Source organism: Panicum virgatum, chromosome 4K (assembly GCF_016808335.1).
Source record: "Panicum virgatum strain AP13 chromosome 4K, P.virgatum_v5, whole genome shotgun sequence".
Taxonomy (NCBI): Eukaryota; Viridiplantae; Streptophyta; class Magnoliopsida; order Poales; family Poaceae; genus Panicum; species Panicum virgatum.
The window spans coordinates 13,727,382-13,846,075 of NC_053139.1; the positions used below are offsets into that span (position 1 = coordinate 13,727,382).

At 46.4% G+C, this 118,694-nt stretch overlaps 6 protein-coding genes and 1 long non-coding RNA gene across 15 annotated transcripts; 5 read left to right on the forward strand and 2 right to left on the reverse strand.

Annotated features, from left to right (window-relative positions):
* Window positions 1-4,119: 4,119 nt before the first annotated feature.
* Window positions 4,120-7,628, forward strand: LOC120705078 (wall-associated receptor kinase 2-like). Its single transcript, XM_039989610.1, has 4 exons — window positions 4,120-5,160; window positions 5,328-5,453; window positions 6,054-6,203; window positions 6,339-7,628. Exons 1-4 carry the CDS (start codon window positions 4,206-4,208, stop codon window positions 7,526-7,528), a joined length of 2,421 nt encoding a protein of 806 aa, XP_039845544.1. The 5' UTR covers window positions 4,120-4,205; the 3' UTR covers window positions 7,529-7,628.
* Window positions 7,629-19,460: 11,832 nt separating this feature from the next.
* On the forward strand, window positions 19,461-27,112 carry LOC120703222 (probable histone acetyltransferase HAC-like 3). 2 transcript variants are annotated; one of them, XM_039987244.1, is made up of 17 exons: window positions 19,461-19,561; window positions 20,040-20,212; window positions 20,837-20,942; window positions 21,238-21,481; window positions 21,565-21,741; window positions 21,852-22,804; window positions 23,077-23,352; window positions 23,431-23,706; window positions 23,954-24,082; window positions 24,179-24,379; window positions 24,472-24,614; window positions 24,699-24,984; window positions 25,065-25,204; window positions 25,311-25,389; window positions 25,514-25,849; window positions 26,172-26,392; window positions 26,503-27,112. In XM_039987244.1, exons 2-17 carry the CDS (start codon window positions 20,055-20,057, stop codon window positions 26,597-26,599), a joined length of 3,822 nt encoding a protein of 1,273 aa, XP_039843178.1. In that variant the 5' UTR covers window positions 19,461-19,561; window positions 20,040-20,054; the 3' UTR covers window positions 26,600-27,112. The 2 variants fall into 2 exon arrangements, with proteins under 2 accessions (XP_039843178.1, XP_039843177.1); XM_039987243.1 differs by lacking the exon at window positions 19,461-19,561 and adding an exon at window positions 19,702-19,764.
* Window positions 27,113-39,202: 12,090 nt separating this feature from the next.
* On the reverse strand, window positions 39,203-42,170 carry LOC120701921. Its single transcript, XM_039985718.1, has 3 exons — window positions 41,501-42,170; window positions 41,170-41,426; window positions 39,203-41,086 (listed from the first exon to the last, which is right to left on the reverse strand). The coding sequence occupies exons 1-3, from the start codon at window positions 42,168-42,170 to the stop codon at window positions 39,203-39,205; spliced, it is 2,811 nt and encodes a 936-aa protein (XP_039841652.1).
* A 944-nt stretch (window positions 42,171-43,114) lies between these two features.
* LOC120703223 (protein decapping 5-like) lies at window positions 43,115-49,457 on the forward strand. The gene is made up of 8 exons (XM_039987245.1): window positions 43,115-43,333; window positions 44,956-45,056; window positions 45,842-45,910; window positions 46,032-47,135; window positions 47,684-47,761; window positions 48,285-48,467; window positions 48,580-48,690; window positions 48,770-49,457. Exons 1-8 carry the CDS (start codon window positions 43,198-43,200, stop codon window positions 48,923-48,925), a joined length of 1,938 nt encoding a protein of 645 aa, XP_039843179.1. The 5' UTR covers window positions 43,115-43,197; the 3' UTR covers window positions 48,926-49,457.
* A 1,958-nt stretch (window positions 49,458-51,415) lies between these two features.
* LOC120703224 lies at window positions 51,416-56,070 on the reverse strand. 7 transcript variants are annotated; one of them, XR_005686844.1, is made up of 5 exons: window positions 54,816-56,070; window positions 54,380-54,696; window positions 52,792-54,302; window positions 51,976-52,373; window positions 51,416-51,907 (listed from the first exon to the last, which is right to left on the reverse strand). It is a non-coding gene; the product is annotated as an uncharacterized LOC120703224 (long non-coding RNA). The 7 variants fall into 7 exon arrangements; XR_005686841.1 differs by having other exon boundaries at window positions 51,416-52,373; window positions 52,792-53,973; window positions 54,189-54,302; window positions 54,816-56,068; XR_005686840.1 differs by having other exon boundaries at window positions 51,416-52,373; window positions 52,830-52,879; window positions 52,971-54,302; window positions 54,816-56,068.
* Window positions 56,071-65,002: 8,932 nt separating this feature from the next.
* Window positions 65,003-69,405, forward strand: LOC120703225 (transcription termination factor MTERF8, chloroplastic-like). 2 transcript variants are annotated; one of them, XR_005686845.1, is made up of 3 exons: window positions 65,003-66,308; window positions 66,873-66,975; window positions 68,288-69,405. XR_005686845.1 is itself a non-coding variant. In XM_039987247.1 (2 exons), exon 1 carries the CDS (start codon window positions 65,076-65,078, stop codon window positions 66,246-66,248), a length of 1,173 nt encoding a protein of 390 aa, XP_039843181.1. In that variant the 5' UTR covers window positions 65,003-65,075; the 3' UTR covers window positions 66,249-66,279; window positions 66,873-69,405. The 2 variants fall into 2 exon arrangements, 1 of the variants encoding a protein (XP_039843181.1); XM_039987247.1 differs by having other exon boundaries at window positions 65,003-66,279; window positions 66,873-69,405.
* Window positions 69,406-107,117: 37,712 nt separating this feature from the next.
* LOC120703226 (cysteine-rich receptor-like protein kinase 10) lies at window positions 107,118-109,580 on the forward strand. The gene is made up of 6 exons (XM_039987248.1): window positions 107,118-107,514; window positions 107,631-107,776; window positions 107,848-108,058; window positions 108,303-108,540; window positions 108,688-108,838; window positions 108,993-109,580. The coding sequence occupies exons 1-6, from the start codon at window positions 107,316-107,318 to the stop codon at window positions 109,317-109,319; spliced, it is 1,272 nt and encodes a 423-aa protein (XP_039843182.1). The 5' UTR covers window positions 107,118-107,315; the 3' UTR covers window positions 109,320-109,580.
* The last annotated feature ends 9,114 nt before the right edge of the window (window positions 109,581-118,694 follow it).

The following is a 118,694-nucleotide window of genomic DNA, read 5'->3' on the forward strand; positions in this document are numbered from 1 at the left end:
TTAATTTGCAGCGAAAACGATATTTTATGCAGGGGTTTATTTTAAAGAAAACCTTTTTAGAAATCAGTTTTTTTTTGCCGTAACACAGAGTTCAGGTTTTAAAACTGCTACCAGACTCCCCGTCCGTCGTAGCACACGGCACAACTGCCGGACACAATTCCAAAACAACTCACACCAGCCCATCCCAAAGAAACACTAGTTATGTGACCACACCGTAACTCGCCCAATACCATGGGCACAGACTATTCGAATAGATTCTTAACTCTGCAGAGGTGTGCAACTTTACCCACAAGTAGGATACCACAACTCGAACACCGTCGTGTCGGTGTAGATCCCAACATAGCCATTACCCACCATAGCTAAGCCTGACTAGTCATCACGGGATGCACCAAGGGGTCATTAACCGTTCACTTAGGTATAACCGGGCATAAGTCACTCGGGGCTTATCCCTTTTCCTTAGTCACCCGTTGCTCTCAGCTCTCCTGATGGCTATCACACCAACTAGTGGGATTTATGCTACGCCGTTGCCCATTCAATGGTCGAGTGGTTTGCACGATAGTGGAGTTAGGTGAGATGACACACCAACTCGGTCCTTAGACACGACAAGATGGATATCTCCCTTCTTTGCCCTGCCACACAGGCATAAGCACACCAATCGGCAATTCACACAGAAATGCCGTCCATCCCGTCCATACTCATCTTTCGAAAATCCCCATTTTTATCCCTTCCCACACGCACACATTTTCTTTATCAAATAAATTATATTATGAGTGAAGTCCTAAGCGTTCTAATATCGATTAACGTCCAAGCAAAATCAGACATTAATCTAGGTGGTCAAGGAATGGTCATCACAAATCAAGGGGTGGCTATCCAACCGTGTTTTCATGCAAGCAAAACATATGCAATTTTATAAAACAGGCCATTGGGTTGTGTTTATAAAAACTAGGACAGAAACATGCATCAAAGGATGGGATTGAACTTGCCGTCTTCAAAGCCTTCTGGGATGTCTTGTCCTTCGGGCTCGGGGTTGTGGAACGTGTCCTCGTTCACCTGCTCACAGTACTGCTCGCTGACGGGCTCTCCTTCGTTCACTCCGTGGTCTACAGCGTACACAAACAAGCACACAATCAATACACAGAAAATAAGGGTCTATCGTTGAGCTCGAATCGGGAACACATAAGATATAGGGTATGGAGTGATATTTTTGGGTGTACTTCTAATGGCATGGTCAAAACTATATTAAGAGAGACGTGGTAAAGTTTTGGGTTGATCCGAGGTTGTTAGGCGCATAAAATGATAGGTCAAAGGAGTGTTTAGGGCCTAAACAGGGGTCCAGGGGCCTATTTGTAATTAAGTTCAGGAAGGCAGGGGCTTGGTTTGCATTTTAGAAATTTCTTGGGTTAATTTAAAAGAGTCAGGGTTTTATTTGCAATTAATTTTATATGGTGGGGGTTTGTTATGGGAATATAACAAAAAAGGGGGGTTTTAATTGAAAAAGGGCTTAAAAGGTTGGGGTTTCTTTACTGATTAGAGGAAAGTGGAGGGGGTTCTTGGCAAAAATGCCATCCTCTTCCTCCTCCCGTCGGCGTGGAACAGAGGAGGGGGAGGGGCCTCTGCGCCGGTCAATCCCGGCGGCCAGGGGCTCGACGGCGGCCCGCGACAGGGGGAAAAGAGAGAGGGTGGGGAGGCGATTCGATCCCCGGCCTCACCTCGTGCCGGGGTGGAGCGTGGAGGCCCGGCCACGGTGGCCAGCAGCGGCGGGTGGAGGCGCTAGCGGCGGCGGCACTGCAGCTGAGGAGAGGGGGTTGGGGGTGGCGGTGGAGGTCGCCTGGGTGACTGGGGTGCTCGGAGGGTGCCCCGCGGCCTCTTTTATAAACGGCCAAGGCGGTGGCGGTGGGAGTGGGGTGATGGCCGGCGGGGGCAAGCTTGCAGGTGGCTTTTTAATGGCGTGGGGGCGGCGAGGCGACGCGACGGCACGGCGCTGAGCAGCACTGGTGGGGCGTCAACGGCGACAGCGGGTGGGGCGCGCGCGCGGGGCAGGATGGGACGCGTCGGGCGGCAGCCGACCGGCGCAGGCGGGCGTCAACGACGGCGGTGTGCGGCCGTCAACGGCGGTGTGCGCGGGCGACCAGGGCGAGCGGGACCGGCGATGTGGCGTGCGCGGGCGCGCGGGTCACGGCGCGGGCGCGTGGGCGTGCAGAGGCGGTCCGGCCAGGGTGAGCTTGGCGCGCGGTCGAGCAGGCGAAGGCCGAGTGTGCGCGCGTGAAGGCGGCCGGGCGACATCGCGACGCGGCGCGCCGAGCGCCGTGTGCGAGCGCACGGCCGGTCATGGGCGGCGCGCGCGCACGCGGTCGAGCGGGCCGAGCAGAAGGCGCGAAGCGGAGCGGCCGAGCAGGGAGGGGCGACGCGGTGGGGTCGCGTGGCAGAGGGGAGCGGCCGAGCGGGCGGCGCTCGGGGGCAGAGAGGGAAGAGGGCCGAGCGCGCGGGGTAGGAGGAAGGAGAGAGAGAGAGAAAAGAAAAGAGAAATAGAAAATGGGAAAAAGAAAGAGAGAGAAAAAGAAAAAGAAAAAGAAAAAGGAGGGAAGAGGGAAATGGAGAGAGAGGGAGGGCGGGATTCGCGCTGACGCGATGCGGCCCCGGCCGGCCACGCGCGGCGGTCGCGCGTGCTCGGCGGGATTCGCGGCGTGGTCTACGGCTGGTCGGCCACGCGTGCGTCGCGCGGAGAGGGGAAATGGGACAACGGGTGTTCGGGACAGAGAAATGATCTTGGGATTTGGCGTTTAGGGTTCAGGGTTTTAAGGGGAAGTCGAGCTCAACGACGAAACACAACTTTAGCGCATGGATTATTTTAGTAAATTTTTGGGATGTTACAACCATGCACGGACATGGCCGGCAGACACAGGGGTAACAGAAGGGAGCTACTCCATTAAGACATGAGCGGGCTTACATACGGCTTTCTCTTTCGGGAAGCCCCAAGAACTGGGAAGAACAGAGGAGGCTCACCTCAACTCGACTATGTTACAGTGGACACACTCTCTAGACTATGTATTATACAGTGGAACTGGAACTCTCTCCTGCTAGCTACTCTCGCTCTGGCTTGTGCGCGATGCCTTTCTCCTTTCCGATGTCTTCCTCCGATGTCTCTCCCCCGATCTCCCTTTGCATGCAGCAGCGCACCGCCTTTTTTATACGCGGCCGGGAGCTTCCTGCAGCGCCATCCTAATCCCTGCGCGCATGGGCCTGATTGCCACGGAGTTGAGCGCTTCAGCGGCGTCGTCGTAATCCCCGCAGGCATGGGCTTGACTCGCATGCCACGGAGCTGCGGAACTTCAGCGGCGTCATCCTAATCCCCGCAGGCATGGGCTTGACTCGCATGCCACGGAGCTGCGGAGATGCCGAGCTTGCACCTCCATGGACGGATACGGCTTCAGGCTTGGAGCGACCTTCCTTGGATGGATACGGCTCCAGGTTTATTCGAACAGACGACGATATTTATTTTTACAAGCATTCATTCGTATTCATATTTTGTTTACAGGCATTCAAGATATTCGTACATTCTAGGTCATAAGCATTGATTCAAGAAAATTTATTCGGTGACCTTCTGCCGGGACATACGTGGCTTACCACGCCCGGAGATTTGGTAGTACTACTACTAAATACTGAACGGGGTAGAATTAAAAGTCAGTCGTGGATATTTCTTACGGTGACAAGGAAAGACTTTATACAGTTACGATTCCGAATATCCGACTATTCACCATACAAGTTGACAATGTATGAGGGATGATTCAGGGCAGCGATAGCTACTAGCTACTTGCTCTGCAAATAGTCAATGGACAGCATTTTATAAACTATTTTTTCTTAGAAAAAAAGCATCTTATTCAAACTATCAGGGCCTATCTTCGAGACGAAACAAAAGGACTAAGTCACGGCAAAAACTACACTCGACCTAGGAAGAAGATTAATTAAACGACTAAGTCACTGCGTGAAACGACTAAGTCACGCAATAATAAAAAGTAATAACACGCCGGCGGGCTGCTTCAAAATTAGTTGGGCAGGTGGTATTTGTACTTTTCTAGTATATTGCACTGATTATTGAGGCACATAAGAAGGCTAGCGAGTAGCGTTGTGAGAAATTGTGATTAACTCACCGCCTCCAAAGGGTAGATACAAATTAAAGTAGAGAGATGGTTGATCCATCGCCACGCATGGAAAAGATTGGGAGTAGAGGAGGAGCTACGGCGTTCGCTGCTCAAGTAATTTCCTCGCTGCTGCTGCTGCTAACGCCATTCGGCGCCGCGGCAGCCACCGGCATGGCCGGGAGAAACTGCACCAGAAGCTGCGGCGGCATCGACATCCCCTACCCGTTCGGCGTGGAGCCCGGCTGCTACCACGCCGCCGGCTTCAACCTGACCTGCAGCCACCAGGAGAACCCTCCCAAGCTGTTCCTCGGGGACGGCACCGCCACCGCCGTGCAGGTGCTCGAGATCTCCGTCCCCGGCGGCAGGGTGCGCGTCAACGGGAGGCGCGTGCATCTCGACTTCGACGGCGGGAACGCCACCGTGAACGGGACATGGGGCGGCCTCCCACGCGGCGGGCCGTACATCCTGTCCGAGTCGGCGGCGAACAGGCTCGTGGTCGTCGGCTGCGGCGTCCAGGTCGACCTCCGGGCCGCCGGAGACGACCGCGACGTTCTGGTCAGTTCTTGCACCGCCGTTTGCCCGTACGTCCCCTTGCGACAATCTGGTGGTGGCACCTTGGGCAGCATGGTCATAGGCCCTTTCGGGAACTGCACTGGCATCGGCTGCTGCGACACCAGCATCGCTCTGGGCTACTCTGCGTACAACCTTCACGGATCGCAGCATGGCGACCAACTGTATTACAAGCTGTCCACCTCTGCCTACATAACTGACGGTGTTTTCAACTATAGCCGGGACATGATCAATGGGGATAATGTCCCTGAGGCGCTCCCGGCAACGCTGGATTGGATAATCAGCAGCTCGACATGTCCGACGAACGCATCTGCTCCTGAATGCCGCAGCGACAACAGCGTCTGCCGAAACACCACTGCTGGTGCCGATTTCCAGCAGCCGTTCAATGGTTATGTGTGCTCCTGCTCTGACGGGTATCAGGGCAATCCGTACATCCTCGGTGGCTGCCAGGGTACGTAGCGTACTACTACAGCGATTGATGATCAATCTTTTGTTATCAATTACCTAGCTAGCAATTGATGATCAATCTTTTGTTATCAATTACCTAGCTAGCTTGGTAATGGAAAATAATTATTACTACTCTATTGATGAGGGCATGCTATTATTACGTTTGTTTAGATATCGATGAGTGCAGAACATCAGAAATCCCATGCTATGGCGACTGCAAGAATACTGTAGGAAGCTATATTTGCACATGTCCAAGTGGATATACAGGGAATGCTTCCATCCCCAATGGATGCAAAGGTACAAAAATGCTTCTTTTTTTTCCCTAACTGACAATAATCGATCTAAGAAGTTTAAGAACCGACGACCATGGAAACAGCGTTATCATAGATGGTTCTAGGCACCAGCCAATTGTGGTCATATAGCTTATTTATTGAGTCGGTTCTAGTCTAAAAACTACTACCATTAATAATAGATTTGATCCAAACTTGCAGCTCTACTATACGATAGTCGGATAGAGACAAATTTTATGAGACCTGTTATTTGAAGTCATCTTTATGCCCAATACTTGTTAATTACAACCAATTTTGAGTTGGTAACTTGTAGAGATCGACCTCTTTTGTCATTGTTCACTCAAGCAATGGAGTAAGCACTCCTACGTCAATGGAATAGTATAAACACTAAAACATGAAATAAAATGTATGCTACACATCACTAAATAATGATTAATATGTTGTATGTATTCATGGGACTATTTCTCTTCCATGTTAATTGAACGTTTGTAAGAATGGTACAAAAAAGTTGGTGATATATAATCTCATATATGTAGCTGTGGTGACACTGCTTTCTGAATTGATAAATCCTTTGAAACACACGGTGTTCATGCTTTTTTCCTCCTAGACATTGATGAGTGCAAAAACCAAGAAGCATACTCATGCTATGGGATATGCCAAAATTCACCTGGAAGTTTTCATTGCCAATGTCCTGATGGAACATATGGAAATACTTCCACAAAAGGAGGATGTGTTACTATCAAGAATTCCTTCACAGGTTAGAAGGCACTATGTGCAACATATTATATTATCACAAGCTAGAAATTTATCACCTGATTCATAAAGTAAACATACAGCTTAATATATTATTTTACTCTGAAATCATTAATGTGTCCTGTTATTATTTCCTTAGGTTTAAGCATTGGGCTCGGAGTTGGTGGTGGAACAAGTATTTTGCTTCTAGCCCTTGGTGGGCCCTACATAATGCGCAAAGTCAAGCTGCAAAAGGTGAAGAAGATGAAACAAAACAATTTCAAGAAAAATCATGGGCTACTATTGCAGCAATTAATATCACTCAATACAGATATTGGTGAAAGGATGATAATTACCTTAAGGGACATAGAGAAGGCGACAAATAATTTTGACAGTGCTCGTGTAATTGGTGGCGGAGGGCATGGTGTCGTGTTTAAAGGAATTCTAGATCTTCATGTTGTGGCGATCAAGAAATCCAAGATAGTAGTTCAAAGAGAAATCAGTGAATTCATAAATGAAGTTGCAGTTCTTTCTCAAGTGAACCATAGAAACGTGGTGAAGCTCTTAGGATGTTGCCTTGAGACAGAAGTCCCATTGCTAGTTTACGAGTTCATTTCAAATGGAACTCTTTGCCATCATCTTCATGTTGAAGGCCCGATATCGCTATCATGGTATCACCGAATGAGGATAGCAACCGAGGTTGCCAAAGCACTATCCTACCTACACTCATCTGCTTCGATGCCAATATTTCATAGAGATGTTAAGTCCTCCAACATACTTCTTGATGATGCCTTAACTGCAAAGGTATCAGACTTTGGAGCTTCCAGATATATCCCAACTGATCGGACAGGAGTGACTACAGCGGTTCAAGGAACGATGGGCTACTTGGATCCAATGTACTATTACACAGGCCGACTAACGGACAAGAGTGATGTTTTCAGTTTTGGTGTCCTTCTTATAGAATTGCTTACTCGAAAGAAACCATATGTGTACAGGTCTGTCGATGATGATGGTCTTGTTTCACATTTTGTTTCATTGTTCACACAAGGTAAACTGGTTGACATAATAGATCCCCAAGTCATGGAAGAGGAAGATGGAGAAATCCAAGAAATAGCCACACTAGCAGCAACGTGTACAAAATTGAAGGGAGAAGATAGGCCTACAATGAGGGAAGTGGAGATGGCCCTTGAAAGCTTGCTAGTTAAGAAGAGACAAGTTCCATATAAAGGAACACCAACGAGAAACGAAGAGGACGAAACTATCGCTCATTACATGTCAACTAACGACCAAGCTAGCAGGCAATACACCATGGAAGAGGAAATGCTATTATCAGCAAGCTATCCCCGGTGATGAACTTTTGTTAGTCCTGAACAACTGCACTTCATATACTCATTTCTAATGCCTCAGAGCATTACAAGTTGAGGAGAAACTACCACTTCCTTTGTTCGCGTCCAAATTACTATGTTGACTTCCCATTCGATTGAATTTGGTTCTCCATATTTCTACTAATAAATAATACATAATTCTTGTTATTATTATTTATTAGCTGAACCTGAGATTTTTTTTTCTTATTTGCATGTTTTATTTTCAAGAAACGTTACATCGACTTGCTCAGCATATCGGTCAGAGGCTTGTTACGGTGCTTGGGAGAAACCTCTAAAATAATCAGAGCCGTTGATATTTAAAACCTCTATTTTACTGTAACAAGGGGTAGTTTAGTAATCTATTTTGCGCAAATAAATCAGGCTGGTTTCTCCCTTCTCGCTTCTCGGTTCTCTCCGCCTATCCATCCGCTGGCTGCCAGCGGCCTGAGCATGCCTCCGCCATTAGCCGAGGGCTGCTCTGATTCAAATGTTCAACTCTGAAGCGAGGCAGGCATCAGTTGGTGCTTATGCAACAACCATGGTTCAGAAGCATCCGTGCTTATGCAACACCGGATGGCCGCTCCACCCGCAGCCAACAATCCCGATGTCGAACGACTGCCAACTCGGTACTCTTCGCTTCCCCGTCATTCTTGTAATCGTCGCCTGTAATCCGTGCCAAGACACGCCGCCGTCCATCTCGTCGGGGCGCCGCCCCGATATCATCCCATCCCCACGCCGCTCCGCTGTCCCTGTGCCCCTATGCTGGCACCACGCACCCATGCTGCTTGGCGAGCCCCGCGCCCCACGGTGCCGTGCCTCCGATCCCTGACATCAGCACCGCGCCGCCCAGACAGCTTCGTGCCTCGCTCCCATGCTGGGCCTGCCCATGGTGTTGCTCTGTTTCCGCCTTTCATCGCCTCCGCCTCGTGGAAGAATCGGCGCCAGCAGCTAGCAGGATGTGATGACTATGATTGGACCGAAAAAACATAATATAGATCGAAATGCTGAAGTAAAAATACCAAAGTACCCTTAGTGCTAATTTTACGAGTGGTTCCTGGCCCACAAAATTTTTGGTTCTGATTCATATCTTAGTTTCTTCGTAACTGGTTCCTTCTATTTTTCAACCGTTGGATCTAGAGCCTTCAACGGCTCATAAAATTCTCAAGCACCATAAAATTTCTCGTTCCACTTCAAATTGGGACTTGGTCACTATATCCTTCTCCTACCTTTCAAGGTTTACATTACCGGTTGGAAAAAAAAACCGGAGATCATCCATATACACACATTTATCGGATTTATCAGAATTCTACCCATTTTCAAACAGTATTTGTTATCACTATGCCATAGTGGAGAGGATTAAGAATGGCAACTGGTCGGGTAAGATGCGGATAGAGTAAATACCCGCCCACGAGAATACCCGAAATTTTAAAACATACCCGTATCGCAAAGTCTAGCAGGTAGAATTTTATACACATACCCACCGGGTACGAGTCGGATTTCGGGTACCCATCCGGCACTAGGCCCGGTGGCATGCCCTGTGGGCATGGTGGCGAAGGGAGGCAGGACCTGGGGACACGGCGGCAATGCGGGGTCTGGTTTCAAGGGGGGCGGATGCCAGGGCTGCAGGTGCGGAATCATGGTCGTCGCCAGTCGCCCATCAGGGGGGAGCGGCCAGTGGCAGAACTAAGGAAGGGCTGGCAGGGGTCATGGCCCTCTCAACAAAAATAAAACCATTGTATAGTATATAATTTGTTGATAAAATTAGATTAAATTTCTATAGAAAATAAATGTAGAACTAAAAGAAAGAATAGCCTATTTCGTCACCAAACTTTTAGTGGAGGGCCGGGTCAACTTCATCCGTAAACATTCAAAATGATCATTTCAGTCCTCAACCTTTTTTTCATGTAGCTCGATTTAGTCATTCGCTCTACCTCGCCACGATAGCATGCCATGCAGAGTGTTTCTATTTTTTAGCAGTAATATATTGTGGCAGAACCATTTAAATTAATCCTGCTCAAGTGTGCTAATCATCACCTTAAAAGCAATCCGACTATCACACACTTCAAATGGAGTAGTCTGACAGCCTGTCGGGTAACATCCTGATGAAACCACTGGAATTCGGATCGATCAAAGTAACATAAAACCCGCATAAAGGCGAGTCCAGATATTACAACATTCCACAAATTCTTACATCACAGAGTTTTAAACTGAATTATTACAAATCAAGTTCAAAATTCATAAAAGTAGTTCAGAATTCAAGTTTAGAATGGTAGTTCAGAATTCAAAAGTAGTGGAAATAAACGACCATCTAATTGACGATACAAAATGTCATGATGAAGTCCGTACATGATATCACTCAGCATTATCATCGTTGGCTGGGGTCACATCCCATTCCACCGGCCAACCAGGAGGTAAAGAGCATGGCCAAGTCAAACTAGCAACCATGTCCTCAGAAGTATCACTTGAAAATAAAGTCACAAGCAAGGCCGAGTATACTAATACTCAACAAGCCTTACCCGACCATTGGTATACTTAGTCAATATCTAAACATGCAAGGTTTTTTGTCTTGAGAGGTTTGTTTTGCCGAAAAGCATCTAAGAGTAGGTCTTTAATTTCAAATTTTAGCCTCAAGATTCAAATTCAATTAACCATTCTAAGTAAGCAACTATCAAATAGCACATATGGTGGAAATCAATTATCTTTCATCATTTAACAATATCGATCATTATCCTTGTTTCACTTACTCTATATGGTAAAAGGGTCAAGCGGTCTCAATAACCGTGAGAAACAGACAATTCGAATCGAATTTCTTAACCTTGTAAGACAAACTTAAACACACGTCACGTGGTTACTCCAAGAGTCACACGTGCGATTTTTTCCTTCAATTCCCACTTCACGGAACAGGCCCATAGCCCTGAAGTATAGGGCTCGAGCCCGGCTAGGCACTTGCCATTAGCTAGATGTGAACGAGTTCAAGGCGGTGGGAAGTATGTTCCGGCCTCGGTTCAATCCAGTACTTAAGCTTACCGATTACCATATTCTCAGCATGTGGTTAGTACATTCAAACGCTTAACCACTACTACTACACACTGCGATCTTAGCCATTTTAACTATCTAGACAGGGCCTCAACTGGTAACATAAATATCGTATCACAGCCCCACCCGTCAACCTTATAGTTTCAACATAAAGTGAATAAACAACTCCAAACTCTCACGAGTGACAGGCAATCACTCGACTTTTACCGAATCTTGTTAGCTTGCAATCTAATGAACATCTAGTATCCATAGCATGGGTACCTAGGATCATGCAACTAAGGTTTCAATAAACTCATATAAACTTAAATGCACAAGTAAATAGAAGTCATAAGTTGCATAATTTGAAAAGTAATGGGTTATGCTCTGGGGCTTGCCTTCCTAAGCATAACTAGCCTTGGGCTCTTCTGAACTTTGGTTCAGGTCTTCAACTATTCAGTTAGATTAGTTTGGGCTTCTCGCTGCTCACTCTCAGACTTGGGCGCTAGCTCATACGTTTGGTCAGTGAGAGTAGTCATATCTATATGAAATGCACATGTATGAGTGTGATGATGGCAAAAGATAAACAAGTACAATTCACTATAAAGTTGTAATTCAACAAAACTCAAGTCAAAAAGTAAAGCACTTTTACCTACAGTTCATTGGGCAATTGTTTATAGACTATTATCTAATGCAAACTAGTTCCTAAAGAAGATAGGGGTGGTTCCATCTTTTCTTAGCTCATGCAAAAGTCAAAACACTTCGACAAACACTAGCCTAACATGTACTGGTCATATCCAGAGTTACATAGAGCTTATGACATTGAAACTTTTACAAAGAGTACAAAACTTAATCAGCAACCTACTGTAAAAATTTCAACTAATTCCATTGAGAAGAATAAATATGAAAAACATTTTACTCAGTTACAGCTAGGATAAAGATTAATTTGTACAGAGCAAACATGCCAGTACTGGTAATGAAATTTTATGTGAGTGTTTCTAAACCGAAGTTAAGGCTACTGTATAATTTTCATAATTAAAGGAGCAGTACACAAGGCATGAAAGATAAAACAATATATAACTACATAAATCAAGATTAATTTCTACAGACAGGTTTACTAAGTTGTAGAGCCTCATATTTTTTCCAAAATTATTAGGTTCTCAAATACAACTTGTGGTAAAAGTATTAGATTTTTCTATGTACATGAAATATTTTTCTTGATTCAGTATATTTTTTTATGATAAGAATTTGTTGGACCAGTTTCATTTAAACAAAAAGTATCAATTTTTTTCGGTAGTATCCAGTCCTCAACTTATAAACATTGTAAAATTTTCAGCTCATGAATCAGAGTACAACAACTTGAACAATTAAAACTTCTTAAGCATGGCATAAACCAAGATCTAATAAAACCTATAGCTAGACATGTACTCTGACCATGAAAACTTAAGACAAGGCTAAACTTCTATCACGTAACCCATTGACCAAAAATGGCCACTAGCTCATGCATATAACTTGAGATACAAATAAAGGCTACTTAAACTTGCATTTTAAATAGAGCAAAAACTATTGTGAAACTGAAGATGTGCATGTAACAAAAGTTGTAGATCTAGCTCCTAGAAGTTCAGAGAATTTGAGTTTGAATTTTTTTTATTTGTTTAAATTTTATATCGATCTTATAAACTCACTGAGATGGATTCAAAACTTGAATTAGGGTATTCAAAAGAGATCCCTGGAAACTTGCAGAAATCTCCCTAGAAAGATTGAAATCATCGCAATGTGGCCCTTGGCCGGGGTTCCACGGCGGGGATGGCAGGTTTCGGCGAGCTTGCTCACCGATGGTGAGGGATAGGTGGGGGAGGAGCAAGATGGTGGTGAGAGGGACCTGTGGGTGGCCTCGATGTGAGCGGAGATAGCCGGATGAGGATTGGCCGCGGCAAGCATGCTCGCCGGCGACCGGGGGTGGTGGGCGGTGGTGCTCCGGTAAGGGAGGTGGGGCGAGGACAGGCCGAGGAGCTTCACGAGGCCATGGGGAAGTGGTTTCGGGGGCTAGCTCGGGTGGAGGAGGGTCGGAGCAGTGAGCTCAATGATGGTGACCATGGTGGGCGACGACAATGTTCTAGGCGGAGAGGAGGTGGCCGCTCGGTTCCTTGGGTGTGAGAGTGGAGAGGGGAGGGAGTGCAAGCGTCTGGCTCAGGGGGAGAGCCCCTGGAGTGGTTTTGGGCGAGGGGCGAGGAAGGTGTGGCTGCCGGCCGGGGGTGTTAGCGTGCGAGGCGGCTGCCGGCAGAGGAGCTGCACCGCATGGCACGCATGCAGCATGAGGAGGGGCAGGGGGAGTGCTTTGCCAGAGGCCGATCGGAGAGGGCACTTGGCGCGGCGCCGGCGCAGAGATGCGCCGCCGCGTGGCAGCCGAGCTCTGTGCACGCAGCAGGAACAGGGGGAAGGGAAGTGTGGAGAGAGAGAAATGGTCGACGAGTTTGACTGAAAATTTTCTCAAACTTTTCAGTTAAAACACGAAAAAGTTTGAATACAAAAGTTCTAGTAAATTTGAAACTCTTCGACTTTAATTTCACAGATAAGTTCATTTAAAGTTAATTTTAAACTCTTTGTAAATTTGAAATATTGCCCTATTCCACTTAAAATTTAATTTTTCTTCTATTTTTTGTAGTAACTTGAAAAACCTTGAACATGAAAGTTGTTCGATATTTAAAACTCTAAATTTTTTGTTTTGGGTAAAAGTTTATTTGAGAAAATATTTAAAAGCTATTTTCAAAGGATGTTATCTATGTTTTGAATTTATTCATCATTTCATGTGATTTCATTTAATTTGAATTCAATTATTCTTGCAATTTATAAAACATCACCTATGATGTGTGTTGATGCATTCTATCTGTCATCTCATGGTGAGTGTGAACATAAATGTATTAGCACTTTATAAAGATATATTTTTATCTACAAGCACATGCACATACACACATACACATGCATGAACACATAATGTATTTAATTTCATTTTCTTTGGTTTTGATGCATGTTACTAGGTTTATGATATTTGCTTAGCACTTAAACACCTAGAGTGTCACATATATATTGGTTCACACATACTTAAAGATAACGCAACAAAACTTTTAACTTGTGTGTACGTGATTTTTTTTCACAAAAGAAACTTTTGTACGTGTATAATAAATATATTTGGATCAACTCGCTTCCTTAAAACTGTGCATTATTTTAGTTTCATCAAGATGAAAATTTGTAATTATCAAATTTATAGAAATGTTATTTTTTTATGAATCATAGATGACTAGATGTGACAAGGCGTGCCAACATTGCATGTCACGTACGATGAAAGATTAAATTGAGTTAGATGGAAAAGTTTGAGGACTAAATCGATCATTTTGAAAGTTTAGGGAAGTTAAACTTTCGCTAAGATTTTGATGACATCCACTATCCCAAATATTTGTGTGGCCCTCTTATATTTTCTCTCCAGTTCCACCACTGGGAGCGGCAAGTGAGGTCATGCGGGAGGTTGAGGGTGTTGGGGGCTAAGGAGTGAGGAGTGAGGAGCGAGGTCCGGGACGTGTATTGGGCCTATTGGGCAAAAAATTGGCTTCTAGATGGCTGGTAACGTAGATGGAAATCATGTTGCAAAGTGTAGCTCGTTAAGCTCGCGAGTTGGCTCAAACTAGCTTTGAAACGACCCGGGTTTTCGAACGAAGAACCCGAATCCCTGTATCGTCGTGATAGTCCCTGGATCAGTAGCTATCACATACAGAACTCATTTCAGGCAGTAAATCAGTTCATACTCACTTAAAAGAGGTTCAAACATGGATTTAATTATTACAAAATGCAGAGGATTTGCAGTACGAATTTATTACAAGCCCATTGGGCTAAACTGGGACAATCAGAAAACGATAGCGGTAACTGGTCTTCAGGCCTTCCTTCATCTCAAACTTCACCTCCATAGGCAGCACTTGAGTGTAGCACGGGCTTCTAAGCTTCAGTCGTACCACCCGTCGGTGTTGGCGTCGAACTCCTGCTTGGATCCTGCATCTTGCCAAACTATCCCCAAAGACGGGATAGGTTCACGTCACCGTCCGTATGCAAGCTTTAAGTGGATGCAAAGGTATAAAAAGTAGCAAGGATAGGCTAAGGTTTCCTATGCAAGCACAAGTGTATATACAAGTCATCTGTCACTCTCCGACACGGGCCATACCGGCACCGTTCAACTACAAACCCAAGTCGGTGCAGGAACTCCCTCTCCCTGCACCTCAGCTGACTCCACAGGGGGAAGTGGACTAGAGGGAGGTAGAAAGCTGAGTTTACTACTCTAGATGAAGTAATAGAAGAGTAGGAATGTACATGACCGAGTACGCGGCTATACTTATAGTTTTCACCCTGCAGGGGTTGTACACATGTACCCACTCGCCCCGAATCCAGTCGGCAAGCCACTCCAACTGTCTCCGAGGCACCGGCCTACCGAAGCACTCCAAAGAGCGAGACTAACCGCTACGGCACCATCCTGTCCCTCCAGGTTGGGATGCATCCCTTCGCAAGAGGTCGCCCTGGAGTTGTGTGGCTCACCCCTTGCCCTCCGGAGTTGTATGAGGCCCATGGTCCTCCCGCATCAGGCCTCCAACGCACAACCCTACCCCTAACAGGTCTGGTGACGCACATAGCTAGCTCGGATCGGGTCTACCCTCATAGTGGATAAGTGGTGTGCACGCTCATAAAATCCCACAAATCATAGTTACCGCATATGTCCATAAGAGCCGGGGCAAGCACTCCTCACGCAGTCCTCCGCAGTGGTCCGCCAAAGGCACCCATAACAGGTATTGCCTCTCCTTGGGCACCCATAACAGGTATTGCCCCCCTTCTCTTCCCGCACCCGCCGCAGGTGCTCCCCAGAATGTGCCCAATATACATTCCTGGCAAGTAGCTTGCCCCCGCTAAAAACCCTATCTCTGGCTCCTCACAAAGTGGGTCTCATGCATTCCAAGACTATCATATCATGGAATCCCATACCCAAACACTCTCATAGTAGCCAAAGCATCCAAGAATCAATCAAGGTATAGGGATGCAAGGAATACGGTATAAGTAGGCCATGCAGGCTTATCTCACATACACACAAGTAATGCAATAGCAATTCTGGTAAGCAATGCCAAATAGGTATTCAAATTGTAGATGGGCATGAACCTGAGTGCTCCTCATAGAACTCATGAGCCTCCTGGTAGTCCTGGTCGTCGGTCTTCTCTTCAGCAGCAGGACCTATTCGTAATTATGGATTACTATAGGGGCCAAAGTGCAAAAATGCATAAAACTACTCAAATAAGATCCAACTCACAACAAAACCTACTCTAACGCGTAGATCATGATTTTAGAAGAATTATAAAACTGGTTTCATTATTTTTGGAGCTTCGGTTGATTTATTATGAATTTCTGAAGCTTAAAACATTTTTTGGAATTATAAAAAGGTTTTCGGAAAAGAAAAACACACAGCGCCACACGTGGCAGCCCCTAGGCGTGCCACGTGTCATGCTGACATCAGCAGCACGAGTCAGGCTCTGCTGACGTCAGCGTTGACTTGGTCAACATTGACCAAGTCAACGGGTCCACATGTCAGCGGGGTCAGCTAGGTCCATGTGTCAGTGAGACAGTGAGGCTGACGGGCGGTGCCCACGTGTCAGGTTTTACCAGAAAAAGGAAAAAGGAAAAAGGCTAAAAAGGGTTCGTGGGCTCAAAGGGCAGCTGGCCCGGCTCAGCTCGGTTTAAAGGCCGGCTCGGGATAGGTTCTCGCGGCTCGCGGCTTGGCGAGCTGGTCCGGCTTGGTGGAGTCGCGGCTCGGCAGGCCGGCTCATGATCTTGGGCTGGCAGCAGCCCACTTCTTCTTTTCCTTCTTCATTTCTTCTCCTTTCCACCTTCTTCTCCCTTCCGCTGACAGAACTGGCCCGCCGTCGGCGCGTCCTCCTCTTCTCTGCTTCTCTCACCTCCTCTTCCTTCTTGCTCCTTTACCGGCGGGCTGCTCCGACGGGCCAAGGCAGGGGCAACGGCGGCGCTTGGTGCGGTCAGGGCGAGGTCGGGCGGCAAGGGCGACGCAAGGTCAGGCTGGAGCGGCAGCTCTGCTCTGGCGAGGTAAAGCGGGCCGGACACGAACTCGGGTGAGGGTGGACACGACTTGTGGCGGGTAACGTCCGCGCGAGGCACGGCAGCGGCAGCGAGCTCGGCTCGGCCTTGCCAGGGGCATGGCCCTCAACGCAGCCGGCCAGGGTGCGGGCGCCTGGGAAACCAGAGCGCGGCACAGCAGCGCTAGGAGGGCGAAGAGGGTTGCGATGGCGTAGCTGGGGGGTTTTTCCAAGGCACGGCGAAGCCGCGCGTGAGTGCAGCAGCGCACGCGGAGCGCTTGGCAAGAAGCCGTAGTGGCGCTCGCGTGTGCCACGCCGCGACGTCGTGACGGCGGCGGCCGTGGGCTCCGGTTCAGGTTAGGTCACGGCGCGCGCGAGCTCTCGGCCTCCGGGTTCGCGGCGAAGGGCGAGGACAGGGGCGTTGCGGGGCAAGGTCCAGACAGCGGCCAAGCTCGGCTTGTGTCCGGGGTGCGCGTGCTCGGCGTCCAGGGTGTGGCGCGTGTGCGCGGGAGCGACGCGACGCGGCCATGGCGAGGCAGGGCAGGGCGGTGGCGCGGCGAGGCTGGTCCAGCCGGTTTGGGAACGCGCGTTCGCGGAGTCCAGGGATCCTGGGCCGCGGTGGCGGGGAGACAAGGCAAGGCGAGTGTGGCCGGAAGGCGGCGACTCGGCTTGGCGCCAAGGCGAGGCAGAGGCCCAACCTTGAGCACGACGCGAGGCTCGGCTTCCACTACATCACAGAAGAGCAGGGGCGGCCCGAAAGGGTAAGGTTTGGCCCGGGTAGCCATGGCGATCACGCTCGCCACGGCAGCGTAGGGACAGGGCGACGGCGGCTGCGGGGTTACGGCGGCGCTACGAGTCCCTGCACAAAAGGATAGGTCCGGGGTTCCTGTTGCTCTAGGGATGGCTCGTCGGCGGCACAAGGCACACAGGAAGCACAGGGTGACGGCGAGAGCAGGCGGCGGCGCTCACAGTGTGGCTCGGAGAAGACAGACTCAGGGCTGCGGCGAGGCGAGGCCGCGGCGAGTCGGAGCAGAGTAGGCCGCGCAGGTGCGTCGATGTAGCCGTTCGGGGCGCGGAAGGGGAAAAGAATACCCCGGGCTAGGGTTTAGGGCTGGTGGCACATGGGCTTTATAGGCGGCTCTGGGGTTTGGCTTGCGCTCCACGGCGGCACAAACATCGAGGGGAATGCCCGTGATGGGACGGCCGCGGCGCGGGGTTACGTGGCGAGCATCGGGAGCTTCTCCGCTTCGAGGTCGGGGTCGCAGGCGTGGGTGGTTGCGCTCCCGCGTCGCGGAGCGGAGACAGGCGGGCGTCAGCGGAGCAGGTGAGGCAGGGCTCGGTGGAAAAAGGCGGCGGCGTCCGCGTGGGTGAGGAAAAAGGCAAAGGAGGCCGGGGTGAACGGCGTCGTCGCGGAGGGGAAGGGGAATAGGGGAACGTCCGCGTGCGGCTGACAGGCGGGGCCAAGGCGTCGGCGAGCGTGGTGAAGGCAATGAGGGCATGGCGAGCTGGGCTGGCTGCGGTGCTGGGCTACAGCACAAGCGCGCGGTGGCTGGCCCGTCCGCGCGATGCAAGCCAAACAGGCGAAGCGGGAAAAACGGGCCGAGCGAGGAAAGGCGAACGGGTTGGGCCAGGCCACGTGGTTTGGGCTGGAACGGGCCAAGTTAGCAGGCCAGGCTAGGGTGATCCGGGTTAGGTTAGCTGGGCTAGGTTTGGTTTGGGAGGTTATCATGCCTGTTAGATGTTAGCTGGGTTTTGGCCCAAGGTCAAGTTAGGGGGTATTGTTAGTTTTTGAATTTAGTTTGAATGGCTTAATCCAAACTAAATTCCACTCAACTCAAACAAAGATTCATCCAAAAGGTTTTGAACCAAGGTAGATTCGAGAAGAGCCAGATAACTCCAAATATTTCACTCTAGCATTAGTGTCCTTATATTAAATATCTTTTATTTTCTAGGAATTTAGAAAGAATTAGAAGGCAACCTTAGATTATTCTAGCTAATATCACATTCACACAAAAAGTTTTTGAAAACTCATATTTTTGGAGAATTTAACATTCCGTAAAAATTACGGGATGTTACAAGCTTGTTATAACTAACGAGCACAAAGTTACCGTTCGGCTCATTAGGAATTGGACCGAGCCGAGCCGACCTAGCTGCGCATCGAGCGAGCTAACGAGCCACGAATAATTTTTCCAGCCCTAGGTGAAACTAATAATCTTATAATTTTCCTCACTTGTTATCAGCAAAAAAACGCTTGGTAATTGCATTTGTGGGGGAGTGGGGACTGCCTGCACAAAATGCGTGCGGACGACGTGCTATGCGCCGTTGCCAAAAACTAACACAGTATGCAGCTGCTGCCTCGCTGATGAGTGATGAGTCTCTTCCCAGCCCTCGAAATCCAGGCGGTCCCGCCCATCCGCGTAACTACCCGAGCCATCCAGCCCATCAAAGCCGAAAGGTGAAAATCTCGAGCGTCCGATGAGCCCCTTCTCTCAGATCACAGCCGTGCACGGCACCGTCCCGTGTCCTGCCGCTACCCGGCTCCGCCTCCGCCTCCGCCTCCTTCACCCGGGCCAAATATTATCCGCCCGAAGGAAAAGAAAAAAAAACACACACACACGTCGCCCCACTACGCAAACGCGATCCCCCGCCGAAAACCCCCCGAGCCCACCAACAAACGAAGAGCTCGGCGGTCTCGAAGTCGGCCTGCCGAGTGGGCCCCGCGGCCTTGACTTATCCCCGCTTTCTCTCTCCTCATCCGCCCCCCGTCGACTCTGACCGCCCCCCTGCCCACCTAGCGCCGCCGCCGCCGGCGAGGCCGGAGCGCCCGGGAGCCGCCCGCCGCCCCCTGGGACGGCGCCCCCCGCGGCCGTATCGCCGCAGGGGCGAGCTAGGTAACTCTCTCTCTCTCCCCACAACGCCAGGCTCGGCCCGATCCGATCTGCTACCTCTCGCTGGAGGAGTCCGGGCGCCGTACGGCTCCCCTAGGGTTAGGTTTTTCTTGGGCTCCTGTCTCTTTTTCTCCTTTCTTGTCGGGCGTGGGTTCCCCATGGGCACCTGGTGCCCTCTCCCTGCGTGGATCTTTTCATCTCGCATTGTAGGTGCTGCCTTTCGAATTCTGCTCCAAAAATTTGCGATATTGTAGCGTAGCGTGGGTTTATGCTCAGAGCACGGTCTTTATGCTCCAATGTGTGAACCGTTTACCTGTTTTAGGCGATTTGCTTCAGGGCCAATGACTCTGCATTCGGTTTCTAGCATCACTTATTGTTTGCGGCCGTGCTTTGCTTTAGTGATCTGCCGCTTGTCCTCACAATGTGGGTGCTTGCAGCTGCTGATCCGTCTCTTGATGACATGATGGTTTCTGCATTTCAGGTGAATGCTACCGGCATGATGGCTCAAACCATGCAAGGGAAAGTTATGGCCTCCTATGCGCCGAGCAGCTTTCCTATCCGGCAACAGATGTCACCGGGCGATTTTGAAATGCTTCAGCTTGATAACATGGATCAATCTACCTCTCCGATTCGCGGCATTATCATTCAGAAAATGTAAGTTTGGAAACCTCCAGCATCCATAGTTGTCTTGTGGGCGCAAAATGCTGCAAAAGAAGCATTCTGAGCTGTCAATTTTCGTGCAATTTTGTATGCAAATATCTGATAGTGGCAATTGATAATAGGTTATGGGTATTGTACAGTGTTAACCTAGGTAGCCTGCACCATTGAGTCACCTGTCATGCATTTATATTGAATTGTTACAGGGCTGAATTTTCCATTTTAACTGTATTTTGCTGATACAGTATGGTTAATCTTATAGTTCAGTAGATTACTATTACACTGTACTCGTCATATGAGATGTATGTATTTGTATCTAGCTGCAGATTTTTACTTGATTCCGAGTACAACAGATGAACAATTTTTTTTGTTAATTCCGTTAGTATGTACTAGAGTCTAGAGGTTGGTTGAAACTTGAAACAGAGATGCTTTGGTTCATTTTTATCTATGTTGGACATATTTTCCTGCATAATTCAGTATTTTACAATTTCTTCAAGAATACTAGAGAATGGTTTGAAAAGAGATAGTGGGTTCATTTTTTTCCCATTCCTTTCCTTTTTTCTTGGCATATCTTTTTTTCAAACACTAAGTATATTCTGATGTTTCTTTTCATCCATCCAGTGCAAGTTGCCTTAAAATGGGGGAACAATTTGCTAAATGCAGCCCAGATTACCTTCTGAAAATTTCAAGAAACATCGATGAATTACTTTTCAAAAGTGCTCCAAAGGTTAGTGTTCTTTAATGCTGCAAATGCAACTACAGTACATTATATAGCATACTAAAAACTTAACTCTGATGCTTGTCCATCAATTATATCCTCGTATGAAACAGTGTTTGACTTAGGCTAAGTGATTTTTGAATTACTATTCTTGTACCTTTGTCTTTTTTGCTTCAGTTCCATCTTTCATATCACTTGTGCCTGTATAATTGTATGTGCCATTGAATTTTCTGTTGTAACTGCATAATGAAATATCTTACTAGTTTATAATGTCGCGCTAACACATAGCCTTTTTCTATATCAGGTACATTACATGGATCTCAGCACTCTAGAAGTCCGTGTGAATTATTTGCTCAGTTCTGTATCATATAGAAACCAAAAAGATCCGTGGATATCTTCAGCAGCTTCACCGACCACAAGTTTACATCAGCTGCCTGGGATACAGATGTCAGACTCTAGTGTCTATCATAATAGATTTGACCCTGCTTTTACTAATTTGCTTGCACGTGCAAGAGACGTGCATGCACATACTATGTTCGCTTCTCAGAGTAAGTTGGGATGATGAGTTTTGTACTTGTATCTCAAGACATGCCTTTCAATCTATAATTATTTATTGGCTATATTTTTGTAGGATATGTAGCATATAATCACAATGTGGCAGCTGCTAATTTTGCTACTGAAAGGCCCGGAAGCTTTAGGAGCTCCATAGTTGCTCCTTGTGTTTCAGCACTTCCTAAATGTAGTTCTGACCTTGGTGGGATTGCTAGCGCTGGATTGCCAAATGACCATGTAAAGAACCATTTTCCAGGTAAATTATCTGCATCCCTATATTTGATTTGATTGTAAATGACCATTTGTACTTCCCATATTTGGTTAGGTCATATAACATCATGAATGATATCATCAAATTTTTGCCAGGGGATGCTCATCCTGTTGAGAGTCCAATATCATCTATGTCTGGGAGTTCCAGTCCTTTATCAGCCGTGTGTGATCCAAGCACAAGTTCCAGTCCAATGATAAGATCATCGGCGGACTCTATCTCTAAAGCAAGTGGACAAAAACTTTCTGCAGGTTCTGATTCCACCAGTGAGGGACAATCATTTCAGCAATACAGAGAATATGAGAAAAAGCTAGATGGTGCATGGAGCCAGCCCGTAGAGCTCTCAATTCACTCAGATAGCACAACTGAAAGACATGAAATGTATCTCAAGGGACAATTTCAACTGGACAGATGCGTGGAAATGAAAGAAAAATATTGGGGCATGTCGGACTGTGAAGATTTGTGCAAGGAGAAATACTCAAGTTTGAGCACCCCCAGTGCCCAGTACCAGTGCTGCTTCATAACAGACTGTAAGCCTTCAGACCCTGAGAGAGAGCAAATTGAGAGATCTGAGCAGACATCAATTAGCACATTATCAAAGCCAACTTCACCTGTTTCAGATGAATCTTATGGTAAGCGTCCAGCAAAACGCCTGAAGGCTGATGTTCCCAATCTTGTCAATGTGAATCCAGTAGAGAGTCCAAAGGAGCAAAAGCCTGTTGTGAATGAGAGTCATGCATGTGGTGAAACAGTACAGCTAGAAATCACAGAATTACCTACAAAATCACCTTGCAGTTCCTTGGGTGACATTAATGCTGACACCGATAATATGCTAGAACAGGGTAGTGAAGATGTACATAACATGGAGATTGTTACAGAAGAATTGCACTGTGTAAAGGGTGGCATTGAGATGACAGCTGCATTGGATCAGACAGCAAGTGGGATCAATTTAAGTTTGAGGAGAAAAAGAGGAGCTTCTATACTTTACGCGTTAACTGCTGAGGAGCTTAGAGATCACATGAGGAGTCTAATAAATCAGCATACTTGTCTGGTGAGTGAATAACTATTTCTATCTCCTATGTTTTCTGTAACTGTGAGTAGACTTGATTCTTGTTTAATCCTGTTACCGAGCTATTAAATAGTTATGTATTATCTTGCGCATGATGATAATAACTTGATTGATTGGCAACGTGATAAAACAAGAATCTTGTGTGTGATTAGTTAAGGCTTTGTTTCATTCAGATTGGATCACTTCTATTATTCAGAATTCTATTTATTTACTTAGTTCACACCCCTGATCATGGTTTCCTTGCTTTTTTCCAGGGCAAGTTGACATATCAAGAAATCCAAAATAATGAAGTCTTACCTGATCCAAATACATGCAGTATGTGTGGGATGGAGAAGTTTCTTTTTGAACCACCTCCACGATTTTGCGCTCTCTGTTCCAAAATAATAAATTCTACAGGCTGCTATTATGCTGAAGTTGAAAATGGGAAGGATAAAACTTCTATTTGTAGCAAATGCCACCATCTAAGCGGTTCTAGAGCTAAATATGTTAAGAAATCCGATTATGCTGAAACAGATGCTGAAGCTGAATGGGTATGTTTCTTTTTCTCTCTCGAGTTGTCCTAATGTGTATTTTAGTTACTCATCTTTTGTTCACTTGAGTCATTTCAGTGGGTCCAGTGCGACAAGTGCAAAGCTTGGCAGCATGAAATCTGTGCTCTTTTCAATAGAAAATGTGAAGGGGCGAAGGGTGAATATACTTGTGCAAAATGTTTTCTGAAGGAAAAAGATAGTGGAGACATTCATGCACTAGAGGCATCCAGTGTTCTTGGAGCACGAGAGTTACAAAGAACTAAATTAAGTGATCATATTGAGCAAAGGCTTTCTGAAAGGCTTGAGCAGGACAGGCAACAGAGGGCAAGCACCTTAGGAAAGGCTGCTGAAGAGGTAAATATCTGACACTTATCATTTGATGTAGCTATCCAGGTCATAATACATTCCTAACTTTGGAAGTTTAGAATTTTGGAGAAGATGCTGTCATGGATGCTTGTTCACATCGAACAACACATGCTTAGAATAATCAGACAACCTATGTTGGCTGCAATTTTATTTGCTTTGGTCGGCAGGAATTGCATAACAAACTTATGTCAGTTGCGCATAAGGTTTACTTAACTTTTGCCCTTTGTGCTTTTAGGTACCACGAGTTGAAGGTCTTACAGTTAGAGTAGTATCTTCAACTGACAGAGTACTGCAGGTCCAACCACGTTTTCATGAATTTTTTAAACAAGAAAAGTATCCTGGGGAATTTCCATACAAATCAAAGGTACAGGATGGTTGATTACTTGACCAATAAAATCCAATTTTGAGCTGTTTAGTAGGTAATTCTGGCTATGTTGACTGATTTATGTCTTTTGTACAGGCAATTCTCTTGTTTCAAAAGATTGAAGGTGTGGATGTTTGCCTGTTCGCCATGTACGTACAAGAGTACGGTTCAGATTGCCCATCACCAAATCAAAGGCACGTTTATCTTGCATATATCGATTCTGTCAAGTACTTCAGGCCTGAAATCAAATCTGCAAGTGGGGAGGCTCTCCGTACCTTTGTGTATCATGAAATTTTGGTACGTGAATTGCAAATTACCGAACATATATTTGTGCTTGCTTGTAATGAACTTATGTTTCTAGAGTCTGATCATTCTAATGTTTATCGTAGATTGGCTATCTGGATTACTGCAAGAAACGAGGATTTGTAAGTTGTTCCATATGGGCTTGCCCATCTACAAAGCGTGATGATTATGTTTTATATTGTCATCCAACAGTACAAAAGATGCCCAAGTCGGACAAGCTTCGAAGCTGGTTTGTCTTCCTAACATGATATCAATGAATTAAACCTAATATGTTTTATGGGCTTTCATTTGACTATCTTATTGATAATTTCAGGTATCAGAATTTGATCAAGAAAGCTGTTAAGGAGGGTGTAATTGTGGAGCGTAATACACTCTCTGACTTTTTCCTTCAGCCTACCAATGAATGCAAGGCCAATATATCAGCAGCATGCCTGCCATACTGTGAGAATGACTTCTGGCCTGGAGAAGTGGAGAGGCTCCTTGAGAAGAAAGATGATAAAACCTCACAGAAGCAAGAGACACAAGTAGGAAGGCTCTTACGTGTTGCCAAACGTGATGACAGAAAAGGAAACCTTGAGGATATTTTACTTGTGCACAAGGTTATTTTATTTTGCTTGTGATTCTCTTGCCCTTCCAGCATTTCATGGGTACCTAACATCTTGTTTTTCATTATTGCTAGCTTGGAGAAAGGATGCGCACCATGAAAGAAGACTTCATGATGCTTTGTCTGCAGCAGTTTTGCAAGCACTGTCACCAACCTATTATATCTGGTAGAAGTTGGGTTTGCACTAGCTGTAAAAGTTTCCATCTTTGTGACAAGTAAGCATCTGGTGGAAGTTGGGCCCTAGCTGTCAATTGTTGTAACTTGTTGACACTCGATCAATAAGCAGCATTATTGATTGTTGATGTGTGTTGGTTTTCGTAGGTGTCATGCAGAGGAGCAGAATATGGCACAGAAGGACAGGCATCCAGCCACAACGAAACAGAAGCATGTGTTTCAAAGTGTATGTACACAAACTTCATTTCTGTGCTTGATTTGTTCAATCAATTAAAGGAAGCAACATGCTTCTATTTAATCGATGCATGGTGGAATTTATATACTAACTACTATAGCCTTCTGTCCCACAGATAGAGGTAGAACCTCTTCCAGAGACTGAGGATGGGGATCCAACAATGGAAAGCAAGTATTTTGACAGCAGAATAGATTTCTTGAAGCACTGTCAAGACAATCATTTCCAATTTGATACCCTCCGTCGGGCAAAGCATTCTACAATGATGATTCTTTATTATCTACATAATTCAACTTGTTCTGCTTGCCACCATGCTGTGGATCAATGCTTGGTGTGGCGGTGCCTAGAGTGCCTAGGCTGCACGTTTTGTGATCCATGCTACAAACAAAATGGTGAAAGTTTGCATATTCATGAATTAAGAAAGATTGACACTAGCAAGAAGAATACTATGCAGGTACCGTCTTGGAACTTCTGATGTCTTATGTTGTGTTCCCTAGTCAACAAAGTTTAAATCTTTGCAAGCTCTTCTGGCATTCTTTTCTTTTGGTGTTATTTTTTGCAAGATGATTTTGGGCATAGGTGGCAGATCTCGGTTGGATTGCACCCTTATTACTTAGACTAAAACTTAAAAGGATTTTTTATGTGAAATTCGCTGTTGCGTATTTTCTGTTGATTGCTTGTGCTGACATTGATGTCTCATTCCATAGTTGCTCTTGGCTTTCTGATTCGTACATGATACTGTGTTCTTATGAATCTTGTGCTTGTTTCCAAAACAGGACTACGTTGAATGCCTTGTGCATGCATCGAGATGCTTCGATCCTCGTAGCTGCACTCTTGAAGTTTGCTTAAACTTGAAGAAACTATTCTTCCACGGCATACGATGTGATATCCGTGCCCGCGATCAGGGAGGTTGCAACAAGTGTGTTTTCATGTGGAAACTTCTGTTCCACCACTCAAAAGGTTGCAATGAAACAGACTGTACGGTTCCCAGATGCAGGTAAAACCATGGCTCATCTGAATTATTCAGCTCATCTCTCCTGAAACTCATCTACAGACCCTGCTTTCACCCATTAGCTTACACACAAGTGTTTTGTATAATCCTTGTAGGGATATAAAGGAATACATGGTTGAAAAGATGAAGGTTGTTGAGTCCTGTGTTGTAGCAGGCCAGCAAGATCAGAATGCGGCTTCTTGTATAAACTAGCGTTGGATTGTTCCCCTCCTTAACCAGTAAAATTTGTTGATGAAAATGCAATAACTGCCTCTGATGGATGGAACTGCAAGGTAAATAAAGTGGTAACCTGGTGCTGCTGGTGAGGCGGCTTCACCATAGTTACTCGTCCCGCTGGTTTTCCTAGCATTGGCAGAAGAAAGTCAGGCTAGTGCACGGAGCTTCTACAATCTGTGTATATGCCTAGTTTAACCATGCCATTGAGGGAATTACTGACGGGAGCTTACATAGGCAATCTGACATTTGTTTTAGTGTCTGTACATACCATGTACATATATAGTCGGTCTGTTCTCTTGCGAAGTTGCAATTCAACTAGCTCATAGGTTGGTCAACAGGATAGATGGTTCCGTTTCTTATTGCCTCTCAGTTTTGCTCCAGATTGTAACGAACAAGGCCACATTTTTGTTCAGTGTTGCTGTGCTGTGGCGACAGATCCAAATTCATTGAACGAATGAATGAAAGAATGTGTATATTTACCCCCTCTTACCGGCTTTGCCGTGATTCTTTTTTCCATGCCCATGACTGCACACCGTGCTTATCACAAGGGTCCTGTCTCAGATTGGTATGGATCGCCGTCACCTCGGAGCTCCGTTGGGAGGGCAAACATGCCGGCTGGGATTGCGGTATCCTGGCTCAACCCTTCGTTAGCTGCCTACGCGCTCGCCCGTTTAGGTCCTAAGACGGAACTTTAACTATGCTAGCGGAGTTTTATGTAGAACTTTAACTGTGTAGAACAAGCAGGGAGGAATGACTCAACACATTCTGAATTGTGGTTATAATTTGCCTATTTTATCATTCCTAATAATTTTCTCTACTTGTTTTGTTGGATACAATTCATGTTTTTTGTAGGACTAATAATATTTTTTGTAGGACTAATAATATGTATGGATGTAACTGTGTATGGATGTAATAAAAGAATATAAGAAATTTGATTTCTTTTTTTTGTTTGTTTTTTAGTTACACATAGACATCGGGCATTACCATAACCCCGTTACCTATAACTGTTGCTGGTAACAGGTGTATTGATGCTCGTTAATTATATTTGTTACAGATATTCTGTTATTAATGGCATTGACTTAATGCCCATTACCAATGACTGTTATTGGTAACATGCAAATGTCCATTACCGATGATAGGTCATTAGTAACCCGATAAGGGTAATAGGCTCTATGCCCGTTATCAATAACAATCTATGCTTAACAATTAGATTTTTTCACGTAGTGGTGACACTGTACAACGACTGCGTGCACTGGTGCCTGCCCGTCCCCATCGACGTCTGGAACGAGATGCTTCTTCCAGATGTTGCTGCTGGATTGATCCATGTCTGTTTCAGTCCAAACTTATTCACGACAAAGCTCGACAATGATGACATGTCATGGTCTCCTTAGCTTCACTGTAGGAAGTTTGGCCCTTCTTTCGTCCTTTTCAATTCCTGGTATCTTGCAAAATGCATTTTGACACTTGATGCATGTTTCTTGTTTGCCACATAAACCACGGTGAACAGGTCCAGGTCACCTCCTTTCAACCTAGAACCAAAAAGCAATAATAAAAGAATCTAGAAAAATCTTGTTAAGGAAATGTTGAAGAAAAGGTTTTATAGAAGAATTTAAAGCAAAACTTTCAATACAATATTAAACATGCAGTCTAAATAACTTTTTACCCAAAAATGGAACAAATGTTCTGATTGAAATTTTTGACAGCAAACATAATATCGATTTGGAAGAAACTTTATAAAATAAATAACAATTTTAAAATCAAACTTTGTGATAGAATATACAAGAAATTCAATAATTCGCAAAAAAGAATTCTTTCCCAAAATAACAAACAATTTTTATTAGAAAAGGTGAAAATGAAAAATAATGTTTAAGGAAACATATCACATCGAGACTGACTAGCTTTGCCACCACCACAATTTTTTTTCTTTTAACACACAAGTTTTTGATACGATCACACAAGTTCTGTGTCTTTAGTCCCGTCAAAGCTGACGCCTCACTTTTCCCCAATAATCTTGCTGGATGCTGCATCTCTAGTGATAATCGACTAGGATTTAATTTGTGCATGTGTTATGAGGGTGGGCCCAACCACTACTACAAAAACTATTTGCACTAACAATCAAAATTATTTTACAAGAACCAATCACTATCTTGCTTGCTGATTTATATGTCTCGGTGGCTCCTTTATTTTCAGATAAGAAGGTGGGCTCAATTGTGAGTGATCTTGAAGCTACAGAGGTGCTTGCTTCGAAACTGAATTGTGAGGTATGTATGATGAATCATTTTGGCTCAATTGATGTATAAAACTGCTAGTTAAGTAGTTAGCAACTCACTGAATGTTCCAATTCCAATTCATCAGCTAGCTATTATCTTTTCATTTGCAGCTTAAAATGTCCTACTGTCCTACCTTTTTATTTGCATCTTAGAATGCCCAATTACAAATGTAACGAAATACCTTTGACTTGTAGGATGGAGAAGTTGCAGTGCAGACTACAATTCTCCATCTACCTACTTCTCAGCGTCCTCCTCTGTCTCTCCCGTTCCCCTCCTGCTACAGTCACAGCGAGGCGAACCGGAGGCTACCGGTGTTCCGGCGCCACTTTCTCTGGTTCCCCCTCTTCTCCGGCGGCCGCGTAGGCGCCGGAGAGGGAGGGGAACCGGGGAATTTGGCGGCCGGCTTGTATAGCTCCTTTCTAGCCTAGATCTAGATAGAGTAGCTAGGGTTCCCCCACGGCGATATGCTCGTTGCGGGGCTTTTGTTTCTCGCCGCCGGCGGTTCTTCACCGTGGGGCGCGGAAGGTCTTCCTGGGCGGCGGATCTGATGAGCGACGCCGTGGAGGGGACGTGTTCGGCTCCGGATCCAGTTCGGGTTTCGGCACCTGCTTCCTCTCCTATGGCGGTTTCCTTTGTCTACGTCGGATGCGCCTGCATCAAGGTTAGGGTTCCTCAGCAATTCTCCGGCGGCGGCGGCGGCGTTGGCGTTGGTGGCGTCGTCCCCAACATGGTCGTCTTGAGGTTAGCTTTGGTCTTCCTCTTTGCGTTGGGGAAGTATCTTGTGTGCCCCCTCGTGGGCTTCTTGTTCCGGGTCGGAGACTGCGTCGCTGGCCGCAGATCCACTGCTGGGCTTCCGCTTCCCCTCGGATGTGGAGGCGCCGGCTCCTCCTCTGACCGGCTGTGGAGGGTGCGGCTGGAGGTTTCTCCTCCTTGTCCTCCTCCGACGAGACTGCCGATTTTCGTTCAAGGATTCAAATCCATCTCGGTCCGAGCTCTGGGATGGTGGATGATGCGGCTACACCAAGATTTGGGGTCTGTTGGCGGAAGATTTGGAGGTGTTGGCTTCGACTGTGCTCCGGCAGCTCCGCCGGGTCGATCGGAGCCAAGATGGAAGGTGAACAGGGCTTCTAGGGGCTTCTATGTAATTTTCTTTTTCTTCGAGGCTCTGTGTGTAAGTTTGGGGGGTGCACTGTGCTCCAGCTTTTTTAATATACCTTCCCTTTCGCGAAAAAAAAGTTGCAGCGCAGACTGTTCTACTGCTGCCCGATGTGGCTTTTTTTTAAAAAAAAAATTGGATTGGTCACAGGAACTGCCGAACAAGAAATGTGGCCGGGGCATTGCCTGTCAAATTCTACCATTCTGGAACTCATGTTTGACGTGTATATTTGTTACTGTGTATGGGGTGCATCTATTTATCTGTGTCTTGTTTGCATATAAGTTATGCATAGTTGTAACTATTACATCAAGCTAAATATTTGAAGTGGTAACATGTGGTGGTGTTCCCGTTTTGTGTTATCGATTCCTGATCGTAATCGGCATGTTCCCGATCGAAATATTTCGTTCCCGATATCCCATAATATCGTTTTCGTTTTCCCGTTCGGCTTTCCCGTTCCCGGCCAAAAAATGCGGTTGTGGGAACGGTTAAGGAGTTTTCCCGACCGTTTCCGACCGTTTTCATCCCTACTCTCTCTTCTCTCTTTTGAGACATAATCTAGCTCTCTTTTTGTACATCTCATCTCCCACCTATTTCTTTCACCAGCTCCCTGCAAGACATTACTTTAGTTAGTTCCATCGTTGAGACATAAATGGGAAACTAAGCACTCTAAACCACATCTTTGATTAATTTTATCGGTGGCAATATACCTCCCGAATTATGACATTTCACATTCAAAAACATAATCACGTGCGCGAAGTCATATTTGATTGATTAGGTTAAGGGCAATATACTCTAATTATGGCATTTTACATTCAACAACATAATCACGTGCACATAAAAATCTATGGTGGTCTAAAACGGAAATATATTTATCGTGCGTGCTATCGCAGAAGTGCTCTCCCCCGTCTCTGTTCATTTTCCTTCCCAGCCACAACGGCCGGAATTTCGGAACGGATTAGCTGGGGGCACCCATGGCCAGAGGACAACAGGACTGGGCTGGACAACCGGTGGGACTAGAGCCCAAGACTAGGGCAGGAGAGCTCAACATCGGAGTGGAGGTGGACAGCGGAGGCGGACCGGTGGCGGCGACGCTGCCGGGATGATGGCCAAAGGGGCGAAGGGCGAGGCGGGGCGCTTGGCATCTGCGATTGGATGAATTCCAATCGCAAGCGCGATGAATAGACTCCTCAGGTGTAAAGTGGTATTTTTTTGAGGCGTGACGCCTTTAACTATTCAGGTCACAGAGTATATGTGCCAATTAAAGTAACATGTCCTTTTGCATGCACCTCCGCCACGCGCACCTCCCGCTACATGGCTGCATACACGTCTTTTTGTTGAAAAAGATCCGGAAATGTTGTGCAATTAAGATGATTATGTTCACTCTCAACCTAGCATGTCTTATATTTGTGGACAAATTTTGAATCCCAGGATGCCTCAGAGCATCTCTAATAGTTTGCAAATTTTTTTTCTAAAACTTGTTGTTTGCCAACTTCCCAAATAAATATGAGGAGTTTCTCATTTTTACTTCAAAAAATGAGAAGTTGTTGCCCCACAAATATAATTCCGTGACAAAAACGCCGTGGGGAGGGGGCGGTCAGAAGGGGCGAAAGAGTGTTTATTTTTACACACAAAGAAGGCCAATTTGCCAATTGTTAGGTGATGATGAATTAGGATGAGAACCATTAGAGAGACTTTTTTTTTAAATAAGGTTGAGAAAGAGAGATAGAAAATTATTGTAGTTGCTTTTATATTTAAGGACGGAGGGAGTATCTATCAGTTGCAGCAGCTGCACGCCTGCACTTTGTCGCAGAGTTCCACAAATGTTTCGGTCAGGCCCTGTTTAGATGTGTAAACTTTTGGGTGTAAAGTACTGTAGCATTTTGTTTGTATTTGGTAATTATTATCTCGTCATGGGTTAATTGGGCTCAAAAGATTTGTCTCGCAAATTATAGACAAATTGTGTAATTAGTTATTTTATTTAGCTACATTTAACACTTTATGTATGCGTTGAAACATTTAATGTGATGAAAAATTTTATAAAATTTTGAAATTTTGAAGACAACTAAACAAAGCCCAACTATCAATAATAACTAGAAAGGACGCGCGGCGTTGGCGCGCTGGGCCACTGCTGGTCCGTTTATTTTGGCACGACAGAGCTGGTTCCTCTATTTTGCCTGCATTGTCTGAACACCTGGGAGTTGAAGACGTTGAAGTTTAACAAAGTGACGAAGCGTGTAGTCATCATGTTAGAACTGTACCAGTAATCTGTTCCAAAGTTCCCTGTATTTTGATGGTTCCATTTAGTTTGAGTATATTGGTTCTTAATTTTTATGCTGTATGTACCTTTCTTGATTCTCTCAGTACCAGAACATAGCATTACAATGTTTACATATATATTCTGGTTTGCCTATATATATGATCTTTCTTTATATGATTCTTTTAGATATTCAATATATTTAGGGTTAAATGAGACCATCCCTTGTTTAGTATATAGGTACGAGGGAGATATGTCATATATGTTATTTTGTTTTATTCTTTTAGCATTGTCGTCTTTGTTATGTTGCCTTTTCCTTTTTTATCTGCTATTAAATTTGCTCTATTTTGTCTATCTCATTTTGTGTCAGGATGTTTCTCTATTGGTGTTAATTATGCAAATTTCCTTTCAGTGCGTGCCATACTGACAGTGTAATGGTGTCGCGGGAGAAATATTAGTAAATGTTATAATAAAGGTAACATAATAATACAAGATGCTTGATGTGCTAATGTTAAATGAAGAGGAAATAAAAAGTACATAATGATATTTGTAGCATAAATTAATAAAGACAAAAGTTGTGTAGTAGTGGTGATATTTACCTTGATCTATTGTCTCTTTTTTCCACCATTTTGTTTGATGTAAATATAGTCTGCTAGAGGGGAAACATAAAAATAAAATTGGCTTAGTATGGAAAGTTTGGAAAAGGCTGTTCAAAGGAATTCTATATAGTACACTTAAATATGTTTATATTAGCATAAATGAGCAAAGTAGCAAAGTATGGTAACACAAGAGTGCGGAATTTATATAATAAGAGTTAGTACTAAGCACGAATAGCATTCTCATAAGGAAGTGTGATTCAAATCTATATTCTGACTATAGAATATGGATTGGGCACAATTTTTTGTATGCAAATTTATTTAAGTTTAAGGCTCGGTTTGAAAGCCCTGAATTTTCAGAATTGAGAATGCAAAATGCATCTGGGGACGCCCCTGGATTTGAGATGCAAGATTTTTGAATTCTTAGAATCACAGAAGAATCACCTCCCTCCTAGCTCTGATGTCCAACGGTACATTATCTATTGAGATACTGACCTGATGGAACATTAGTCTTCTGAAAAAGCATGGTCATGTTAGCAATGCAATAATGCACAGCATGTTGACAATTGATTGATTAAATTGTTTAATTTCGCACCATTTAAGTATTTGGAGTTCAAGAAGATTTTGAAATGGTTGAAGATTGATTGAAGTACATGTTGCCTGTTGGAAATGCCTTAATCATGTGGAATGCAGAATGACACTTCTCGCAGCTAACAGTTCCAGTTGCAGAGTTGCTGCAGGCATTTGAGGGCTATTGCAGTCTTGAGGTAGGTTGTATAGTTGAAGTGTTCTACATTCTTTCCAGATAAATCTTTAGTTCATATCAATTTGAGGGCATTTGAGGGCTATTGCAGTCCCAGTTCTACGTTTGAGGGCATTTGATCAATTTTCATGAGAATAGGATGATAAATAGGATTTGTCTATGTAAACATTATTATTGGCCAATATTGCTATTGGGCCAACAAGCTTTAGTTGATGATTTTCTTCTTGAACCACACGTGAAGCCCTCATCTTAATTCTTTCCGGATAAATCTTTAGTTCATATCAGATAACTATTGGATCCCTTCATTTTGGATAGTAATTTAATGAAGAACATGATAAATGTTGTTACCACAGTTCAACCAACTAACCTGGAGATTCCTTTGTGGAGGCGGATGACGCTTGTTGGCCACGATTTGGATTTGGGCAGCACGTCCTCACCAACAACTCAATCGCCTCTCCCCGTGTCTGCGCCAGGCCACAGCCACAACGGCGGAGGCCATCCAGCAAGCTGCAGGTGGCCACAGCCGCGACGGCGGAGGCGATTCCTGTGGCGGCGCACCTCCGGATGATCGGCGTCGAGCGCGTCTTATCGGCACCGGCGGCGAGCTGAGCCTACGGCGCAGGAACAGGTGCTTAGGCCTTTTCTGGGCAGTGTTCTAAGAACCTTCATTCCATGGCGGACGAGGCCCCGCTTTTCCCCGCTGGCAGGCGTCCCAGATTTTACAATCGCCTTTTCTCGCCCGCACCAGAGAAGGTGCTCGCGGTCTCACGCAGCAGAGGAGGTTCCTGTCATGTTGCGCCTGCCCCAGGCCCAGGCTCCGCCCCTCCCGACGCGGCGGAGGAGACGTCGAGAGAGGAGAAGGCAGAGGCGGTGTATGCGGAGGAGGAGGTGTCGAGGAGGAGGGCCGTAGCGGGGCAGGCAAAGAGAGCGGTGGAGGCTGCGGAGTAGAAGGTGCCCGGCTTGCGGAAGTCCAGGGCCATCCCCTCCCCGCCGCCGCCCTCTATCGCCAGTTTGGGCGCGTCGGTGGGCATGGACGGGTAGGGGGATGGGCGGGGTCGGCGTGCGGCAGGCCACGCCGGTGGCACAGGCCGCGGCGGGCGAGTAGGCCAAGGCGGGGCCTCCACTCCCCCCGACGCCGACCATGGCGCGGCGGCGCACCGTCTCCGGCCCCCCACCCGCCACCGCCACCGCCAGCCCCCGCTTCCCATCCCACCCGAGCCCACCGCCGCCGGCTCCCGGCACCAGCCAACAACAATGGCGGCCGTGGCTGCCACGAATCGACGTCGTGTGGCCGTGGGAGGGCGCGGGTGCAAGCGGGGCCACAGGTGGACGCTGCTCCGGCGGATCGACGGCGGTGCGTGCGGCGGCGGCCCCGAATCCGCGCCTGCTACGCTTGGCAGCCGCCGTGCCTGGTCCCGCTTGTAGGGGAAGGGCCGGAGGGTGCGGCCCCGCCACCGCGTCCGGCCTTTGCTCGCGGAGCCACGCCGGTCGCGCTTGGCCGCCGCCATGCCTGGCCCCCGCTTGTAGGGAAGGAGAGCGGCCTCGGCGCTGTGCCCAGTCTCAGCCTGCGCACCGCTGCCGCGTCCAGCCACCCCACCGCACGGCGGCACCCTGCAGTGCTGCCCGCCCGCTGCCGCATCTCGCGCAGGCCCCGCAGCACCGCCGGACGCGTCCGCCACCGGAGAGGAGAGTGGGAAGAGGATAAGGGAGGGGAGGAGAGAGGGAACCCGGACCGCGGGTTGATTTTATCAAACGTTGAGGGTCTTTTTGCAAAATAGTCAGGACTCGCACGATCTGGATCGTCCGCGTGCCCGATCGGACGGCCGGAAACGGCCGGCGACGTGGCGCGCTCCGAGGCCAGGTAATCGACCCAGGTCAGGTGGCCACAGCCGCGACGGCGGAGGCGATTCCTGTGGCGGCGCACCTCCGGATGATCGGCGTCGAGCGCGTCTTATCGGCACCGGCGGCGAGCTGAGCCTGCGGCGCAGGAACAGGTGCTTAGGCCTTTTCTGGGCAGTGTTCTAAGAACCTTCATTCCATGGCGGACGAGGCCCCGCTTTTCCCCGCTGGCAGGCGTCCCAAATTTTACAATCGCCTTTTCTCGCCCGCACCAGAGAAGGTGCTCGCGGTCTCACGCAGCAGAGGAGGTACCTGTCATGTTGCGCCTGCCCCAGGCCCAGGCTCCGCCCCTCCCGACGCGGCGGAGGAGACGTCGAGAGAGGAGAAGGCAGAGGCGGTGTATGCGGAGGAGGAGGTGTCGAGGAGGAGGGCCGTAGCGGGGCAGGCAAAGAGAGCGGTGGAGGCTGCGGAGTAGAAGGTGCCCGGCTTGCGGAAGTCCAGGGCCATCCCCTCCCCGCCGCCGCCCTCTATCGCCAGTTTGGGCGCGTCGGTGGGCGTGGACGGGTAGGGGGATGGGCGGGGTCGGCGTGCGGCAGGCCACGCCGGTGGCACAGGCCGCGGCGGGCGAGTAGGCCAAGGCGGGGCCTCCACTCCCCCCGACGCCGACCATGGCGCGGCGGCGCACCGTCTCCGGCCCCCCACCCGCCACCGCCACCGCCAGCCCCCGCTTCCCATCCCACCCGAGCCCACCGCCGCCGGCCCCCGGCACCAGCCAACAACAATGGCGGCCGTGGCTGCCACGAATCGACGTCGTGTGGCCGTGGGAGGGCGCGGGTGCAAGCGGGGCCACAGGTGGACGCTGCTCCGGCGGATCGACGGCGGTGCGTGCGGCGGCGGCCCCGAATCCGCGCCTGCTACGCTTGGCAGCCGCCGTGCCTGGTCCCGCTTGTAGGGGAAGGGCCGGAGGGTGCGGCCCCGCCACCGCGTCCGGCCTTTGCTCGCGGAGCCACGCCGGTCGCGCTTGGCCGCCGCCGTGCCTGGCCCCCGCTTGTAGGGAAGGAGAGCGGCCTCGGCGCTGTGCCCAGTCTCAGCCTGCGCACCGCTGCCGCGCCCAGCCACCCCACCGTACGGCGGCACCCTGCAGTGCTGCCCGCCCGCTGCCGCATCTCGCGCAGGCCCCGCAGCACCGCCGGACGCGTCCGCCACCGGAGAGGAGAGTGGGAAGAGGATAAGGGAGGGGAGGAGAGAGGGAACCCGGACCGCGGGTTGATTTTATCAAACGTTGAGGGTCTTTTTGCAAAATAGTCAGGACTCGCACGATCTGGATCGTCCGCGTGCCCGATCGGACGGCCGGAAACGGCCGGCGACGTGGCGCGCTCCGAGGCCAGGTAATCGACCCAGGTCAGGTGGCCACAGCCGCGACGGCGGAGGCGATTCCTGTGGCGGCGCACCTCCGGATGATCGGCGTCGAGCGCGTCTTATCGGCACCGGCGGCGAGCTGAGCCTGCGGCGCAGGAACAGGTGCTTAGGCCTTTTCTGGGCAGTGTTCTAAGAACCTTCATTCCATGGCGGACGAGGCCCCGCTTTTCCCCGCTGGCAGGCGTCCCAGATTTTACAATCGCCTTTTCTCGCCCGCACCAGAGAAGGTGCTCGCGGTCTCACGCAGCAGAGGAGGTACCTGTCATGTTGCGCCTGCCCCAGGCCCAGGCTCCGCCCCTCCCGACGCGGCGGAGGAGACGTCGAGAGAGGAGAAGGCAGAGGCGGTGTATGCGGAGGAGGAGGTGTCGAGGAGGAGGGCCGTAGCGGGGCAGGCAAAGAGAGCGGTGGAGGCTGCGGAGTAGAAGGTGCCCGGCTTGCGGAAGTCCAGGGCCATCCCCTCCCCGCCGCCGCCCTCTATCGCCAGTTTGGGCGCGTCGGTGGGCGTGGACGGGTAGGGGGATGGGCGGGGTCGGCGTGCGGCAGGCCACGCCGGTGGCACAGGCCGCGGCGGGCGAGTAGGCCAAGGCGGGGCCTCCACTCCCCCCGACGCAGACCATGGCGCGGCGGCGCACCGTCTCCGGCCCCCCACCCGCCACCGCCACCGCCAGCCCCCGCTTCCCATCCCACCCGAGCCCACCGCCGCCGGCCCCCGGCACCAGCCAACAACAATGGCGGCCGTGGCTGCCACGAATCGACGTCGTGTGGCCGTGGGAGGGCGCGGGTGCAAGCGGGGCCACAGGTGGACGCTGCTCCGGCGGATCGACGGCGGTGCGTGCGGCGGCGGCCCCGAATCCGCGCCTGCTACGCTTGGCAGCCGCCGTGCCTGGTCCCGCTTGTAGGGGAAGGGCCGGAGGGTGCGGCCCCGCCACCGCGTCCGGCCTTTGCTCGCGGAGCCACGCCGGTCGCGCTTGGCCGCCGCCGTGCCTGGCCCCCGCTTGTAGGGAAGGAGAGCGGCCTCGGCGCTGTGCCCAGTCTCAGCCTGCGCACCGCTGCCGCGCCCAGCCACCCCACCGCACGGCGGCACCCTGCAGTGCTGCCCGCCCGCTGCCGCATCTCGCGCAGGCCCCGCAGCACCGCCGGACGCGTCCGCCACCGGAGAGGAGAGTGGGAAGAGGATAAGGGAGGGGAGGAGAGAGGGAACCCGGACCGCGGGTTGATTTTATCAAACGTTGAGGGTCTTTTTGCAAAATAGTCAGGACTCGCACGATCTGGATCGTCCGCGTGCTCGATCGGACGGCCGGAAACGGCCGGCGACGTGGCGCGCTCCGAGGCCAGGTAATCGACCCAGGTTTCGATTCTTTAGATCCGGGCCATCACGCCTCCACTTCTCCTACATACTCGTATATATATATATATATATATATATATATATATATATATATATATATATATATATATATATATATATATATATATATATATATATATATCCACATCACCGGACGTCGTACCCGAAACCCGACCGGCAACAGCCCAACACACACTCTTCGGTCTCCGCGAGCCCCACCGCCAAGTGGGTCCAGATGTTGACTTCCGTGTGGACCCACCTGTAAGTGGGCCCGAAGTCGCAACGCTACGAGTCCACATGAACGAAACTTGGGGGGGCGAGTGGGAGACAGGGTTCTCCTTTTCGTTTTTGCACCAAATCCCGCCATACGGCGTAAACGGAATTTCGGGCGAAATTTCACTAAATTTCGACCGAAAAGTGATTTTGAATTCGAAAAAAGAAATTTCGTTGCATTCCGACCGAAATTTCGGTTTTGTTGACCGAAATTTCGGTTTTGTCACCGTAAAATGATGCAAATTAACAGAAAATGATGTGTATATATGGAAAAATTGAAAATTTTGGCAAAATTTCCCCTGATTATGTGTATATTGACAGTTTATAATGCATAACATATATATAACTCCACAAAACAATGACAAATACACCATTTAACACATAACTCATGTCCAAAGTCCACACATACAACGTAATACATCCAAAGTCCATTAGAATTATTACACATAACTCATGTCCAAAGTCCACACATAAAACGCAATACATCCAAAGTCCATTAGAATTATTACAATCCAAAGATACAACAGAGGCAAAGGCATAGTCCAGAATAATCCATGTAGCATATTCTCTGCATTTAAATATTTATGTGAAATAAATTGCATAAGTAGAGGAAGTAAAACGTATAGATAAGTTCTGTTGATAGGATAAGTACATGCATTCTTCAGTCCTCAAATCTCTCTCCCGGTGGTCCCTCATACGGCTCGTCTGATGGTGGCAAATACACATACGTAGGTGGGTGATATTGCAACTGTGGAGCTCCATATGGTAGGTAGCCGTGATAATCCAAATAAGGCAATGCTGCAACTGCCTGCGGAAGTGGCGGGTTCACCACCCCTGGTGGTGGCCACAGAAAGCCCCCTGCAGGGGGAGAAGTACTGTAAGGGTTGTAGTACTGACCACTGCAGGCAGAGTTGGAGCTATCTTCATCATATGCAAGTGGGGCCTGTCGACCATGTCGACGTGTCGATGTTGTTTGTCGTTGTGAAGAAGGTGCTCCATGATCTGTATCTTGTGTTGCATGGGTGAAGTCCTCCTCCCCAGTGAACCTTATAGTAGGAGATATACGATAACCACCACTTTCGTTGCTATCATTGCCATCACCTTCACTGCTACTGGAATCATCATCATCATCATCATCATCATCATCATCATCACCAATGTCCTCACCACCACTAGGCTCAGGTGTGGTATCGTCACTACCTAACTCCTCCTCAGTGCGTGGTTTCTTCCCTTTTCTCATTTCGGGACCAATCTTAGTCTTTCTTTTTTCCAGATGTGTGTCCCCAATTGTTTCTTCGGCCCATGTTTCCACATCTTCATCGTGACCATGAGAAGAGCCTATGTCAGTGAACATCTGGCTCGGCAATGGAGTGTCAGTGAAGTCTGAGTTTTCATCAAATGCTGGGTCTCCATTGGACCTTGATTGCTTCATCCAATCTTGAATTGCTGATGACTGCCGGTACAAAGAAAAATCCATGAAACTGCTAACTGGATCATAGTCATATGGATCGACCCCTCTAGTAGCACGTTGCAGACGCAAGCGGAGGTTGTAGTTCACAAAGACTAATTTGTCCAATTTCTGGTGGCTCAACCTATTGCGCAGTTTGGTGTGGATGTAAGCAAAGGTGCTCCAGTTCCTTTCACATCCACTAGAGGCTGCACACTGCGACAACAAGCGTCGGGCGACCCTTTGCAACACTGGTGTATCTCCCCCAAATGTAGCCCACCAAGCAGCTGGTGAAGTTTTCCTGTCAATGGCCATTCGCCTAGCATTCAACATTTTCTCCAGACCATTGCGCATTACTGCCATGACTGTCTGTGATGTGCCCAAACTGTACTGCACGTAAGGGTTAAGAGCACAAGCAGTGGCCATATATGTGCCTGACATCACTGTGGTCATCCTTGCATCTATCACAGCCATGTTCTTTTCAAACCGGGGGTAGTCACTGCTGAACTTGCTGGCATATGTCTGCCTCATGTTTTGATACTCCATTGTCACCTCACTCAAATTAGGTGTCTTGTCTGTGTCAGCAAATCTCAGAAACATGTACAGAGGCTCAACATCATTGATCACATACTCCATATTCGCCCACCATTCAAGACTTGTGATGCATTCGTAAATGTACCTTCCAGTTTCACTTTTGAAGTGGCGGGACCGTCGGAACTCAGGTGACACTAACCATGTCATGAACTGGTCCTTCTTCTTATACATGCTTTTAAGGAACATGTAGTTGGTCCCAAATCTTGTTACATTCCACTTGACCAACTCTCCACCGATGGCTTCCCTCATCATGCTGTGTAAACTGTTGGAGTTGTAGAGCCAGCTGCAAATTCGTTGCGCGCTTCGAATACAAGCATCATGCTCCGGCCACTTCCCTATGTCCTTCAGCATAAGGTTGATGATATGGGCAAGGCAAGGCTGCCATGCAATGGTAGGGAACTCGTGACAGAGAATTTTGCAGGCTTTTTTGTAGTTCGAACCATTATCCGTGACAAGCTGAACCACATTGTGAGGCTCCACTTTCATGACCACTGCTCGTATCTCCTGCACAACATTGCCAATGTGATATGCGTATGGTCCTATATTTTATGCCAAGGTGAGAACAATGCATCGATACATGGACTTACCTTCAACAAGTATTGATGGTCCTGTATTTTGTCGGACGCATTGATGGACTTCAAGAAATACATGGTGCCACCGCTATACACCAAGAAATTAATGACCGAGTTACGCATAGGCCCCGTCCACGAATCACACATGATCGTGACTCTACATTCATCCCACTCGTTCTTCCACTTCTCTATCTCTTTCTCTATCTCCTTCACATTCTCATCCAAATATTTTCCATCTATCAACCTCCCTGATGGTATTTTGATTCCAACACCTGCGGTCATAGAAGAGAAAGCATTAAGATCACAATGAAGGATATGTAATGTAGCTCAAAATATACATTGTTACCTTGTTTCTGGGTCTCCACGATCGCAGCTTTAAAGTATGGGTCATCGACTTTCCGGCCGGGAATACCGACAGCATAGCACGCCTTCGCCCATGTCCTCCCTAGAAGCTCTCTTGATGTCCTCCCCTTGACAGTCCATGGGCCGGTATCAATCCTTTGCTGCCGTGGAGCACTGCTCAAACCTAGGTGGTAGTCCCTAACCCTCTCGGGGACTTGTGACTGACTCCTTCTGAACATCGAAGGCTGTGGTCCACCACTTCTAGATCCAGAAGCAGCTCCAGATCCGCCACCCCTCTCGTATCGTGGCCCAGCTTGCTGCATAAAGTCATACTCTTGGCGGGACTGGTGTAAGGCAGCCTGTAGCTCTGTATCCTCGTCGTGCCCCTGGCCACCCTCCTTCTCTATGTCAGTGTGCCGCCCCCTTGCTGCTTGGTCCCTCAGCACTCTTTCTCGGGGCCTTGCTTTTGCTCTAACCTTGTTCCTGTCCAACTGCTCACTAAAGAATTCCTTAACTTCGGTCGGAACCGAAGGGCAGTCCTTCACATCTTTCCCCCTATGTGCCAAATGCTCTTTGAACCGTGTTGCTCCTCCCCCACCCTTCTCCTCCCTGCAATACTTGCATTTGAAACCACCCCCGACCTTTTGGCCATGCTCCCACACTACGTCTGGCATTGTCCTACAATTACAGAAAAATAGCACGGTGTAAGTTCATGAATATCACATAGTATCTACAATTCGTGCTCTTTTTCATCATACAAACTAGCACAGTGTAAGTTCATGAATCGGCTATTAAATTCATCACTAATATTCAATACAACTCATATCCAAAATGTTGGAATGATTTTTTCTATACATTCCATGCCAAATCAACTAACAAATCATAACATTTCCTCTAACCCTAGCTTCCCCATTTCCTCTAACTAGCATGAAGTTCATCACATATCACCAGTAACTAACTTAGATCAACATCAACAAGCATCACCATCGCAAAATAACCTCTCATACCTTTCTTTCCCGGAGCCAGCGCCGAAATCCGGACATAAGTAGCGGTTTTTCGCCGGTAAGACAGCGAAATCCGGTCGGGATGCAGCGGTATGCCGCCGCGCCTTCCCAGCAGCGGGATCCTCTACATTCCGGCCGAAATCCGGTGATTTTCCTCCGAAATTTCAGTGCTACGCGGCGAAATCCACTGCTGGCGGCGGCGGAAGGGCGGAGGGATGAAGGGGAACAGAGAGGAGAGCGAGGAGGGCACTAGAAGAGTGACGAGCTGCGTCGGGGCGGACCCAGGTGAGTTGGGTAGGTTAAAACGCTTAACGTGTTTATTATTGGTTAACGGGTCCGAACCCATTTAGTGATTTTAACCAACCAAATCAACTTATTTTTCAATTATTTCAAGTGCTAATTGCTCAGAAAAACACCTAGTTTTTTATCATATTTTTTTTAATTTTTTTTAATTTTTAAATTTTGAAACGAAATTTACCGAAATTTCATTTCCCGGTAACTAGCGAAAACGAAAAAAATACCGAAATTTCGGCGAAATTATTCGCCAAAATTGTAAACCTTGTGGTGGGAGACGACGCGGAGGAGCGATTAGCGAAGTGCTTTAAAAAACAGGGGGGGGGGGGGGCGAGATAGAGAGAAAAAAAAAACCCAGCGAAGAGGGAGCGGGGGATCGAAACCCTAGGCGCGGTCGGCGGCGATGGCGGCGGCGGCGGCGGGGGCGCCGGAGTCGTACATCGGGAGCGTGATCAGCCTCACGTCCAAGAGCGAGATCCGGTACGAGGGTGTCCTCTACACCATCAACACCGAGGAGTCCAGCATCGGGCTCAGGAACGGTAAGGATTGCCCCCCTCTTCTCTTCCTAGACGGGTCGGGGGTACTCGGTCGGGGCAGCCGGAGAGGCATGGGGGATGCTTCAGGGTTACAGATTCAACCCCGTTTCTTCTCATTCGTGCTAGGTTTTGGAATCTCCCTTTGCACGGTTTCTGTTAGGTTTTCAGCCTTTTCATCCCCGTACGATTTTTAATTCTCTCGCGAGCTAGGATGCGTATGAAATACTTGATGCTCGTGTGTAACGAATGTTGCGGAATTCAGGTTCTGCAAAGTTTTTGGTTGTCCATAAGCTTCTAGTACGGGTTTGAGTTGTTCACATCTTGTTTATCTTGCAATGTCTATTTTCTTCACTGGCAAAATAGCACGATAAGCTAGGCCATATGCTGTTACCGTGAAAATTGCAGTAAGTTGAGCAGCGTATGCATGTTCTGACGACTTTACGAGCTAGGTTTGTACATCAGTTAATTATATGGAAAGCTCTTTATTCTGAGTAATCCTGCTTCACTTTATGAGCCCTTTTTTTTTCGAACTCCTATGCACCAGAAACCGTAAGCAGAAAGGGTTAGGAACCTCTGCCACCTTTGGAATGTCTAGTAACACCAAAATTGAGAAGGATATATGTTCCAGGTCCGTTATGTTTAGTTGTCAAACTGTGATTTGTCATGCACCTATTTTAAGTGTCGACAGAAAGGCAGGTGTTTATTTTTCGGCTCACATAATTGATAATTCAGATCCAAATTATATTCCTTGTTGATGTTGCTTGCACTTAATAAGCCGGCTGATTTCGGCTGATTCAATAGTGTTCCGTGAGAGAGAATAAGCCGGAATAAGCTGAAAGCAGACGAGCCGAACAGTATTAATATTTTGTAACATGTCATCTGCCTCATGTGCTTATCAGTATTTGTAACGGTGAGATTTAATGTTTTGTCGAACTGCTAACAATCTGTGGCCAAGCTGTCAGCTGAATTGCTTCTTTTTCATAGAGACAACCAGTCAAAGGTTGGCACGGGTTCTTTTCTGGACCTTTTATATGTGGGGGACAGGTGTATTTTGATCAGCCTTAATATAGTCAAATCCATGATAATTTCAAAATCGCCCGGAGTTTACCTTCAATGTTTTCTAGAGAGCAATTAGTAAACATTAATGTGTTAATAGCATTTTGGACAGATTCTGAATTTTGGTCCTATATTTATCTAGCACTTATCTATCTGATCCTTTTTTTACTTGAGTAATATCCTTATCTATTGTTGGCTTATTTGAGTAATGTCCTTCGTTGAACTGTTTCAATTTATACAGTGTAGTTGTCTAGCCTGCCTAGATGGCTACCTGAACCCAGTTAGGTTTTAAGCATGGTGTCTGTCTAGAGCCTAGGCATTTCAAAAGACTAGCAACTTAAATTTGTTTTGTTTGTCCTAGAAGACACAAGAGTTTCTCTTGTATGAGAGGTTTATTTATTGGCTTTCGTATTTCCCCAATTCCAAGACCTTTTAATTATTTTTTCCTGGAGGTTTATTAAAAGAAGTTACCTAGAGTTAACTCGTATTGTTCTTTTAGCTTAGTAATGTTTTCTTTGTTCTTTATTTTGTCTATTCTGATTGTATTAACATGTCACTTTTTGTTACAGTTCGCTCATTTGGAACTGAAGGTCGTAAGAAGGATGTCCAACAGATTCCTGCCAGCGACAAGATATATGAGTACATACTCTTTCGAGGGAGTGATATAAAGGTAATGGTTGTGAAACAAAAAAGATACCCCTTAATGCTTTAAGTTTTAAATTTCTGTTATTGTTACTATTAAACAAAAAGTTTTGTATCATTGATTTTGTCTATATTATCCCCGTGCTGTTCAGTATGGTAAGCATGGGAATTGTCCATTTTAGTCCTGTAGTTAATTGGAACAAGATAATGCACAGATGGATCCATGAAATCAAATAAATGCTAAAAAACAAATTGTCTATTCCTGTATTCCAAGCTCCTGAATTAGGCAACTACTGAGGGTGTGGTGAATCAAGGCCTTTGCTGATGCAGTATAGTTTACTGGATGGGTATTGAAGGAAAATTTAGGAGGGTGTAGTTGCCCTTGTAAGTATGTTTGTCTGGGTTGGGATATAGTTAGGACTGTTCATTTATATGGTATCACTTGATGAATTGTGATTATAAATATTATCAGTTGAAAGGACTGTATCACCAATATTTATGGTTTTACTTAACTGACATCCTAGTTGCATGATGATTACAGTGATTCCACATGAGCATGTGTTTTCTAATAATCTCCTAATGCCTATATTGAGGTCCTAACAGCTTTGTTCATAAATGTTCCCAAAACCTTAGGTTTTGATTTTCTGAGTCATGCGCCTTCTAGGCAAATATTTTTTTAATGATTCACCATTCCATTAGTGAGTTTGTTCATTCACTATTTCTAGTGTTTGTGATACTCCTTTTATAATCTTCTTGGTGGTATCTTAGCTTATAATCTTCTCGGCGGTATCTTAGCTTTACCTTTTACTGCAGGATTTGCAAGTCAAATCCTCTCCACCAGCTCAGCCGGCAACTTTACACAATGATCCCGCGATTATTCAGGTAACTTTCTGTTATTTCCTGTGACTTGTCAGATGTTAAATGCCTTTTATGATTCTTTTTTTTCAAAAAATTCTTAGAATTTTTCTCATCTTTGCTCACTGTTATTATTCTTTTTGTGCAGTCACATTATCCTCGTCCAGTCTCGTCGTCTACAAGCTTGCCTCCTGCTGCAAGCACAACATCAGCTGATACTACTTCACACAATGCTCCATCTGCAATTCAGATGCCATCACCATTTCAAGGGAATTTGCCACCTTTCCAACCTGGCGCGAACTTACAGTCATGGAACTCATCACCTATGCCATCATCAGCAAATGGCGCCGGCCTAACAATGCCACCAATGTACTGGCCAGGATATTACACACCACCTACTGGGTTTCCTCATCTTCAGCCACCACCCTTTCTTCGGCCACCGCACAGTTTGACAGTTCCACAGGCACTGCAACCTCCTGTCCACTATCCTGGGCTTAATGGATCCTTACCAGCTGGGTTTCCAAGTATGCCAGAGCTTCCTTCTTTTCTTCAACCTGGTAATAGTAATAGTCTAAGTCAATCTTTAGGCGTCTCGACATCAGTGTCAGCACCTGCTTCATTGAGTACATCAGTTACTGAATCATCAGGAAGCCAAATGCCAAATAGGCTATCCTCCATTTCCGCTTCTGTGTTTTCTGTGGGTTTAACTCCCCCGTCTGTGAGTCCTTCAATTTCTACAGTTGAACCCTCCATGCTCGTGTCGCTAGGCATGCCTTCTTTGGTGAACAGTAAGCCAGTAGCTGTACCTGACTCCACTGTGCCATCTCTCTCCAGTGACAAGCCTGTGAGTGTACCTTCCTCTCAGCTACCTTCAGCTAATGATGCATCACCAGTCAATGTTGCGGAACAAGTTACATTGGTAACTCCTGGTCAACTTCTGCCAACTGCTTCCTCCATAGTTACTCCATCTCAGGCCTTGCAAACTGCTTCTGCTACGATTCCACCCTCTAAGGTTGCCTCCTTCACAGTTCCATCCTCTCAGGCAACCTCTGTGGTTCCATCCTCTCAGGCTACTTTGTCTACAGCTTCACCCTTGAAGGTTGCTTCCTCTTCTGTTCTGTCAGAAGAGGTGCAAGTGATAGGTGAAAATAAAACAGTTAAGCAGCGCGAGTGGAAGGCAAAACAGCCTGTGGTTAATCCGTCTGGAAATAAGGAGCCTCTGTTACCAGCACCAAAGCCTGTACTTGAGAAGGTAGTGGTTTCTTTAGACAGCATGTTACTAGACAGGCTGGACATAGAAAGCATGTTTTTAAGGAAATTGCATAAGGCCAATCCCAGTAGAGGGTTTCATGTTGATGTTTCCAAGGTAGCCACATAAGCAAGAAGACTATGAAACAATGGTTGAAACTACCTCTCACAATGCATAATTTCATGTTGTGGTTTCCTAGAGTCTATGTTGCATTTAATTTCAAGACTCATAGAGTGTTGGTATTTGTGTAGAGAGAGTTTCATCTAGATGAGATGAAACTTGTTTCTTCTCTTTCTTCTTAAATTCTATGACATGTCATCATATAATCCTACATGTCATGCTAATTAATGTGCATGAAACTCCTATGAAACCCCCACTGGGAATGGCCTAAACTCCGTCCACATGCCCCCCCCCCCCCCCCCCCTCCAGAAATAACCCCTCAAAAAGAGCACACACAACAATTGTTTGTGGGTTTGCATCATAAGGCACAACTTAATTTGCATGCTTTGAGATTGTTGCCTTTCTCATTCCTGTAATTCTTTTGGTACCAGCCTGTTGGAGCTTCCTCATATGTTCAGTACAACAACAGAGGCCGAGGCCGAGGAAGAGGTCGTGGTAGAGGAAATGGGGTACGTTTATCTGTCCTAATAGCTTTCCAAATATAGAAGTTCTTGTGATATGAAGTCAACTTGGCATCCGATGAATATACTTTCTAATTTTTACATCCTCATCAAGAGCGCACTATTGGTAACTTCGTTGCTTGATGAGCTCTATAAAAAGACTTGTTAGGCAAATTTGGTATTTTCAGCATTCTTTTGTAGCTCAAATAGTTTGATCAAGTATAATGTAGAAATCTACAACAAAACTGCACCTACTGTTCTGGTTAATGTGTTAGTTATTTTTGTTTGAGGTATACTGCTATGGGATTTCCCAGTTATTTTTGTTTGAGGTATACTGCTATGGGATTTCCCAGTTGAGAGTTGCAAAAGATTTTGCAGTATACTAATCCAGTGCATTTGTCATTACATGTCTCCCAAAAATATTTTTCTAGTACGAGGTTGTCAAGTGCCTATGTTCTATATTCAGAACCTTCTTTGGACTCTGCTCCACTTTTGCATTAGATTGTAGTCTTCACTTACATTCTCTCTACAGCTTTCACGTCCCATAACCAAGTTCACAGAGGACTTCGATTTCATGGCAATGAATGAGAAGTTCAACAAAGATGAAGTATGGGGCCATCTTGGTAAAAGTACAGGACAGTTAAATGATGATCCAAATGATTATGAAGATGATGTTCTAGAAGATGAAATATCTCCTAGAAAGCCAGAAGCTAAGGTAGCTGTTCTATTGGATTGCTTTTCATGCTTAGCAGTTCTATTGGGTTGCTTTTCATGCTTTACTCAAATATCTTAGATGCTGATTAGCTTTTTCTCTTGCGTCTGCGAAGCCCGTGTATGTTAAAGATGACTTCTTTGATTCACTCTCTTGCAACACAATTGACAATGGAGGGAAGAGTGGAAGGATTAAATTCTCTGAGCAGAGAAAAATAGATACCGAGGTACTGAACAGACATATATGGTCTTTACCTTACACATCCTGTTAGCATTCAGTGCTTATGATGTTTATTTTGGTTGTAGACCTTCGGTGACTCGGCAAGGCATCGACCAATGGGCATGCGAGGAGGGAGGGGCCCCCGTGGTGGGGGTGGTTCTCGTGGCCGCGGCTATTATGGTAGAGGATATGGATATATGGGTAGGGGGCGTGGATACTCTTACCCTAACCACCAATCATGATACAAAAGATCCATATGCTTTTCAAAAGAAGCACATGAATGACAATGGTGAAGAATGGCCTATTTGCTTGGAAACCTGAGATGTATCACAAGTCCCAGCTCGGTTGTTGGAAGAGTGCCTATTGCATATACCGATCTTCCTGCTATAGCTGAAAATGCGGTAATAGTTTGGTGGCCGATTTGATTAAGTTAAGAATCGGTGTCACCATTGAATCAAAGGCAGAGATTGGATGCATATCTTTTCTGTTGCCAGTGTCGATTCCCTTTTGGAGATAAATAGGAGCATGATATTTTGCAATTCCGTGGGTTACTGTATGCTCATCCAGTGTTGTTGAATGTTGTCGAGAGCTTGAGACATATCATATGTTGCATGGTCATGGTGCTCTTGATGGGAGAGCTTCAGTTTGATGTGCTAATCAGTTTTACTTGTGTGGAGATCTGCGATACAAGCTACAATGCACAGAGATTTGTGTATCGTACAATTAGTTGTATTTTGCAGTGTACCATTATAGTATGTCGTTCTTTGGAAGCTAGGGTCTGGTTGATTTAAGTTTTGTTTGTGGCCGTTTGCTCCGCGATCATCTCCCACCGTGGCACATGTGCAACTGTCCTTTGGGATATAGTTTTTTTTAACACTTTTTGGAGTTTGATGGAGGTCATAACGAGAGCAAGTCACAGAATTTGGATAATAAGAACTCTGAATTCCAGTGGGGATCTAGAAATGCTGGCTGGCAACTGCGTGCACATTTGGCTAGGTGCCCCACTTCTGCTATGCCCACAAAAATGATCCACATCCTAGTTGTACATGATGAAGAATAGTTCATCCACAACGATGACGAACAACTGCATACTTCTTGCAAACTTTGGAATCGGGGTCTTTAAATTTTGAAAATAAGAACATAAAAGAATTTGGATTCTGATTGGGCTTTGTGTGGGCCGTATTCTTTTGGGCCTACGGATTTTGGACAACTCAGGTCCGTTGTTTGTGACTAATTGCGGAATGAGATCACCTGCAGTCAGGCTGGTCGACCGTACTCTGCAGTCACCGATCTATCCCGTCCATTTTTCATCCAACCGTGAGTCCGTGACGCCCCAAAACATCACTCCAGGTTAGCACAGCGCTTGGCCCATCTCAGCTCAAGACAACTTCGCCTTCGTCTTCCTCATTTTCAGCCGACTATAGCTCTACGCGGTACGACGCCCGGCCAGAGGTGGCGAGTGTGGTGGCCAGCAGCCCGGCACTATGCTGCAACGAACCGCATGGCCAGTGGCGGCGTCCGTGGCACGTGGCTAGTGGGTGGCCGGCACGGCCGCACGGGTCACGACGACGCACGCGGCGAGCAGGGTGGCCGGCGGGTCGGCGCGGGGCCGCGGAGTGCTGGCGCGGACCGGGTGGACGCTGCAGTACGTGGTGCCAGCCGGGTGCATGGCGGAGGTAGCAGTCAATTCAAGAGGGGCCAATCGCTACAGTACACCGTCCCTATTACCTATTTCCAGTATTTACGCCTGTTCTAAATAAAAGTTATACAAACTAGAAAATAGATGATTTATTAGGAAAGCAACTCTAGAGGTTTAGCCTTTAAGAAGCAAAAAAAAGGAAGCAAATCTGAACTATATTAGGCAGCAGACAAAACTGATGATAAATAAATTGGTACAATATGGACTAGCACTGCTGTTGTGCAGTAGTATTAATATCAAAATAAAGTAAATGATGTATTTGATGAAAGTCAAAATACATGAAAAATATACATGCATACGTTAAACTACTTGCTACTATGTAGATCCTTTAAAACTTACTAGTAGGGTGCACGCGCGACATCGCACGTGTCGGAAAAATAATGTTGCGAAAAAAATAACCACATTAAATTTTAGTTGCAACAAATATTTTTGAGAAACTAAATATGGTAAAAACAAACAAAGAGGTCTCAATTGTGGTAAAAATTAGACAAAATATTCGAAACATGAAAAAGTATATAATTACAAAAATAGATAAATGGTATGTATAAGATAATGTATAATGGAATGTATGAGTATATAATTACAAAAATATGTTCGAAATATGATATCACTATGAACACGACAGCTTTTCCAATAATGCATTGCGTTCTATTCGCTGCAAACGAATTGAATAATGTTCCAAATAGCCCTTGCCGAGTAGGAGGCAAAGTTTCCTTCTTCCTTGGGGCTTTGACAGGCGATGTCTGGCACTGCTCACTGGCCATGCCTCCCTCGTCCACACTGCTCACTGAGCCTAAGAACAAGAATTTGTGGACTCTATTAAGCAACTATTCTTTGGTGAAAGATTTTGAAACCATGTACTTTCCATAACTCTCATGTAGAGTCACCCATGGTGAGTTCATGTGCATTGCAAGTACACTTCCACGGGCTGCTTATGATCAATTTTTCTCTCTCGTTGCAACCCATTGGCATATTTGCTTATAATTATAAAAATAGGTAAATGATATGTATAAGATAGTAGGAAGCAAGTGTGGACAATTAACAGATAATTATACAATATGATATAATGCTAACTGTCTTGGCGGTTCAAACACACTACAATAATATAAGTTAGACTGGCAGGAGATTTTTATGAACCAACTATCAACTACCAAGAAAATCAAACTCTTAATGGTTAATATATATCTTGTAACGTATCATTTATGCACCTAGATTATTAGCAAGATGTGTGTCGCGAAGGATGTAGTACACAAGAGCTTGGGTTCCCCATCGCACTTATTGCTGGGGAGACGGAGACAGAGGCGCTCATCGCGCTCTCGCTCCTCGTCGACACGAACCCCGCCGTCCTCGCCGTCACCGCCGCAGCCTCGCACCAGGTCGGCGGCGCCCGCTCCGGCCACCTCTCCTCCCCCCTTGATGGCCTCGTCCTGTTCACCCGGCCTCTGTTGCTGCCTCAGCACCACCCTGGTAGTGTCGCCTCAGTGCCGCATTGGCCGTGTCGCCTCAACTCTCCGGATTATGAAGGCTGAAAATGATATAAAGTTTAGTTGTTTAAGTGATGAGCTCTGGTTTCAAATAATTTGCATGTGACACCTTTTACTTCTTAACGCCCAGTGCTGCATACTTGAAGAGGTTTGACAGAATTCTCAAGAAACCTTAGAATTACAAGGAAAAAGTTTTATCTAGAAGGGTGTGTCCTCATAGATGCCATAGTCCTGAAAGCTAAAGCTATTTAAAATAGGATTATTAGAAGTTTTAAAAGAGCGCACAAGGCAAATTTATCGAAGAAATTATATCCGCACCTGTACAAGGACATAGCCACCTTAATTAACAGACCATAAAAGGGCAAAAGAGTTATGTAAGCATGAGCAGCACTAATTTATTAATTTCAGCCAAAGGATATTAAGTAAAGAAAAGTCTCTGCATACAACATCATTTAAAACTGATTCTCCAAAAACCAGTGCAAAGAGATTTTTATCAATGCCAAGTTCCTACAATACCACAAACATTGTGTAATTGTTTCTTTCAAGATAGCATGCAAGCAATGTGTAATCATCTGTTTCAATATAGAAGTAAAGCATGCAAGCATTTTTTTAGTATTATTTAAGAAGCAGTGGAAATGGCTTGGGCTGTGTAGTCAGCCTGGACCCGGCCCGGTGGGTAACGGTCCCAAGAACGTGGCGCCAGACCCAGTGGGCTGAGTGGTCAGCTTGGTCCCGGCCCGTTGGGTAACGGTCCCAGGAACGTGGCACCAGTCCCAAGATCAAGAGCCGGGGTTCGGGGGGTTTCTCGGCCGGGGTCAACTTGGCCTCTTCTTAATATAATGCCGCGGGGGCGGTCTTCCCCCCGCCCGGTCGAGTTTTTTTTTTAAACAGTGGAAAAAATCTGAAATATTGACAGAACTGTTACAGGATCAATTGTTGACACAAGAGTGGAAAACATCATACACTCGGCCAATGGGAGCATGTAGATAATGTATAATAACCCACCAAGGTAGCTGCAAAAAGAAGTGTAAATTAGATTACTTTCACTTATAGATGGAGGGAATAGAAGGGAGTATGTATAAAGGCAATAGAAACGGTTCTTACACAAGAAGACATGTAACTACTGAGGCAATGAAGGTTCCAAGGATGGGAATGTTATGATGGCACCAAAGTTCGAAAAGAATGGTTTCTATAAATAAAAGAAAAGAAAAGTATATTATGATTAACTACGCTGGATATAGTAGGCAATTACGGGGCTTAAGAATCCAACAAGTACTGGTGCTAAGCTGAATTCGGACTGGGTAAAGATGCAGTCAAGTAAAACATGACAAACTTCACAAAAAAGTATCAGTGTACTAATTTATACTCCCTTTTAAACGCATGGAACATTTATCATTCTAATGGGAAAATGGATGTGAAAAACATAGATCTTACCAAAATCAAGTAAGAGTATAACTGGGATAACAAAAAAACAAGGTGTGCATACATGAACAGTCAACCAGCCAAAAAAAGGGGACGCAAGCTGCAGGCTGCAGTGAGCAGAAATTTCTTCCCCAAAACCTGAAGCCAATTTGGATATGCCCACAAAAGTCATCAAGTCCACCATTTGCATCATACGACCCATGTCACTTACCTCAGGGGAACAAAATACAAGGCAAAACTATTTTAATTCTCCTACTGTTATTGATCGGCAAAATTATATGAAAACAAAGATTGGTACTTTACACTGTTTCTCTGAGCTTGTTCTACCTGTCATTACATACTCTAGTGCAGCATAACCATAAGTGCCAACAACTCGAATAGAGACATGAGTCTTATCATCCTATGGACCAGCTTTTGCTAAACCGAAATCAGATAGTTTCACATTGCACTACTGTAGAGCAAAATCACCACAGTTAACAATGTAGCAGAATTATATAAGCATGATGTGAAACAGATTTAATAGATAAAGTACCGCTTCAAGAAGAATATTTGATGTCTTAAAATCCATATAAAAAACTGGTTCAGCACCTTCATGGAGGAAGGCTAGGCCTTTTGCAGCACCCAGAGCAATCTTCATTCTGTTGGGCCAAGGTAGGGGAAGAGCCCCTTCAAGATTAATATGTCCCTAGCGTTTCATTTTTAAAACAAGAATTTGTTGAAGTAAAAAAGTGTATATGCAATGATGTTTAGTAAAAATGCCTAGTAATATTTACAAGGGTTGGGAGGGGGGGGGGGACGTAAGAATAAAAAAGACACAAAGTAGCTAATGATTTCTTAGTGAGTAGAGGTTCAAAATGCTGTTTTTCCTAATGCAACTACAAATGGCAATGAAGTCTGTACCAGATGACAGGCAGTGATCAAAGAGCTGTGGGACCATTTCAAGGCGATTATTGCCTGCCTCATACTTCACTGATGACTCACATCATACATAAGACATTCCACATTTCAGCTCATCTAAAAGGTAAATCAAATTATATAGATAGTTAGAATTGTGACCAAGTTGGAAGCCAAGAAGACAGTAAGATGTTTACCTTATAGAAAACATATCCTCTCGGTTCAGTTGTTTCAATCTCTCATATTATCAACTCCGTGCAAAAATGCCCAGTAGAAAGGCCTAAGCACCAGACTTTTTTTTCTGATCTCTCATGTTCTCAACACCATGACTGTAACTTCTCTCAATGTATAGATGTGTGTTGCAGACTTTACTAAAGAAGCCTTGATGAGATCTTAGGACAGGAGTGGATAATCAGTCTTTTGCATCCATTATTCCACCTGATGCAACCTTGGTTGGTGATACAGGGCTAAACAGAACAGTTCACCTTGATTGTTAATAGACATAGTGACACATCTGAAAGATTCAAGAGGAATATGAGTTGATTGCATTCTAATGGTGGCTCCTTGCTTCAGTGGAAATTATGGTCCTTCCTAAGTTATCATAGTTAAGCCAATATGGGCAGGTAAACAAACCTTATAAGTAGACATACGGTGTTCATACAAATCATTGGCCGTCACTCCAGACGCCACTTCAACATGCATAGCAGATTGCATCCCACATTTATGTTAAACACCAGCAGCATATACAGTGACTGAATTTTAAAAATGAGACTGTAGAATATGGAGTAAGCAAATAAAAGGATGTGCATAGTAGATTGCATCCCAAAGTCAGTGAGGTAAGATATTAACAGTAATAGGACAGACAGATATAGAAAAACACCAGGGACACTGGCGGCCCACTTCTCTTCTTTTCCCTTCTTCTTTTCTTCTCCTTCCTCTTTCCACGGACAAGCCAGGCCTGCGGGCGGTTTCTGTTCCTCTCTCTGACAGTGCGGCCCCACATGTCATGGGTGATGGGATCCGGTGTGGCTGAGGCGATCCCGTGTGGCTGTGCCCGGTGTGTACCAGCTGTGCGCGTGTGCGGGCGCTGCGCAAGGCGGGCGGCGGCGCTGACGGGGTCTGGTGGCGACGGCGGGGGTGAAGCGGTGGCGCACGCGGGCCAGGCCTAGGGCATGGCCTTTAGGCCTCAACAGCGAGCGGCGCTGGCTAGGCGGCGGGCAGAGCAGGGCACGGCGAGGCAACGCGCGCGGGGATCCGGCGCTCAGGGCCCGCGGCGGCGAGGCAAAGCTCGCCGTGGCGGCCAAAAGTAGCGCCCAGGGCTTGCTCGGGCTATGTCACGCGCGCAGGCGCTGGGGAAACCGAGCTTGCGGCGCGGCGAGATCCAACGGCGGCAAGACCAAGGCGGCTCGGGTTCGACAGCGGCAGGCTAGGCAAGGCTTGGGCCATGGCGAGACAAGGAGGGGCGACGGCTCAAGACGGCGTGGTTCGGGTGTGCGTGTCCGCGGCGGTCTGGACAACCAGAACCGCGGGGCGGGGTCGGCGAGGGCAGGGCGATGGCCATGCAAGGCCGAGCACGCGCGTGTGCGCGACGTCGTGGTGCGGCGAGGCTGTGCAAGGCGCGTGGGTGCGCCGCGAGGTTCAGGACGCCAGGAGCGGCGGCTCGGCGTGACGCAGCTGTGGAGGCGGCGGAGCCGCGTGCGGGCGAGGGCCACGAACTCGGCCGGTGCGCAAGGGTGGGCACGCCGGGCGTGTACATGGCAAGGCCATGGCAAGGCCGCGGCGGCGCAGGGGAGAAAAAGGGCGACGACTGCTGCGGGGAAAGGCGCGGGCGAGGTGAGCAGAGGAGGCGGCATCTCCCGCGCGGAGGGGAAAGGGCAGAAGAACAGGGGCGCGACGCTGGGGTGACTGGCAGACGGGGCCGGCTGATGGCTGGGGTCCATGCGTTGGCGGCACAGAGCGGAAGGGAGAGGTGAGTGGCGCTGGGCGTTGTTGGGCTGTGTCCGCGCGGTTAACGGGCCGTGCGGGGGTGATGGGCCAGCGGGGCGTGCGGGGTGCTGGGCGGTTTTTTATTTTTTTATTTTTTATTTCTGTTTTTTACAAAAATATATTTTCGAATTGGAAATTTACAGAAATATACCCCGGCCGCCCCGCTGCCGGGCGGCAGGGGCTAATCTGCAAAAAAAAAGAGAAAAAAAATTGCGGACAGGTCTCTGGCCGCCCGGCTGAGGGGCGGTTGGCCCCCCTTTATATAAGGGTGTTGGCTGCCCCTCCCCCCTCATTTGCCTTGCTAAAAATCCAAAAAAAAAGAAAAAAGAGGGAGGGAGGGAGAGGAAGGGTGAGGGAGAGGCAAAGCGGCGAAGCTCTGTCGGATTTTCAAGCCGGCGACTTTAGGTAACTAAAATTTTCCACATTTTATAAATAGATTATGTTGTAATTATTTTTTTGAAACAGTAGATTATCAATGAGTTCAATTATTGTTAGGAGTGATTAGTGGTACATTTAGGTGCATTTACTTATAGTGATTAGCGTTGATATAGTACATTAAGTGTTAGATTTAGTATTAGAAAATACTAGAAAATTGTTTGAGAAGTATTAGAAAATGCAAGATAATATTAGAAAATTGTAAAAATTGTTAGAAAATTGTAGAAAATTGTAGAAAATTATATAAAATTGTAGAGAATGTTAGAAAATTGTAGAGAATGTTAGAAAATTATAAAAAAATATAGAAAATATTTTGTTGAAACAGTAGATTAGCAATCATTTTAATTATTATTAGGATTGATTAGTGGTACATTTAGGTGTAGTTAATTGTAGTGATTAGCGTTGATATAATACATTAGCAATCTAATTAATTAATCTTAAAAATTGCAAGATAATATTAGAAAATTTCTAAAATGTTACAAAATATTAGAAATTATTATTAATGGTTAGAGAATCTTATAAATTATTTAGGAAATATAAGGAAATATTAGAAATATTTAGATGTGTGATTGTATTGTATTGTTTTGATCTTACGTGGTAGGTATGGCCGGGGTTACTCCTGTGTTGCTGGACCGAACAATAGACTCGGGTCACCGATTCTTCCTTGCGAAGGTTTAGCACCAAGAATTAAACGTGCTGCGTCCACGTCCACCTGCAGAGTTGGTTGCTGTAGACCCACAATGGGTGCCCAGGTGATATGTTGTATATTTTCTGTTTTTATCCGTTATACATTTCGTTATATAATGTATTAACATTTGAGCACTGTATGATGCAGGCTGAGCGAGGCAGGTCTTCTCACAGTGGCTCGTCTTGCTAAGAGTGCTTTGGTGAAGCTAGACAGGTCTCTACTTTCAGCTCTCGTTGACAGATGGAGACCTGAGACACACATGTTCCACCTCCCTTGTGGGGAGATGGCACCGACCCTGCAGGACGTTGCGATGCTGCTTGGTCTTCCTATCACCGGAGACGCTGTCGGGCCCCGCGTGGTACCTTCTACGTGGCTGGAGGATCTTGAGGAACGTTTTGCAGGTGTTGCCACCACGATTGATCATGAAGATTTCAATGAGCACCCACAGTCGAAAAGGCCTTCCAAGTCATGGCTCCTACAATTTCAGGTACAATTTCGTACAAAACGATGTGTTGATGTATTTGATGGCTTTGAAATAACTCATGTGTTTCTTATTCTCAATGTTCGTACTTCATTGTAGCCGGATCTGTTGGCAGCCGATGATGATGACTACAGCGTGACTAGATCACTCGAGGCATACCTGCTGTGGTTATTTGGGTACATCCTGTTCAACAACTCACACGGGCACTGTGTGGATATGGTGCTTCTGTCATACGCACAGGAGATCGCCGATACAGATGAGGATGCCATACCCTTATATAGTTAGGGTTCAGCGGCTCTTGCATGCACATATCGTGGACTCTGCAAGGCATCACGGCAGAATGATAGGAATGCTGTCCTAACGGGGTGCCCAATTCTGCTGCAGCTTTGGTCTTACGAGAGGATTGCGATCGGTCGTCCCATGATTGACCAGTCACTGTACACGCCAGATTTGTACGGTGACATGGAGGACGACAGACCCACCATGGGGACTCTTTGGTACTCTCGACAAGTATGGGACCCGATAAAAATTTATATTCTATGTGTACTATGGTCATACATTGTTCCCTTAATACCTTTCTTATGGATACATAATTTTTATTTTTGCAGAAAACATGGGCACATGTACAGACCCGGCGGTCTTGTCCTGAGTTTGTTGCCGAATTTGATCGATTGACCCCAGAAGACATTGTGTGGGAGCCATACAGTCCTTCGGCTATAGCCGCATGTGCACCGCTTGGGATATCTTCAGTGTGCACACAGGACTAGGTCCTATGGATGACTACTGCAGCTTTGGTGTACGACGTTGCAGTTGAGGCCCACTGCCCGGATAGAGTCATGAGGCAGTTCGGTCGACGCCAGTCTTTCCCTGTGTCTTCAGCGTTGGATCGTGTTCAGCCCCACGATCATAGGTAACAAAAATGTATGAGCACCCATGTACTAATAACGTGAAACTAATTTCTATTTAACGTGCAGTTTATCAAGGGCTGTGCATCCTTTCTCGACAATGTGGGTCACTAGATTACAACCATGGGTGGCTGCGTGGGATGATGCAGACGAGCAGTTGGCTGAGGATACCGGTCCACACACTGAGCCTTCGTTTCGGGCGTACCTGACCTGGTACGAACCGAAGACTCATTGCCGTTTGACGTATGTTGACATGCATCCACAGCCGCATGTTACGACTTCGCAGGATCGCTATACACGACACAGGGATGAGGCATTAGCTGGGGCGGTGAGTAAATGTTGACGACATTTTCGATCTTTTAATATTTGTATACTAAGTTTTTTTGGTTGCAGTTCGAGGCATGCAAGCTGCTGAATTAGATTGCTCACTGAATGTAATGAGGATTCATGACGGGTCTACGATGAGCGTGCCGGCACAACTCGAGGCCTGAACCACTCAACGTGATAGAGCCCGAGGTATGCTTCAGGCCTTTGGTACGCGGACGGAGTACGAGGATTCCTACGGATCGTCGCAAGCGTCGACGTCGGTTCCTTGTGGTTCCGCATGGCAGCATCCTCTCTTATACCACCGACAGGCAGAAGATATGGTGTGATATTTACCGATCCGTATGTTTATATGCATTATTTAAATACGACTCCACACAGGGTACGGGTACCCCCGGTTCTCAGCCCTATGGAGGGCCAGGTGCCTCGCAAGGGGCTCCATTTCATGGAACCCAGTTTACCTCTATGACACATGCTGGAGGGATTTTATGTAAATATGTGGTGCATAATTTTATTTGCTTATGTTTTATGGTCGAAAGCTCATACGTTATTATTTATACTCAGGATCACAATAGTTCACTGGAGCGGGGCCGTCTTCGTATCACCCTATGCCGTCACCTGGATGATGTGAAGGAGCTTCTTCCTATCCACCACCACCACCTCCTCCAACACAGGGTACGTACAATAATTTGTACGGAATTACATTCACCTTTTGAATGTTACTTAAATTTTTTTTGTGATCTGTAGGGTGGTCTGAAGACAACGCTGTAGGATCAAGAACACCGACTAGAGGGGGGGTGAATAGGCGGTTTAAAATCTAAATCCAACAACACTAGAGAAATTTAATTAGTAACAAAGGAAAGCCCTATGTCATGCTATTGCTATCTCTAGATGGGTTTGCAACCTAGGGTGATAAGATACAAATCAAGCTCTAGTAAAGTAAATTGCTTAAAGTAAAAACTAGAATTAAGGTGAGCAAGAGAAGTAACCAAGTTTGACACAAGAATTTATCCCGTGGTGTCGATGACTTGCCGGTCACCCCTAATCCACATTGAGGTGGATTCCAAGAATCAACCGCTCCTCTATCAAGACCCTCTTGATCTTGAGCCGACTTGAATCAAGGAACCGCTCCACACCTCGATTCCACTAGAGTTGCTCTTCACCACTCCGGTGAGGTGAGCACAAGACCTCTCACAACCGAAATCGGGGCTCCTCTACAATCTCCTTGGAGGAGCTCCACGAAATCCTCTTCTCCAAGCCGTCTAGGGAGCGGCAACTCCCAAGAGTAACAAGTCGATAACGCTTGCTTGAAGTTTCCCTAGTGCCACAAAGCTCAAACTCTTGATGCAATGCACTAGGAAGCTCTCACACCCTCAAGAATGCAATCTCTAAGCAAGTGTGTGTGAGAGAGGGGTGGCTTAGCTCTATGATGTCAAGTATGCAGTCCAAATGGCCAAGAGAGCCACCCAAAGGCCGGGCAATGGGTATATATAGACATCCCTCCAAAAACTAGCTGTTACACTCTTTTCTGCGAAATCGCGGACCGTCCGCATTTCAAAAACCGAACTGTCCGCCATTAAAAACCAGTGAGTCAGAGTGCATTTAATGCGTGTCAGAACTAGCCGTTAAGCCCTGGCGGACCGTCCGCGACCCAGGTGCGGACCGTCCGCAGTGAGTGTTCCACACCACCAGAGACGAAACATCGTCTCCGGTACAACTTTGAAATTAGCCTGCGGACCGTCCGCGCCTCAGGAGCGGACCGTCCACAGTTCAACCTTGAAAACCCACCAGAGACAACAATGTCTCTGGTACAAATTGTCAAATAGCCGGCGGACCGTCCGCGCCCCAGGGGCGGACCGTCCGCCGCACAGATCATAAGCCCAACCAGAGAAAACACCCTCTCTGGTACAATTTGAGTTAGAGCTGCGGACCGTCCGCCCACCTCTAAAAACCACCAGAGCCAAACATGCTCTCTGGAATGATTGCGGACCGTCCGCGCCCCAGGGGGCGGACTGTCCGCGCTTGTGCAGTCAGCTCTTAAACTTGTTCTTTTTCAAATCTTTTCAAAACGTCGTTAGCCCTCATGCATGCAACTAGATATTTTGAGCAAAATGGCTCTAAAGACCCGTCAAGCATGAGTACAAACCCCCTCTTGATAGTACGGCTATCTATCCAACAAATCCGGTCACTTTTCATCCACTAAACGCCTTGTGACCGGTAAAATGCAAAAGCCCTATTTTATACCTTTGCCTTGAGCCCGAGCTTTGCTCATCATCTCCAAAACTCCATACGTTCACAACCAAATCTCTTTCATCCGTGGATCAACCTATACTCATTATCTCAAACGAAATCATTAATCCACAAACTGTTGTCATTAATTACCAAAACTCGAATTAGAGGCCTAGATGCTTTCAAACGCAGCGGCCTCCTTTTACGAGTTTACACGGTTGTTTGCTACGCCTGCCCAGGACGATGATCCCAGCTTGCATACACCTCTGGCTCAATTACGCCGTCCTGCCAGAAACGTGGGGCCACCGGAACGTCATAGCTACCCTACAGATCACGTACACGCACAACATAAGAGAGGTCGGAATGGTAGGGGTCGTTAGTTGTTTGCACTTGTTTCTCCGGCGGCATTATGGACTGTTTTGACTGTTCGGATTATGATTGTTTATGATTGTGGTAGTTTACTTGTCATTTGTTTCTATAAATATTATTGATGTGAACTTGTTATGTTTGTGGGTTCCATAATGCTTGTGAAATAAGGGAATCTCTTGCGAATTTTTTCCGTGATTTAATGAAGGACAAGTTAGTTGCGGGAGGAGTTAGCGGCCGAGATCCCGCCGACAATGATGACGACTACCGCATACAGAGTAAACTTTGTGACACGCTCGTATAGCTCAAAATAGGGACCATAGTGTATCTATCTGCGAGTACGAGATCACAGGTTGCCACTGCTCAGCACGGCGATCACGGGTTTCGCATATGTCGCATTGTTTGCCCAGACAAATGTGACATAAGTCGACAGCCCAATAGTAGTGCCCTTTCACGATTTCAAAAATATGTGACAACACGGCAACCACACCAGCTCACATTCAAAGCAGTCTCTCGGGCGAGGACGACACAACTATCATTCTACAGCAAAGGTCTGTGGCATGTAGTGGGGAAGGCGGCATCTAGGCACGATCGACCGAGCGGCAGTGATGCAGTGCTGTGAGTCTGCATGCACTTATATGCTCTGCATGCACAGAGATGCATCGAGTAGTCAGTTCGATAATTGAATCTAGCCTTTTCAGTGTTCGGTCAGCTAGCCTTTTCACTGTGTTGTCATGTAGGCTTTTCAGGTCCATTTACACTCCACACTCCGGGTATCAGACCTTTGTGCGCCTATAAATACTCCGAAGTTTGTGAACTCCCAGCAGCACTCAAACAACAAAGCTCATTGTATACCCAATGTCTGGAGGTGGGTCTAGCGGGAAGAATTACTACGGTTTTGGGAAAGAAAAAGGGGGAAGAAAGGGAGACCCCATAAAATGGGAGGGGCCTCTTGGACCTGATTCCTTTCCGAAACCAGTGTTTGAGTTTCCGCCACAGCACAAGAGTGATTTTAACAATGAAACTCCTCTACGACAATAGGATAACCGTAGAGAACCGTGCCAAGAATGCAGACATGGTGAGGACTGCTTAGTGCAGATGTGCACCGACGGGATGGATGACGGTCGGCGTTTCTTCAATTGCCCACACGCATGGGTAATACTCGGTTGTTTTATTTCTTTATCTTCGTTGAGATACCTTACATGAAATTTATTTTGTAGTCTTCAGATGCTCCAGAAAATTGTGGTTTTACCAGATGGGTCGATCCTGCACCAATTGATTCAGTTCAGGAGTTCATCGAGTACCTCCAGATAAAGATCTTTGATCTGGAATGCAAGGTAAACCATTACGAGGAATTGAGCGAGGGTAACAAAGACGACGAAGATGATGATACCAGCAATGCTGCCGCTTCACAGGATGAACCATGCACTATTCCTTACTGCAACTGCCCTTGTCACAAGAAGAAGGGCCCTGCCCCTCCGGCACCACCACCACCTGTATCACCTGCAATGGGTGGATACTGCGGAGAAGGCTCAACGCAGTTTGTTACGTGGGGGTACGGCTACTAGGACTATCTATTGCTAGTCACATGCTGCATTGTTGTGTTTGTTGTGTTTTTCTAAATTACCTAAGACATGTTAGCTTAGTTCAGAATTTGTTTACCGTAGTTGCAACGGGTTCTGCCATGCCACTGCATGTTTGATGTGTGTTTTATTAACATTGTATTATGATATAATTCCTATGGTTTATATTGTGTAATGCAGTTTTTAGTTCTTAATTCTTACCATTATATTTGATGTGTGGTTCACAGTATTCTAGTGCCCTGAAAATGTCCGAAAATATTAAAGGCAAGTTCGAAGATTCACTAGATTGCTTGTGCGTGCGTGGCACCTTGGCGCCGTGATATGTGGTGTCAAGACGTGTTATCTCGGCGCCACATATTACAGCGCCCACCCCCAGGGTCTATTTCTGCAAAAAGTTACAAAAAGAGCACATATGTTCAATTATTTCGCGAAAAGGGCTAAATTGCAAAAAAAAAAAATGCCGGCTGCCCCGCAGCCGGGCGGCCTGGGAGGCCGGCCGCCCAGCTGCCGGGTGGCGGGTTCCCAGGGACCTGTCCGCAATTTTGTTTCCTCTTTTTTTTGCAGATTAGCCCCTGCCGCCCGGCAGCCGGGCGGCCAGGATCCGGCCGCCCGACAGCGGGGCGGCCGGGGTATATTTCTGTAAATTTCCAACTCGAAAATATATTTTTGTAAAAAATAGAAATAAATAATATAAAAATAAAAAAACCGCGGGTGCTGGCGGCGCGAGCGGGCTGGCTGGGTAGACGCGCGCGGGTTGGGCCGTGCTCACTGCGCAGGTTGGGCTTGGTGGTGCGTGCGCATGGGCTGGTCCTGGGAGGTTAGCTGGGCCAGGCTGGTGAGGAAATGTTGGGCTGGGTAGTGAGTTTAGGCCCAGTTAGCAGAGTTAGGGGTTAGCATTTGATTTTAAATTTGAATGGCTCAATTCAACTTTGAAATCCACACAAGTTTCAAACAAAAAGAAAATATTCAAAGCGATTTGAAACAAGGTAAACCCAATAAGATCCAAAGAACTCCAAATAATTCACACTAACATTAGGATCCTTATATTTAATATCTTTTATTTTCTAGGAATTTAGAAAGAATTAGAAGGCAGCCTTGTGTTATTCTAACTAATATCACAATCACACAAAAAGTTTGTAAAAACTCGTATTTTGGAGAATACAACATTCTATATAAATTACGGGATGTTACACCAGGCGTGAGGAGCGAGTTGGCGGTGGAAAGCACGGCGCTAAGGGTGAGCACGCCGAGGGAGACGACGGGGAAGTGGAGCGAGCTGGGCGATGAGGAGGTGGGCGACGTGGCCGTGACGGAGGCCCAACGCGGAGAGCGCGGCAGCTGCGTTGAGAGAGAGCGTGCGCATGTCCGGGAAGGAGAGGGTGGCGCTGTTGGAGGGACATTCTATTCATCGCACATGAGAGGCGGATTTTTTTAACACTTTTTGGAGTTTGATGGAGGTCATAACGAGAGCAAGTCACGGAATTTGGATAATAAGAACTCTGAATTCCAGTGGGGATCTAGATATGATGGCATGCAACTGCATGCACATTTGGCTAGCTGCCCCACATCTGCTATGCCCACAAAAATGATCCACATCCTAGTTGTACATGATGAAGAACAGTTCATCCACATCGATGACGAACAACTGCATACTTCTTGCAAACTTTGGAATCGGGGTCTTTAAATTTTGAAAATAAGAACATAAAAGAATTTGGATTCTGATTGGGCTTTGTGTGGGCCGTATTCTTTTGGGCCTACGGATTTTGGACAACTTGGTCCGTTGTTTGTGACTAAGCGCGGCGTTACACTTCGCTCGCTAGGAAGCGAAGGGAAGCCCCCCAAAACCATCTTCCTCCGCCGCCGGCCGCCGGCCGCCGCCACTGCCGCCTGAACGCCATGGCGGTCTCCCACCTGCGGGCGGCCCTCTCCCGCATCCTCCGCTCGCCATCCCGCCTCCTCGCCTCCTCGCACACCCCTCCCCTCTTCCTCCACTCTTCCGCTGCCGCCGCGTCCTCTTCCGGCTCCTTCGCGGCGGAGGACTACCTCGTCTCCCGCTGCGGCCTCACCCAGGCGCAGGCACTCAAGGCCGCCGCGAAGATCTCCCACCTCCCGTCCAGCGCCAAGCCCGATGCCGTGCTCGCCTACCTCGAGAGCACCCTCCGCATCCCCGCCGCCGACGTCGCCAGGGTCGTCCTCATGGACGCTTCCTTCCTCTGCGCCGACGTGGAGCAGACCCTGTCCCGGCGCATTGCCGACCTGCACGACCTCGGCCTGTCGCGGGACCAGATCGCGCGCCTCCTTCCCCTCGTCCCCAACTCCTTCCGCAACAGGTTCCTCCGGAGCAATCTCGAGTTCTGGCTCGCCGAGATCGGGTCCTTCGACAAGCTCTTGTGGGTCCTCAGGTCGTGCAACAGCCTTCTCGGCATGGATCTGGAGAAGGTTGCCAGGCCCAACGTGGCCTTCCTCCGGCAATGCGGCCAGGACATTTCTGAGATTGCTGGCTCCAATCTCTACATAAGTCGGATCTTCACCATGAAACCGGAACTTCTCAAGGAGACTGTCCAGCGAGCGGAGGAGTTGGGCGTCGAGCGTAGCTCCAGAATGTTAAGCCGCGCGCTTGCTGTGGTTGCTTTTGTGGACAAGGAGGTTATTGACAGGAGAATACAGCTGTTACACAACCTTGGGTTCTCAAAGGATGATGTGCTGGCGGTTGTGAGGAAGCAGCCTCTCGTTCTGGGCTTGTCCGAGCAAAAGATTCAGGGAAATGTGGATTTCTTGACGAAGGATGTCGGTCTGGAATTATCCTATATTGTGCGAAGACCAGTGCTGCTCATGTATAGTGTTGAACGGCGGTTGTTGCCCCGGCATTGCTTGCTCAAAGTTCTCAGGGAGAAGGGTCTGGTGAAGGGTAAGCCAGACTGCTTGGGCACTGCCTCAATAGGTGAGAAGATTTTTGTGGAGAAATATGTGCGTCCTTTCAAGAACCATGTCCCAGGCCTCACCGATGACTATGCCTCCAAATGTTGGAGGAAGGCAATGGATGGAATTCGCAGCCAAAAGACTGACTGAATATTGCTGAAGGTTGTAGTGGAAAGGACAAGTAAGGACTTGTTTACAAATTCGCCGGAGGTGCAAATGTTACTTCATTCACCATTTAGTTCTCGATTGATATGACATTTCCTATTTACATTGTAATTCTTTTTTTAATTACGTGTCAAAGGGGGGTATACTGTACCTCTAAGGCTCTAATGTCAAGGAGTGCTCAGCTCAGGGGAGCTTGTGTGTTAGACATAAAAAAGATCACTTATTGGTTGCTTGGTTTACTAGTGTCTTTTTCTTTTCTTTGAAGAATATATGCATGCATAGTACCTTATGCATATGTTTGTAGACATGCATCTATTAATAAAAGACAGACACGGGTGAGCTGTACTTAGTTTTTGTACTGCCCCTCACAACAATCATTGCTAGAGCCTTAACTTGTAACTTGATATGGTTAAATACTATTTCCGCACCTAAGTCGGTCCCAAAAGGCTAGTATGATTTGCTAAAGATACATAAGTTGAATATTTCAGAAGATTCGTAGTATTCCCACTCCTTTTTAAATGCTTCTTGCTCTTAATAGTTAGCTGTGAAAAATGTTCTATTTAGTTCATTGGATCAGCTTGATATTATATTGATTCTCTCTTTCTATAGGTCTTGACAGAATCTAGAGCAGCAGTATAGTGGTCAATATCCATGGTGCTTGGATGACAACCTGCCATAACATGCAAGTTGTTTCTAATTGTCTGAGGGCAGGGTATAGTTTACTCACTGCCCAAGTTGCCTGTTACCTTATGTTTCCCTCTGAACGTGCATCATGAGAAAACAGTAGTGTCTTTCCATGGTAATCAAACAAAGGAAACATGTAACACATCTTTTAGGTTTTGGAAGCATTGAGCTTGGGTCATTGATGCAGTGGTTAGAACAAAGAGGGAATGGATCATACAAGAGGCACACGAACAAGACAGAAATCTAGGTGGAATTGCAACTCACAAATTCCTTCTAGTATTCACCAACAATAGTGGATAGCTTCTTCATCCCCCTTGTCAAAACCCAGTTCTTTTACATATATAGACCACACAGGGCCAATAATACTAGGACCTGAAGAGGCTAGACATGAACACACTAACACATGACTTTTAAGCTTCTTATTTAACCACATAAATACTTGGACCATTAGGCTTCCTTTGTGCCTATACTTGCACGTCAAAACTTCTCCATGAATGCTGAGTTATTTGTCTGCATCAGTCATCTTGTTCTGCATTTAGGTTAGAGCACTTGCAGCTCCTTGTTCAGTTCCATGGTACTTGGACTTATAGCATTGGAGTGAGATAACTGAAGTGGTCTTAATCTAGCAAGAATGATTTACACAGTAAGTGATGGATGATTAGCCTTGCTCTTGCTTTTCTCTTGTATGGAGCAAGTAGAGGTCATCTGTTCTTTTGGCCTTGCACTGTAGTCAGCAGCAGTCAGTAGCTGTGGTCAGCAACCGTATACGGTAGTGGAGTAGTGGGAGTATGTCTTTGTACTCTACATTTGACTTATGATATATGCAAGATAGGAGAGCAGCTGCAGCTCTAGTTCAGTACTCTACATTTGACTTATATGCAAGATAGGAGAGCAACTGCAGCTCTAGTTCAGTTCAGCTGCACCAAGCAACTTGTGCTCTCTGTTCTCACCTATTCCCTTCTACCTCTAGCCAATGAGAACTCTTTTTTTTTTTTGAAAACACGCCAATGGGAACTCACCTAGAGGCTGGGCCAACATACGCCATATCACACAGAGAGCTGATGCATGATTCACCCTTTGCACTGAAATATCTTTTGTATTTGCTTTTTTGAAGAAATATGAATGGTTAAAAGATGATCTTGAAGGGTTGCCAATGCAATGTGTCATGTGAAAACACATAAAAATGTGAACAGAAGCCAAATAGAATTTCCTGATGCTTGTTCCATGAAACCAAATTTTCTGGTTACTTATCTGCTTGGTTTTTCCACTTTTGTTTTTAATAATACCAAAGGATACATTTATATGCATGAAATTTCTCTTGGTTATACTCAAACAAGTAGAAGACGGGCCTGGCACCATGTTGCAACAACTGAAGCTGGGATACAAGATTGGAGACAGAATTTGGCAGCTCACCACCTAGCATGTTGTACTGGAGGCTGATGACACAAAGGTGGGTGTGGTTTGTGAAGAAAGTGATGAAATTCCCTGTCCTGAGCACTTCTTGCGTCGAGCATGTTGCCTTCAAAGGTGTCTGGGCAAAGTTTTCCAAGGGGATATGGTGCCAGACTGCCAGTGAGGCTATTGACGCCTAGCCATAGGGAGTAGAGCATGATTGTGTTGGCTAGTTAAGATGGAATTCCTCTGACAAATTTGTTAAAGCTGAGGGGGAGATATTTGAGCATCTTGTTCTGGGCTAATGCAAGCTCCATAAGGGACTGTTGTGGCCATCCTCAGGGGTGGTGCCTGAGGTGTTGTTTCCTCCTGCTATGAACGACCTGAGTCCAACGATTCTACACAAGTTCTCTGGGATGGTGCCCTCGAGATGTTTGCTGCTGAGGTTGATTCCCTGGGGAAGAAGAGATTAGCGATTGACATTGTGATTCCTCTCGGGAGCTGGTTCCTGCCAAGCCTGATGCTCCCTAGTTTTCTGCAGTTCCTCAGGCCACCTGTGATCTCACCCTGGAGTGGATTGTTTGAGAAGTGAAGATATCATAACCGGTGTATGTGGCTGACAGTTGTAGGGATTATTTGACCTTGCAGCATGTTTTTTGGCTACGGTTGAGGCTTGTCTATTTGCTGAGCGCCTAGCCCTGTGCCTGTGCCTGCATACTAACCCTCGGCAATGGCACAGGTTAGCAATTCCGTTTCAGGAATGGCAGCATGCCTCGATTGCTGTCCTAGGATTGCCTTCAGTTCCAGCAAGGCATCCTGGTCAATCTAACTGCTGAATGGCGCTGCCGATGCCTGATTGAACAAAGTTGAGATGGTAGGAGCCCACGAAGCAGCACAAGAGGAAAACTCAGATGAGAAACGACATGGATACTGTAGTGTCCTCAATTTGCTGCCATGGAGAAAGACCAATTGTGTATGTATACATGGTGTATCGTAAGTCAAATTTCAAGTGGTAGAACAGGTACTCCCTTCATTTCAAATTATAGGTCGTTTGACCTTTTTGACTCAAGTTGACCACTCGTTTTATTCAAAAATTTGTGCAAAATATCACTTCTTTTGTTGTGGGTTGCTTTATCAATACAAGATCTTCAAGAATAACTTAAATTTGGCAATATTTGCACAATTTTTTTGAATAAGACTAGTCAAACTTACGGTCAAAAAAGTCAAACGAACTATAATTTGGAACGGAGGTAGTAGTACACTATGACTGCAAGTCACCTTTATTCATCATTATCCTCGGAAAGTTATGAAGAATACAATACGTTGTACACTACGATACCGGCCGCGCCTGCCGCCCCCGCGTCGCGGCCGTTGAGGCTGGCGAGGAGCTGGTTGACGAGGACGACCTGCGAGGCGGTCGGCAGGGAGCCGATCTTGGGGGCAAGCTTGGCAGTGGTGAGTGCGAGGAAAGGCTCCACGTCGCGAACCTGATCGGCGAGCTTGCCGGGCGTGAGGAGCGGGTTGGCTTTGGAGAGCATGGCGCCGATGGCGAGCACGCCGAGGCAGACGATGGGGAGGTGGAGCGAGCTGGGCGCGACGAGGAGGGCGACGTGGCCGTGGTGGAGGCCCAATGCGGAGAGCGTGGCGGAGCGTGCGCATGACCGGGAAGGAGAGGGTGGTGCCGTTGGAGGGAAATTCTATTCATCGCACATGTGAGGCGGAGGTGGCGCATCGCAGAAGAGGCGCTGCGGCGCTGCAGGTGGGCCCGTGGGGCACTGTACTTCTTCCTCTTCTAGACCTCGCGATGGTGGTGGCGCTAGGGTTAGGGAAGGGGTTGTCGGGATCTAGGGGTGGTTGGTGGGTGGAGCGGCCGCTGGCGAGGCTGCCAGCGACTAGGGTGGTGGACCTTTAGGGTTCAGGTTGCCGGGGTGGGACGGCTCCATGGCCTCTGGCTATAGAAGAGGAGGCCGGGGGCGGAGGCGGCGGTTGGGCTTGTGGAGGGCGAGGCCGCGGTCAAGATTTTCAATGGGCGGTGGCCGGCGGTGGGGGGCGAGGCGGTGGACTGGCGGCGTGCTTCGTTAGGGTTGGCGGCGGTGGAGGGTGGTGGCAGAGGCGGCGGCGGCACTGCCGAAGCCGGGGGAGACGGGGGTGCTGGCTTTCTGCGACATGCGTGCGGACGCTCCCCCCAGTGGACGCGTCCACATAGGCCGGTCGGTCAGGTGGAAACGTCAGCGGGCGCAGGAAGAGGTAGTTGGGGAACAGGCGGCGGCGAAGTGTAGGGTGGCCGCTGCTGTAGGTGCCGGTGGCGACGCAGTAGCCGGTGGCGATGCAGTAGCCGGTGGCGAGGTGCGCCTCCGTGTCCATCGCCGTGTGGGGTGGTTTGCATGAAGCCGCTATCTTGTACTCTTCGTTCCTGTGGCTATTGGCCAGGGAATCGTAGACAATCGTAGACAGCCATTTTATAGTACTCCCTGCATTCTAGAATCCATTTTAGACCATAGCTACATTTGACTTCAATATTTTCAATTTTCACTAGGAATAGCAAAATAATTATAGAGGCTAATAATATAAAAGTTATATTAGTAGATTTGTGGTGAAACCCAATATTATGATGACATATAATCTTTTCTGTTTGAGATAATTAAGTTTTAGATGTATTGTTTGTCAAACTTAAAAAGTTTGATTTTGAAGAAAGCTAAATGTAGCTATATTCGCGAAGATGGAAGTAGTATAAGAATACGGTGAGGGTGTTGGGTGTGGCTAATCATGCTTCAGGCGATGGAACACCCAATCATCACCTCAAAACAACAATTTTAGATGGGCTCAGCCCAATAAAAAAAGTATGCACAGACTGTTTCGCCCGGGGTGGAGCCAGGAATTTATTTTTTTTCATTATTAGGGGGGCCAACTATATTAATTTATATAAAAATTTAATCAAATTTCAAATTTATAATGCAAAATTGGGAACCATAGGGGGGCCACCCCTGGTTTCGCCCTATGTTGCTAGCTAATCTATACATGCATGCAGAAGTGGAAAGCAATAGTGATGTCATTCACATGCATGCAAATCTGAAATTAAAGATATTATAACTATTAAATCAAATATTTAGATTGAATTTGGATTGCACTATAATCTTTCTTATGATAAGATCTTTAAAACAAGACCACATTTGGCTATGTTTGCACAATATTTTTTAAACATATTTTCTTAATACTAAAAAAATAATTTCAGATCCTGGGAACAAATAATTTAGCAATACGAACAAATAATTTTTTTACAAATAAAAAACTAAATGTAAGGAACAAATAATAATGCACTACGAACAAAATATTACACATCACAAACATTTGATTGTATAGAATAAATAATAAAAAATAAATATCACGAACAAATGAGTCAACATTATGGAACAATTAAATCTACAAGACGAACAAATAATTTGATGTTAGGAACAAATTATTACACATAGATAAATAATTTACATAAAGAGAAATACATGTACAACAAAAAAAGTATTTTTATTAGTATATATACATGAGCTAAATAAATTAGCATATAAAAATATGTATGTATAAATTACTAGAAACAAAAAATTGAGTTACAATTCAATCATGAATATCTGCATGAGGTTTAGACAAAGAAACAAATAAAAAGAAAGAAATAGAAATAAATAAACATACATATCGTGATAGAGAATTAGATGGTAGAAAAGGAATAAAATTGTAAAGGCAAGAAATAGAAAAGAAGAGGAAAAAAAGGAGAAGAAGAAAAAGAATAACAAAAAAATAATATAGGAATGATTAGCGTTCATGCGCAGCAAAAGAAAAAAGCAAAGTAAAAACTATAAGCATAGAAATAATAAGAAAGAAAAGCGAAGGAGAAAAAAGGCAAGTGTGCCATGGATCAGTGCGTCAGCGCCACTATCGCATGCATGTGCTGCAAAGCGTTAGTACAGGGTCAAGGTCCAGAACCCAAGAACAGAGTATTTTAGCAGGATAATGAAGTGTCAAGGTCTAGTTGGACAAATGTGTTATGGGATGATTTGCACTGCGTTCAGGTGATGGGACTCTGATTTGTCGCGCGAGCGATATATAGTCCTGCGGAGGGTGTTCCCCATCACAACTTGGCCCTGTGATGGGAATGGATTGCTGCTTTTCCGGACAATGCAAGTCCGCATGGGCCAGCCCACTGAAGCAAGTACTTTGTTAACTGCATCCTTTTTTTTGTATTTGTGTGTGTGTGTGTTGGTCCTGTTGGAGAAACAGTTGGATCACCAACAGTCTCTGTAATTCGTCATCAGCTCTGTAATCTCTCTCAGTAACTCTGAATCGGAACCATTTGGGTAGTAGTTTTTGCCAGGACGATCAAATGGAATGCTCCAAATGGAGAAAGCTTCCCCTTGGACTCAAAGCAGGCGATAACAATAAAAAAAATTGTTCTCTTTTGCACGAATTGTTCCCTTCCTTGCTAGATATCTTCGGTCCTGTTTGGAGAAATAACCCAAAGATATTTTGAGAGCTATTCTTTAGCCATTGCAAAATAGCCCTCCATCCAAATAGCCCTGGGCTGTTTGGATCTCTAGGCTATTTTGCCTTTAATATACTTTTCCAATCCCCTACACCAGGATCCAATGAAATATGCCCAATTGTTGTCTTTGGTGTGGCCGGCCTGCTATTGTGCCGCTGAAATGGGCCCCTCGCAACAGGCAGGAGCAGCAGTACACTGAACATTTGTCGCATGCACATGCGGAGTCCGAGAGAGACTTTACGCTGGAACATTTATCATTTGCTCAACTCGTCACGGAACTCATTCATGTGGGGAAATCCCTCGGCTGCCTGCACCTGTGAGTTGATGACTTGATGTCCAGGACACTGGCCGACGCCATGGCCCCCTGGGGGAAGAAATCAAAGCCGCCCCCATCCATCGAGAAGAAATCAAAGGCGGACCTGGTCCCACGACGTGTCTTGGGGGCAGGATCCGCGGGCGAAGACGGCGGCGACGCTAGTCACTCCGGCGGAGCGACTGGGGGTGGTGCTCGCCGAGGGGAGGCAGAGGCGGCTGATGGAGGCGGCGCGGTTCAGGGAGGCCGCACGGATGGGGGGAGGCGGCGGCGAGCAGGATGACGCGGTTCAGGGGAGAAGCGGGCGCATGGAGACGGCGACACGGATGACAGGCGTGGCGCTGGGAGGAGTCGCGAACGAGGCTCGCGTCGGCTCGGGAGGATCCCGTGCGGTGGTTTGAGGGAGATAAGATGAGCCCCACATGCAAATAGCCCCAAATAGCACCCCTTGAGGGGGATATTTTTTTGGGGTGGGTTTATTTCCAAATAGCCCTGAAATAGTCCTCCCTTTTGGCTTCCTTTGGGCTATTTGGGGCTATTTAAAGGTGGGATAAAAAAATAATCCATGAATCCAAACAGGGTCTTCGTTGCATGCACAGTAGCACTTCTGTGCGCGCGCACGACTCAAATCTCAATGACAGGAGTGACCAATGCTACCTTTCATGTTTCATCCATCCCGCCCGGAATATTAAGCTTTTGACAGCAATAAAAAAAAAAGATCATACATTTGATAACTTCTTTTGATGCAAATTTTATGTCAACACCGAATCGGAGGGGCTAATGCGCCATTGCGGTTGCCTGAGGAAGCTTGCGGGGTGGGAAGGGGGGCGGGAGCAGGGCTGCAAGCAAAGGAGCACGCGAATGGGCTTAGGGTGCGTGAGCTGTGTGTGAGCCGCAAAATCGGCTCGAGAAATGGGTGGGGTCCTGTGAAATCTGCTAGCTTTAGGATTAGCCTAGTAGATTAGGTTGTAGTTTGGTTGTCCGTTGTCAGTGCTCGCCGGTGGTGCTTCCATGTCCCACCATGGTGTCTACGCTGGAGGGCACGTCATCTGCGCAGGAGGTGCCGTCGGTGAGGTGCTGTGGTGGTTGGTTTTCCTCCTATGGCGAATAAAGGTTCTCCAGCTCCTCTCTGTCTGCGATGGAGTAGTCTTCAGTGAAGATGCTATGAGTTTCTTTTGCTTCCTCTGTTATGGTTCTGGAGGGGGGGGGTCTTCTTTTGCGGCTTTGGAGGATCTCTCGGCTCTGGCAATAGAGGAAGAAGGTGTGCATCCTTCTTCTCTTCTGCGAAAGGGAAGAAGTTCTTCTACCATTGCGATGATATGATATCTAATTGAAATGGGCTCTATATGTGATAGCTACTGATCCAGGGACTATCACGACGATACAGGGATTCGGGTTCTCCTCTTGGAAACCCGGGTCGTTGCATAATCAATCCTGATGATCGAGTTGTTTATTCGTCGGCGTCCGGTCCAGGAACAATATGTTGGCGGCACATGCCGAAGGAATGCAGTTGTGAAAATCTCAGGTACGACAATGCTTCACATGCTGTTATTTTTCCTTCATACAAGAAAGCATATAGAGGAAAGACAACTAGAAGAGTGAAGAAGAAAGAAGAGATAGCATGTATGCATCTAGTTTGGGCGAAACTTCCAACTGAAGACAGGGGCATATGAGTTGAAGGAAGAGAAAATCTTGTCACGAGCGCAACTAAAGAAGAAGGTTTGTAATGGCAGAGCACAAAAGATCCAAGGGTAGACACACGATGGTCTCGCCACCAGAGACAAGTATGCATTGAGGGGGAGTGTTGAAATATGCAATGCGGACTTGAAACATTCTAGAAGATTGTGGAAATTACAAGAATCTTTGCAATACATGAGGATAAGATCATGACAAGGTAAGAACTAAGAAGGTTCTAGAAGAGTGGAGAGCAAGTATGAGTAATAGTTGTCATGCTTTTTGGTGAAGTGTGGAATGCTCTAGAGAAAAGATATTATTGTATGATAGGATTATAGAAGAGTGTAAAAGATGGACACATGGCAATATATGGCGGTCACTCCCCTCCTCCTAGCCATGCCAAGTAGAAGTCATTTGGAGATGGCATAGGTAGCAACCATGGAGAGTTGAGTGAGATGCTATTGTAGGGCATGAGTAGAGTGGGATAGGGTAGCCACATAGAAAGTGTAAGAGTTGTTTTGTTGTACTAAGTTCTGGTGAATAAAGAGTTTTCCATATAGATTTGGTCTCCTGTATTGGTGTCTAGGTGAAGATATTTTTGATGCAGTGTGGGTATAGAGTCCATGGAAGAAGTGATATTATACTACTTTGGTACCGCTTTTCTGAAGTCAGTGCCAAGATTTGGGGCATCAATTTCTCAACAAACTCTACGCCACATTTTCTCAACAATAGAATCGTCGATAGTATAAAAGGTGGAGATCATTAGGAAGATGAACTAAACTAAAAAATTCAGCTAGCGGAAGGTTTTTGATTGGGTTGTAAGCAAGGTCGAATCTTTGACCAAACCTGTTGCAATTCTAGTAGTGAAGACTATATTTGTGTACATTTACCAAGCACTTTGATGAGGTATTAGTGCCTCTGCGCAAGATGAGGAGTCCTGAAGACTTGCAAGCATCGCGCTAGTGGAAGGAAGAATATGATGTCATTTGTCATAAGTTCAAGAAGGTAGACTTTTAGGTGTCTCGGGTTATGTTTTGGAACTCGACGAGGCAGCGTTCCCTAGCTCTGACAGTGACTAATTATGGTATTATGAGCTTGAGTGGGTACTCCAATGAACTGATGACCTTGTTCCTGAACAAGGGTGACGTGGTTGAGCCTAAAGATGAACTGTATCATGCCATGTCGGGGGGAGTACCAGAAGCCAGAGGTGCATGATTAGTGAAAACCAAACAAAATGTGATATATGTTTGTGCGGGATGTAGCTCCAAATATATGCATGCAAACAGGTGATGTTACTTCATTGAATTAGTATCTTGTGCTCGTACTCTATCTTCTAATTTTCAAAGCACCTGCAATTGCAAATTCCACAATTTGGATGTGAAGACTGTGTCGACTTGATCAATTTATGCTTTTGTAGGGAACTCTTTGAAATGTCCCACAATGTCTTACACGCTCTAGGAATCATAAGCACACAAAAAAAAGGTTTTTTCTTGTTCGTGGATTCATCCAAATCAATTTTTGCTAGTATATCAAAAGAAAAACAATATTTCATGGTCATTGTACTTCATAAAAACACATAGGTGTACTACATAAAGTTTTACCAATGTTTATTTAGAGATATATTGTCAAGAACTTCAGTACCTTTAATGAGTTCAGCTTTCTAGATTTTTTTAATATTAATATGTTCGATAGTCTATGCACAACTAGTTTTATGATAATGTTTTTCCATATGCGACCTGTTTTTTAACAGTAATTATTTCAATTTAGTTTTTAAATGTGGCCCTAGGGTGACTGTTGTGTTCCAAGCGAACATATAGAATTGACCATATTCTCACAATTACTGCAGCTTTGCTTAATTTCTTGGCTATAACGACACTTGTTTGCCTTCCTAAACTATCAAACAAATTGAACTGCCTATAATCAATTCACTCACCATTACTACAACTTTGCATATTGTTTTGGCTATAACACTTGTTTGCCTTTCTAAACTATGGAACTCGCTCTGAGTCTCTGACATGCAACAAGAGGAAGGTTCCAATGCTGGTTTTCAAATTAGATTTTGCAAAAGGACTTTGACATGATTAATTGGAACACTTTAATGACTATTATGAAAGTGTCACACCAGCACAAAAAAAACATTTTTGGTGACACTTGTTTTTATTCCCCTAGTGGTGGTACAATCAAGAGGGAACGACTGTAGGCATTAAAGATGATGGACATTTCAAGTACATCAACATCAACTCATTTTGGTAAAAGTCTTACCCTTTTATTCTCGCAACGCAATCCACAAAGATATTTTACTTGCAAGATAATAATTTAGGCAACGATTGGCGAGTTGTGCAAAAATTTGAGCACATGGGCATTTATGATGTGCCTGAGAAGGATGGGACGTACACGAAGACGATTACTATTTTGATATGGAGCGTGCAGTGCATAAGGGCTATGAATATGTTGCTGATGATGTGCACCAGCATGAGAATGCAAACGTCATTGAAGCTAATTTAGCAGACCTTGTAATGGGAGTTTCAGCAGATGATGAGGAAGACGAGGAGGAATATGAGGATGATGGAGATGACACTATCTTGGATTATTGTACTGACACTAACGCCAATGGGAATGGTGATGATGACGATGGTGAGGACAACGATCTCTAGGAGTATGCATTATTGTTTTCAGACGTGTGTCTTGTTGTCTATTATTGCACATTTAGACTTGTCATGAAATTGTTGTTGTACTGGATTTGCACACAGTTGTGTTCATTCATGTAATCAGCAAAAGATATGATTATTCATTCATTATGTTTCAGATACAATCTAATCTTCACCAAGGAAGACCTTGGTTACAACACTATTGGCACTGACTTCATTGGCGATTGCGTTAGCGGTTACATCAAATTGCACAACGAGATCGTCGAAGCCTGCTCGCCCTTCTCCTTCAGGGAATACAGGCTCCAAAAGGAGAAGATTATGCCCGATATAGGTTTGCGCCACAGCCAGAGCAGTTGCAGCCCCCTGCTGGATACCGTGGGTGGCGATCTGCCTGGCACGGTTGGGGATGTCCTGCAGGCGGTCCACCAGCAGGTCGCCTCTGGCGTTCACCGTGGTGGCCACATGTTGGAGGGCCTGAATTTGTGCCTCCAGGGCTATAATTTCCATACAGAAAAAGAGATGTTTATTAATCAAAATAAATAATCTTCATGGAGAATTAATTATGCTTAAAAAGAAGAACTGTACCCGCAACTCTGCCATCGGTAGAGGACAGCATCGCCCGAGCGGTGGAGGCCTCACCCTCGGCGGCGGTCAGGGCTGCCAGGGTGACCTCCAAGCAGAGCTGGAGACGCACAATCTCACGAGTTACCTCGGAGTAGAGGTCGCGTGTCCCCTTCCACCAACAGAGGTAGCGTCGAGTGTCGTCTCCGTTGTAGGAGTCACCGGAGCCGCCAGAGGAACTTGCTGCGGTGGCGGATTTGGCTCCGCGAGCACCCCTGCAGGCTAAGCCGGCCATACAGATGGTCCTGTATGAACAGAACAGAATTAGTGGTATGAACATATACATGAGGCCATGCAGGATTAAGATCTTCTTACCCTTGCTGAAGAAGGCAGGCACGGAGCAGCAAATTGCCTTCTGGAGTTCTATTTGCCGGGCGCTTGTTGTTCCTACCCATGGAAGATTGAGATTGAGCGGCCATGGAGATTGATAGACTGGAGGATGATAGAGACTAGAGCAGATGTGAAGGTATAGATTGATTTTCCCGATTTTCTTTGGATTTGTATTTATAACCGCGGTGAAATTAATGGAGAAGGGACGCGGTCGGCGGAAAGTTCAGGTGAGGCGTGCGGGAAAATGAACCGTCGCGCGGGAAGTGGCAAATGTCTAGCGCAGTGGTTTTTAGCGATCTCCAAACTCCCGTGGCCCATGTTCGAACCCGCGAGGCAGCAGATTTTTTCCCACCTTTTATGGAACGTTCGCCACACATGTTCCTAATGCGGGCCTGTTTCTCTTCCTGGGCCGGATCGAGCTAGACCCCGGTTACACGTGTTAACCACGTCGGCCTACTGCCCTGCACTCCTACACGTGGCTACCAGCTACACAAACTGGACTAGTCAACCTGCAACGTGGCAGCCATTCTGGTTCTATGACGAATCGCACTGATCATAGGGACGAGGAGTTAATTGGCGCACCTTTTTTATGATGATATGAAATGTTGTTCTGTGACGCACGTTGTACTTTCGTCATAGTTCCGTAGGGGCTGAAGGTTTCGGCGATGAACTGTGACGAAATTTCTATTTTCACGTGACGCGATTTTACTTTCGTCACGGTTGAGCAATATTCGAGGGTTGTCGACGAGGACCTATGACAAACCTAGAATTTTTTTTGTCATAGATGCTATCTATTCAATGACGAAATTCAAAACATCATTCGGAAAAATGTGAGGGATGCTACTATTTCTATTAGTGTGAGAAATCGGGTTGATTCACTATTACAAAATTCTATTAACCGAGGCGCTTTAAAATTTCCTCGGAGGCGGGCACATCAAAAAACTGCCTCGGTTAATACCTTCAATTATGAAATACCGCCTCACAAAATAGATTAAACGAGGCAGTCATCTTAGAAATAATTGCCTCGGTTAATATTGATTAACCGAGACGGTTGTTTTACAATACAACCGCCTTGGTAAATCAGGCCCAAACGCCCAAGCCCACATCAGCCCACTAATACCTCCAACGTATAAAAGCAACATCAAACCCTAAATCACTTCAACCCCTCCCTCACTCCCGTAGCCACAATCTCTCTCCTCCTCTCTCTCTCTCTATCTATCTATCTATCTATCTATCTATCTATCTATCTATCTATCTATCTATCTACCTACTCCCTCCCTCCCAGATCCGGATGTGGTGGATCCCAGGAAATCTTAGGCTCCGACCAGATCCGCGGCGGTGTTCGGATCTGCCGGTGGCGGAGCCCGCAGGTGCAGCGGCCACGACTCGCGGGGGCGGCGGCGCTCGTGGCGGCAGAGCCCATGAGGGCGGAACACCGGCGGTATGGGCAGAGCTCGCTGGGTCAGCGGAGCCCGTGGGTGCGGCGGCCACGGCTCGTGGGTGTTGCGGCCACGGCTCGTGGGGGCGGCGGCACTCGTGGCGGCAGAGCCCGTGGGGGCGGAACACTGACGGTATGGGCAGAGCTCACCGGGTCGGCGGAGCCCGCGGGTGCGGCGGCCATGGCTCGCAGGGGCGGCGGCCTGCGGGGTCGGCGCCCGCGGTGGCAGCAGAGCCCGTGGGGGCGGAGCACCGGCGGCAGGGCGGAGCTCGCTGGGTCGGCGGCGCCCGCGACCCCACGGTGGTGGAGCATGCGGCCCGAGGCGGAGCACATGGCAGCGGCGCTCGCGGCCCAACACGGAGCACGTGGGGACGGTGCTCGCAGCACACGGCGATGGCGGGGGCACGTCGGCGATGGGCTTGGTGGGCCCAGGATGGGCCTGCCGGGCTTTTTATTTTTTAGTTTTTTTTATTAACCGAGCGGCAGCAAAACCGCCTCGGTTAATGTCCGATTAACCATAACGGTAGCTCCGAGGCGGTTGCAAAAACTTCCTCAGTTAATACTTTTTGCCTGCCTCGGTAAAGATTTTTGTAGTAGTGGTTTTCGGTTCCCACTTGTGTTGGTGGTTTCGTTTCCCTTTGGTTCGTCCAGTCGTCCGGTGAGTCGGCATTGCTGGTGATGCTAGAGGCACCAGATTGTGGAAGGGATAGGATTTCATGCTCTGTCCGTCGGGGCTTCCTACTCCACCGGCCAAGGTTGTCAAACCCTGTTAGTCGGATGGTACCATGCTGGTGGCGTCTAGATGGTGATACCCCTGTCCCGGATGGGTAGGTAGAATAGTGTTCCCTGCTACGGTGATGGAGAAGCACTGTTACCCCGTAGGGGAGGTTGTTGGCTTTGACTTGGGCATTGGTTCTTATCCGCCGAGCCCATCCCCGTGGGCTTGCCGGTACGCTGAGTCGAGTTGACCTCTATTTCCATGATAGGGGATGGGGCCACACGTTCCTTGGGGTTTGGTCGGTACCCACCGTCGGGGAGTTGGCGTAGGCTTGTCGCCTGACCGTCTCATGGGCAAGGATGCAAGTCCTGCACCTTCTGACTAGTCGACTGTTCAGGCTTATGGGCCCAAGTGGAGTAGCGGCCCAAATGAGCAGGCGTGCTGCCTCTAGATGATGTATTAACTTAGCTGACGCATCTTGCGAGAAGTGGGCTCGCAGGAGACCCTCGGAGGGAATCCTATATATCTTCATGAAGAAATTTTTTTTATACATTTTCCAATGTTTGTGATTCGTGTAATTGCTTTCCATTGTTGGATCTGAACTCTCATTCCACATGTAAGTGCTTTCCATTGTTGGATCTGAACCCTCATTCCGCATGTGCAGTAGAGGGAACAACCGGTTCGAGAGAGATCACATGGTTGAGATACTTGGACACGTGTGAGGCCCTAGTAAGTGTAGGTGGCTTTTGGGTTTCAAATTTAGGCCCTGTTTGGGGGAGCTTTCTATAGCTTCTAGAACTCCAACCAGCTGGAAAAGCTAGAAGCTCCCCCAAACAAACCCGCTTTTCCCAATAGCTAGCAGATCCAAAAGCTCAGTTTTGCCTGGAAACGAAAAGCACCGCGAGGGGAGCTTCCCGAGCTTGTACCCTTCAGTGTTACAGACCTCCCCACGAAACTTCAATGAAATTACCCGCTTTTGCCACTAGTATATAACAAAAATTTTCCCCTCTCCCCGTCTCTGCTGCGCCCCTCCACCCCCTCCCCCTCCCGAGCGACCGAGAGGGTCGCGCCGCTCCCTCCCAAGCGACGGACCAGGGCGCCAAGCTTAGGTCGCTGCTCAGGGCGGCCGGCGCAAGGCTGCTCCCCCGACCCGGACTCCAGATCGAGGAAGAGAAGGCCCCGCCGCGGCTCCTGGTCCCCGTCACAGCGCCCCAGGCCTGCTGGACCTGCTCGCCCCCCCTGCGGAGCGACGGAGCTTCCTGTTCCGGCGGCTCGCAGCTCCGCCCGGCGGCCCTTCACCCGCGACCTTCTCTCCGGCCGGCGGCCCAGCTGTGTCGATCTTGGAGGTCGCATCCAAGGTAAGCACACATTTCTTCCCACCCCACACTAGTTTTAGGGATTTATGCCTAGGGTTTGGATTTGATTAGTTCATTTAAACTACATTGGTCTTCCATGCCTAAGGTAGCAGGTGTTCTTTTAGCCACCAACTACATTTAACCTTGCGGATGTATCCCTAAATCGATTCCCCTGAATTATCGATTAAGACCTCAGTTACCAAATTAAATAGGATACAGAAGAAAAAAAAGGAGGTGGACAGAACAGATCGATGGGTTGGTAAAAAAAGTAGATAGATGCAGGCCCTGATTCAATGGATTGCTAATTCGATTCCAGGAGCTATGTGGTTATTTTTTTCTGCTAATGAAATTAGAACATTTCTCGATGAAAATGGAATTAGAACATAATCTGGTGTGCTGCACATAGCCAAACAGTCAAGCATTACCAAAGCATTATCGTAAGTTATGCATGAATTGAATCTTACCAGAGAAACAATGAAAATGAAAATGGCCATGTGAATAACAGTATTAGACCATTTTTAAAAAGAAATATGGGTCCGAGTACTTGTATGTTGCTTATTGTTGGAGTAATTTTGTTAGTATAGATGGAGAAAGGGAAGGTGAAGACACCAAAAGCAGTATGGGATGCATATGCAACCAAAATATTTTGTCAGATATGTAAGGAAGAAACTCTAGCTGGGAATAGGCCAGGGACTACCTTGAGTTCGATTGGGTACAAGAACCTTGAGGAAAAAAATTTTGCTATCACCAAACGACACTACCCACATGGAAAATTGAAGAACAAATGGGATACTTTGAAGCCACAGTACAACTTGTGGTTGGATTTGAAGAGGGCTGCAACCGGTCTTGGTTTCGATGTTACAAAGGGGATAATTACAGCAAGTGATGAATGGTGGGAGGACAAGATAGCGGTAAGTAAAACTGAAAGTTGTTTATTTTTTTATCTTTGAAAACAAAGTTCTGATAACTAACACATATGACTTCTTTTTCAGCAAAACAAGAAATATGCAGCCTTTCGTGAAGCACCTATGGACAACTTAGATGAGCTTGAAGTTATGTTTCAAAACATCAATGTCACAGGTTTATCTTCGGTCATTCCGGGAGTTCAAAAAACTACAGCTCCCATTGATGTTGGTGATGATAGTAATGAAAATGAAGAGAACATACACATTTCACATGATGCAAAAAAAGAAGGAAAACGCAAAGCTAGAGATGTTGACCATACTTTTAGCCCAAAGAAGAAGGGTAGGAATCCTATGGTTAAGCAAGTGTCACGACTTATCGATGTGTTGACTACTAGTAAGAGCAAACATGAACAAAAGGTTGAAGATGACATCATAGAGCTCATGGATCAAGCTGTCAATGCAGGGGCTAGTGAAGGGAGTGATGAGCATTTTATGGCCACCCAACTCTTTGTGAAGCGTGAAAACCGTGCAGTGTTTCGTTCCATCAAAACAAATGAAGGAAAGGTGGCTTGGCTGAAGAGGATGTATGAAGAGAGGAAAAATAAATAAAGTAGTCTCACTAATGTGCTATATCCTTTTTATTTCACCTGCGTTTATGTAATGCTACCCTATTTATTTCAGTTGCATTTATGTAATGGTACCCTATTTATTTTAGCTGTCATTTATGCGATGTTACCCTTGTTATTCCTGCTGTTATTTGTTGTTGTAAGTGCTATCTGAATAATTGTCAATCTGTTTTTTAGATGAGCACATCAAGTGAAAGTGACAATTGTTCATCTAGTAAGAGTGAGAATGACACTGATGATGCATCAGAAGTATTGGTAGCATCAATAGTGACTCTCATTGCTATGGATCACAGTGAAAAATATCTTGGGAAAAGAAAGAGACCTCCTCCTCGCCAGTCTGGGTATCAATGGGTCATGGATCAGCTACAAGTCAACAAAGATTGCTACAACATGTTTCGTATGAATCGTCATGTATTTGCCAGGTTGCATGAAACATTGGTCGAGAATTATGGGCTTAAGTGCACAAGAGTTATGAGCTCTGTTGAAGCCTTGGGAATGTTCTTATGGATGTGTGGTGGTCCTCAATTATTTATCACTGTTGAGAATATATTCAAGCGATCCACTGAAACAATTAGTCGAAAATTTAGTGAAGTTCTAGAGTCTGTCAATCTGCTAGCTGGAGACATCATCAAACCAAAAGATCCCAACACAGAATGTCATGGCTGTGTGTGATTTTGATATGAGATTCACATTTGTTGTAGCCGGATGGCCTGGATCTGCTCATGACTCTCGAATATTCAATGATACTTTGTGCCGCTACTCAGATGCATTCCCACATCCTCCTGAAGGTAATGGCCGAAAATCATGTCAATCTTTATTTGTCATGTTGTTCCATATATGTGCCATATATGTGATCTCATATTATTTTGATATATAGGAAAATATTATCTTGTTGATTCTGGATATCCCAACAAAAAAGGTTTCCTAGCTCCCTACAGAGGGCAAAGGTATCATTTACCTGAATTTCAAGGTGGCCAAAGGCCAAGTGGTCTTAAAGAGGTTTTTAACCATGCTCACTCCTCTCTTCGCAATGTGATTGAACGTTCTTTTGGGGTGCTGAAAATGAAATGGCGAGTTCTATTACATATGCCAAGTTTCCCGGTTGAGAAGCAAAAGAAGATCATCATTGCATGCATGGCACTTCATAACTTTATTCGTGACAGTGCTTTGAGTGATGAGCTATTTCAAATGTGCGATGAGGATGAAGAATACATGCCAGAGGTTGATTCATCAGAAGAAGAAGAAGAAGAAGTGCATAACAGTGGTCCATCATCAGATGATGTTGATATGTGTGCATTTCGTGATTTCATTGCGAACTCCTTGATGGCAGATAGAGGGTAGACAAGTAGTGATGGTGCACAACTCATTTTGTTTGTAAAAAGTAGCCCTTTGGTATTTTGTATGGCTTGAAAAATGTTAGTCATGCTTCGGATGTGCTTTTGTGTAAGCTCAATGAAATAATTGAAATAGTATGATTTAATAGGCCATCTTAAATATTAAGCTATCCAAAAATAATACAAAATATTTATTAACCAAGCTGTTCAGACGAATCATTACAGTTCACAAGTAATCAGGTATTCGTTATACTAGAGGGTATTTTAGACTTTCCACTCCTCAGCTCAGCAGCCAGCCATCCAAAAGCTAGGTTGCCAAACAAGCCAGCTTATCAGACCAGCAGATTCTCAGACCAGCAGCTTTTCGGACCAGCAGGTGAGCTTCTCAGACCAGCAGCTTTTGGAAAAGCTCCAGCTACCCCAAACAGGGCCTTAAAATATGTTTTCTCTCAAACGGTGACCTTATTTTTGTATCCGTTTAAACCATTGTGTTCATGAGAATTAATGCAACATAATGAGACCTAATATGAATATATTTTGCTATATTTTGAAAGTCAACATTTTGAATGAGCTCTCTCAACATTTCAAATATGCTTCTTCAACATTTTCATACCAATGTTGAACTAGATTATTTAAAATGTTGAACTTAATTTAAAGAAATGTTGAGCCTAGTATTTAAACTGTTGACTACATTAGTTTAATATTTGAATATATCAGACTACAACAACTTTAGTAAATATAACGAATTGATACACATATTTGAGGGGAAACAAATGAAAACACATTTGCACGTTGGTTACTCTGCTGTTGGCCTGCTATTGTCCCCTGTCCTGCAGAGCGCGGGCCACCGGCAGGAGGTGTTGTTGCAGTTACTTGGGCGTGATGGATTGTGGGCTTCATTTATTTCTAGTGGGCTTTACAGATATATCTCTTATCCATCTTCTGGAAGGGCTATAGGAGCTCCCGGTGCCTGGACCCCGTCAGGAGGTACACACAAAAGTTGTTCAAGTAGTCCATTTTGTATTCCAGAAAAATACAAAACTACCCATTTAAACAAGGCACTGGCCAAGGACTCCATAGTTCAAGTGACTGTCACATATTCAGAAATTATTTGTAAAAAATATGCCCTCTCCATTTATAAGATAATAATTGAAATATGTTTCTGCATATTTATTGGAACCGCTATGCATTTTTATACATAGTAATATTTACATAACTAACAAACATACACGTTAGTAGTACATTCGTACATTACAATATCACAAACAAATTTGGAAGGAAAATTCAATCGTTTATATACTTTACACTCTAGTTTTCTTAGTAACCATATATTTTCTAAAATCTAAATCTAATAGCACGCCTATTTTCTAAGAAAATTTTTATGGATATATGGTTTGCTCAATTTGATATCGGGTGAAGAAGTTGTGGTGATGGCAATTTTCCCCATGGGGACGGATCTGTTGGGGACGCCACCTTCGGCCATCGACCGAAGGCTTATGGACCGAAGGGAGCAAAGCGGAAGCCAATGGCGACCACGTCTTCGCCGCCGTAGTGAAGGGCGAATAAAACCTTTGCTCCAAGGGCGAAGGGTGTGCGCGTGAAGATGGCTTCGGGAGCATGGCGAAGACCTCAAGAGGTGGGGCACGAGGAGCTGCGGAGTGATGCCGCCGGCATGGCTTCTGCCGGAGCGACGAAGACCTCTCTTGGAGGCGATGACGTCTGCGAATGAGCCCACGGGGCTGAGTGCGAAACTAGCTGTAACCCACTAAGAGATGTAAAAATACGGGTCTGTCCTAGGAATATCCTAAAAATCTAGCCCTTGAGAGATATTATAGTGTAAATTAAGGGATGGAAGGCAAACCATCGCCTATAAATACCAGTGTAATGAAAATTGATGGGACATTGAATACAAAGAGAGAGAACACATGACTGCTGTCCAAAGACCACTTGTGTCAGCTGATTAGGTTACTTCTTCGTACTGCGCATGTTTCCTTACTGTTATAATGTTCGTCCCTCCTGGAGGCAGTCTCCACCAACAATTTGGCGCCCACCCGTTGGTTTGTTACACTACACCACATGGCGGCGAAGAAGAAAGGAGCCACCAGTGACGATTCGACAAACACGACGACGATGCCTCCTCCGCAAGACGAAGTCAACCGACAGCGACGACATCTCCGTCGACACCATTGCGGATGGACAGCACGAAGTCAACATGCTCGACCTCGACATCTCAGCCGAAGACATTGCGGCGATGTGAAGAATCGACGCTCGCCTGGAAGAAGCGCGAAGGACCCAGCATCAGGCCTTGGAGGCACGGCCTTCGGAGCCACAAATGGTGACAAGAGTGAAGGTGAAGGAGATCATGTTGACCCAAGCCGAAAGACAATAATAATACAACAAGCTCAAAGAGAAAGAGTTTCGTTGCAGGTCGATGCAGAAGTAGTTACAAGAACAACACCTAATGCTGGAAAAAATGCACGCACCACCACTCCGAAGGGAGACGGCCACAACCAACCCACGACAGCACGCGCCGCCTAGGAGTCGCCCAACGATCATTCCGATTGGTCATTTGTAACCTCCCTGCTTGTGACAAGAATAAAGAAGCGGCCTGCAACCTTCTCTCACACTTAGAGGCCAAGGGTAAGAAATCTTCTAACTTTTGGTTTAGTAATCCCAAGTGGCAAACCAAGGTAAGTGAAAGGTAGTCTTTTGAACAATTGAAACTTGCAGATAGCAAGTCTAATTTTTCCTCATCAGATTTGTAGGGATCATTAAAGATTTGTTAAAATTTACTTTCAGACCAGTAGCCAAGGTGTAGGTGCTTAAATTATCTTTCAAAGTCTCCATCTAACACAACCTTCCATAATGATGAGTGTGTGAGCTGCATATTGTACCACTAGAAAGGAGCTGTCAAAAGAACATGGTACTGGCAATCTTTGTTGATGAGAGACTGAAGAAAATCTGCTACTAAAACAAACAACAAAGGTGGGAGAGGATCTCCCAGCCTTGCTGCTCTTTTATGGTGAAAAGTTTTGCCAGGTACACTATTTAGTAATACCGAGGAGGTGCCTGACTTGAAAATAGATTTCATCCAAGAGAGCCAAGTATAACATTGCTTCATGCTACATTCTATCAAAAGCTTTTTCAAAGTCCAATTTCAAAATTATAATTTCCTTCTTACTCTGATGACAGAGATGTAGGTACTCAAAAGACTAGGCTAGGCAATTTTGTATTGTCCTTGTCTTGATAAAGCCATACTAATTTTTGTGTATTAACTCCATGATCACCCCTTGAGTCAGAAGTTTTGTGATTAACTTCATAGAGCAATTCAGGAGTGAGATGGGTCCTATAGTCACCAACTTTACAGAGATTTTTCTACTTTAGATAATAGAGTAATGTAGGAGCTATTTATACTTTGTAGGCAAAGATCACGCCTCTGAAAATGTTCATAGAGATTGTAGAAGTCTGGAACTATGATTTGCCAACATTTTTTTTTTTAAAAAAAGTCATTGTTGAAGCCATCAGGGCCTTGGAGTCTCATCTGAAGCCAAACTTTTAACCACAAATTTCTTCATGTGTAAAAGGAGTTTCCAAAAGACCTAGGGAGGCTTGTATGAGCTCATCAAGATTAGGAGGCATAGACACTGGATTGGAGGAACCCAATCTTTCTTTGTAAGCTTCCCACAAAATTTCAGCTTTGCTATTATGACTGTAAGCCTCTTTACCCTCCTCAGATTTGAGAAGAGTAATCATTTTCTCCCTATGCCTAACAGTAGCAGCTGCATGAAAGAATTTTTTTAGCAATTTATATATAGAATTTATTAGTAGATATACAATATATTCAGCATAAGTTCTTATTATCTCAAAACTTTATTTCAAAACATACTCATCATGGGTCAAATTTTATAGATCTCTATAAGGACGCAATCATGTAAATAGAAATGAAAATTTTCGCTTCAGAAGAAATTTTATCATATTCTTAAAAGGTAAAACAAATTACAATGTGTGGGATTTAGTATCTCAATATCCCTCCACAAGAATTGTCTTGGTCTACTTCATCTAGATCCAACAGTAAGACAAAAAAAATCACGACATCCGCAAATCCAATTCCACAGTCTTACAGAAAATAAAAATGGCTCCTAAACACTAGCTCAAAGGCCACATGCCACGCGATAAGCAACAGTGCGACTGGTCGTCACCTAGCATTTCCCTTCCTAGAACCATTTGCATTACCTATTGCGTATCATTCTCAAATTTTATGTAAATAGTCTTTCATTTGTTAGGAATTTGTAATTCAGTAGACCTATATCAACTGTCAATACTCTCTCCTTCCAAATTACAGGTCGTTTTGAATTTTCTATATTTATAGAATTTTCTATGCACCAAGATATACGCTATGTCTAGATATATAAAGTTTACTACATATTTAGAAAAACCCAAAACGATCTATAATTTATAATGAAGAGAGTACCCAAAAACTGTCTTTTTTTTGTCTCGAGCAAACTATGAACATAGTTAAATTGAATTCTATTTACAGGAGGAAATAAATTAAAATAAGATAAATGAGATATTTTTTGTATACTAAAAAGCAATTCCCTAAAGCTAGCGCTGAAAATATTATTGGGGCTTCTCATAAAACAATTTAATTGGGAACCACTTTTAGTAGTCTAATGGAGATACTCTGACAACTAAAATTTAGGTTGCACCATGAAAAATTGTTCGAAGGTGGCAGTTAAAACAATTGTACAGTCACATATGGTAAAAATGCACATGTCAAATTTTGGTAACACAAATTTCCAGGCTGGAATTCACAGTAGAACAAACAAAGCTTAGTTTTGTTCATGAATACGGACCTGATATACTGTACTGCTGGTCGGTACCCAGCATTTGGCAAATTCACAGCAGAATTACTAACCATTACTCGAGTGTTTTCTTATGTCATCGTCTCTCGATTCCCACCGACTGTTTAGGCTATATTTATTTTTATGTCAGTTTTGCACCTTACTACAGGCTACCCATGGGCTGTATCTGTATTTGTTCTATGCCCGGCCCATTGTTCTTAGTCAGTCTGTAGTTGTTTCCGTTCTTTTACGTCTTATATAATTCACCACTCTCAATATAGACAATCATCATGACTAAGAGTCACAACGATGGCCTGTTGCTTTTGTCACGACAGTGGATTATAAGTCATTAAGGAACGGAATTTGTATTAATCTCTCAGGTGTTTATGTGTACTCTTTTCACTCGGATTTCTATGGCTTGTGAGTGGCTGAGGGAAGCCTGGCCCTAGGCGTGGGCTGGTACTGCAGACTAAAGAAGGAAAAAGTCATTTTTGTCTCTCTAAATTTCAGATCGAGTCCGTTTTTCGTCCTTAAACTTTAAAATCGGCCAACTAGCCTCCTCCAACTGGGCGCGGTTATTTGTCGCCTGAGGTGATATTTGTGCTAACCATCACCTGAAAGCAGGAGCAATTAAGTTTTCCACCATTGCGGACGGAATTTTGGGCTGTATCACAAGCCCATTTATTAATCAAATGCTTTGACCGGAAGAAGTAAAATCCAATTAGTACTATCACGAGAACATATCCACATGTGAGGATAAAATTGATGACATCACCCATGTGCAATGGGGTCAAGCTAAAAAAATCTATAAATCTTAAACTGTTCACCCAAATTAAATTTCGATCGCATCATTGTATTTCTTACAACAAGATCTTCAAAACAAGACCACACTTGACTACGTTTTTACGAAATTTTTTAAAAGCATTTTCTTTAATACGAAATAATTAATTCTGGATGCTGGGAACAAACATTTAAACAACATGAACAAATAATTATTTTTACGAATAAAATATTAAACACAACAAACAAAAAATAATATACAACGAACAAAATGTTAAAGATTGCGAACATTTGATTGTATAGACTAAATAATGGAAAATAAGCATCAAGAACAAATGAGTCAACATGTCGGAACAATTTGATTTACAAAGCGAACAAATAATTTGACATTGCGAACAAATTAGTTACATGTAGATAAATAATTTCACATGAAGAACAAACACATCTACATCACAAAAATATTCATATAATTATATATACACATGCTAACACAAACTTGTTTTTCACTTCGGCCTATATGAATTGTATAAGTATAGAAAGAAAATAAATTATTTAAAAACTCTATAGGACACGTATACAACTTACATAAATTCTATAATATAATTAATAAGTTTGTTAATCAAAACATAAAATAAATAATAAAAATGGAGAAAAAATAAAAAATAGTATCACCAAAAGGAACGAGAATAAAGAAAAAAGTGAAAAAGAATATTATGCCTCATCATATTTGGATCCCGAATAAATGAACCTGCATTGAAAAGAAATGTACTAAGTAATAACAAATACATTAACTATTGTAATGATAAAATATAAAATTTTCACATTACAAAATTAAAAAATAAAGTGATAGAAAATAAAGAATATATAAATCTAAAATCAGTTGCATGAAGTCACATAACAAATTAGAATATAAAAATATATAAGGAAAAACATGTTAAAAGTGAGAAAACAGAATAATGATAGAAAATATGAAAAAAGTGTTGGTCAAAAAGTAGTAATTTTGAGAGAAAATAATAAATACAAAAGGTAAAAGATGTTTATAGTCAATAAAATAGAAAATAATAGAATAGAAAGAACAAAATGAAATGATAAAATGTTTTTCTGTTATGAAATGATAGACCAAGAAAAAAAGAAAATAAAAAGAATACAAAAATAGAAAATAAAACACGTGACAAGAAAAAAAGAAAGTATATAATAAGAACAAAAAGGTGGTTGGATCATTTATTGCTCTGCATAATGTCATGTAAAGGCCTTACGGTGTGTCTTCCTACGGGAAAAAAATAAAGCAAGTTATCTAGTCTGTTGCATGCATGCACATATCTTTCGCGCACTTTGCGGCTTCAAAAGCTTAGTAATTGCTATTGGGCCAAATAAATTAACGGAAAACAGCCCACCAACTGATATGCAATTCTTCAGGCGATGGATGAGGTTTTTCAGTGTGGGCGATAGCTAGCCCTAGCGCCTCGAACTCCCAAAACCGGTCGCAGGACCTCCTTGAGCGGGTTTGAGGGCGGTTTTATTATTTTTCTTTTATGTTTATTTTAACTAAATCTTTGAAAAATTATAGTAAATAACAAAAAAACCATAAAATAGAAAATTAAATTTTGTTGGACTCCACATGAGTCGATATATGCAGTGAACATATTATATGGTATACTTTAGTACAAATTTTTTGCTATATCTTTAGATATAGGTTTTTTTGTAATTAATTTGTAGCTACAATTTACGTCATCCAATTATTGTGAAAGTTTTATGGTGAGCTGATCATTATAAGATTGAGCTATAGTAAAAATTTTATGATTATTGGATTATGTATGATTGAGTTATACATTTATCTAGTTTTATCTATAGATTCGTCTAGATTTTTCTAGTTTATATACATAAATCTATAGATCAGTCGAACATTATCCAATAATTATAAAATTTTTATTACATCTCAATCATATAATGATTAGTCCGCCATAAAAATTTCACCATAATTGGACGAAGAAAACTGTAGCTATGAATTAATTACAGAAAAATATATATCTAAAAATATAGCAAAAAAATTGTACTAAAGTATACCACATAATATGTTCACCGCGTGTATATACTCATGTGGAGTCCAAAAAAATTTAGATTTTCTATTTTATGATTTTTTTGTGATTTACTATGATTTTCAAAGATTCAATTAAAATAAACATAAAAGAAAAATAGTAAAACCGCCCTCAAATCCACTCAAGGAGGTTCTGTGACTGGTTTCGGGAGTCCGAGGAGGCTGGTCGGCCGGTTTCAAAGTTTAGGGAGAAAAGACGAACTCAGACCAAAGTTCAGGGATGTAAAATAAACTTTTTCCACTATAGAAACAGGCGCAGCTAGCCCCAATTGGCCCATTAGCGGCCCTACGCGTCAAATTAGCCCATTAGCAGCCCTAGGCGTCAAATTGGCCCAGCTCCGCCCCTGGCCTCTCTCCTTTGAATCCTTTAAGATTTGTGCCGCAGTTATTTAATGAGTCTGTTTTTTATTTGTTGGGCCGTGTTTATATTTGATTTGTTGGCTCGTTAGCTCAATTGCACCATTGTGTGTTATGTTCTCATCTGACAACAAGCGGGGAAGAGAAGATTGTGTCCCGACGAATTGAGAAACCGCAGCACCGCTGAAGGTGTGGTTCCTATCTTCCTCTCACTTGCAACTGGAGCCCCGGCGAGGCTAAGCCGCGGGACTGGTACGTGTGCGCTCAAGTCCAAGCCTCCAAGCTTAGCTGCGGGAGGCGCTGAAGTATTCGGCTATTCGGCGAGCACGAGTTTCAGGTGGTCGAGCGTCGGACCTTCACACAGAACCAGACGGACGAACGTACCGAAAAGAGGTAATGGCTCTAACCCCCGGCAACGTTGGATCTTGTGCAGGGGCCAACATGCTGTGCGGCAGTGGCACGCCGTAATGGCCGCAAGCTGAGCAGAAACCAGCCTATTCACCGTGGAGAGTATGTGTGCGTGTGCACACGCAGTCATGCTGTTGGGTCGTCTGGTGCCATGATACATGGCTCATTTGCAATGGTCTTATGTTTCATTCTATAGCACAGTAATTCAATTTAGCATTCAATCTTGAATATAATGTCTGTACGGTTGTGGTTCAGTCTATATTAATGTTGTTCAGCTAGCAGTTTCTGGCAAAGAGATTCCCATGATTCAGTTTTCAATCTATACTATCACTATCTGAAAATGGCTCATTCGTCTCCGACCGTTAGTACCGGTCATGCTTTGGTCCAAAACTAAAGTTGTCTCGACGTCACTTTAGTATCGGGTCCAAATTTGAAAGGCCCTAGAACCATTTTAGTACCGGGCCGGGCCAAGCCACCAGCCCGATACTAAATGGTCCTCTAGTGGTTACATCAAAAGGAATGCATCTCCCATCTAGTCACAAGTGATTTCGGTTCCCACGGACCGTGCACGCGCGAGATTCGCATGACTTGCGACGATGTCCGTGTGCGGGGCCTCCTAGCTGCTCATCATTTTTTCTTTAATTTTTGGGTGCAAAACCCGACCAGTACTAAATGGTCCCTTTAGTACCGGGCGTTTTGGCCGGTACTAAACGGCGTGCAGTGTATCTTAATTTCATTATTCAGCAATGTGTCATGCATGTTCTCTGTGTTAAGTATAGTTTGTCCCATGTTCAGTAGTGTCCGTCTGCTATTCGGTAGCTGGCCATTCCTTTATGTAATTTTGTTTATCTTTGTGTGTTTTTATGTTGTTGGTTCTAGCTAGCTGCTACCAATCTCCAATTCATCCGGCCGCTTCTCTGTGCTTCTACCCTCCATTGCTACTTTTTGACTCTCAAGTATTTCCAGTGCTGCTTCTTTTAGATCGATACCAAAGTACAGCTTCATGAATTAGCTGCTCGATCAGTGCATTCATAACCTATCGGCTACATAAATTGCCAGTTAGATCTTCTTTTGTTAGTCTATCGTCTACAAGGTCTCCAGCTAGGCAGTATCTGTTACTAGCTAGTGGTGGAGTAAACATGAGTAATTAGGGATGGTAATTCCACCCGCAGATGCGGGTATCCGCGGATTTTAAACCCGATGGATGCGGGTGCGGGTCTGATATTTCACCCGTGGGTGGACCCACACCCGCATATTGCGGGTGCGGATGCGGATTTGAGATTCCACCCGCGGGTGGACCCGCATCCGTCCGGAAAAAAAACCACAACCCAACCTACTTAGATAAGGTCCATCCCAACTATCCTAACTACAAAATGAGCACATAACTTATGAATTTATTGTTAGTTTGTCCTTATTACTTTGAACTAATGGATTTGTTGCTAGTTTGCTCTTATTACTTATAGAAATGTGGTATTTGACTATTTAAATTGATGAATTTGTACATTTTTATTATATATGTTGTTAGACCCGCGGGCACCCGAAACCCGCCCGAAATCCGCGGGTGCGGGTGCAAAAATGCACCCGCGGGTTTGCTCGCGGGCGGGTTTCTTCCAATCCCGCAGGTTTGCCTGCGGGCGGGTTTTCGCCAAACTCGCACCCGCGGGTGCCATCCCTATGAGTAATTTATGTCTTCATTCCCGCTTAGTTTTCTATTATTTTCTTATTTTATGTATTTGAGTGATAGTGGTGGTTCCATCAATCACTTTTTTTTTTGTTTGCTATATTGGTGGTGTGTCAAGATTTATTGGTTAAAAAAGTGATTGTATATAAACACAAAATCACCCGAATGACGAGTAGCACCTTTAAGGAACGTTCCAGACGCCAGAAAGAATATGCATGTGGCCATTCGAGCTTGGGTCAGCGCAAATTGCCTTCTGATGGGCCTTCGCCGGCCCATTGGAGTGTGTTGTTTTCTTTTGCTGATTGGGAAGCTTTGCTTCGAATAAAGAAGAAGCTAATGGTAGCTAATCTCTAACCCATGAATACATTTTCCTTAGGCTATATTTGTTTTCATTCTTAGCAAAAAAACAGAAAATCAAATTAATCACCTTTTTAAAAATAATCTCCTGATCCTCTCAACTGTCCAAGTTACTAAGTAGGATAGCTTGAGCCAAAGGTAAATCCACAATGCTACTTGACTAAACTTTAGTCTATGTCACGTCAAAAAAATCTTAGTATTTAGAAGTATTAAATAAAAGTTAATTATAAAACTAACTGCAGAATTCTGGAGCTAAACTGCGAGACGAATCTAACAAGATATATTAATCCATAATTAGCGGATGGTACTGTAGCATTACTGTATCAAATTATGGATTAATTAGGCTCATTAGATTCGTCTCACGAATTAGCACTTAGCTATCAAAAAAAATTATAACTAAATTTTATTTAGTACTCCAAAATAGTAAGATTCCTTTTAATGTGACAGAGACTTTAAAAAAAGTCCTTATAACCAAACAGCACCTAACCCATGACCAGAAAGCATTTCTGTGTACAGTATGTAACAAGTTTTATTTTATCTCACAATTGCTGTAATAAGGAGCAGTATATGTCGTTCTACCGGCAGTTTGTAAGGCATTCCGATTAGGGATGGCAACGGGTCTAAACCTATCGGGTTTTGCCATCCCAAACCCAAATCCATGAAAAATATTTGAACTCATTAAAAAACCCATACCCGTGATGGGTTTGGAATTTTGCCCAAACCCAAACCCATCGGGTTAACGGGTACCTAGGGATGGCAATGGGTACCCAAAACCCGAAACCCGACGGGTTTTTGTTCCATTAGGGTACGGATTTGGGTCAACTTTTAGACCCATGGTTTTGTTAATGGGCACAAAGTCCTGCCCGTTGGGTTTATGAGCATGGGTTTGTTCCTACAATACCCGAACCCGTGAACCCATGGGTTTTTTAAACCCAATCCAAGATAGAGCAATTGTCATTTTATTTTGTAAGATTATAACAAATTTAACATCTCTTTCCTTCAATTCTTATTTTAGTGAACTTTAAGTGGTGGGTATGGGTGTTGTCGCTTTGCAGTTGTCGTGTTTATATATGCATATGATGGATTTGTGACATTGTATGGTGTTACGATCATTTAATTATAGAGCACGCTATTTATATATTTATTTTCTTTTGTAATTTTTAGTGGACATTGATTTCTTACTAATACGCTACAATGATGTTTACGATATTAAACTTATTGATCCTGACAAATAAAATGTAGACTAAAGTGTAGACCCACTGGTGACCCGTGGGTACCCGCTAACCCGATGGGTTTGGGTTTGGGAAAAATTCTAAACCCATCACGGGTATGAGTTTTTTAATGGGTTCAAATATTTTTCATGGGTTTGGGTTTGGGACGGCAAAACCAGATGGGTTTAGACCCGTTGCCATCCCTACGGGTACCCACGGGTCACCCGTGGGTCTACTCTTTACTATACAATTTTTTTTCTCATGATCAATAAGTTTAGTATCGTAAATATCATTGTAGCGTATTATGAGTAAGACATCTATGTTTACTAAAAATTCTAAAAGAAAATAAATATATAAATAACAAACTCTATATTTAAATGATCTTAACAACATAAAATGTTACAAATCCATCATATACATATATAAACAATAAGGTGAAGTAAGAATTGTAGGAAAGAGATGTTAAATTTGTTATAATCTCACAAAATAAAATGACAATTGCTCTATGTTGGATTGGGTTTAAAAAACCCATGGGTTCACGGGTTTGGGTATTATAGGAATAAACCCATGCCCATAAACCCAACGGGTAAGACTTTGTGCCCATTAACAAACCCACGGGTCTAAAAGTTGACCCAAACCCGTACCCTAATGGAGCAAAAACCCGTCGGGTTTCGGGTAACCATTGCCATCCCTAATTCCGATATGAGCCACAGTAATTAATAAACAACACTCGCTACCGCAATTAATGTCCACTTAATTCCAGGGCTTAGCGTTATTGCGACTTGCTACCAAACCATGACTACACATGCATGCATCCGATGTGTGCTCCCATCATTTTCATCCGTAGTCGTCCTGCTTAACCTCATCAGCTTTTTCATCTCCTTTATTTTCATGCCTCCGACGATCAGTACTCTCTTTAAAACATTCGTTCTAAGTATGAAATTTCTTATGTTCTCGAGCTCGATTCAATAGACATTCGTTCATGTTACTTCAAAACATCATTTGGTATGAAAATAGGGACTTTCCCTTCTAAAATTGTTGCAAAACTCTCAACCAGGTTCCCATCCCATCATTGTTATGCAATCTTTTTTTTTTTGGAAGTTCCTCGCAGTGCGCCCAGCCGGTCAATGACAATTCATGAAAGCCGGCGGAAAGCAGGATATAAAGGTGCCAGCATGTAGAAAGTAAAGGTTATCGATTGCTGCTGCCGATGAGAAATCATGCTAGGGTGGCACCGGCCTCATCGCATCCTGACGATTAGGCCTGTTTGGTTCCTAGCATAGTTTTGTGCTATGAAATTTTGACCATTAATTTCTGGTGTTAAATGAAATTAGTTTACAAAACTAACTCCACAACCCCTGTGCTACTTCGCGAGATGAATTTAATGAGGCCTTTGACCGCATGATTAGAAAATAGTTATTGTAGCCAATTACAGATTTTTTGTTCATTAAATTCGTCGCGCAAAGTTGCACCTATATGTGAAGAGATTTTGCAAATAGATTTCATTTATAAATCCATGCATGAAAAATTCCTTGAGTACTGTTCATAGCACAAAACAACCAAACAGCGTGATGTACGCATGGGACAACATGGCTGGCATGATGCAGAACAGGTCTACTGACCAAATTATATAAACTCAATGACCGAGCCAAAATGGAATAAGCAGCTAAATAGCTAATGCTTGAATACCCGCTAGTGTTGATCTTATCGTTAGTTATTCAATTTCTACACTACTGCTCAATTCTTATCAGTTTATTTATTACATTTCCTCTGCCTATAATTTTTGGATGTGTCTAATTTCAAGTGCTTAAAAACTAGCTTATCTTTTTATTCATCATCTGTCATGTCAGCAAGCTTTCCGCACGTAGTTACCGTTGAGGTTTGACGGTAGTATATAAAATTTGTGTCACTTTCTCGCACAACACTTTTGTTGAATCACGGCGGTAAAAATGAAGAGTTATAATAAATTAATAATAATAGTAGTACAACCCTCAGGACGGGGTTAATTATATTAATCATCTGTATGCGACACACGTGAGACTTCAAATAATCAGGTGGAGAAATAATCGTAAACCAGTCTCTCGTGCTGCCCGTGGTGCATTTGATGACTGCTTGCATGGTCGTAAATGGTAATCATGAAGCATCATTAGGCACTCTTACGCTAGATATGATTATGGTTGGCTTTTTTTTTTTTGAAAAAGATATAAAGATGCAAAGGACGGGAGTGGCTATGCAAAGGGGTGCTATAGGTAGCTAGTTAACGCTGACTTGGTTGTAGATTAGGTTACTTTTGCGATATCCGGGGGAATAAATAAACATCAACTTCTTTTTCGAAGGAAATTTTATAGATAGATACACATCAATCAGTGGCGGACGCAGCAAGCTGCTAAGGGGGCTCCCTTCCCCTTCCACATCCATCTTCACCTTATTTTTCTCTCTTCTTTTTCTTTCTTTCCCCATCTCCTCTTCCATCCACCTCTTGCTCCAATGGAGTTTCATGCTAGGGGGGATTGGAGCTCCTCAGCCCCCCTTTTAGATCCGTCCCTGACATCAATATATAATAGAAAAATTTATTTTGACTTCTTTAAAATATAAAAATATATAGTCAAGAAAGAAGATCTAGAATATATTCAAATTCTACATTTATAGAAAATATAGGAGTAATTTTTTTAAATCTTCTTATTTTTATTTTTATGCTTACTGAATCGTGGTGCGAGAACGACAGGAAAGAAGTCAGGAGTGTTGGATTGATCTCCTTCCTAATAGGCCCGGCCCTTAATCCGCGCCCTGATCGGGGGCGCCCAACCCTTAATGGTTGGTGGGCCCCCGCTGTACAGCGCCAAATAAAAGGGGAGTTTGGGCCGGGGCACTCGGTGCGAGGTTCACCGCACCGCTTAGACCCTCACCCAAAGAAACCCTAAACCGATCTACTAGGGGGGCGCTGGAGCAGCGGGAAGTTCCGCCGCCGCCGCAGCCGACTCCGTCCCACCGTCGCCGCTACCGTCCTCGACACCGTCGCCCCGGCGTCGACCTCGCTGCTTCACTCGTCGCTGCCTTTGAGCGGATCTCCATCAACGAACCCGAGATGGCCGGCTCGAGCTCCACCGGTGGTACATAAGGTCTCTCTCCCTCTCAGTGTACTCTCGTGTACTCTATGTTCTAGATCTAGGAACATCTTGTACTTGAACAAAGAAAAGAGAAAGAGATCCCTCTTGGTTGTGCACTGTGTTGATCCTAATATCACATTGGTATCAGACGCCTACACTAAGTGTAGATCGAGATGGGAAATGTAGATTCGGTCACGAATCAAAGAATCAAGAGACAGAAAAGGCAAATCGATGCAAATCGAAAAAGAAAAGAAAAGTCGAAACCCTAACCCTAACCCTAAGGGAAAAAAGGTGGCGGGGCCTTACCTGGGTCCAACCGCCGGCCACCGGCCGCGCGGGAGCCCAACAGAGGGCCGGCTTGCCGGCACACAGATCAGAGCCGCCGCTCGTGGACTCAGGACGCCTTCTCCACGCGCGGGCTCGGAAAGGGCACCACCGCCAAGCCACTCGACAGCGGCGTGCGCCCACACGGGGGAGCACGCGCGCCGGCGAGGGGGCCGGCGGCGGCGCCGCCGCTACCTTCCCCGGCGTCCACCCATGGCTGCCGCCGTTTTGTAGAGAGAGAAGACGGGGAGGGAGAGAATGAACCTAGGGTTAGGGGGGCAGCCGGCGCTCGCCGGTTTTGATCCGCCGAAAAGGGCGGAGAGCCGTCGCTCACAGCGCTCGCGAGCGAGCAGGCCTGTTTAGGCCCATGTGGGTGCCGCGCGCAGGCCGATTTGGCAGCCCAGGCCCACGCTGCGGCCTGGGCGCAGGGGCGCCGCGCACGTGCTGGCAGGCCGGGCGCCTGCTGGGCCGCCGTGGCGTGCTGCCGCCGGCCCAAAAGGGAAATGCGCGCGCATCGCGCGAGAGTGTGGGCCTCGGGCCGATTTCTCGTCCGGGCCGTTTAAACAGTGACAGATTCAATTTTTTTCTATTTTTCAGAAGCCTTTTCGTAGTATTTTGAATATCGTTTGATCTCTATTCAATTTTGCACCAACGTGTATATTGTTTAGAGATAAAAGTCAATAGTATTGCTTCTGAAAATAGAATTTTTACATGTTTCCGCTGCAAAGTTTAAAGTTTTTGCTCTCTAATTTAATTCGAACCAACAAGACAATTAAATTTAAGAGCATGTTTAAAGTATTTTTTGTGGATTATGGTAATGTTATTTTTCTGACCAACGTTGTTAATTACAATACTGTAATTTCATAGTTCTTGTGCATTTATTTCTATTTTCTGCCCAACGGTGATATAGATTTAATTGTATAAACAGTTGTATGTTCTATTTTTGACCAACGTTGAAATTATTACATGCAATTGTTGTTATTATGTTCCCACTATTTTTTAAAATTTTCAGCGGGGATGAACTTGATGGGATTCATCAATCACATCCCGACCCTAAAAGGAGACAACTATGGCGAATGGATCAAGAATGTTGATCTTGCTTTTGTCTGTGGAGAGATGGATGAGATAATCACCACTCCAAAGCCCACTGAGCCACCGGCTCCAGTGAGAGGGGAATCTGACACTGATGCTGAGTGGCAGAAAAAGGAAAGGGACTATGCTCCCTTAAAGATGGCTTATGATCTTAAAAAGACAAAATGGAACTATGCCAACAAAAAATGTGTGGTAGTGATAAAGAATACAATTGATCCTAACATTTTGGGTTCAATTGGAGAGTGTGATTCTGCTGCAGAGTACCTTGAAAAGATAAAGAACCAGTTTACTGGTTCTTCAACGACTTATGCCACACATATCATAGAGCAGTTGGTCACAAAGAGATACTAACGCAATGCCGGTACTATAAGAGATCATATCATGGGGATGTGCGCCATGAATTCCAAGCTCAAACCAATGGACTTGGATCTCAAGGATGAGTTTATGGTGCACCTAGTGTTCGCCTCTCTGCCAAAAGAGTTTGCAACGTTCGTTATAAACTATAACTCACAGCCAGAGAAGTGGAACATGGAAAAGACAATTGATATGTGTGCGCAAGAGGAAGATAGACAAGAAACAGAATAGTGGGTCTATAAATTTTGTGCATAATAACAAAAAAAGGCCCTTCCATGCTGCTTCTTCCCCTAAGGCAAAAGATAAAGCTTCCATGCCATATCAGCATCAACAGTAGCGTCCTCCGGCAGGCAAGAATGAGTGCCACCACTGTCACAAGGAGGGACATTATAAGCAAGATTGTCCCAGCTACCTGAAAATGATAATGGCAAAGAATAGTGAGAATGTTATTTCATTTGTAAATGAATCCCTGTATATAAAGTTTTCTAAATCTACTTGGTGGATTGACTTTGGTGCAACTGTGCATGTTGCAAATTCTTTATAGGGGTTCCGTTCGACAAGGACTACGCTAAGAAGCGAAAGACACATTAAAGTCGCGAACGGAGTACAAGCAGATGTTGAAGCTGTTGGCGATGTCTCCCTCGAGCTAGTTAATGGTTTAATGCTTGTATTAAAAGATGTTTTATTTGTTCCTTCACTTCAGAGAAACTTGATCAGTGTATCACGCTTAGACACAGATGGTTTTGGTTGTCATTTTGCGAATGGCAAATGTGAACTATGGATTGATAATAATTGTATTGGTGATGTTTTCCTTTACAATAATCTTCATTTATTATCTATGCATGATAAAGTGTATTCCGTATGTGATGTGAATGTGAATGAATCCTTGTCAGAGAAAGAAACAAAGAAAAGAAAGAGAACTCAAGATACTTCATCGAAATTATGGTACTGTCGTTTAGGCCATATTTCGAGGGGGAGAATTGAAAGATTAGTGAAGAGTGAAATTCTTCCTCAGCTAGAGTTCTTTGATCTTGAACAATGCGTTGAATGCATTAAAAGAAAATTTGTAAAGCAAATTAAAAAGGGTGCCAAACGAAGTGCAGGAACATTAGAAATAATCCACACTGATATATGTGGCCCATTTCCTGTGAAAAGTGTGGATGGCTATGGTTCGTTCATAACATTCACAGACGATTACTCCCGCTATGGTTACATTTATCCAATTAAAGAAAGATCTGAGGCATTGAATAAATTTAAAATATTCAAAGCTGAGGTTGAAAATTAGCTTGACAAAAGAATTAAAATAGTAAGGTCAGACCGTGGAGGGGAGTACTACGGTCGACATACCCCTTATAGACAAGTTCATAGACCTTTTGCAAGGTTTTTACAGGAAAATGGTATAGTTGCCCAATATTCCACACCGAGGGAGCCTCAGCAAAATGGAGTAGCTGAAAAGCGCAACCGTACACTGATGGATATGGTGCGCAGTATGATGAGTTATTCCACACTACCATTGAGTCTGTGGATGGAGGTGTTAAAAACCGCCATCTATATTCTCAACATAGTGCTGAACAAATTGGTGCCCAAAATACCGTATGAGCCATGGACAGGAAGAGAACCCTCACTGACTCACCTGCGGGTTTGGGGGAGCCCAGCTGAGGCTAAAGTGTTTAATCCAAGTATTAGAAAACCGGATCCCAAAACTGTAAGCTGTCATTTTATCGGCTATCCTGAAAAGTCGAAAGGTTTTTGTTTCTACTGTCCAGACAAACATACAAAGTTTGTAGAAACGAGACATGCTGTCTTTCTAGAAGACAAGATGATCAGGGGGAGCATGGTACCTAGAGAAATTGATCTTGAAAAGAAGCGGGTGTATGTGCCTACTCCTATGATTCAAGAGCCATTTTTCTCACTAACTGTTGATGCTGCACCAAAAGTTCCAGAGATAGTGATGCCAGCACCTTCTTCGGTTGTTGTTGAGCCAACTATTCCAGATATTACGGTGTCAACACTTATCGCAACTCCACCCATACCAACAGTAAGTGAAGGTTCGGAACCTGTCATCCAGGAACCGCCTGAACCCGCAGTTGGACATGAGGAGGAGGAGCTACATCCCCTATCGAAAATGTGCCAGAAGTTGAGGCACAAAATGTGCCACAGGCAGTGGCCCTTAGAAGGTCACAAAGAGAAAGAAGATCGGCTATTTCTAGCGACTATGAGGTATATAATACTGAAGAGATTCATATGGAGGGTGATCCCACTTCATATGAAGAAGCCATGAGAAGTGTTCACTCATCTAAATGGCCGGAAGCTATGAAGGATGAGATGAGATCAATGAGTTCCAATAGTGTTTGGGACTTAGAGAAATTTTCTAAAGGAGCCAAAATAGTAGGCTGTAAATGGGTCTACAAGATCAAATATGACTCCAAAGGGAATGTAGAAAGGTTCAAAGCACGACTCGTGGCAAAAGGCTTCACGCAAAGGGAAGGGATAGATTATAACGAAACCTTTTCTCCGGTTTCGTGTAAAGATTCCTTCAGGATAATAATGGCACTAGTGGCACATTATGACTTAGAGTTACATCAGATGGATGTGAAGACGGCATTCCTTAATGGGGATATGTATGAAAACATTTACATAACACAACCGAAAAGTTTTGTTGTAGAAGGAAAAGAGCGTATAGGATGTCGTTTAAAGAAATCCATTTATGGATTAAAGCAGGCCTCTAGGCAGTGGTACCTAAAGTTTGATGAAATAATAAGGAAATTTGGGTTTAAAGAAAATGAGGAGGACAATTGCATTTATGCAAAGTTTAGAAGTGGAAAATTTATTTTCCTGATCCTGTATGTGGATGACATTCTACTTGCTAGTAGCGATGTTGGTCTGCTACTGGAGACAAAGAAATTCTTGTCCTCAAGTTTTGATATGAAAGATCTCGGTGAAGATTCATTTGTTTTGGGAATTGAAATTCACCGAGATAGAACAAAGGGGGTATTAGGACTATCACAAAAGGCATACTTAGAAAAGGTTCTAAAGAAGTATAGTATGAATATGTGCAAGCCTTCACCTGCTCCTATAGTCAAGGGCGATAGATTTGGGAAATTTCAATGTCCCAGGAACCAGTATGAGATCGATCAAATGAAAGCGGTTCCATATGCTTCAGCTGTCGGAAGGCTACAGTATGCTCAAGTTTGTACACGTCCTGACTTAGCATTTGTTACCGGGATATTTGGTAGATATCAAAGTAATCCAGGACAGGCACACTGGATTATGGTAAAGAAAGCTTTACGTTATGTGCAAGGCACAAAAGGCCTCATGCTAACATTCAAAAAATCCGATTCCCTAGAGATAGAAGGGTACTCAGATGCGGATTTTGTGGGGGACATCGATGACCGAAAGTCCACGTCCGGTTATGTGTTCACACTCGCAGGGGGAGCTATATCGTGGAAAATCTCCAAACAAAGTGTCACTGCATCATCGACGATGTATGCTGAATTTGTGGCATGTTATGAGGCCTCGGGGCAGGTTGAATGATTAAAGAAATTTATATCCGGTTTAAGAGTGGTAGACAGCATTCAAAGACCACTCAGAATGTACTGCGACAATAAACCAGCAGTGTTTTATGCTCACAACAATAAGTCAAGTGGTGCTGCCAAACACATTGGCATAAAGTTTTAGGTTGTGAAGGAGAAAATTCAGAATCACTATATTACACTCGAGCATATAAGTACAAAGAAAATGCTTGCGGATCCGCTCACTAAAGACTTACCACCCAATGTGTTCATGGAACACATAGCCGGCATGGGTTTAAGGGAAAGCCTGTGATTTCTGGAGAATAAAAGGGCCCAAAAGATAAAGAATTTGTTACAAAACAGTGATGTGTGTGGTAGCTGTTGAGTCTATCGGTCTTGGACCGTGACGATAAATCATCTCTATTCATTAATCTGTGATGGAACAATTAAAGGAAAAAGTTTCAAGTTAAAGTATAAAGTTAAAGTACAAAGTGAGATCAAGGGGGAGAATGTTGGATTGATCTCCTTCCTAATAGGCCCAACGGCCTATTAGGCCCTTAATCCGCGCCCTGATCGGGGCGCCCAACCCTTAATGGTTGGTGGGCCCCCACTTTACAGCGCCAAATAAAAGGGGGTGAGGGGCTGGGGCACTCGGTACGAGGTTCACCGCGCCGCCTACACCCTCACCCACAGAAACCCTAAGCCGATCTACTAGGGGGCGCTGGAGCAGCGGGAAGTTCCGCCGTCGCCGCAGCCGACTCCGTCCCGCCATCGCTGCTACCGTCCTCGACACCGTCGCCCAGCGTCGACCTCGCTGCTTCACTCGTCGCCGCCTTTGAGCGGATCTCCATCAACGAACCCGAGATGGCCGGCTCGAGGTCCACCGGTGGTACAGAAGGTGTCTCTCCCTCTCAGTGTACTCTCGTGTACTCTATGTTCTAGATCTAGGAACATCTTGTACTTGAACAAAGAAAAGAGAAAGAGATCCCTCTTGGTCGTGCACTGTGTTGATCCTAATATAACAAGGAGAGGTTTTAGAAATCCCGTGCGGTACTGCCGTGGTGGATAGGCACACACTCCCGTCAGTCTTCAAGTCATGCGCCTGTCACCTGGGTCAAACGTAGCCGCCGCCATGGCAGGGCAAAAGGCCAAGCGCGACAGACAGGTGAAGTGATGCTTTTTTATAGATGTCCATGCAGTCCGCAGCCCGTTAGCCCGCTCGAAGCACGGTCAATTTAGCCCGGCCCAAGCACGGCCCGACCTGGTCCAAACTGTGCCCGGGCTGGCCCGGCCCGCTCCCCGTGCCCGGGCTTGGGCCGTCACCCCAGCCCGGCACGGAGTTAGCAAGCCGGTCCGATATTGGCCCGCTAACTCCAATGGCCAACACAGCCCAGTCCAGCAACACTCCACCCCTCCCTTCTCGCGTCGCGCAGCGCCCCCGCCCCTCCCTTCTCTCGCGCAGCGCCCCCGCTTCCCGCTCCCCTCCCTTCTCGCGCAGCGCCCCCGCCTCCCGCTCCCGCCCTCCCCCGAGGCCGGAGACTGCGACTGTGTCGCCGTGAGAGGGCGAGACGCCGGCCAAGACCGCGATTCCACCCTGCCATGGCGCCACCTCCTCGTCTCCGGTCCGCCCCATCGGTCGCCGCTCCTCGGCTCCGCCTCCCGGCCGCCGCCTCGTCCTCTCCGCCCCGCCAGCCGCCGCCATCTCCTCGACGCCGCCCCTTGCCCCGCACCGCAACCCTAGATCTAGCACCGCCGCACTTCCTCTCCTCGCCTCCTGCTCTCCTCCCGCGACCGGCCACCGGCGACCCGCGCCTCCTCCCACGACCGGCGAGTCGGCGACCCGCGCCTCCTCCCGCGACCGGCGACCCGCGCCTCACCGGTCTGCCGCCCCTCCTCCCGCGGGCGACTGGGCAAGTCCAGCGCGGCGGCGCCCCCTTCGTGGGACGGGCTCTGCGGGCTGGCCCGGCACGAAGTTGGCCCGCGGGCCCGTGCCTGGGCCGTCGGCACAGCCCGTGGGCTGACCCGGCACGGCCCGCTAAGAAGTAGGGCCGGGCCAGGCACGGCCCGGAGATGACCGGACCAGGCACGGGCCCGGGCGCAGACCGGGCCGGGCAGCCGGAATGGACATCTATAGCTGTTTGTTGGCTTGCGCCCCTGCTTTTCAACGGCCCCGCTCCGCAGCGCAGGCCCCCCGCTCGCCACCACCCAGCCCGCCGGGCCGTTCCCAAATCCCACCTCTTTCTCCGACGACCCTCTCCCACTTTGGTTTCGTTGCCTTGCGTTGCGTGGCGTGCGTCTCGCTTCCTCCCACACTTGTCCCCTTTGTACTACCCCCCGTCAGTTCCATCAGATTTTGCGGCCAACGGCATGGAGCGGGCGGGTCTTGTAGGGGGCCGGCGGCAGCTCCTGGGCGCGGTGCCGGCGCCGGCGAGCGGCGGGGAGGGGCACGGCTCCGGCTCCGGGTCGAGCCCGGACGCGGTGCGGATCATGGTGGGCGTGCTGGCGGCGGTCATCGCCTGCACGCTGCTCTACTGCGTCTACTGCTGGCGGTGGCGGAAGCGCAACGGTGAGCCGATCGACGATGGATGCATCACCTCTGCTCCATCATCTGCCTTTCTTGCTCGCTTCATTGCTCGTGTGGTAACTGAATCTTCTTGCTGCGCGTGGTTTGTTTCAATCCAGCCATCCGGAGGTCCCTGCTCGACAGCCTGTGGCCGCGCTCGAGCTCGGACCTGCCGCTCATGGACCTCGCCTCCATCCTCGCCGCCACCGACAACTTCTCCAAGGCCAACAAGCTCGGCGAGGGCGGCTTCGGCCCCGTCTACAGAGTGAGCGAGCGATCGACCAACTATTCAACTGTGGTCAAGAAATTATTGACAGAATTTGACCACCACTTCAGGGCGTGCTGAGCGGCGGGTCGGAGATCGCGGTGAAGCGGCTGTCGGCGCGGTCGCGGCAGGGGGCGGCGGAGTTCCGGAACGAGGTGGAGCTGATCGCCAAGCTGCAGCACCGCAACCTGGTGCGGCTGCTGGGCTGGTGCGCCGAGCGGGACGAGAAGCTGCTCGTCTACGAGTACCTCCCCAACCGCAGCCTCGACGCCTTCCTTTTCGGTACGCCTCCGTCTCCGTCCCCGGCCACTATTCCGGCTGCGGCCGTACCTCTCGCGGTGGTTGGGCTCGGTTCCGTCACGCCATTAATTAACCTTAACTGTACTGTCGCTAGTACTCAGCCATTAATCGTGTGATTTACTACCCTGATGCGCACCGGGCAACAACTAACACCACCCTTAATTGTTACTATTAGTACGAGTCAAGTTTTTGTCTGGTGGTGGTTGATCTCTGCTCTGCTCTGCAGACCCGAGCAAGAACGCGCAGCTGGGGTGGAGCACCCGGCACAACGTCATCGTCGGCATCGCCCGCGGCCTGCTCTACCTCCACGAGGACTCGCTGCTCAAGGTCGTGCACCGGGACCTCAAGGCCAGCAACGTGCTCCTCGACCACAAGATGAGCCCCAAGATCTCCGACTTCGGCATGGCCAAGATCTTCGAGGACGACGCCGACGCCATCAACACCGGCCGCGTCGTCGGAACATAGTAATCCCTTTTTAGAATATTGGAACAACTCTAGTATTAATTGAACAAGAAGATCTAGCTAGCTAGAATACCTGCAATTTAAAGTAGCCATCAAATTATGCGTGCACCACAATGATAATAATATGTTGTTGCAAAATGCAATGGCAGCGGGTACATGGCGCCGGAGTTCGCCTTGGAGGGCATCTTCTCGGTCAAGTCCGACGTGTTCAGCTTCGGAGTCCTCCTCCTCGAGATCTTGAGCGGGCAGCGCAATGGCGCCCTGTACCTGGAGGAGCACCAGCAATCCCTCATCCAAGATGTACGTTACGTACACCATCTGAAAAACTCCAGCAATCTTAATTTAATTTCAGGCGTGTAGTGTCTAGTGTGTGTGGGAGTAGTACAAAAATAATGATCATAATAATAATTCAGTGATCTGAAAGTAATTAGCTAGCCGAACTTCTTGGTGACAGGCATGGAAGCTGTGGACCGAGGACCGGGCGGCCGAGTTCATGGACCCGTCGCTGGGGCGCTTGTACTCCAAGGACGAGGCGTGGCGGTGCTACCACGTCGGCCTGCTCTGCGTGCAGGAGAACCCCGACGCCCGGCCCACCATGTCCAACGTCCTGCTCATGCTCATCAGCGACCACGCCAAGCTCCCGGAGCCGGCCATGCCGCCGCTCTTCACGCGCCTCAGGAACGTCCCCTTGTCGGCGGTGCCGCTCGCCACCAAGACCGAGTCGACCATGTCTCCCCAGTCGATCAACGACGTGTCCATCACCATGATCGAGCCGCGATGAGCTCCTCCTTCTTCTTTGATCGCTTCGTCCGCTCGTCGACAGGTGTGTTACTGTTTACATAGGTGTCCGCTGATTTTGCAGTTCTGAAAATGGGGAGATAATGGGATCCTCGAGAGGGAATCTGTGTGTTTGAGTGTGAGAGAGAGCCTGTGATGAGTTGAACTGTAAATAAGAGTGCAGCCATTTTAGAATATAAGAGTGCAGCCATTTTAGAATGAGTGACATGTAACTATTGTAAGAGCAAGTAGGTGACTTACTGGACACGTAGGCAAAAAAAAAAGCATCGCTGGCAGAGAGAGAACGAAGAGAGAGAAAACACGAGCGTCTCGGCAAACGCCGGCCAAAAGCGGACGACATGCTCTGCAGCGCAGCTGCTCTGCCTCCTATTGGCTTTGGCAAGCTGCTAAACCATAAACATCATTTGGCAACTCGGATGAGCTGGACTGGAGGCCAAAACGCCGGCGTGTAGGCGCAACCATTAACCATGCTCTAAGTTCTCCGGATGACATGCACCAGGGAATGAATCCAGGCTTTTAGCTTTGACAAGTTTCAGCAGGAAAGCAGATAGCAAGCGGCAAGGAGGAAGAGGAAAGCAGATTCCCGTTGTTCGGGTGGGGATGTCAAGGCATACACATGTGACCTTAGCTTCCGCCATTGGTGCCCTGCTGAAAGAAACGGGAGACCTGAAAGGGAGGCGCTGCTTTATGACTTCCTGTGCTCTGCTTTAGACCACTGTCGCCGGTGTTCTCACCGCGTGAGGTCACTGCAGCACTTCCTAAGAGCAAGGTTTATGGTTCTGCCCTGCGGCCGGCGGTAAGAAACGCCAGGTCAGCCTGGCCGGTGCCATGGTGGTGGCGGGTCCTGCTGTTTTTAATGTTCACTTTACACTGTAAACCAATAGAAGCACAGGAATCAGCGGTGGAAGGCTCTCCGTCCACTCCCCTTTTTGCCGGCGTGTAGCGGGTCGTTCACTTTCATCTCTCTTGTTTTCTCTCACATCAACGCCGCTTATAATACTTCCTCTAAGAGGAGGTAAGGTGCAGAAATACAGCTAGCGGTGAAAACTTACAGATATGGTCCAATAGAAAAATTAAAAATATGCTAAATTTGGAGTCGCTTCTCAATGACTGAATTACATTGGTAGAACAGTAGATATACAAAAAAACCGAATGACATGTTTTATGTTGCATGAGATCGATAAAACTGAATTTTCATCCGAATAATCTACCTTCGTTGCAGTATCTGGATATATCCCCCCACATTTGTGTACACAATGTTTTGTTTTCGGATCATATACACTACTTTACATTAACGATAACCTTTTAAAATGATCTCGGAGGCGGGCTGGTGGGCGGCATGCCTCGGTTAACCGTTGCCGGACCACCGAGCATACAACCACCTCGGTTAATCGATTAACAGAGGCGGGCAACTTTATACAACCGCCTCGGATAACCATATATTAACCGAGGCAATTGGCTCATGTCGACCGTCTCGGTTAATGGATTAACTGAGGCGGCACATCTTAAAACAACCACCGCAGTTAATAACGATTAACTGAAGCGGTTTCATAAGGCTGTCCGCATCGGTTAAATTTCCCTATATATAACAGCCCAGCCCCCTTCTTCTTCTCCGCGGCTCCTCCATTTTTTCGTGTTTTGAGCTCAAAACACAAAAATTGGCCATTTTAGTGGGGGAAGGTTTTGCCCTTTGATTTGGTGAAGGGGGCACCACAAGAGGTTGATTTCTTACTCTCCAACTCTCATCTTCTCTCTTTTACATGATTTAGGTGCTTTTTTTCTAGATCTAGATCTAGATCCAATTCAAATTCGAAACCAAATAAACTTCTTTTTAAGTCTGCAAATTTTAGCCGAGGCGGGCACGCAACAAGTGACCGCCTCGATTAAAACCATACTAAAGGAGGCGGGCACATTAGATAGTCCGCCTCCGTTAATATGAAATAAAGGAGGCGGTTACAAGTACACAAGTCCTTAGGGGGTGTTTGAGAGCACTGCACTCCATATTTTTTTTAGCTCCACCCCACAAAAGAATAGCCAAATAGGTCTAGCTGCTCCACTCCACTCCACTCCACCAAAAACTAGCTTCACTCCACCTTTTTTGTGGAGCTTTCAAGAGATGCTCCACCATTTCCTGGAGTTGGTGTAGTTGGGTAGAATTACCCACCATGCCACTAGTTATGTATGTTTGGTACCCCTTGGGAAGGAAAAAAATAGAAAAGTCAAACACCACCAGCCTTCCCTGCTCCGACGCGCCGCCCCTCCCTTGAGCTCACGCCGCTGCACTGCCCTGGGCTCCCGCCGCCGCCCCTCCCTCGAGCTCCCACTGGCCGCGCTGTCTCTTGAGCTCTCACTGCCATCGACCTAGCCCGCCACCGCTCTACTTTTGGGATCCGGCAGCCGAAGCAGATGGTCCATGACGACCTGGCTCGCCGCCGCCACCGCGGGCTCGCGGCCTCCGCTGTGGGCTTGCCGCCTTGCCACAAGGGCTCGTGTCCTCCACCCCTACACTCGCCGCCGCCGCCACCGCAAGGGCTCACATCCTCCGCCCCTAGGCTCGTCGCCGCCGCCGCGGGTGCGCGGCCTCCACATCAAGGCTCGCGGCCATCGTCGGGACACGCCATGCGCGGGGAACTGTGGGGCGGCCTGCACAGGGAGGAGCGGCGATTGGTGGCCTACACTAGGAGCGAAGTAGCGGTGAGGCAGCCCGCCGAGGTCGCGATGGCCGAGGGCACGGTAGCAGGGGTCGTGGTGGCTAGGGCTAGGCGCGCCGTTGGGCAACCGCAGGCGGGTGAGGGCATGCCGGCCGCACCGCCTTCTCGAGGTAGAAGAACCACCTGGCAGATGGGACCCACGTGAAAGTGAGGCAATGATTCGATTGGGCTGTGCTGGGCCACTAGCTTCGCACTAAGAAGCTGGGCCATTAGTTTGCACGTTCGGCCGGAGGTGGTGTGGAGCCATACAATTGACAAATAGAATGGACTATAAGTGGTGGAGTGGTGTGGCTGTTTTGGAAGTGGAGTGCTCCCAAACAGACCCTTAGTTAACGAAGAGATAGGGCAGGCCACCACCAAACTATTAGCTAGCTGGACTGATTTAGAGAAAAGGGTCCCCCCCATTTCTTAATTTTTGCAACCGTGCCTGAGCACGTATTTCATTACGAAGAAAGTACTTTACAGACAACTCTTGATGCGGCCAAATAGAGCTTGATCAACACAAGATCACAAAGGACTAAAAACAAAGAAAAAAACTGAAGAAACACAAACAAACACCCAACGACCACAACAAACAACCAACAACAGAAGCAAGACAGGGGAGAACACCTCCAACCCTACAACCCTAACCAAGGCTAACCTAATGCCAACCAACAACCGGACCTGCTAAAAGAAACTACACCTCCAAAGGTGCGAAGATCTGCAACACAAACAAGGTGGTAAAGCATCCACCCGACCCACCAACAGCGACGGCAAAGCATCCGTCCGAAGAGAACTCAAACCAACAATGATGGCGGCAAAGCATCCACCAAAGCCGCATAACGGCAAAGCATTCGCCAACCAACAACCAATGCGACCTGGACGATGTAGAGAAAACTAAGCGAAGGCAGGCGCAGAAGTGTATCCTCTCCGAGAAGAGTAGTCGACCACCACTAGCAAGAGCTTCCATGACAACGCCTCCAGGGAGGGAGCAGCGCAATATGCGCCGTTGTCGTCCAACCAACATAGTCTAGGTTTTCACCTGGAAAACTCACCGAAGAGGAGGGCATAGGGAGAAAGAGTGACACCTTCAACAAGCTAAGCGACGCCCTCGGGCATCGCCGTCACCGGCCCGCAAACGAGCCAAGGCTCTCGCCTTCACCCCAATCCCAACCCAGCGCTGATGACAGCAGCCGCCGCCACGCAGGGGAGCCCAGCATAACCAGGGCAGCCAGCGGGGTCCGAAGTGGCGGCGCGGCCCAGCCACGGCCCCCCATTCACGAGAACGAGGAGGCGGCGGCGGTGCGGCCACGGGCCCCCGGTCGCCCGAGGCGGCAGCGGCGGCACAGCCACGAGCCCCCGGCCACCCGAGGTGGCGGCGACACGTGGTGTGGCGAACGGGGCCGGCCGTGATAGCAGCGGCATATGATGCACGTAGGCTGCGAACTCCAACGAGGGGAGGTCGAGAACCAGAAATTGCGGCCGGCAAGGGAGGGGGGCAGCAACGACCGCGACGCGCCAACGGCCAGCCAAGCGCCGGACGCGGCGCGCCCAGCCCCACCGAGCGACGGCCGGGCACTAGTGGCCCGCCGAGTGAGGCGTCCACTGGCGACCAGTGCGAGGTCCACTAGCGGGCGCGAAGCGCCGACGGCGAGCAAGGCACCTGATGCCGTGCGCCCAACCCCCGATCATCCCGTCGAGGGAGCACAAATCCACTTCGGAGGAGGCTATATCCGGCGATGGGGTGCTGGATCCCTTCTCCCCCCCCCCCCCCCCCGGCGGCCGGTGGCAGCGCTCAGCCCAGGAACGCGAGTCCGGGGAAAGGAGGGGGAAAGAGAGGTAGGAGAGGAGGGAGGGGCAAGTCGAGCCGGCTTTGGCTCAACTGCCGGCGGCCGCGGCCCGGCCGGTCCCCGGCAGCGGCGGCAGCCACCGGAGGTGGCCTAGGGGAGGGGGCGGGCGAGGTTGCGGCGTCGCCCCTCGAGTCGCCAGGAGGACGACGCACGACGACGCAGGGCGGGGTTGGGGGGGGGGAGGGGATGGAGGAGGAGGGGCTACCAACACGCAGAGCTTTGTTGTCGAATGGTTTCCCCCATTTCATTCATACGAAAGAAACGAGGCAGCTAAAACTGCAAGTTTGCAACAGGTTCATCCCCATACCTGCGATGAGCCGATGACCTCCAGAATCTGATGAACTTCCCGGTAGCACCCCCTGAGACGACACCCAGCATGCTGTTGTCTTAGCTGGACTAATTTAACGTACCGTCCTTTGCTTCTACCCTTTTCCACTTGACACAGATGGGCCACGCCTATAAAAACTCCACTCCACAGGATCGTTCGTTCGTACGTCCGGCTGCGGCGGCCCAGATCAGACGGAATCGCAATCGCGTCTAGAAGCAAAGGACGACGGAATGGATGGCGCCCGGCAAGCAACAACCGAGACCCTGCCAACGCTATTGCCTGTCGTTATCAATGGTCGCTCCAGCGGACAAGCGCGGCCGTTCGTGGACCCTTCCTACAGTACTCTACTCGGTTAAGCACTGATGGCTTCGAAAAAGAATGTACGGGAAAAGGAAAAGATTAGAACAATGATTTGAGAAGAGTTTCTGCATGAATGGGTGTGATTTCATTTTTTTTACCGACGTAAACTGACATGAGTATGTAGTTTTGTGATCAGTCGGCGATTTCTTCAGACGGAAAGTTATTCGCAGCAAGGGCAGAATTGCAATTTTACCTCACAGGTTCGGCCTGTGAAGTGTACTTGGACTAGCTGCTTAGTCCCGTTTAACTGGGCTAGTTCTGTGGCTCTTTGGCACTGAGGACCTGCTTGGATTCTCTCCCCTATTAGAGCATGGCTTATGATTCAGCCGGCAGCCGGCGTAAAGAAGCACCACGTCATCCAGCTGGGCAGTAAAAAATTAGTGGTAGTGGTAGGGCCTACACCAATATTCAATGCTCACTTTGATCCAACAGCGATGTTGAGCCAATAGAAATCACAGAAGCAGTGATGGTGACCCCACATAACCACAACCCGATGCTATACGCCCGTTCTGAGCCGGCGAATTGCGAATCGCCCGTCTCATTCTCTCTCTTCCATTCTCTCTCTGCCAACAATGATTTTTTCTGACGTGTGACCTTCCCAGCCTGCCTAGTTGGCATTATAATACTTGCTCTTAGCAGCATATTACCACCGGTATTTGGGTAATGGGTACTGGGAATTTTTTTTATCTTGTTCTGGATTTCCACAGTGCGTGAGTCTAGTAGCAGGTGTCTGACATTGTGAGCAGAGCATCATATATATATAGCCTCAGTCTTGCACATACATTTTGGGGTCCCATCCTTGGATCATCTACTCCTACACCCACAACCAGCATCTTGGGATATCCTCGTTTTCAGTTTCATGTGTCAAGTGGTCATAGCTGACAGAATCACAGAAATATTGAGAGCATATTAGGCTCTCTCTATTTCATAAAAAATCACATGAGCCTTTCTTCGTTTGACAAATGGACCAAACTCGCCCTGCCCTGCAACTTGATCGATGTGCTGCCGCATGACGACCACTGACATTAGCCCATAAGCATGAGAACAGTCCAATAAGGCTATTTGGTTCATGGGCTTGTGCTAGCTTGGTTAGGATCCGGAGGTAGGCCACAACCTTAAGCACGTCTCCACTCTTAGCTTACATTTGGCTCATGTTTGGTTGCATGTATAAATGAAGCCTGGTTTTACTTTTTATGTTTGGTATGTTTACTCTCGCTCCCTTAGGTGGCATCACATCATCTTTCCCAAGCAATATAATGAACCGTCGATCTATCTTTTTTTCCTCTCGGAAATACAAAAGGGTTGCACTTCTTTGTATTAAGGCAGAAGAAAAACGAGTTCGAGTTACACACCACGTCAAAACTTCTTGCGCTGGCCCACCTTTTATTAGATTGCAAGACAAAAGTTTGGGCCTAGGAACACTACACAAAACCGTCGATCTGTCACCTCCTAGCCTCTTCATGTATGATTTTCCGCTCTTCTGCCACAAGTCCTCCCTTCTTTGCTCCTCCGCGGAGCCGGCCGTGCGGACGAGCTCGGCTGGCGTGTGGGTGAGAGCCGCGCGGGCGAGGTAGGCAACCTGTGTAACATCAACTATGGGTGGGCCAAGCTCCGCCCAAGCGGAGAGAGTGAGCTCGGTGATCGCATGACGTCCTCCACGCGCTCCATCGCCTGCATTGACGTGCTGCGGTTGCGAGCTTCGCCAAGGCGGAGAGCATGAGCTCAGCGATTGCGTAGCTGCTGGAATTCGGGTGCGTCTATTCATAGCACATGCGATTAGATCTTATACTATCCGCACAACTCCATTGGAGATAAAAATATTCTAGAGTCAAAATAAAATATTTCAAGATAAAATAAAAAAAATTCTAGAGATAGAAATTATTCTGGAATAAACAAAAATGTTCCAAGATAAACTAAAAAATATTCTGGAGACAGAAATTGTCCTGAAATAAATAAATATTTTGGAAACAATATCACAACCTATCTTTGCGTCTTTTTTTTTTGGGAACATAGATTCTTCATTGATTAAGCTAGCAGCATCATTACAATCATTTAGCAGGCAGTGCTGCAAGAAGCTAGGGGGTTGCTCAACCCAAACTAAAGCCGAACTAGAATTACATCCATTTCTAGCGCATAAATGAGCAGCAAAGTTTGCTGATCTCCTCACATGAACAAGCTCAAAAGAGGTAAACGTACGTTGCCGCAAGATCCTGAACGTCAGAGAAGATTGCAGTTAGTTCAGACCTGTCCTCTCCGCGTGATCGCCAAAGAGACACCAGCTCCTGAGAATCTGTCTCGGCTGTCACCCGCTCCAATGTTCACTGAGGAATTAACCGAAGACCATCTCGCAGAGCTTCAGCTTCTGTAAGCAAGGCAGAAGCAACAGAGTCCAGACGCCGTGCCGATGCCGCAATGAAGGAGCCATCCGCCCTGCGGATTACCGCCCCTGTGCCGCCTGAAAAGTATGAAGATGTATAAGCTCCGTCCGTGTTAACTTTTATATGGCCACTGGCCGGTTTGCACCATTTCTCGACTAGCAGAGTGTTTCCTTCTTTTTTGTGCGACAGACTGTCTGTCAGCAATTGGAAGCACACATCCGTTGCCCAATCTATCGCCAATTCAGAAGAGATTGCAGCTTTTCCATGTCTCCTGTCATCGCGGCTGTTCCATAACGACCACATTCCACAGAGTATAATGCCCCGGTCCCTCTCCGTGCAGCATGAGTCATCCATGACATCCTGCGCCCATGAGTGTGGACAAAGTTTTGGGAGCTTGATACCTGTGATTTCTGTCAATTTCCTCCAAAACTGCCGAGCAAAAGTGCATTCAGTCAGGGCATGAAACGTTGTTTCCTCATAAGCACCACAAAATTCACATGTGCCCAGCCTTTCAATGTGTCGATGGAAGAGATTGGCCCTGGATGGTATAAAGTCATGCGCCACTCTCCACCAAAACACTTTGACTTTCGGCGGTACCTTGATCTTCCAAATCTTGCGCCACAGTGGATTATTGTTCCCTGCCGAATGTGAAGGTTGGCCAGATTTGAAATCTCGTTCCTGAGTCTCTTTCTCCACTAGTGCGCGGTAAGCCGAGCGCACCGTGTACAGACCATGGCGTTCTCCCTCCCAAGCCCAAAAATCATCTCAAGCCCTTCCCAGCGGGATGCGTCGGATTGCTTGAGCATCTGCATGAATAAAGTTCTGTGCCAGGGTCTGCTCATTCCAAAAACCCCCGGAATGCTCGATCAAGTCACTCACTGTATTTGCTGACCCGCTTTCAAGCCGACAGATGGGCTTTCCTCCTATTACCCCAGGGATCCAGCGATCACTCCAAATATTTGTGGTTCGGCCATCACCGATTCGTTTTATCAACCCCAGTCCCAGAGCTTTCCTCCCAGCCAAGATAGCACGCCAAGTATGTGACGAGTTCCTTTTGTTTCTAGCTTCCAAAAAATCTCCGTGGGGGGGGGGGGGAATACTTTCCTTTTAGTACTCTTGCACATAGTGAACTCTGATTGGTCATCAACCTCCATCCTTGTTTCCCTAGCATGGCAATGTTGAAGAGCTTAATATCCTTGAAGCCCATTCCACCATGAAATTTTGGAAGCGTCAACTCTGACCAGCGCCTCCAATGTAAGCCACGACGATCAAATTTACTACTCCACCAGTAGTTGGAGGTGGCCGAAGTAATTTTCTTACAGGTCGACGGTGAAAGTAAGAAGCAGCTCATAGAATATGTGGGGATCGCCTGCGCCACTGATTTTATCAGCGTTTCTCGAGCAGCGCAGCTCAACAACTTCTCTCCCCAACCTCCCATCAAGCCACAGATCTTGCCAGGGATATGCTCAAAAGCCTCCTTGGTACTTCTGCCTACTGCTATTGGCAGCCCCAAGTATTTCTCACATAGCGCTTCTGTCATGATACCAGTGGAATTTTTCATCTCTTCCTTCATCTGGTCATCACAGTTGGCACTAAAGAAAATTTTTGATTTTGCCATATTGACCATCTGACCCGAGCCTTGTTGGTAAGTTTGTAGAATCTGGGACAATCTCTGTCCACCTCTTTCAGTTGCTTGAGTAAAAAGCAGGCAATCATCAGCAAAAAGAAGATGTGAGACCCATGGAGCGTGGA

Coding starts and splice junctions, on each gene's coding strand:
- LOC120705078 (XM_039989610.1), top strand. CDS start 4,206: ATGGAAAAGATTGGGAGTAGAGGAGGAGCTACGGCGTTCGCTGCTCAA. Junction 5,161..5,327: donor CATCCTCGGTGGCTGCCAGG/GTACGTAGCGTA, acceptor ACGTTTGTTTAG/ATATCGATGAGTGCAGAACA. Junction 5,454..6,053: donor CATCCCCAATGGATGCAAAG/GTACAAAAATGC, acceptor TTTTCCTCCTAG/ACATTGATGAGTGCAAAAAC.
- LOC120703222 (XM_039987243.1), top strand. CDS start 19,717: ATGGGCACCTGGTGCCCTCTCCCTGCGTGGATCTTTTCATCTCGCATT. Junction 24,615..24,698: donor TCGGACAAGCTTCGAAGCTG/GTTTGTCTTCCT, acceptor TGATAATTTCAG/GTATCAGAATTTGATCAAGA. Junction 25,390..25,513: donor AGAAGCATGTGTTTCAAAGT/GTATGTACACAA, acceptor TCTGTCCCACAG/ATAGAGGTAGAACCTCTTCC.
- LOC120701921 (XM_039985718.1), bottom strand. CDS start 42,170: ATGCCAGACGTAGTGTGGGAGCATGGCCAAAAGGTCGGGGGTGGTTTC. Junction 41,427..41,500: donor CGTGGAGACCCAGAAACAAG/GTAACAATGTAT, acceptor CTATGACCGCAG/GTGTTGGAATCAAAATACCA. Junction 41,087..41,169: donor ACCATCAATACTTGTTGAAG/GTAAGTCCATGT, acceptor AATGTTGTGCAG/GAGATACGAGCAGTGGTCAT.
- LOC120703223 (XM_039987245.1), top strand. CDS start 43,198: ATGGCGGCGGCGGCGGCGGGGGCGCCGGAGTCGTACATCGGGAGCGTG. Junction 45,057..45,841: donor TTCGAGGGAGTGATATAAAG/GTAATGGTTGTG, acceptor CTTTTACTGCAG/GATTTGCAAGTCAAATCCTC. Junction 47,762..48,284: donor GTCGTGGTAGAGGAAATGGG/GTACGTTTATCT, acceptor TTCTCTCTACAG/CTTTCACGTCCCATAACCAA.
- LOC120703225 (XM_039987247.1), top strand. CDS start 65,076: ATGGCGGTCTCCCACCTGCGGGCGGCCCTCTCCCGCATCCTCCGCTCG.
- LOC120703226 (XM_039987248.1), top strand. CDS start 107,316: ATGGAGCGGGCGGGTCTTGTAGGGGGCCGGCGGCAGCTCCTGGGCGCG. Junction 108,059..108,302: donor CCTCGACGCCTTCCTTTTCG/GTACGCCTCCGT, acceptor TCTGCTCTGCAG/ACCCGAGCAAGAACGCGCAG. Junction 108,839..108,992: donor AGCAATCCCTCATCCAAGAT/GTACGTTACGTA, acceptor TCTTGGTGACAG/GCATGGAAGCTGTGGACCGA.